Consider the following 127,793-nt stretch of genomic DNA (forward strand, 5'->3'; position numbering starts at 1 on the left):
TGATAAACTGGTGTGCGTTTTATTATATTAGGCTATTCAATGAGATGCGAGCGCTCTGAATACACAAATGCATAAGCAGAAACAAGAAAAAAAGGAATAAAGAATAAAAAAGCACTGCGCTTCTATGAAAGTTGATCCACAGCTTGAAAACTTTAAGCCTGAATTTGCAAAGTTAGACAGGTAAAATAATCATTAGGTAAAAACTCATAGAAGATATAGTATTAATAATTACTTTTTCTTTCTCTGCCGTTCTAGGAAATCATATTCTACTGCAGAAATTAATCTTTATCTTTGTCTTTCCATTTGTTTTATATCACATCACCAAACGTTGACAGTTCTCTTTAAAGGGGAAACGCAGCCTTTTAAGATTCAAACAAGTCAACAAGTCACAGCATTGACTTTTGACTACGCCCAAGGACTTTTTATGTTAACCTCCCCAGTGTTTTTCATTTATTTGGCTGATATTTTTAATGTACACAGATCTGAACTCCGGCTGAGCTACCCAAACATGCACCAGTGTATTTTTCCACAACATATTTGGAGTTTTGGACCACTTCAGATTTATTTGAAAGGCCAGTGCTGCAGGAGGCCTTTCCAGCACACAGCTCGTATGACTTCACAAGCCTTTGCCTTTCCCCTGATGTTGTTTACTTTGACAAAGTTGCCATCGGCTGGATAAACTGAAAGCCGCAGAGTTTGATCATCGGCGGTGGGACTGTGATATTTGGGGTCACATACGTTCCTTGGAGATTTTTCACTCTTCTCTTTATCTCCTCTGCACAAAAAAAATAAAGTTTTCCAAAAAGAAGTAAAAACCTAAGAACTCTGAAGTGTTGTGCTTCGGAATTATTAGACTACAGAGGCTACAGCTACATGGGAATTGGAGTTCATGCAGAAAGAAGCATTTACACGAGGATGAAGTTGTGTATTTAAATAGAAAAGGCTCGTTAAAATCATGATTTACTCTCAAATCTTTAGCCAACTCCCAGCATCAACTAATCAACTAATGAAATATCTAAAACATTAACCAATTATTCCATCAGGCAGACACCCATCGGAGCTCCAGAAGCCAGAGATGGGGCCCAAATACGTCTTGTAAAGTATAGGAAAAGTGTGTAGTCAGGTTAGCCAGGCTAGACCGTAGAAGCATCAATTACTATTCTCCCCTTTGAGCAAAACATTGCCTATTCACAAAATGGCTGGTTCCCTCTTGGCAATAAGACTGCCATAGACCTTAAGAAGATATGTTGTGGTTGTAAGAAGGAATTGGATGTCTCCTCTCTTACTGGCAGCTCTAACGTCGTCTCTTCACCAAAAATCATTCCTCCTCCTCCTCCTCTCATGTCCAAACCCAGTGGACTGTCCTTCTGAAGTACTATCACTTAGAAAACACACAGTAAAGACTTCTTCAACGGTTTCAGATGGATACGAAAAGCCATACTGGCATACGGAATATAATATGTGTAAATGGTTGAAAAGCAAACAGTGCTGGCCAAAGGCGTGGGAAGATGCCAATGTGGCTCCCTGTACAGTATGCTGAGTGGGAGCAGGGCCACAGCTGGGGTCTTGGCTTTCTCTCTGAACACATCTTCAAGCTCTTCGGGCTTATGTTCTCTGGGTACTACAAAATATCTTGTTGTGAAAGCTTCTTTTTCAGATGATTCGTGCTTATGTTTTTGTGTGTAGTTCTTTGTTTGTTGTTGCACTATTGTTGCAAGCCTCTTGATTTCATTTTTGTCATTGTTTTTACTCAGCGATTGAAGGAAAACAGACAAAGTGACAAGACCATTAGGAAGAAGCATGTCTGAATTGGGCCATGAACATCAGGCCTTCCAACACTTCAGCAGATTTCAGTCACTTTTGACACATGTATTTATGGAAATTAATTATCCTGCTAAACAAAACATCTACCAGCTTTTTTTTTTTTTTTTTTTTTACACAAGTGCTAAGTGGCTATAGCAGACAAAAGAACAGACAATGTAATGTGGTTAGAAAAGTAATAATATCATCAGCTATGACATTTTAATACATATCAATAATGCAATGTAAAGCTTGATTTTCATTGTAGCATTTGCTGCCCCCTGCAGGACAAACACTATACACGTGTTGGTATTTTAGACAGTTGTTCATTGGCCTTTTGTTCAGATACAATCCTACAGCGCCATCACATGGTACGAAAAAATTCTTACATCCTGTAGATTAATCTATTTACCCTTAGACCTGAGTGTGTGCCTTACAATATTTACAATTTACAGTGATGGGTAAGTTAAAGTGACATTATAATAACTGTCCACAGCACTACTTCCCTGTAAACTGATGTGTCCATTGCAGATCTACTTCATCCGAATCAAGAGAGTCAGGAAAAATCATCATGAGCTTATTTATATTGGACTGGGGATGAGGGAGAACCCCAACTTCATTCATTTATTAAATTACAGTTTTTACTTTTGGAACAGCTGAGGGTTTGTACAGAAATGCAGTGAAATTTGTTGGAGTTAATTTTAGTTTATTCGATTAAATGAAGCAAAATGTCAAGAAGACAGAAAATGAGCATAGTTCTTTGGGCATAAAGAGTACAATGTTGCTTGTTTGTGCAGTAAAATAGTAAAAAGGAAATGTTTGCATGGGTTCATTTATAACACTGCTCATAAATATCCAGCCCCAGGATCAAGAATAGTCTTAAGTGATGCGCAATGTAGTAGTCTAACTGCAAAAAAAACAAATCAGCACGGCTTTAGCAGACTGTTATATTAAAAGTAGTGGTGTGACATATGGTGGAGTGCACCTGACCACCACCTGGGCTGAGTGTGTCCTGCTCCAGGCGCCTGTAGGAGGGAGCTGCAGCCTCTGTCCGAGCCCAGCTGGAGCCGGGTTCAAGGAAGTGTCCGCCTGCAGTCTGCTGCTGCTGCGGGGTTTACGGAGAGAGGCTACGGAGAGAGGGTGCGGAGAGTCTGCGGAAAGAGCCTGCGGAGAGAGGCTACGCACTGAGAGAAGCTGCGGACAGAAAGAGGCTACGCACTGAGAGAAGCTGCGGACAGAGGCGCGGGGAGAGGCGCGGGGAGAGACGACACAAAACACAAACACGACGGCCGCGCCAAACACTCAAACCAGCACAAATATGAACGGAAAACATCGCATCCGTCCTTCTGTGTTGTAAGCAGGTAGGACAAACTCAAATCTTGTCTGTAGATGTTACTAAAAGCTCAAGCTAACGCTACAAATGTGTCTGAATACAAAGGCTCGCAGCGGCAGAGAAAATGCCGGGCTGCGGGCGCCTGAGGCCCGCCTCTGCACAGACCAGGCTCCGAGGGTCGGATGTTTACTCCATATGAGCCCTCACGACATTAAATCCACTCAGTTGTTTTATTTGAGGCTTTGTGGGACATTGAAGTTACCTTGTCTTGGTTTGTGGGCACATACCAGTGTTTTTTTGACTTCCGCGGTGGCCGGTGCTTCTGCGTAGTCTCGTAGTGATGCACGCCGGGCTTCAGTGCTCCCCACGCCGCGTGACGAGCGAGAGACACCGCCGAGGTGCACCGTGTAGCCATGTGCTGCTTTAGCACAATGGAAGCAAAACACGCAAACCATGAACGCGATTGCTAGCCCTAAACAGTGAAAAAGCTAAACATGACATAAAACTTTCTTTACCTTAAGGCTTAGATCCATGATTTATGTCAAAGTTGTGTCTTGTGTTGCCAACTTTAGCATTTTCTCTTTTGCTCTGGAGGCATGGTGGGGCTTTTACGCTTTCATTCACTCTACATTTAATGTAGTAAGTTCTGTTCAGTCTGGTCTTCACATGTGTGGGAAAACCCTCGTGTTAAACCAGGTTTGATGAATGTGATGTGTTTGTGCAGCCTGCTGTCAGGGTGTTGTACATTTATCTTTGTTGTACCTTTATGTCTGTGACTGAGTTGCTTTGATTTAGTTGCACACACTAAAACCTCATATTTGTGTTAATTATATTAAAAGTTATGCATTAAGACATTTTTGTAGGTAATGTATATGGACATGTGAGCCTTATTTTAAGCTTATTTTTGGGCCTTTGCATGTGTGATGTAAGAGCACTCAATACAATATGGCAGAACAATAATTGAACATGTTGGTGACTGATTACTTATGTTGTTGTGTATGTTTCCCCTCAGATTCAACCATGTGATTATGAATGGAGGCCACAACTCTGATCCACCTTCACTAGAATGTACTTAATGAACGCACCTCCTGTTGCAGTGACGCGCCCAGAGTGGAGAACATGTGGCACACCAGGAGGCTATAGCCTTCCACTTTGCCTCAATGACTCGGACAGTGACTTGTCCACCAGAGGCACACCTATCTCAGACAAAGTCCAAATGATCATTGAGAGCCTACGGAGCACTCAGTCCTCAGTTGAGATGGGAGATGAAAAAGAAAGAGAAGTGCTATCAGGACAAGACGGACATCCTCAAGTCTGTAAGGCAGTGGGGTCTTTTGCTGGAGCCAACTCCAAAGCTCAAAGCCCCATTGTTAACCAACTAATCAATCCTACAATCTGTAATGATAGCCATGATTCAGACAGTGATGATTCTGTGGACAGAGGAATTGAAGAGGCTATACTTGAATATCTGAAAGAAAAGGATGGGCCCAAAGGAAAGGGTGAAACATGCTCAGAGGATTTTCAGACTTCAAAGATTCCCAGAAGTCCTTCTCCTATTCCTGGCATATCTCGTCTTAATTCTGAAAGCTGTTCATTTTTTACTTCAAGCAAAGATTTACCAAAAAATCTAATGGCAGAAAAGCTGATTTCGCCTACCACTTATCCAATTAAAAAATACATCAAACACAAGGCTTCAATTACTGAAGGCTCATTCGCAAAGCAAGAACGCAACAAACCCCCGAGCAGGTCAGACTTACCCATAGGTCAGACTAACCAGCCATCTAAATATTTAAGTGATCTTATAAAGTTGAGAGCAAATCCAGAAGAGGATTCTGATTCCAGCAGTGATGATGGGATTGAAGAGGCTATTCAGAAGTTTCAAATGGAGAAGAATCTGCAAAACAAAACAGAGACTCAAAACGTGCATACATTAAGTGATGACTCTGATTCAACTAGTGATGATGGCATTGAAGAGGCTATACGCCACTATCAGCTTGAGCAACTGAAGAAGAAAAGCATCCTAAAACCTTTGTTCAACAAAGCTAAAAAACCTGTCAGCAAATGCACAACAAAAGGACTCCATGGACCTAACACAGGAACCACAAAGAAAAACAAGCTGAAAAAGAAAAGGAGTAAAATGAAGAAGGAAGTGTTATCTGCTAACATGCCAAGCAATACACTTTTGGATGGCACTAAAGAAAATGTACACGCCTTTAAATTTGAAGATTTAAAGGGTCAATCCATTCATCCGAAGACTAATACAACAGCAGAGCTTATGTGTGCTGAGGCAATTCTAGACATTTCTAAAACTGTCATGCCTGGAGCCTTTGAGCAGACTCCTGGTCTCGGCAACACTTCTTCAGTTGACGCATGCGTACAGTCTTCACTTCCAAACATTAAACTGGAGGATGAAAGTGATAACAGTTCCATTGACAGCGAAGATGGCATTGAGCAAGAAATAAGGAGATTTCTTGAGCAAAAAGCACAAATGCAGAAACAGACACTAGGCTCTGCTGCAGCTCCTACACCTAGTGATGAAAATGAAGGCGAAACTGTAAAAACAAATAGTGCAAAGAAACCTGGAAGGCTTTCTTTAACAAAGAAAAGGAAACAAAAGGCTGAAAAACTTAACTTTTGCACTATGTCAGCTTTGAGTAATGTCAAAGGAATAATGTCTTTAGCAGACAGCAATGACGAATCTACACCTCCAGCAAGTCCAACATCGAAACTACAAAGGAAAGCACAAAGTGGGGACAAAAGCAGCTCACTTGATAGTGATGAGGACCTTGACCTGGCTATAAAAGATCTTCTCAAGACAAAAAAGAAATTAAAGAAAAAGACAAGAGACTTGAAGCGTAAGCCAGAGAAATGTGTTAAAAAGGAAATGCAAGGACCTCTGTCCAAAAAGTCAAAACCTGATCTTCCCAAACAAAGTATTCTGAGACAGTCAGAAAAGGCAAATTATGAACTGAGTTATTCTACATTGCCCAAGGACAACACTTCTGAAAAAGCATGCAACACTAGTCAAGAATGTATTGTGAGATCAGAAAGTGAATCTTATAAAGTAACTGATTTGACCTTCTCACCACTGACTAAACCTATGAAAGATGAAGACAGTTCTGTGGACAGTGACGACAGCATTGAGTTGGAGATTAGGAAGTTTCTCGCAGAAAAGGCAAAGGTTGCAACTTCAGAACAGAGTAAAAACCAGACTGTGTCGACAAATGGCATTTCACCAGTTTGTGCTGAAACTAAAACTGAGGATGTTAAACAGGAAAATCAGCGGGCTGAAATTCCAAGTAAAAACATTCTTCTACCAGAACAGTCTACTGAAAACAGGCCTCTTACCGAAAACACACTGCCTAAAGAAAAAGTGCTACTTTTGTCTCCCCAGCATTTAGCCCTATGGCACACTCCTGCAGGTGCACAGTCCCTCTCCCCCTCCAGCCCAACCTGCAGCCAGAGTTTGTTAGAGCCTGCTGATGGTGCTGGAGCTGCTCCAAATGCACCAAGAACTCAAAAAATGAGTAGTGGAAACATCCAGGGAGCTAGTTCATTAAAAGAAGGACAACCTGTTTTAAATCCTAATCTCACGGCTTCTCAGTCTGCATCCATAAAATGGCGTCAAAGCCTTGGATTACCTATTACTGATACAAAAATACGAACTCCATTCCAGGTTTCTTCATCCAAAACGAGTGAGACTTCTTTGACAAGACCATATCAAAGTGTTCGGAACTTCAAAGTTGAAAATCCAGTTTGGTCCTCTACAAAGACGATCACTGCATCTTTCCCCCGCAATAACGACACAGGGTTTCACACCCATGCTTTGAGCTTTTTATCATCTGCCAGACAGCTTCCAGGGCCCTTTACACAAGCACTCGCTGCTGGTCGCAGTTCACAATTCTCTATTGAGGAAGAGACTAAGAGCATGGTGCATATATCCAAGGACAAAAGTGTATATGTAGAACTTGAAACAAATAGAACCAACCATGTCCAAGTCCGAAGCAGGGACAGAAGTGAGGGCAAGGAATGTCAAGATTTGCTAACTGCTAATAGTAGAGAAAGAAAGAGTGCAAAGATGGAGGAGGAAGAAGTACCAGTATGTCCAAATATTAAAGAGGAAAACTTTATAGATGAGGCAGATTATGATTTAGGAAAAAAGAGCAATCAAGAGAAGAAACAGGGCCTTTCCACATTGTAAGTATAGCCATGTTTGTGATTGATGTTTTTACCCATTTATGAAACGGTTTTGTTACCTGTTCATAGGCGTTACCAACAGTTAGGAATGTCCATTAAAACGTCATCATAAATTTCCAGTGAACATTTAAACATTTACTGTGTGAATATAAACCAATCTCAAAATTACTCTATTATCTACATTATTGAGCAATAACAGCAGCAGCAACAGGTTAGATATTTTTGTAAAGAATTAAAGGCTTCCTCTCCAATAACATTAAGCCTAACCTGCTTGCATTCAAAAGAAAATCTCTCCAATGACTTTACCTTCAGTTCGCTGAATAATTTGAATTATTCTGTCAAAAAATATGCCACTATTACAATTTATTACCTCAATTGTTTCAATTCCCACAGATTTAATCCAGCTCAGTTTCATTTTGCAGTTAATCTTAAAGTGTCATGTAAACTGTTTTTTGAAATTCATATGTAAAAGATATTTATTTTTGTTTATAAAACTCTTACTGAACATGCTGTGCATTTTGTAAATATTTTGTAAGTGTTTTTGTGTTTGTTCCTTATTTTACTTTTTCAGATAAAAAAAAAAAAATCTTGCATCTGCGTAATAAAGAGTGTATAATAAAGATCTGTATTGTTATGAATGTCTTTCTTATTTTTATGTGGAAGTGGACTGATGATGTCGCTTGCTCTGCTTACTCAGGTCTTTATCAAGGGCCATTGACCCTGGCTTCACATTCAAACCCTGTGTAGCTCTTACAACTGAAGAGCGAAGTGAGAGATTCAGCAGGAGGTGCATGGATAACAGATACAGGAAGGTATATTCATATAGTGTTTAGCCTTCAGTTTTGTAGTCACAGATTCCTGAAAATTCCCTTAACAGAAAAAAAAGTTTTGATCTGCAAACTACTATCACTAGGGAATGATTTCTTGGAGAAGTGGGAATTTACAGCAGTCAGTTCAGCATGTTAAGAGAAAGCTTCAGTTTGTTCCTGTTCTGAGGTAGGCCAATACCAAATGACACATTAAGTGGCCTATGTGATTCTAAATGAATGGATCTTTTCCAGGAAAAATGATGCAACAAATCTGCAAATATAAAGACATTTATGCCTCAAAAATATTTCAATGGCTAGTATTCTGTTCAAATACTGGTGAAGTTCAGTTTGTCTAACCCGTTCATACATTGCATATGTTTTTGATTTTCATTGCATGTGGATTTTCCAATAAGTTTTTACTTTTAATTAAACTCCGTTAATGTGGGCGACGATGTGTCTTTCTTTGACCAGTACTTCATAATGCTAATGAAAAACATGTTTTGACACTAAATATCCATGAATAAATCTTAAAATCATGGAATTGTAATAGATCTATGCCGTAAACTGTACGGTCCCTGCTGAAAACACTAGTTTCTGGCGTAGTCACGACAGTAATGTTGCTTGACGGCACGAGTAATACAAGGCCCGTACTGCGCATGCGCAGATATACTGACCTTCCGCATTGTCAAACAACATGGCAACTCGGGCTCTGATTAGAGGTAAAATACTTTTATAACCACCAAAATAAAATAAAAAAATTCCTGCCATTGAATAACCTGTTTATGTGCTGTATTTTAGGGATTTGTAGGTCAGTTTCAATATGTGGGAAACCGCATTATTCAACAGCAGCGTCTATAAATACACTGCATCCTCCACATGACGATGTAACGGGTTAGTAAAATCATCTTTCTATGTAAACACAGTTGCCTTGACATTTGACAGTTTTGTATATCTTTGTTTACAGATAAGGTCATGAACCTACCCCTTGAAAAGCCAGATTTCTTCCGTGTGTCAGAACTCTTCTCACTAAAAGACTTGTTCGATGCCAGAGTACATCTCGGCCACAAGAAAGGATGCAGGCACAGGTTTGTAGTGTTTGTTTTACTTGAGTTGGTGGGACAGCACCTCAGTCAATATTTATCATAGTTTTAAAGCAGTTAAAGGAACTGTGTGTAGCCTAAATTCTTACAGTTATAATCCAGGCTTCTGGAGGACACTCATTCTCAGTGTATGGACATAGGATACTGCAGATTCGGCGGGTAGAGAGTCTTTTTAGGTTTAAACCATCTTGAGAAACAAAACACCACATTATAACATAGCCATAACCATCTTGACCATCATAGCCCATCATTTCGTTTTCAAGTATAAATCAGCATTACAATTGTTATTATAAGCTATATTCGATTTGGACATACCGTAAATTTCGGACTACAGAGCGCACCTTGATATAAGCCGCACCAGCTAAATTTGAAGAAAAAATCAATTTTGTACATATATAAGCCGCACCTGAATAAAAGCCGCAGGTTTTCATATTGTAACATGAGATATTTACACAGAAAGACGCTGCACCGACACGCTTTTTTTTAAACTGTGCCTGAAAATTGGCACCAACACGACAACAACACGGGATGAACACATCTGCAGGTTTATAAAATAAAGCTGCACCAACACGGAAAATCTGCTTTTATTTCCTCTGAAAACTTTTGTCGTCTTTTTACATTGACCAAGTTGGATTCATTGATGTCGAGCTTACGTGCAGTGGCTCTATTTCAGGGGTCGGCAACTCGCGGCTCCGGAGCCGTATGCGCCTCTTTCAGCCTTATACTGCGGCTCTGCGTGGCTTGGGAACTGACACAGACACAGCTCACAGTCCTGCGTAAAGAGCCCTGATTTTCAGACGTTGTGCGCACAGGGGTCAGGAGCAACTTTGGCCCGTCCCTAATGACACACTAATAAGCTCGTCCGTAGATGTATCATGAAAATCCTGCTGGAAATCGCCACAGAAATCTATTTGATGTAGTAGCAAGTTTATTATCTGCTCTTGTCTCCGCGATGACGTTTCACGTATAACACATCAGACACGACGCACAAAACTAGAGCCACAAGCGAGTGAAAATGAGCCAAAACAAAAGTCTTTGGAGAGCTTTTAACAAAGGGGGAAAGGACAACTGAGGAGCCAGAAGAGGAGACTACGATCTCCAAGAAAAAGAAAGATAAATTTAACAGACAATGCCTACTTAAAATCTGGGTTTGTCGCTGCAGGTGACTCACGCGCACAGTCCGCTCTGCGTAACATACGGGAAAAGCAAATAAGGCAATGAAACCTTCAAAACTGCTTTGGCACATGGAGAATAAGCACCTGGGATTAAACGATACGCTACGAGTTTTTTTGTTGTTGTTTTTTTAAAGAAACTGCGGAGTAGAGTAGACATAATCACATAATCAGCGCGATGCATGATGCAGCGGTTTGGTGAGTTGTATTTTTTTAATGCACTTAAGTTGTTTTTGCCATATTTATCTGCCACGTGTAGAAGGCTTGTCCGTGAAAGTAAAACCTACATTATTCCGTTACATTATTGTTATTATACAGTGTTATCTTCATTTTAGATGTCAAAAAGTATTTGCGGCTCCCAGTGTTTTATTTTACGTGGAAAGTGGGTCCAAATGGCTCTTTGCGTGTTAAAGGCCGACCCCTGCTCTGTTTCCTTTCTGTTTCTTTATCTTAAAAACTGCATCATATCCATTTCATGATGCGCAAAATGATCGTTCAAAATCAAAACTAGTGAATTCTTCAGAGCAGAATCTTTCCCCACGTCTGTCTCACTTTTACGTTTACAGCTAGAGAGCGCCCCCCAGGGGCCGTTATCCAGTAAAATTCCATATATAAGCCGCACTGCTGTAAAAGCCGCAGGGTTCAAAGCGTGGAAAAAAAGTAGCGGCTTATAATCCGAAATTTACGGTACCTCCCTTGTATCTGGAGACACAGTTAGCTAATGTTTATGAATTTTTAAATTAAATTCTATACATATGGTTTCTTTAAGTGACAGTTTGAGGAGGGAAAATGTGGAGGGGAAAAGTACAAAAATACAGGAAACAACGGGGAGTTCTAAAACTGAATACATGAACTTATGTCACCAACGTCAAACATTCCCTCCAAAATACAGGGATTATTAACATGCAAGGAAGATGTATCTGATGTCATTTTGAATTTTAGGCCCTTGTTTACAGCATGGTTGCTAGGTAACACTTAATTGCTTATGTCACATCTGCTGCCCATGTCCAACCAGGAAGTAAAATTATAAACTTTTTTAGTAATAATAAAATATTTGTTTTCCTTGACATCAACGTTTCTCGTATTTATTTGTTTTTGTCTCTTTTTGCAGACTTATGGTGCCTTATCTCTATGGATGCCGTTTAGATCAAGATATTATTGATCTGGACCAAACTGTGGAGCATCTTCAACAGGCACTTAACTTTACTGCACACATTGCATACAGGGGCGGTATTATACTCTTTGTCAGCCGGAGACGCCAATTTGCCCACTTGATAGAGAACACTGCCAAGGAATGTGGAGAGTACGCCCATACAAGATACTGGCAAGGAGGGCTACTTACCAACGCTCCTGTCCAGTATGGCCCTGGAGTCCGTCTACCAGACCTCATGATTTTCCTGTCCACTCTTAACAATGTTTTTCAGACACATGTGGGAATCAGAGATGCCGCTAAAATGAATATTCCAACTATTGGTGTTGCGGATTCAAACTGCAACCCATCACTCGTCACATACCCTATCCCTGGTAATGATGATACTCCAGTTGCCATGGAAATGTACTGCCGCTTATTCAAGATGACAATCAACCGTGCAAAGGACAAAAGACGACAAATGGATCTCCTTCATGGCTTGATAACACCCTCCATTCAAAATTCATGACATTTCTGGTTTATAAAGACAACTACAGGTCATTTTAGAACATTTTGTCCACATTGTAATCACTCTGTAATGGGCCTCTCTGTTCTGTCTTGGCTTATTTTGTTTAGTTTTTTTTACTGGTAACTTTAATACATGCCTAAGTTGAATTGACTTGATGTTTATTCTCAGTTAAAGATGTAAATAATTAAAAAGTCAATAATTTGGAAATTATGACCTGAAGAGTACAGGCATTGGTGGAGTGTTATAAAATATATGTATAATAAAATAAATAAAGCATTGCATTTTTTTCCAAATTGTTTTCATTATCTTAAATACGTCACACTAGTAGGCGCTCATGTGTGGTATGACGTCATTTGGTCTTTTTGACTTCCCGTAGTCAGCGCTGCGCTGTGCCCAGTGCAGCTGTCAGCTCGTGTCAGGTTCAGAGTATTTCAGGCTCGTGGATCCTGCTCGCGGCTCATCTGTAATAAAGTACAAAAGTGAGTAACCTACCTCGACTCTAACCAACACTAACCCGCATCAGTAATGACATTGGTCGTAGCAGTTTACATGTAGACCTCGATACACTGCACTGATGCTGGATTTACTGCAGGTTCGCAGCAACAGGTTTCTTTTCACACACAGCCTGCAGTTTTCAGTAAAATGGACTCATACCACGACTGAAAGTCATTTACAGTGTTATTACTGGTTCTCTTTTAACGCAGAGAATTCTATTTTTATCCCAATCTGCTGCGTGTACAGTGACACACGCAGTACTCCAGTCTCAAACGACCTACAGTGTCACTCTAAAGACTGTAGAGGGCGCTATTGCGCCTAGAGTCTTAGGTGGGTAGGTCACTCTATTAGAGTCACACTGTTTTAATAGGCTCATTTGAGAGAAATTCCTTTTTGTTTTACAATTTCGATTAGAATTAATTGCGTTTTTATGTAGAAGTGTGTTTTATAATGAAGATTGTGTGATTCAGGGAAATGGTTTGTTGTTTGTTGTTGGTAATGTGTGACATTTCTCTGAACAGGTTCACACCTTGGAGTTGATGTCCAACCATGGAGTGGCCAGCAGAGCAGATTCTCTATTTCAAGGTGTAAAAAACAAGCTACTAGGAAATCCTAAACATATTTGTCATATTGCCCTTTGAGACGCAGCTTTGACATTTGTGTCAATAGTTGTGCACTTTGTGGGCAGAAAGTAACTGGCTCACGATGGCCCAATTGTCCTGGTTGGTGAACTTTGGGTATGGAACCGGGCCAGATACACATTCATTTGTAATGTTAATTTTTGCATCTGTTGTCTTTATATTAACCTCTGTGCTTTTTTTAGAAGTCACTGCTGGCTCTAAAGAACGACATACAGTGTGAAAGCAAAGGTATTGTATACACTAGGCCATATGTACTGTGCATATACTCCTGTGCATATACTCCTGTGCATATACTCCTGTACATATACTCCTGTGCATATACTCCTGTGCATATACTCCTGTGCATATACTCCTGTGCATATACTCCTGTGCATATACTCCTGTACATATACTCCTGTGCATATACTCCTGTGCATATACTCCTGTGCATATACTCCTGTGCATATACTCCTGTACATATACTCCTGTGCATATACTCCTGTGCATATACTCCTGTGCAAGTAGGATGCACATGCTCAGGTGCATAGATACATTCTGTTACCTATTGATATTCCCCATTAGAATGGCCATTTCATGTCCACTCATTGTCTTTGAATTTTTTCAATGAAATAATACCTGAGCCGCCAAATTAAGTGCATTTCCAAAAATATGTTATGAAAAAAATGCTGTTTTCTTTAATGCCCCTTATTCAATAGTTGTTGTTTTTATTTTTTTTATTTTGCTTTTTTTGTTCTAGTGTTTGTGTCTTTATATCTAACTCTAACCCATCTATCTATAGATAATGATGTATTACTTAACTTTATATTAAGCTCATATAAATGCTCTGTTTTGTAAATTGTATGGTGTAACAATGCAGCATCTGTGTAAAAGCACCAAATAAAGCCAAGTTTCTTCTGGAAAGTCTTGTTTTTTACTTATTTTTGCATTGCTCTATAAATTGATTTTCATTAATTTTTATTTGAGCAGCTGGTTATACATTGTAACATAGAGAAAACGTTTTATTTTTAATCAACTATAATACGAAAATTACATAGCAATGCTAAAAAGGAGCAGGTATATTTAATAAATCTAAATCTAAACAAATTATGTCCAAACGTTATTTAGATATATAATTATGTCTATGTATTAAAATAAATGAACAAATAAACATTACATTATTGGCATTTGTCTCGTCCTAGGAATCAGTGCAGCATCCTTTTCTGTCGGCAAACGATAAATATCTGCCGCTCAGGCGCACTTCCCCTTTAAAACGCGCAGTGATGATGAGGCTCTGAACGGGCTCGCGCTCAACGGGAGGCACGCGACATATATATGTTTTTATTTCTATTTACTGCATCATAAATACATGGACCTGATTATTGTGCATTGGCGTGTCGTTCATTTTAACCATTTTATTTACAATAGCGTAGCCCAACTCAGGAAAACAGAAATGAAACGGCGCTTTTTCAAGGACGCAAGCTTTGTCCCCTCTGGAAATTGATTTCTACAAAATTACGTTTTGTAGTTATGTTGTAAGTCACAAAAAGGAAACATGCTCATCACTGCGGTTTACAGCCGCGCTTTTGGCTGTTTGCCTCGTATGGCGCAGGTCGCTGTGCGGATGTAGGTCTCTGCTTTATGTTCACGCCGCACACTGCTCATCATGCCCAGGGCTTTCCGGAGACTGGTCCATCTGGTGCTCTTCTGTCCCTTGTCCAAAGGAGTTCAGGTACCGTGGAGAATATGACAAACGTTTATTAGGCCTGTTATTCTCTGTTAAATGCATGGTGCAAGATGTTGTCATTTGTGCCGGTGCAGCTCCTGTTGTTCTTGTTCAAGCAAGAAAGTGCTTTTTGTTTTTAAGTTTTGCAATTGGCTTAACCAGTGTATCTTTTACTCACGTTGACAAGATAAATGCAATACTTTAATGGACTTATTTCTAGTACTTCCTTCCCTGATGTAGGCCTAAATGTCTGCATTTGCATCCATACCTCCTTATTAAATGCATCCTCCACAGACCCGCCTCCCTGTGATCAAGGTGAAGTACCTGCTGCTGGCATGGCTGGGCGTCCTCATCACCAGCTGGGTCCTCTACATGCAGTATGCCTCTTACTCTGAACTCTGTCGTGGCCATGTCTGCCAAATGGTCATAGTGAGTATGATCTCCCAGTATACGTCTTCAAACCCAGATATGAGACTAAGGCCAAAAAACAATACAAATGTGTCAAATGCATTAGATGTTCTATGTGTTCATTCCAAAACATGACCCATTACTGCTCTCCAGCTGGGTCCAGATATTTCCATCACAAGTCATTGCTACTGAATACAAAATAGTGTGATTTAAACCAGAAGGGGAACTTGTTATAGGTTAGACTCACCCTAAAAAAGTGTGTTTGTGATAATCAGTGTACTGTGTAACTGTCTGGTCTATTTACAGTGTGACCATTATAAAAGAGGCATCATCTCTGGCTCATCTTGCAAGGCTTTGTGCGATCAAAAATCACTGACCATGCAGCGCTGTATGACCACAACCTCAACACATCAGGTAAAAGCAAACGAAAATGCAGCAGTCAAACAGACGTCCTGTCAAAAACAACAACCTCATGCAATCTGAAATTTTTTTTTTTATCGGTTTAAGATCTACAGTGGACTGTGGAAGGAGAGACCTGTTATTATTAAGTGCGGTCTTGAAGATACGGTCAGTGCAGACGGGATCCCAGAGTCTGGACTGAGGCATGAGCTGAGTTTATTTGACAAACCAACACGAGGGACATCGATGGATGAGTTTAAAGACATGCTGCACACGTTTCTAAAGGTAGATGATGTAATTAATGAACATTTGAAAACTATATTATTGATTAATTACTTTGAAGGTGCACTATATAACTTTTCTAGCACCTTCTTGTCTCTATGGAGATGTTATTTCTTTGTCTAAAATCTTCCGGGGTCTGTCATTACACTTACGTAACTCGATGAAGTTACAGTTCAGATCTGTGGAGAGGTGAGTTACAGTAAGCTAAGGTATTTTGAGCAATATAAACACTGGGAATGTAATAAATGCAGCACAACACATGTAATCCATATTGTGAAACATTCCAAGCAACACAATACTCATCTTCATGGAGAAAAGCAGGTGTCCTACTGTCCACGAGAAATGTTACTGAGTGCACCTTTAAATAATTGCATGGTTAATCACTTTATTCTCTTACAGACTAACCTTGGAGAGCAGTCGTCTTTAAACACCTTAGTGGAACGGGTTATTACACTGGCGGATATTAACCAGGATGGTAAAGTGTCTCTCGCAGAGGCAAAATCCATTTGGGCTCTTCTCCAAATCAATGAATTCCTCCTGATGGTGGCGCTGCAGGAGAAGGAGCACACTCCCAAGCTGCTGGGTTTCTGCGGTGACCTATATGTGACTGAACGAGTGGGCCATAGTTCACTGTATCGATTAGAGGTGCCCCATTATCTGCAGGCTCTGGTCCCTGAGGCTCTGAGCTCCGGTTTGAATCACTGGCTCGCTCCAACTTGGCCTCGCAGAGCACGTATTACCATCGGTTTATTAGAGTTTGTAGAAGAAGTTTTCCACGGTTCATACGGAAGCTTTTTAATTTGCGATGCCAGTCCTCATCACATCGGCTATAACGTCAAATATGATTGCAAAATGGCCAACCTGCGCAGTGTGGCTTCTGAGGCAGTGGTGCGAGGTTATCTGAAAGGACGGCACTGTGAAACCAACGCAGACTGTACTTACGGACGTGACTGCACCGCCACCTGTGACAGACTGGTGAAACAGTGCAACACAGAAGTGGTGCAACCCAACCTGGCAAAGGTGTGCGTGCTGCTGCAGGACTTTCTGTTATTCGGTGCACCATCAGATGTGCATGGAGATTTGGAAAAGCAACTCCGAACCTGCGTGACGCTTAACGGACTGGCAAGCCAAATGGAAGTTCACCACTCACTAGTTCTTAATAACTTAAAAACACTGCTGTGGAAGAAGATTTCAAACACGCAGTACTCATGAGAACTTGCCAGCTTAAGACACAGATAGTAATAATTATGTAGGCTAAATGTACAGTTTTAGAGGGGACTATTGACAATGTATTTTCTTGAATTACTGTGAATATCAGGAAGCTGTGAAACATGATTAAAACAACAGAATATTCTCAGGATCTTGCATATCTGTAATTTTACACCCACACCATGTCTTCAGGACGTAAGGTGAGTAGCCAAATGTGTATTGCGACAAAAAATAGGGTAGGGAAACAATGACCAATCTCAGTAGTCTCATTCTGTAGTACTTTTAGTTAGTCTATAATAATGCATAATCTATAAAGGAGAGAGTCGCCTCCTATCTCCTATCAAATGTCCCCTGATCCTAAGATATCACTCTCTGGGGTGTCTTGTGTTGACATGGAGGATAAGGTTTGATGTTTCCTTATTGTGTCAGAATAGCAAGAGTATCAATTTCTAAATTTAGGCTTGTACTGTAATCAATAATCCTTTAAACTGTAATATCAAGAGCATCAGCGGACTGTACCAAGTGGACCATACCAAAGGGGTTGTACCTCGGGTGTGATTTTAAATGTATTTTACACATTCAAGATTAGAAAAAAAATGAAAGAAAAGGAAATTTAAAAAGAAATATGTGCTTTAGAGATAATAAAATGAACGTTTTGGCATTAATTGAAGCGAATATTGAGGAAAAGGGGGGGGGTTATGATGGTACGGTCCGTGTCGCATGCGCAGTCATGGAGGCAGGTCTGAACTGCGGGTAAACACTGGAAAAACACGGGGAAAAAACACGGGACACGGGACGGGGGGAGGCACACTGTGGACACACGGTACATCACGGCACTGGGCGTTTCATAAAAGCCAAAATGCCGCATGAAGCTTGTCCTTATCGGTCATGACTGCGCTACAGTGCCATAGTAGCTAGCCGTTAGTAGCTAGCTGTTAGCATGCTAGCTTTGGAGGGAGGAGGAGAAGCCACTAGCAGCGACTTTTCTCTGCTGCTTTGATCGGTTTGCTTTACGTCATTAGCTCAGTGATTCGCCCAGTGGTTTAGCCCGATGTCAGGTAGAGGTAAGAGCCCGCTTTGACAGTAACATTTATTAGAAATTTCAATTCAAAGCAGCAATTGTCGCTGTTTATTTCTGCAGAATAACATTAGCTCGCCCCGCGCCCGGCATCGGATTACCGCATTTATCACTGGTTTTCACTGTGCTCTGTTTGCCAGCGTCTTGACACATCTTTGGACGTGGACAACTGCATCATGCTACAGTAGAAGTTCAGATCGAGCAAATGAAATCACTGGTCCAGGATGCAGAGAAGGAGGGAGTCGATTCCGAGGAGCCGGTGTCAATGCCTTCTCCCTCGGCCTCTGTTTCTCCAGACGCTCCCAGTGTCACCATAACAGGACGAGATGCAAACACTCTGAGCACCTGTCGAAATAGAAGCAAAAGCAGAGGGAAACCAGCCAAAGAGGACAAAAACATATGTGTCAAACAGTATAAAGACCCGGCTTTGCACAGCTCTCTTCTGGGACCAAAACAAAACACACAAGACAATGAGAGAACTCTTCTGATCAGAGGTACTGAAAAAGTTCTCCATGGTAGATCCGAGCCCAATGGGAACTACATGAACAACCCCCATTTGAAAAACATTCAAGATCATGAAAATGGAATTAAACATCCACGGAAGAAGAAGCCAGTGACCGTGGACTCAGCCAAAGCCAAAACCTCACTGGAGGCTCTGAAAATCAGCATCAAACATCTCAAATGGAAAGAGGTTGGTCATGAAATGTTTGGTCATTACAACAATAGCAACATAAGGAGAGTTTATACCAGCTGAAAGTGTAAAAGGAGAGTTATATTGAAATTCAAACCATTTGGAAGCACTTTATCTTGTATTTCAGAGTGCATGGTGCAATATTATCAGGTAGTATTGCACCCAATTCCATAAATGATGATAATATTAAATGAATGAAGGTGTATATAGTTACTGGTGGCCTATGATGAAAGTTGTTCAGAATAAAACCCCAAAAACTTGAATCATTTATGTGCAAAGCTAATTGATCTTGCTTGCCACTAACTCAACCCGGTCGAGCGGTATGCACGCATGCAATTAATACCAGTTGCCTTCTATTATTACTCGAGTCTACATTATGCATGAGGCGTAACAGAGGTCAAAGCCGTGGGGTAAGTGAAGTAAACTCAAGTCATTGCCCTTGACAAAAAAAACAACGTCTTGCACACATCTCAAAGATCTGGTAATTCATAAAAGAAACATGAGCTGACACTGGGTTTGTTTGCCCTTGTCCATAACCACAGTGCGTCTGATGTTTATACGTTTCTATGAGAGCATCTGTGGGTCAACCAGTGTAACATACAGTCACACAGTTACTGCAAGGTAATCAGGTCATGGGTTCACTCCTGGCCAGGGCTGGACCAAAGATTTCAGCTTTTGTTTTATTCTAACTTTCATGGAGACATTGTACATATCATAACAGGTATAATATAATTTTAACACAATGTTTTTTCAGTGTTGGGGGTTCAAAAGGGTCAGCTCACTCGTGCAGCACATTTGGTTTGTACAACAGTCGGAAATGATTAGTGTTAAGCTCCTGTAATCCAGCAGACCCTTTAATCATTTGAGGTGTAACAGTCACTGCAGGGGTATCATAGGTAACAGATTGGAGTGTGTCTAATCTCATTTCTTAATGTCTAATAACATTGTTATGTTGATTGTTGTACAGTCAGTGATTGTAGTGCACTGATTAACACTTAAGCAGGTTCTCATTAAGTGTAAATAAATAATACTTCTAAATACAGGCTAAGTAGACTCTAAATCAGCGTCGTGACCTCTCGAATCGGTGCGAACAATTCATTTTACATACCCCTGTAAAATGATTATCAGGGCTGGTAGGATTTTCTACTTCAAAGGCTTTAGTCGTATCTCTTCTTGATCCAGCAGCTTATCACATTGAGTTGGCACACCTGACCTACCTATTTTGGCCAAGATTAACCCTGCTCTGTTTTGTCTTTGTAAAGTATCACTGTAAACACCTGAGTCACGCCAGATGGTTTACTTGTTTCTACTCAGTTTCCCATGGGACGACGAGCTGCCTGTGACATATATTGGCACGGTGTGTCTTTCCACGACAATGAAAATATTGTCTCTGGACAAGTCAACAAGTTTCCAGGTGAATCAGGTTAATTGTGTATATCCACGATTTTGTGCAAATTAATATGTTGTAAAGATTTCCCATTGTTCCCAGTCTAATGCTGTTGAATTTCTTTATTTGTTATTATATTTGAAATCGCAGGAATGGTTGAGATGCTGAGGAAGATCAGCATGAGCCGTGCTATGCGTACTATGCAGGAGCTGTTCCCAGAGGAGTATGATTTCTATCCCCGCTCTTGGATTTTACCTGAAGAGTACCAGCAGTTCACCACACAGGTTATCACACTAGGGAAAGGCACATCCTGTTATTTAAGTGTCAAATGCGTTTAATTTAAACGTTATCGGGAATTTGCCTGCTAGTTTAGGTGGGCCTATACAAATTTGTGATTTTAGTGAATAAAAAAAGCACCTGTATAAATCTGCCAAGCTGAAGCACTTAACATTTCATCTAAAAATATGAGAAAAATTAAAGCTATGATGTCATTACATCTTTTGAATGGATTGGAAGTATTGTGCACAGTGTGTCCCGTAGAGGGCATCACAATCTCATATTTCATCAGTGGTGGAACATAACCACAAAGTAAAAGCTGTAAAGTATTGCACTTAAGTGTACTTAAGAGATACCTAAAACTTGGACTTAAGTAAATCTTATAGTGGATACTTTTACTTTTCAGTCTTGAAAGTACAGATACCGTCTCTCAAATGTGAGGTATAAGTAAAAAGTATTTTTATTATTGGCTGAGACCTGCTGAAAAGGCTGAGAGGTTTATAACACATTTGTAATTTGAGCAAATATAAATATACAAATAAAAACAGCTAGGAAACATATTAAACTTTATTAGATCTCAAACTCTGTGTAAAATACTTTTACTTTTTACTCCAAATACATTTTTAAACTGGTACTTGAGAAAAATTTACTTGAGTATTTTTTTGCTCCTGTATCTGTACTTTTACTTTAGTAACAAAATTGAGTACCGTGCTTCTTCCACCACTGTATTTCATTTTGCAAGACATGATTCATCCTTCTGCTCTATTAAATTTATATGGAATCTATTAGTGATCGCATCGTGTTACATGTTTGTGCCAAATCATTCATACATTCCAGGTTTGTGTGAAAATATTCAAAATAAACATTATTCCAATTCTGATTTTTTTAGTTTTAATCTCTGCAGATTCGCATGGTGAAGGAGAGCGATGCCACGGTCAACCGCACCTTTATAGTTAAACCAGATGGGGGCTCTCAGGGAGACGGTATCTACCTCATCCGTGACCCCAGTGACCTGAAGCTTGTTGCTGGCTCACAGGCCAAACAGGGGGTAGTCCAGGAATACATTCATAAGCCATTACTCATCGACAAGCTGAAATTTGACATCCGCCTGTATGTGCTCATCAAGTCACTTGAACCACTGGAGATCTACATTGCCAAGGAAGGGCTGACACGCTTTTGCACTGAGCCTTACCAGGTAGTAGCTCTCTAACCCAAGACTCCTCCAAAATTATACTCCCCTACTTTTTATGTTTAATGTTTAATTTATTTTTAATTTGTCAGGAGCCAAGCCAGAAGAATTTGAGCCATGTCTTCATGCATTTGACAAATTACTCCCTTAATGTTCACAGTGGCAACTTTGTCCACTCCGACAGCCAGAGCACAGGTAGCAAGCGCAGTCTTTCCAGTGTGCTGTACAGGCTCGCTGCTAAAGGAGTGGACATCAAGAAGGTGTGGTCTGACATTATCGCATTAGTCATTAAGACTGTTATTGCTGTGGTGCCTGAACTGAAGGTCTACTATCAGGCAGAAATACCTCCTGGCAAACCTGGACCTACATGCTTTCAGGTCGGTTACACAGTTTTGTTTAGTTATTCCTTCACCTACAGAAAATATTAACTGTCTTTCTACAATTATTAGATATTAGGATTTGATATACTTCTGATGAAGAACTTGAAACCAATTCTGCTAGAAGTGAACTCTAATCCAAGCATGAGGATTGAGCATGAGCAAGAGGTAAAAGTTAATAAAACAGAGCAAAATGTACAAAAAGATTCACACTTAATGGTCCTATATTATGCAAAAGAGACTTTAAAAAAATATGCTTGAGATTGTGTAAATTATGCAACGTTGAGCATCAGTTACCCTCCACAGAGCTGAAAAAGCTATTTTTTTCACCATCATAAATCTTACAACACAACAGAAGCTAGCTATTGATTTGGCATAATTTGAACTGCGCCACACCTCAGTGTACTTGTAGATGTGAGTCTTTGCAACTTCGCTCTGAAAGCAGAGTGGCAAGACTTTTCCTGGTTTCCCCTGGTCCATATGCAGTGACTTAAGATTACAGACACTCATTAATATAAATATGTATATATAAATAAATAGATATATAATTTTTTTCTTAAATTCCTACACTGATTACTGTACATTAGCAATGTTTTTTAATGAAGACAATATAAACAAATCCTTCTATTTCACAGTGAGAAAAGTATTCAGACCCAGTAATTCTGATTGTTCCTTATTTTGTAAAGCCTCTCTATGAAAGTTTTTCATAACCATAGATACAAACCAAAAACAACCAAGGGATGGTTCTCCAACTAGAGTGATCAGAGAAGAGTGACCTTAGTGTGCGCAGTAAGCAGGAGTCTTTATGTAACTGAGTCCCGTTTGCCCCGGAGGCTCTGAGGAGCTCTTCTGTCACCATATGGCTACTGCTCAGCTCTCACCAAGGCCATTCTTCTCTGATGGCTTCATCTGACTTTAGAACCAGCTCTTGGTTATTTTTGGTTTGTTCCAATGGGAATGAGAGGCTTTCATGGAGAGGGAGGGATGGAGAGGGAGGGATGGAGAGGGAGGGATGGAGAGGGAGGGATGGAGAGGGAGAGGGAGGGATGGAGAGGGAGGGAGAGAGACCAGAGAAAATCACAGGGATCTGCAGTAAATTTCCTCTCATTAGATGTCTTTTTTTTTTTTTTTTTTTTTTTTGGCAAATCTTTCTAAAATTCATTTAAACAGTTTTCAATCATGGAGTAATCATTGTGAAATCTAAGGAATTAAAAAATCTATTTTAATGTCTGGCTACACTATAAAGTAATACAATTTTACCTGCTTGCTCTTTTTGTGGTCCAGGTCGCACCAGGTGTTTTTGAATATGTTCCCAGTCCTGTGGATGAAGAGGTGAAAGTGAATGTGATCAGAGACACACTGCGCCTTATGGATCCCAGCCGCAAGAAACCGCCAATGTAAAGTCACTCAGCTACACACATCTGCACACACACACACACACACCCCACACACATGCACACACACACACAGAAGTTTGACGTTTGGACTTTCATTTTTAAAGACATATCTCACTCCCCCATTCCCCTCAGCCCATCCCGTCTCAAAGCCCGTCTCCTCAGTCCTGAGCAGCTCTATAGAAGTCTGTTAAATGGGTTGTGGTGAGGACACACAGCAGACTATACATAAGTCTGATGGCTGAGGCAGTCTGGCTGAGTAGTAGCCCAAGTGCTGCCTGCTTATAAATCCTCTCCTCTACTCTTTGAGTTTTTTCCTGGACAGTTTTTCTTCCATGACAAAGGGATTTACCATTTCCCTCCCTCCCTCCTTGCCTCTCAATCTTTCCATTACTTTTTCAGTTGTGAAATATGCTTTTGTCTCAGGAATAACGTTCATGTTCTGGACCTGTTCTTTACATTGAATCCCTTTTTAGATTAAGTGGTGCTCCTTGGTCCTGCTTTGAACAACAGAAACACATAGTATTTGTGAAAATATATTGACTTTCACTACTGACAGTTATTTATTAGATGTTTGAATAATCTGTCCTTTTTAAATGCATTTTTTAAGTTAAAATATCTTCTAAGCCTCGTACTGCCAATTTGACAGCAATTGTTACTTTCTATGTTGCAAAGTCCAAATTAATTACAAATTGATATTTACTAAATATTGTCTTATTTCTTTTTATGTAATCATCTGAACTATGTTCTTTTTGTGAATTTTTTCCAGAAAAAAAATAATTTACTTACGACACTAATACCTTCCTGATGGAAGAAAAGTTAATTAACATTCATTTCAAAATATGAAATCCAAATTCAGACCAAACTGATCTGATCTGAGTATTCTTTGAGTAGAGGAAGTGTAAGTGTTTCAGACTTGGGTGATAAGTAGAAAAAACCATCTCAGTCGTCTAATTACATGGAGTGCATCTTTGTCCTGTGGGGACCGTGTGTTTGATGGATGACTCACGCTCTCGGCGGGCTCTGACTTCAGCAGTTATGAAAAGATGGCGTCAGTTCAAAATGGTGGTCATTCACTTTGTGCTTTTCTTGTGCCACACACCTGAACCACATCTTTTCATGAACCTGTCTCTGTTCAGCGCTCACCTTTCCCTCTTCATCTCCTTCATCCTCTTCATCATCGGTCCTGCTGCATGCCCCGTGTGCCGTGTGCGTACACAGGCCTCTCTGTGTGAGGCTGTCAGCAGCTGCAGCAGACGTGCCCGTCCTGTCTAAATAGATAGGGGTGATGTCCTTTTGAGCGCTCTGCTGTGGGATGAGTGATTCTGTTAAACCGTCAGCAGGGCGCTCTCACACTGCTCACTCATTTATGAAGAGGGAGAGCGCCCCACAACAGTCAGCAGCACTGTAAACCTGGAAGCATCTAAATGCACCTCCTGTTCAGTGTAGTGGAAGGTACAGACTCAAACTAAAGACATTTGGGTAAAACCTTGTTGGACACATTTTGGTCTGTGTTTATATTTGAAGAAAAAAAACAACTTTCTGCTTGATAACCATTGACATAAATATTTAATTAACAGTTTACATATCACTTTGTTTATATTATGTTTTTAAAAGTGGTAATTCTCTGCATTTTATTCTAGACAAATTAGAAATGTTTTAATTTAAATATCAGTTCAAGTGAAGGACAAAATGATCAGTATACACAGATTTTATGCATCACACAACATTACTCGCTGTCCTCTGCCAAGTCCTGAAGTAACTGCCAACTCATGGGAAAAGCACATTCATTCTCCTCTGATTGTGCACTCGGTAAAAGAGGCGACAAAAGCACATGTTGTTTGAAAGTTTATGGCAGTGTCATTCCCAGGTCTGAATTATAGGCTTTATCCTGGAAGAATTATGACTATATGTGTGCAGAGATGGAGGGCCAGTGTAACTATAAAGTATTTGTGTGTTTGTATTCAGAGCGCTGCCCAAACCTGGAGGAGAAGCTTCAGAAGAGATTTCTGCAGAGCCTGAGTCCCCTGTGCCCAGTCCAGAGGAGGCTCTGCCCTCTCTGTGTCTCAAACAGGTCTACCCCAAATACACCAAACAGTTCAACCATCTGCGTTTGGTGGAGCGCATCGCAGCCCTCTTCATCCGCTTCCTGGGGGTTAAAGGCAACATGCGCCTGGGCCCTACAGCCTTTAGGACCTTCATCAGGTAGGACTGTACTCACACATGTAATGTACTGTATCATTTGGAGTCATCCCCACTTACACCTTTCCCTTTTACACAGAACCTGCAAACTGAGCAACAGTAGTTTCACAATGGCTTCCGTCGACATTCTCTACATTGACATCACACGACGTTGGGCAGGAGCAGCGGCAGACTCCAGAGAAGCTGGTAACAAACTAAAACACGTTTAAAACAGGTGCCTGTTGTAAAGCAAGACTAGCTAAATATTTAAAGAACAGTGCAATTATTTGTGTAGCTAGTTTTAATAAAGGCTACATATAAACCCTAAAAATGCAGTATATTTTCATTCACACAGAGTAGTGTGGCAGCCAGTGCCCAGTGTGTGTCGTGTTTTGCAGGGATGGGTCTGCAGGCGTTCGTGGAGGCCTTCTTCTCACTGGCTGCGCGCAAGTTCAAGTCTCTGGCCCAGAGGCAACAGGTGGTGGCTCTGCTGGAGCTGTGTGAGCTGAGTGTGTGTGAAGAGCGACGCTCTGTGAGCTGCAGCCGCGCTCTGTCTGGAGGCTCCAGGACTCTGCCTCATACTGCACACCTGTCTCCTGTTCCTCTGAGGAGAGCAGTCAGCCAGGACCAGCGCCTTCACTACAGACTCAAAGCCCGTACCCTCCGGGTCAACGCAGACAACTGAGGGGCTGCCTTACACTGTGGCCAGAGAGGGGCATGATGGGAGGAGGAGGGTTGCATCCTGACTGAGTGAACAGTGCATGATTGTTCAGTGTTACAGGGTTGAAGGAGCAGGGAGTCAGATTTAAGGCCTGACCATAGACACTATGGCTCGTTTTACTGGGCAGCTATTGGCTTCCATCTACTGTATGTGCAAACACATCTACTTTATTGTGACTGAAAAACTAGCTTTACCACTGGCATTTATAAAGCACTAAGCAGTGTCAAGGATGTGTATTTACTTTAAAATTGCACTTGAGTTTTGTTTGCACAGGTTGAATGCAAGTGTGATTGGTTCATTCTGAGTGTTGTGTGTATTTATTGTTCTAGGATCTACTGGGAAAGACTCGGCGCAGCCAGTGGCTGAGCCGCACATCGCAGCTTCTTAAGCCCATTAGCTGTGAGTTAAGTGAATAAGTATTCAAATGGAAAAGGCCACTTATCCTATTTCAGTTCAGCAGCAATTCCAGTCAGGCAGCCTCCACCCGCAAGTGATGGATGGAAAGAATCTTAGGAAGTAAGTTGCCATTAGCAAACTAATTACTTGAGCAGTAAAAGCATGGTGCATAATTTCTTACATAATGGTCAAAGGATAAAAACTACATAGGTATTTAAGGTAAAACTAAGCTTAGTATGTACTCTTTCACTTATGCAAACACGTTTGTCAGATCACGTTTTAGTAAAGAACTTAAACATTAATCAGACACTGTAAGTGGCATATAAATGTATTCACAAAACTATAAATAAAATCATTGCTCTTTAAACTGTTTCTATTTTCATCCTTATAAAATGCTTCTTATTCCTTATGTAAAATGTCCATAATTGCATTAATGTAGTGAAATGTTTTTGTTGAGTGAGGGAGCTGCGTTGACTCGATGTTGTGAAGGCCACACTCCTCAGTGTTGGGAATAACAATCAGTATGTGGGTCAGGTCTTTGGACCCAAACTTCACCATATGTTCTCACACCCTGCCATCTAGGCCTGTGTGAGGCTTTAATGAAACACCCAAATTAGAGCTTCATTTACATTCCACAATGGCATAATAAAAGGAAAACCAGAGCAACCAGCTAAGCTTTAAAATAGCTAAATAAAACTTTAATAAGTCTAGTTGCAAATGTACATAAATTGCACAGCCACATTTTGTCAACACAAGTTCTGTACATTATTGTTTTGTCACTGTTGCCAAAGGAAGCAGAATCCAGCAAATACTTTATACTCTCAACATACTTACAAAAGTAATTTCTACAGGATCATAGAAAACACACAACATTTGTTACTTTATTGTTCAATTTGTTGGGTTGTCATGTGGATTTTAACCAGTGAGGAACTGTGGAGATGCCATTAACCGAGGCAATACGACGTGTGAAGTATTTTACTCAATATGGTAATTCAATGCAATTATTTTGGCCCATTTAATCGTCCATAAACATTTTATTTACAATGATAAGACCTGTGAGGACATCCATAGATCTACATCTTTAATTCAGGATGTTCTTCAGACATAATTCTAACTTTCAGTATGCATCTAATTTGTGGAAGTTTTTTTTTTTTTTCTTTTTTACAACAGTTCCTCAAAGTACACGTATGTTTTTAAAGTCCACAGTCACAACACTTTTTATGTGCTGTGCTACAAAATTGCCGTTTGCCAACTAGTACTGAACAGAAAAGTGCATAGAGCTAGAGTCAAAGAGGATTGTGCTTGCGAATCTCACTGTAACTGAAGCCCCTCGGACCACTGAAATCTATTCTTTAAAATATGAGTATCTGACTAATCTGTTTTTGGCTAGCGTAATACAGAAAGTGCCAACAGACTGAACAGGGAGGACACAGAAGGCTGACTAAATACAGTTCTACCCAATGAGAGCAGACCACTGACTGAGCTATTTATTTACAATATCCATAATGGTAACAGCAGAGGTTTAGGACAAAAACATTTACAAAAAGCTCTTGTTAACATTACATAAAAATAGTGTCAGCATTTTATTTATTTACACTTTCTCAGGCTGTCCAGTCGCTAGATACACTCTGTTAATCTTATATATATTTACTACATAAATTTGCAGCAAGCCATTTAGTTCATCATCGCTTTCCATCTCGCAATAAAATAAAGAGGGTGATATTTCACGCTGCTATTGGCTCTAAAACAATGAAGAAGCATGCAAAGCCTCACTTAGAAATAGAATTCAAATAAAATATACAAAATATAACCGTTAGAGGACAGGGAACCTCAAGGTAAGACCGTGTGTGAGTAAGAATCTTCACATTCAGAACTACTAGAGTATGGTACACCACTCAGGTCTAACAAAAACGACCACCTGCGTCACCGGGTGTGTTAATGTTGCACGAATATCTGCAACCAGGCTGTAGATTTTGCACGCAACCCATCAAAACTGATCAGAAAAAGGGAGACGTGGAAGCAGAGCAAACAAATTTCGATGTGGATAAAGGAGAGAAATGACAGTTCACAGTTTGCAGGATTAAACCAAACACTAAAACAACCAATTTTGCTTGTGGTCGTAATGTTATGGATGATCTGTGTGTGTGTTCAAAAGGAACTCGGTAGAAGAGTCACAGTAGGTAAATTGTCCCGAGTCCAGTGTACAGAATGAGTGTCTGTGGATACACGGTGGAGCTGGTGGAGCTGGTGGAGCATGGTACACCACACTCACAGCTCAAAGCCCCTGGACACGGTTAGATCTCTGTAAAACACATGGTACACAGTTTGTAAAGGGTTTTAAGTAGAACGTAGCGACACCGGTGCGTGGCTCTGCTGTTTTCTCCCAAAAAAACCCAAAAAAAAACACAACTCCAACCTCCATCTAGTCATTGGATTGCAACGGAAAAAACAAAAACCTACCACCTCACTTCGAAACTAAAGGGAGCCATTTTACATCTGACATTATCAAATATAGCTATATGAGTGTATAATCTATAGAAGAAAATGCATACATCTATAATAAAAGTTGTTTTTTTATAGAGTTATCACATAGATTTTAGTATACATTATGTGTGTACAACCAAATTTTACAAATCCACAGTATAAGTTGTGCCTTTCTTTTTCTTTTTTTTTTTGCAGAAGTAGAACGGGATTGTAGGTAAAGAGTGGTGTGTTTCTTAAGGCGTTTCATGTACCAATAGCTTTTCTTCACAAAGTGCACTAGATAGGGATGGAGAGAGGGAGAGAGAGCGAGAGAAAGAGAGGAAAGAGAGGAAAAAGAGGAGAGGGACACATCCAAGAAGTGACCAGAAGATTGTTTTTTGGATTATAAATATTTTAAGCTCCTATTTGGTTCTTAATAAACATTGAAAATAAAGCGCTAATCCTCTTAAAATAACAAAGAGATAATCCGGGATGGCGTTATAGTTGTTTAAGCCAAGTCCACTTCAGTCGAAACGGAGAGACGAGGGTTGCTAGGGGCGACCGGGGTCCGGCACTCAGATCAATAGTGGTTCGTCCCAACAGACAGGGTCCTGCTTTCTCCCAGTGTGTGTAACTGTAGTTTTTTATGTGTTATACTCTATGTACAAGCTCTCTCTTGAAGGCTGTCTGGTGATCTGTCAGTCATGCTTTTAAGTCCCGCCTCCTTCTCCAACTTTACCCTTCAAACAAATCCATAAAGTAAAAATGTCCGCCGGGTTTCCCCCAACAGCCACAATGCAAGTTTTTCTCTTACACTACATGCGTATCCCACATGCACTTAAACGTCTTTTAACAGTTGCTGCTGTTTCGAAACTCTCCGTTCTCCGTGATCTGGAGCTTGGTGGGGTTGGTCGGGGAGATGCCGTTCCGACTTTGCATGCTGTAGCGCTCCTTCAGTTGCGTCAGGGCGCTCATCAGCCTCGCGTTGGCTGCATCGAGAGACTGGATACGCTTCTCCTGTAACGCAAACAAAACAAAAAAAACAACTCGAGTTAAACGCCGAAAATAGGATCACACGTTTGTAAAGTCTGCTATAAATACAAGAAGAAAAAAACGCAGGGGGAGAAAAGTCCACAAATCTTGTCAGTAGCGGAGACAGAACTTGATGAAAAATGAATAAAACATGTCTGCGTCGTCAAGCAGGAGACACGACTGACAGCACAACTGTTCTAGAGAGAAAACCGTGCGTGAATGTACACTGAGGTGGGTAGAGTACCGTGACTTCAAAATAATATTACCCAAGAAGAAGAAGAAGTACAAAGTTGTGGTGAAAGAAACTACTCAAGTAAAAGTAACTCTAATAGTAACTGTCTGAAACATCTGATTTGTGATTTAATGTAAGTTGAAGGGCAAAACGTACGTAATATATACAATAAATCTGGTATATTCACAGGATAAACCGCGAAAAATCAGGAAAATAAATCAGATTTGAAGGAGCGGTGCAAAAGACACACGTCAAATTTGTCCCTTGTCGCCTTAGTCACAATGGGAAAGTAACCAAAACTTACTCAAAAGAACTGGATTCCTGTCAAATATATTACCCGAGAATAAAAAACGTAGTGTCTTAAAACTTTGTGAGGAAGTTAGTCGAGTAAAAACACAGAGGGACACTGTTGAACTGACCTGTGCATCAATGATTTTCTGTTTGGAGTCCACCACGGCCTGCATGTCTGAGTGATCCTTTTTCAGTTCCTCTTCCACCGACATGAGCCTGCAACAAAGTCCAAATGTCTTTTAAAAAGCCACGTATTGATTTGTGAGTAAAAGCTCTCTGCACTTGGAAATCACAGACGTTATATTGGAACATAAGATGAACTGTATTATCCAGAACTAGACTTTAACTTTGTGCTTTGTAGAGACCAAAAATAAGTGTTCTGCTCTATTTAGACCTGGTTTAGACCTGGTTTAGACCTGGTTTAGACCTGGTTTAGACCTGGTTTAGACCTGGTTTAGACCTGGTTTAGACCTGGTTTAGACCTGGTTTTGGACCTGGTTTTGGACCTGGTTTTGGACCTAGTTTAGACCTAGTTTAGACCTGGTTTAGACCTGGTTTAGACCTGGTTTAGACCTGGTTTAGACCTGGTTTAGATCTGGTTTTGGACCTGGTTTAGACCTGGTTTTGGACCTGGTTTAGACGTGGTTTAGACCTGGTTTAGACCGGGTTTAGACCTGGTTTAGACCTGGTTTTGGACCTGGTTTTGGACCTGGTTTTGAACCTAGTTTTGAACCTGGTTTTGGACCTGTTTTTTGTTTCAGACCTGGTTTCAGACCTGGTTTTAGACCTGGATTTTGTTTTAGACCTGGTTTTAGACCTGGTTTTAGACCTGGTTTTAGACCTGGTTTTAGACCTGGTTTTAGACCTGGTTTTAGACCTGGTTTTAGACCTGGTTTTAGACCTGGTTTCAGACCTGGTTTTAGACCTGGTTTTAGACCTGGGCTTGGGCTCAGGGTTGGGGTTATGGTTTTGTGGGTAGTACTTTGTGTGTAGTACTTTGTGTGTAAATCTTGTGGCGTAGAATGTTTTGCAGTACCACACATCATCGCTCTGAGCTGTTTACACTTTGTCCACTCCACACTGGTTAAAATACCAGGAGGTTGCGTTTGAGGAGCCCGTTGTCGTGGAGAGCGTTTCAAAATGACGTGACACGGTGTACGTCTTGTACCTGCTGATGATGCTCTTCATCTGTAGATCTTTGTCGTCCTGCTGCCTCCTCAGCCTCTCCTCGGACTCCTCCAGCCGGGCCTGGTACTCCATCAGGACTTTCTGAGCCTGCTCGTCCTGGCCTTTCAGACGCGCCTCGTACTCCTCCAGCTTCTGCACCGAGGCTCTGAGCTTCTCCTGTAGCACTGCGATCTCCTGCTGGTACTGAAACAACACCGAGCTCACGATTAACAAACCATTCAGCCTTTAACAATAAGAGAAAATACAGTTTAAGTACTTATACCTAACTGGCCTTATGAGAGTACTATGCTCAGTGCAGTTCTCAGAAAAAAAAACCCCAACACATTGATTATTCTGACGCTGTGCAACTCATATTTTTTTTTAACAAAGATTGAGATTTAGACGTTTCTAAGCATCAGTGATATGTTTGAGACGTCTACAGCCAAATCCTCTGTCAGAAAAAGCTCGTTTAAAGCAGAATTCAGACAGTTTGTTGTTTTAAATGACAATTATTAAAAAGTCTGAGTTGTTCGTGTTCAGGAAATTATTATTAAAGGTCATTTTATTAGTTTATAAAAGGCTAAATACAAAAAATTATAAATAAATATGAAGAAAAAAACAAAAACAAGATTGATTTTTTTGTCATATCGCACCTAGAAAACTGTATCTCTGACTAAGATAAACAAACATAAAGAAAGGACGTTGGTGGTAAAACTGAACGCCGTGTCCCGTCCTTTGGCCACTCCTGTTCTCAATAATAACACGCCGCTTGTTTTTTGAGATTCTTTACTTTCCCTGACTGTACCGTCGCCCGCTGTGCTAAACGGAGGCTGTCAACATGTCACCCGATCTAAAAAGTGCCTTGACTTTTTCCTCCGTGCTTCTCTCAGATAAACAGTGTCAAAGGAGCATCATTTCAAAATAATGTTTGCAGCTCGGGTGCTTTTGTTCTCCGTAACACATGCCAACGTAGCAACTTTTTTTAATGAATTTAGCTGCATATTCTACATCAAAGACTGTAGAAAAGTAATGTTTTGTTGGTGCTTTACAAAAATGTTTGCAGTTCTGACAGATCGAGAGCCGTCACAACAACAGTGGGTTAATATATTGGTCCATATAAAAGTTGCCAAATAACATTAATGAAGGAATATTCCATCCATCCATCCATCCATCCATTTTCTTCCGCTTATCCGGGGCCGGGTCGCGGGGGCAGCAGTCTAAGCAGGGACTCCCAGACTTCCCTCACCCCGGACACGTCCTCCAGCTCCTCCGGTGGGACCCCAAGGCGTTCCCAGGCCAGCCGAGAGACATAGTCCCTCCAGCGTGTCCTGGGTCTTCCCCGGGGCCTCCTCCCGGTGGGACATGCCCAGAACACCTCCCTAGGGAGGCGTCCAGGAGGCATCCTGAGCAGATGCCCGAGCCACCTCAGCTGGTTCCTCTCAACGTGTAGGAGCAGCGGCTCTACTCCGAGCTCCTCCCGTGTGACCGAGCTCCTCACCCTATCCCTAAGGGTGCGCCCGGCCACTCTGCGGAGGAAGCCCATTTCAGCCGCTTGTATCCGCGATCTTGTCCTTTCGGTCATTACCCAAAGCTCATGACCATAGGTGAGGGTAGGAACGTAGATTGACCGGTAAATCGAGAGCTTCGCCTTCCGGCTCAGCTCCTTCTTTACCACAACGGACCGATACAGCGACCGCATCACTGCAGACGCTGCACCGATCCGCCTGTCAATCTCACGCTCCATCCTTCCCTCACTCGTGAACAAGACCCCGAGATACTTGAACTCCTCCACTTGGGGCAGAGACTCACCACCCACCCGGAGGGAGCAAACCACCTTTTTCCGGTCGAGAACCATGGCCTCGGATTTGGAGGAGCTGATTCTCATCCCAGCCGCTTCACACTCGGCTGCAAACCGCCCCAGTGCCTGCTGCAGGTCCTGGCTCGAAGAAGCCATCAGGACAACATCATCTGCAAACAGCAGAGATGAAATCCTGTGGTTCCCAAACCAGGCCCCCTCCGGCCCCTGACTGCGCCTAGAAATTCTGTCCATAAATATAATGAACAGAACCGGTGACAAAGGGCAGCCCTGGCGGAGTCCAACATGCACTGGGAACAGGTCTGACTTACTGCCGGCAATGCGAACACAGCTCCTGCTCCGGTCATACAGGGACCGGACAGCCCTTAGCAAAGAGCCCCGGACCCCATACTCCCAGAGCACCCCCCAAAGGACACCACGAGGGACACGGTCGAATGCCTTCTCCAGATCCACAAAACACATGTGGACTGGTTGGGCATACTCCCATGAGCCCTCGAGGACCCGATGGAGAGTATAGAGCTGGTCCAGTGTTCCACGACCAGGACGAAAACCACACTGCTCTTCCTGAATCCGAGGTTCGACTATCGGTCGGATTCTCCTCTCCAGCACCCTGGAATAGACCTTACCGGGAAGGCTGAGGAGTGTGATTCCCCTGTAATTGGAACACACCCTCCGGTCCCCCTTTTTATACAGAGGGACCACCACCCCGGTCTGCCATTCCACAGGTACTGTCCCCGACCGCCACGCGATGTTGCAGAGACGTGTCAGCCAAGACAGTCCCACAACATCCAGAGACTTGAGGTACTCAGGACGGATCTCATCCACCCCCGGAGCCTTGCCACCGAGGAGCTTGCCAACCACCTCAGTGACTTCAGCCAGGGTGATGGACGAGTCCGCCTCTGGGTCCCCAGTTTCTGCTTCCTCCTCGGAAGACGTGACAGTGGGATTGAGGAGATCCTCAAAGTATTCCTTCCACCGCCCGACAACATCCCCAGTCGAGGTCAGCAGCTCTCCACCCGCACTGTAAACAGTGTTGGTGAAGCACTGCTTTCCCCTCCTGAGGCGTCGGACGGTTTGCCAGAATCTCTTTGAGGCCGTCCGATAGTCCTCCTCCATGGCCTCCCCGAACTCCTCCCAACCCCGAGTTTTTGCCTCTGTGACTGCCCGAGCCGCGGCACGCTTGGCCTGCCGGTACTCATCAGCTGCCTCAGGAGTCCCACGAGCCAACAAGGCTCGATAGGACTCCTTCTTCAGCTTGACGGCATCCCTTACTTCCGGTGTCCACCACCGGGTTCGGGGATTGCCGCCGCGACAAGCACCACAGACCTTACGACCACAGCTACGAGCAGCCGCATCAACAATAGAGGTGGAGAACATGGCCCACTCGGAGTCCATGTCTCCAACCTCCCCCGGGATCAGGGAGAAGCTCTCCCGGAGGCGGGAGTTGAAGACCCCCCTGACAGAGGGCTCCGCCAGACGTTCCCAGCAGACCCTCACAATACGCTTGGGTCTGCCAGGTCTGTCCGGCTTCCTCCTCCGCCAGCGGATCCAACTCACCACCAGGTGGTGATCAGTTGACAGCTCAGCCCCTCTCTTCACCCGAGTGTCCAAGACACGCGGTCGGAGGTCAGATGACACGACAACAAAGTCGATCATCGACCTCCGACCTAGAGTGTCCTGGTGCCATGTGCACCGATGGACACCCTTGTGCTCGAACATGGTGTTTGTTATGGACAAGCTGTGACTAGCACAGAAGTCCAATAACAAAACACCGCTCGGGTTCAGATCGGGGAGGCCGTTCCTCCCAATCACGCCCCTCCAAGTGTCACTGTCGTTACCCACATGGGCGTTGAAGTCCCCCAGGAGAACAACGGAGTCCCCGGTTGGTGCACTGTCTAGTACCCCTCCCAGGGACTCCAAGAAGGCCGGGTACTCTGCACTGCTGTTTGGCCCGTAGGCCGACACAACAGTGAGAGACCTGTCCCCGACCCGAAGGCGCAGGGACGCGACCCTCTCGTTCACCGGAGTGAACCCCAACACGCAGTGGCTGAGCTGTGGGGCAATGAGCAAGCCCACACCAGCTCGCCGCCGCTCCCCGCGGGCAACGCCAGAGAAATGGAGAGTCCAACCCCTCTCAAGAAGATGGGTTCCAGAGCCCAAGCTGTGCGTGGAGGTGAGGCCGACTATATCTAGCCGGTAACGCTCAACCTCCCGCACAAGCTCAGGCTCCTTCCCCCCCAGCGAGGTGACATTCCATGTCCCCAGAGCTAGTCTCCATGTCCGGAGATCCGGTCATCGAGGTCCCCGCCTTCGACTGCTACCCGGATCTCTCCGCACCCGCCCCTCATGGCTCCTCCCGCAGGTGGTGGGTCCACGGGAGGACGGCCCCACGTCGTTTCTTCGGGCTGGGCCCGACCGGGCCCCGTGGGGAAAGGCCCGGCCACCAGGCGCTCGCTGCCGAGCACCCACCCCAGGCCTGGCTCCAGGGTGGGGCCCCGGTAACGCCAGTAATGAAGGAATAAATAATAAAAAAGCATATACTACAACTTTCAACTTGAGTTACTTGTGTTTTAGATTGCGAAATAAAGTCAAATCTGTTGCTTTGCTGTCGTTATTGTAGAAGATTGAAGTCAAACTCGATTAACACTGCAGTTGGAGGAAAGTGTTAGTGATATAAATGTCCTTAGCAACAAGAAAACCAAACTAAACGGCACGTACATGAGCCACAGTGTTACTGCGGCGGAGTAAAGGCTGCGTCAATGTCATCTCCTTTTGCACTTCGACAGTCTGTGTTGCAAAGTTTAGTTTATCAGTTGCTTAGACTTCGTGTTAGGAGAAGACTTGGCATCAAACTCCCTCGTCTGTGTCGCGAATATACGTTAGACTGTGCACTATGTAACAGCAGTTTAGCAGTGATCAGTATATTCTCCGGCTCCTCTCGTCGTTAGACCAGTGCTGCTGAGGAGTGTGGCAGTCAGGCAAAACAAAAGCAGACAGTGAATGATTGTAAAAAGGCAGGAGAAGGAAGCACGGCAGAACGCATGCACATACAGAAAGCTTTTATTTCAGAGGGTTTAGCAACTGCAGCGGGGCAAGCGCAAGAGTTTAGAATAATACTTAATGTGCGATTCGTTTTTGGACAATATATAGTTGACTGAGCAAGAGAAGAGACGTTAGAAGTGATTTAATGAACACAGATTTTTGGTCAGGTTGGGTACAGGGGAGTTACATATGGATCTTGTGGTGCTAAACTGAGCTAAACTGAGCTAAATTGAGTTTCACAATGTCACAATGTTGTGTAGTTTCCGTGCCTTGACTTGCCTGAGGAAGAGTTTTGTTCTACACTTGAGTAATCCTGCATATTTAGGGTGTCTCTGCTTGTAACTCTTGTGTTATTCCTTAAAATTTATGTAGCTTTCTTTTATGCATTATTTGAAATTGCGTAAGTACAAACGTCAAACTCCAAACTTTTATGATTGCAGTGACTTTGTGCAACTTTTTGCTGACTATAAAAATCACAAAGACACCCATGAATAAACCTCTGAAAAAGCTAAATCTATCCAACAGTGTGCCTCGCTGTCACGGTCGGTCTGCCTGAAACGCTTTGAAGGCAGATATGGACTGAGAAGAGGAGGATACAAAGCAGAGTATTCTTAAAAAAAGGACTTATGAAACACCAAGAAGGCAGGAGAGGAAGTAGAAATAAATATATATGTCTTGGGTACATGTGCTTTACCTTTTCCACCTGAGTCAGATCCTCCCTGTTTCTGAGTGGCTCCATCCCCTCATGGTCTAAATACTGCACATTCATATTCAACAGCCAGGCAGCTGTACGGTCCAAAGCACTGGGGTTCACTGGGGAGGGGGCCTAGTGGAACCAACACAACACACACACAACCACACACATGAGCAGGGTGCAAAAACGATGGGAGGAAGGAGGCAGCAAGGCAAAAAAACAACACAATGACAGGAAAAAAAAAAGCTTGAGATGCACTGAATATCGGGGACTGGAGGCGGTGGAATGGCACGCCGCTGCGCTGTGGATGTTCACTCACTCAGAGGCGCACATGTCCTCGTAGTAAACGTGTGGAGGAGTGTGAGCCGGGACATAAACAGACTGTAGGAGGAGTCTATAGCGTGTGTGTGTGTGTGTGGGGGGGGGGGGGGGGGGGGGGGGAAGACTGGGTTTTATCAGCTGTGATCTGACAAAACTGCTATGGAAATATATCTGAAGTAAAGCTGTTGAGGATGTACGAAAGATACTGCGTTACTGCGGCTTTGTACGGCCAAGATTTGTGCGTTTTATGATTCACTTGTGCGATGATTTGTGTATTAATTTGGCAAATGTACCACGCCAGATGCTGTGAGATTACACTATGGTTTATGATATTGTTGCTGCACATTTCACACATTAAAAAGGCCAAATGTTTGTAATCGCGAGGTTAAATATAACACCCTAAATGATTGACATCTGCTATTAAACGCTCGCCCTCCCTCTGCACCGGGGCAGTCTTTCCCGAAGCCCGCTGCCACGTCCTTGGATACAGTCATCCTTTAATAAGATGCTAATTATTCCTTCAGCGCCCCCATCCTCAGCCCATTAAGGGTGACCAGTAAAACAGTGGTGAAGTGATGAGCTGCCTCTATGCAAATTACTGTTATTACATGCACAATGACTATAGTTCATTATAGCCCAATGTGTAGATGATGCTGACAATTTCTCCACGAGCTTCTGATGTTTTCAAACCCGATGCCCGCCTTTATTGCACGAGCGAATTTGATAGATCGTTGGATGTACGAACTGGCACGAACCCAATTTTATGACGTCCTCGCCGTTTCCTGTTGCTGTTCCAAGATCACCCGCACAAAGAACCTGTCGCCTTAAAACTGGCAGCGTCTCAAGGGCGTTTTAAACTACTGGTACGTTGGATTTTATGTAATAACCATCCAAATTGCGATAAAAACTGATAATTCAAACCACATTTTGTGATTTGGGAATGAAAATCATTACATTTTTAGATGGTTTCTTTGTTTTTCTGATCAAAATGAACAAATCTGTAAAAAAAATGACAAAATCTGAATTGGGATCTGTGGCTCAGTGGTAGAGCTTGTGCCGATTAACCCAAAGTTTTAGCATTTGTGAAGACTTTTGATGCATAATGGTGTATTCTTGGCTCAGTAATCGGATTTTAACATGGTTTAAAATTCCTTGAACATCAATTTTGCATAATAGGATCTTTAAGAGCCAAAAGTAAAACAGATTATTTTTATATAGCTATTGTCTCAGATCCGAGCGGCTCTTTGGGGAGATGGCCCGGGATAAGCAACAGCACTGCTTTGCTTTTGGGAAACACAGACAACAGATCATTTCCAGAGTGATTGTTCCTCACCTGCTTGTGCTGTGGCCTGTGCTTTGTCTCCGGACTGTCCCCTTTGGAGGAGGACGACTGCTGCCTTAACCGTGCTCCTGTGGGCCAGTCCGGCGAGGAGGTCATCATTGTCCCGGAGGAGGGTCTGGGATAGGGGCCGCTGTTGAGGAGGTTGGGGGGCGTGCGTCTGCTGGTCATGCTCTGCGGAGGGGGCTGGTCTATCCTCCTCTGCGGGCCGGCGCTGTTCTGCCTCGGGACAGTGGGTTGATTCTGTGCGTCTCCGAGGGACATCTGTCGCCGGGTGAACTCCCCGGAGCGCCTGGTGTACTCGTCCCCGCTGCTCCCGCCTCCCCCCACCCCCTGTGTCATGAAGGTGTGCTTGGCGCCAGGTAGCTCCTCGTTGTTGCTATGGGAACTGACGGAGCTGTGACATTCTGATCCGGAGTCGTTTAAGCCACGAGGAGAAACGGGCAAACAGGCAGCCATCTGGTAGACTGGATTTTGGAAGGAGAGGGGCGCGAGGAGCTGCCCGGGACGTCCGTTTGCGCCCTCTGTTACGGGCGTGGTGGGGCTCTGGCCTGGCCTTCTCAGCGTGGGGCCTCCCGCGATGTTGTTCTGCGGAGCTCTGGCGGTCCAGCCCACGCCGTTGGCCGGACCTTCGCCCACGCCGTCAGAGGAACTGGGGCCCGGGCCGCTGTCAAGGATGCGGGGGTCTTGGAGGTCCACCATAGACAGGCTCTTACTACCGTTGGGCATTCCCAAGTCGGGCTCGTTCGTCTCGGAATAGCTTGAGCTCCGCGCTGGAGACGGCTGAATCCCTGAGCTCCTCGTCACGAAGAACAGGTCTTTGTTTTCTGGCGTTGGTGACGGTAATCTAGTGAAATCCACCAATCTGTAAAAAGAAAAACATATATTGTCATACTGTGTAAAAGGTTAAAGTGCATCTGTAACAAAGAACAAGTCTTAATTCTGTAAAATCAGCCAATATCGCAGAATTCAGAGGAACACGGATACTGCTAGATGTATTTTTAAATGAAACAGCACTCATTAAATCAATACAAGTACGAATATATAGGACGAATAGCATCATAGGACGAATAGCATCAGTAAAAATGAAAATCCTCCCCAAACTGAATTACCTATTTGCAAACATCCCAGCTACACCTCCGGACAAATGGTTTCAGACACTAGACTCATTAATGATACACTTTTATTGGAAGAACAAAAAAGCAAAAATCAAACTCTCAACATTACAAAAAAACAAAGCACAAGGCGGCCTCGAAGCACCAAATTTCATCCACTATCACTTGGCAAATCAACTACAATATCTAGTTAAGTGGACAGGACAAACATACAATAATAACACATGGATTTCTTTGGAACAGTCATATTTAAAAAATCTTTCTTTGGCAGACATACCCTCAATGAATACTACTCTCAAAAAACATAACTGCTTCAAGAACACAGTCATTTCAACAACTCTGACAGCCTGGTGGAAAGCCTTAAAATTAACTAATTCTTCCACGGCACCTTGTAAATACACCCCCATCTGGCACAACCCTGACTTTCACATGAATAGTACCCCACTTCACTATCGCACATGGGAACAAAAAGGCATCACTCACCTTCACCACTTATTCCACAACAATAAATTCATAACATTTAGACAACTTATGGAACAGTTCGAAATCAACAACAATAATCGCTTTCAATACTTACAAATCAAATCCATTATCCAAAGCAAGATTAATATAACTAATAATACCCTGGATCCCCCTCAACTATTAGAAAACATAAAGAATATCAAGAAACCAAAGAAACTCATTTCCAAACTATACAAACTTATCCATTCAGACAATATAATACATGCACCACAACTCAAATGGAACACAGATATAGATACACCACCTACATACGAACTCTGGACAGAAATTTGCAAAAATACATTCTCAATGACATCCAACACTAATCTACAACTTATCCAATACAAAGTTATCCACAGGACACACATCACCCAATACAAGAAATTCAAAATGGGACTAACAGACACAGACACCTGTTCACAATGCACCATGGGAGTCACAGACACTTATTTACATGCACTCTGGGAATGTTCACCAGTTCAGGGTTTTTGGAACACAGTTACACACAAACTCACAGACATCCTGAGCTGCAGAATTCCTCCCTCCCCATCCCTATGTTTACTTGGCATTATTACAACTTTCACCATACCACCTAAATATAAAAACAGTTTGTTGACATCTCTAACTATCGCCAAGAAAATAATTCTACAAAACTGGAAATCAAAACAGTCAATAAACATCAAACACTGGTCTAACTCACTCATCCATCACATTTCAACCTCTCAAATGACAGCATACTTTGAGGATGACATACCGTCTTTCATGGAAACCTGGACACCATTCATAAACCACTTCAATATTGTTTTCAATCAGTCATCAATATCAACAACATAAACTCCACCAATAGACTATTACAACACCATTAACATAGTAATTATGAGAATGCCACGCACACTCCTATACACCCCCCCATTCCTACAAAGACACACACACACATACACACACACACACGACATTATGTAAACTTTATTACAATAATTGCAATCATACCACCACTATTGCTGTATATCACTATTATTGTTGTGTTATTGTTTTCATTGTATGTACACGTTTCTATTGTTGCTGTCACTACTATTATTGTCATTATTATTGCCTTATTCATTAACTAATTTATTTATTGAATTAATTTGTGGTTCTGATGGAGATAAATAAATGGATGAATATAAACACACATATTAAATATTAAAATAAAGAACATGAATTATTAAAAAATAATTTAAATATACACACACATATATATATATATATATATATATATATATATATATATATATATATATATATATATATATATATATATATATATATACACAATAATAACAATTATTAATCATAATAAATTAATTATTAATCAATAATAATAATAATTGACAACAAATACATAAAAAGATTAGGGTTAGCAAGGAATGGGCGCGTTGCTAGGGGGTACTGCCCCTTGAGTGCGGGCTCACCAAAACCTTGCCTCTTTTAATGCATTGTACAGGACACGCATGCACACACATTTTACATTTAAATCTAAATAACCAATACCACCATTAGGACCACAAAACTAACATAGAGCAATATTGACCAACACTGAGTATGACAGCAATAATAAAACCTGTTATCGTTATCTTTACTTTTATTATTAATTTTTTTAGTTTTACTTCTTTATCTCCGCACACACACTCATACACCCCCCCCCCCCCCCCCCCCCCACACACACACACACACACACGCATACTTACAAAGAAAACCAACCAAGACAGAATAATGCAGGTACCGTACTGTACTCCCCCCCCCCCTAACACTTTTACACATCAACACAACTTTCTCTGTAAATAGTAAGCTGTAAATATTGTATGTGTTTCTATGTCACTGGGTGTTCTTCAAAAAAAAAAAAAAAAAAAAAAAAAAAAAAAAAAAATCAATACAAGTACGCTGTATCTCTTGAGTCACATTCACTATCCCGCCCAGGGCTTGTACTTGAAATAGGTGGCAGCTCAAAATCAGTCAAGTTAATTCAATCCTATTAAGTCCAGCGCAGATTTCCAGATGCAGTCATTGTGTCTCAGCAACTTAATAATAATAATAATGCTATTTAAATCAAACTTTCCTTTGGATAGCTCTCATCCCTATCCAACAAATTAGCTGCTTTACTGCACCGCTAGAATTTACCTACAAACAAGAATCCCTATTCCCCTCACGTCTCTTCTTTACTTTCCCCTCCGTTTCTTAATCTCGCCGAGTCTATTTTAACTTTTTATTTTTACTTGTCACCAGTCGCAGGACGAGACGCAATTAGTCGAGAATCGGTCAAGGCGCATTTGTGTATTTGTTGGCTTCTGTTAACGGCTTTAAACCGCAAACGTCAATATGAGCAATCAGCTTGTGTAATAAAGTAAAGAGATGAGGGTGGAGAAACCGCATAGGAACATCAATTAATTAGTATTATTGATCTGGCTCCCCTCTGACCAGACGAAAAGCAAACGATTATCTTCTCTTGAGTCATCTTTCCCATATGTTTTTCTGAAGCTGTTCTTTTGTGCTCCCTCCGCTCCCTGTGTCTTCGTGGTAATGTGTCACCTCGCAGTTGCTGGGATGGGGAGTTGGAGCACAGGGCAATAAGGGAGATAAGGCTTTATGCATTCTTCTCAGGGGAGTAAATGAGGTTTCATCGAGTTCACGTAAACAAGCACAGACCACATTGTCCCTTTGTGAGAGCTTCACCTGACGGATGTAACAGTCGTCGCTGTTTTACTAAAGTCGTAGCATGTTCCAGCTGTAAAGAGTTTTTTTGTGTTACAGCGGTGTTTCAGTAAAAGTATTGTTCTTTCTTTTTGGATTATCACTTCTGAAATAGCCACAAATAGCAAATGATTGGCTTCTCAAGGTGTTTTTTTTAAAGAAAGGCTGCACAATGTAACAAAATAAAATCTAAATCACAGTTTGAATTGAGCAATTAACACATTGTAGACGCTGCAATTTTTAGGGTAACACAACGTCGACTACAAACAACAAAATGCTATGACTATGCATGGGATTAGAATCTGAATCAAAAGACTTTTATTCATCCCAAAGAGGAAATTATTTTTGTTACAGACATGCAGCCGACCAGCAGAAAAACAGACTTATCAAAAATAAAGTTAAGCAAATTGAAATAAAATGTTAAATATCATTAAATTAGCAGTTTATATTTCAGTTTTCTCTTGGATATCACTGCTCATGACAAGATTAAATGTGCATTCTGAACTGAAACACCATTTAAAAAGATTTGCAAATCTAATCGCAATTGCATTTTCCCAAAACGGTGCAGCCCTTGGGTCAAATGCACACGTATTCTCTCACAGGGACAGTATTACTTTAACTTCTTGACTGTCTGGATTCAAACAAACGCTCTTCTGCAGCACTTACAACACAAAAACATGTCCCCAGTAGTGTCTTACCCTGAGAGGTCATTGTCTATGACCATCTTCTGCAGCCCTGTGGAGATGCTACAGCCTGCCTCAGCCGGGGGGGAGCCCATATGCTCTGTGGACTGTCCCGGTGTGATCTGCATACTGGACGGGTTTGTCAGAGCTGTGGTCACTTCTCGTAGGATCCTGGGCAGAGGTCCTAGCTTGGAGGTGGCGCTCTGTGAACACAAAGTTATTCCACTGTGTTATATAACTTCAACTCAAATCTTTGCGTTTAATTGATGTGTTTTCATCCCATTTTTTTTTCTCTTCAGTCCACATTATTTTCCCTGAAGCGAGTCATCTTGGCATCAGTTCTCTTATACAGAAAACACAATGAATAATGAAAGAGCCTGGCCACTCTGATGGACTTAAATATTAGTCAAGGCACTAAGATTTATGAATTATGAAAGTGTCAGGTTTGATACAGACGGATATTGCCTTTATCTCATTACTACCAGTTAGCCATCGTCTACCAGATCTACTGTAAAAGTCCTTGTAAATCCATTAATACTTTCCCCATAGCAAGTGATTTCCCTTAGCACGCTATTTATGTAATGCAACACGATGAATTATAGATTACTGCATGATAAGTAAGCATCCTAATGTAGATCAAGAACATTAAAATGCTTATGCTCTTGGACCCTGTGGAACCAATTTAATCTTCTGGCAAGATACCCCAAAATAATAAATAATGCATGCGTTTGATTGAGTTGTCTAGTAGTCGATTGCGGCGTATTTGTACCTGATCCATCTGGGACACCACTTCGGAGAGGAGGGAGTGCAGGGTGGACAGCTCACGGCCCAGGTCAATGTAGCCCTCAAAACCCGCTGTGTTGGAGATTGTCTCTGGGTTGGAGATTTCCAGGAGAAAGCGCTGCATGTTGGTCCACTCGTGCTCAAGGAACTGGTTCATAAATGACATGTACTCCTCTTTGTTTCCAAATCTGACGGAGGAGATAAAATAGATGATGCATAATGTACTGTAGACGATTACAAGAGAAGTAGCGATGGTATTTTATCATAATTCAGCCTGGGTTTAAAAGCAAGTTGCAAGAATGAATTGGAATAAAAGGAAAATCACAATTTGAGTGGTTGTAACTGGCAAATTTCATTATGTATCTATGTATCTTTATTTATACAAGGAGAGGCCCAATGAGAGTCTCTTTATCATGAATGCAAAATTACCAAAACCTTTTTTTTCCCCCCATTTCAGTTCTAGTGCGGCCAGTTTTTAGACATACACAATGATGAGATGTTGTATAAAAGTGATTCACTGTGGCATGTGCTAATTCTGATACTGACTTTCATGTGAATCACTTTGTCAGCTGAAGATGTTTTAAATGTGTCATATAAACAAACATGATTTGAACAGATAATGAAAAAGTCTCACAAATACGTACTTGGTAAAATTGGCCAGGTTTTGCGTGACTTTAGCGATAAGAGTGAGAGTGCGCGCCGTGCGGTCGTCTGGATACTCTTGCATTAAGTTGAACAGTGACGGGGACATGATGGCGGGACACAGGAACCTCAGAAACAGCGACGCACTGATGAGACGCTCGCTGATGTCCGGTCGACCCCGGTTACTGCACTCCTGACGCCAAGACGCAAACACCTCCTTTAGCTCACGGGGAAACACACTGTCGAGAGGAAACGGGCGTCAGACACAGATTTTCACACATATTTAATCAACATCGTATAATTTACTACATGTACATTTTACTTTAAATTGTCATTTACACTGGTTAGTAACTTAAGTATTCACTGATAATTGTTATGTATTGTAGTGTAGATTCATAACATAGACATAACTCACAGCTTGGGCATGTATTTTCTTTCAATAGCATTATTTTAATATTAAGGTACTATTTTATTTTATTCTATTCTATTCTATTCTATTTTATTCTTTTTTATTTTATTATATTCTATTTTATTTTATTCTATTTTATTATATTCTATTTTATTTTATTCTATTCTATTTTATTCTATTTTATTCTATTCTATTTTATTTTATTCTATTTTATTATATTCTATTTTATTTTATTCTATTTTATTATATTCTATTTTATTTTATTGTACATTATTCTATTCTATTCTATTCTATTCTATTCTATTCTATTTTATTCTATTTTATTTTATTCTATTCTATTTTATTTTATTTTATTTTATTCTATTCTATTCTATTTTATTCTATTCCATTTTATTCTATTCTCTTCTATTCTATTTTATTTTATTCTATTCTATTCTATTTTATTTTATTTTATTTTATTCTATTCTATTCTATTTTATTTTATTTTATTTTATTCTATTTTATTCTATTTTATTTTATTTTATTCTATTTTATTTTATTGATTGATTTATTTTTTATATTATGTGTGTGCATAGAATAACGCTGGATGATTTTAGATTTATCCACATACTTAACGTACTTCTAATTCCACTACTTCTATATTCAACTATTTATTTCTATAACAACTATAACCTGGCACCAGCATCTTCCCATTGCTTTTGTATTACTTTATGTATTATTGTGTGCCGTCCCTGAACAAATCAATTCAAACCATACTATTGAAAGATCTCCTTGTGCCCTAAACACTATTTGTCTTGGATAAACGCAGGAAACTCTATTATAACACGATTTTAGAACAAAAAGTCACCAGTAAGAGTTGATGATTTTGCAGAAGGCCAGCTCGCAGCACATCTTCAGGTTGCTCTGATGTTCTGGGAGATCACCTGACGAACATTTGGACGGATCCACCTCGCAGTTTTCATCTGACTCGTACAGCGCCTTGATGAACTCCCCTGGAAAAGATTTGACAAACGTTATAACTGTTTTGATGTAACTAACATTTGAGTTGCTATTTAAAGGTGCGCTGTGTCACGTTGAATACGCCACCTGCTCATTTGCATAGATATGTAACTACTTTGCATTAATTTCGTGTGTTTTTATTGCTCAAAAGTACATCGAAAAACATAAGCGGGGTTGTCTCTCCACAGATCTGACCTGGAAATACATACGTTCGATGCCACACTCCAGGCAAAACCATAACATCTCCATGGAAACAAACTCACACAGTGCATCTTTAAGTAGGAAAAGAAAACATGTTTTGCTTTCTTTGCCATTAGGTGGAGATGTTATTCCACTTTGTCGAATTAAAAACTGCATCGCCGGCTCTTTTAACAACGATATGCTTCATTCCCTCCTCTACCTCGCTCTCAAAAGGCCCGGGATGCCCTTGCACTATCGCAGTCACAGCTGGAAGACTCTTAACAGACATTCAAATCCATCGGGCACGCGTTTGTCTTATAGCACAGTCTATAAGTGTAGCGCGATGACGGGCGCAAAGACAAACAAACAGAATTAATGGAGACAAATTGAAAGTTAATATAAGTGACAGGGTGACAGTGTGAGTGAATGCTTGCGAGCGTGTGTGCATTTGGAAATTACGCTCCTGCTGTGTACTCTCCTAGAGCATCAACAGGAAGAGTAGACGCAGAATACAGAGCAGTGATTGAAAAGACTGCGGCACAACTTTGCTCCGACCTTGTTTAACTTTGTACAACTGGGACTTTTAGGAGTAACTAATCACCTCATCGGAAACAGAGGGGTGAGTGTTGCAACATTAGCGGTTTAAGTTTTAATAATAGTAATATGTCTTGCAGTTCTAACGTGCTTTTACGGGTTTGTCAAAGTCTCGTAAAGCAGAAATTATTCATTCATTGTAGTCACAGCAGCCCCGGGGCATCAATCCTCCGACCTTCAGGTTTTGGGGGACCGCTGCTCTAACCGCTGCCCCACGTTTTACATAAATGAACTGGCAACATCAATGCACATAGCTCAAACTACTGAGCTACACCGGGTTTAAAGGTGCTTCTGAAGTCTGTCCATGGTTTCAAAACGATGAAAACTATTCTTTTGAACAGGAAAAGTCTGCAAAATGTAGCATCTAACAGAAAGCTGAACCCCATGAATATATCTCCATGAATGTGAGATATCGATACATTAAAGTTGGCAAACAAAATCTAACTTTTTGCATTTGGACACTATACTACGCAGACTTATTTTCGGGTCGTGACTTACCGAGGGCATCTTGCAGATACTTTTGCCCCACTAATTTGAGGTATTCCTCTATAGCCTTTGTGGCCAGTGTGTTTTCTCTGAAGATAAGATGCTCGTTCTCTCCGCAGCGGTCCACTTCTGACATCATGAGGTCTGTCAGGAAGTCCTACAACAGCACAATGAAAATGTACACAGCAGATTAAAAGTTTGCATCGTTATTTTTGGTTTAAATAATCTTAGTTGTTTAAGATCTGCTCATTCTAAGTGTAATGTCAAAACAGAGCCACTAGGGGCACTGTTTTTTCAGTTTTAGCATTACAGAAGGGCAACATATGTTCATAAATCATTTAATATTAGGAGAAATAAGTGTCACATGATGTCAGATTAAAATATGATCCATCTGTAACTACTGATAATAGAAATTAGGTCCTAAAATGTACCAAATCGTGCATATTGTTTAATTAAGTGTAGTGTAGGAGTTTGGCAGCTGTTGTAAATGCATCCAAAATAAACACACACAGGGAAAAGGACGAGGTAAAACTCCTACAGAACAATACGTACGTAAAAACGGAATATCTCTACCACCAGAGGAATAATATTTTCATAGGGAATCAATCATATGTTGTGTTAGTTCTGAGTGAAAGATGTGTAAAGTCTTGCGTCTTGATTCAGAACGGTAGAAACAACAGCAAACATATGCATCATGTCAAGAAGGCTACAAGTGTAGAGAAACAGCAGGTGGATACACAAAATAATTCCTCAAAAACCAAGTGAACGAGACGCACAAAAATGAGGCATCTGGGGATGGATCAGAGCGTGTTTCTGCCACTTTCAACACATTTTCTGGGTGCCTTTTTTTTCTTTTTTTTTTTTTTTTAAAGTCCCCTGGCGTCTTGTTAAACTTGGGGAATGGGGATCCAGCGGCATAACAGCGAGGGAGACGAGAGCTGTGTGACAGATGTAGAGATAGAGGGAGGCAGAGCGGCGCTGGTCTTTTAAGGAACAGAGCAGACGGTGGGAGAAAGAGAGAGAGAAAGAGAGAAAGAAGAATCCCAGATATTTTCTATAGCAGCCGCGCAAGCCTGTTATCCACCCAATCAAAGACACGCCACGGGGAGCCAATCACCGGGCGCCAAAAGACTCTCAATGACCAGCCCGAGTACAGTCGATACTTCAAATGTTTCATACGTTCATTAGACTAACAAGTGAATATTTTACAGGTACAATTAAACACATATTGATACTAAAAGCACTCATTTTTACAGCTTGATTGGGATGGATAAACATGTTACTCTGGAGAAACCTAGTGGCATTTTGGGTGTACACTCCCCCCCCAATGCCATAATTACAAGACTCTTTTTGGCCTTTGGTAAACTGTAACCGCGATTACAACAACCGCTATTAGTCACCACCTCACAATTATTCACAAATCCACAACTTAGACTTAGATTTTGAGGGAGGAGTTGTAACTATTCTGGCACTGGGCTCATTATCTGTCCTCGCCACGTTAAGAAAACTGCACAATTGACTGCCTTTAATTCACCTTATACCTCTGGGCACCGCTATTGCCACTTGGGTTATATTATTTTGCATGAGGAGACTGATCTTGACAACGTAAAGTTCTCAAATCTATAGGAACTACACAGCCGTTTTCCAAAAAAGTCAATGCAGTGTTGACTTGTCGATGAACATGAACATTTTACACATAACAAACAACTTCATATCATGTTTTAAAGGCAAAACTTTTCCCAAATTCCCCACTGAAATGACACAGATTCCCGTTTAACCGGAAATGCCTCCACAAAGAAAACAAACATTGATATTCTTGCGTGATTTTAGCTAATTTAGGCTCATCTAACCTGATCCGCACACACAATATTCACTAATCGCGTAAAGTAATTCGTTCATGACACAAAAATGCTTCCGAAATATTACACGTAGTTAATTCTGCACTGATGCACTTCACCTTTAACTGTAGGTTATTAACAGGGCACTATGGGATGTCAGCAGAGTGAAAAATGAACAACAACTCAAGCTCTGCTGTCTGATACTTTCCCTAAACGACAGCAAAGTGTCAAATGAGAGACCACCATGATGCGTCGCAAATCTTCCGTCTCCTCCCGGGGGCTGAAGGGGCAGTAGCTTCCTCCGCTGTTGTCATTGTAATCCGAGGCGCCCTCACAACCCCCCGCTTCCATCCTCCTCTTGCCCCCCCCTTCCTGCTTCCCTGGTGCTAATAAAGAGAAGTGGAACATGGGCTTTATCGCTGCCACATCTCATCAGCCAAACCATGGTTCAAAAAGAGAACTCCTGCACAGTTTATGGGAGCGGAGTCCGACAGGAATACAAGAGGCCAGTGGTGGAGGTGGCGTGGAAGTACAGGCCTCATCAGATCTCATCAAGTCCCGTTTGAAAAGATATCCCTGTGTGAACTCGCTCGGTGACACTGCACAATCGCTACTTTGTGCATGAGACTGGATTTGGAGTGGTAGAAATGAATACAGTGTGCTCAAGTGTATTCGAGATTAAAAACGTAATAGACAAGATTAGGTACAAAATAACAGCTTATGTCTTTGTTTTTGCGTATGTGAATCTGTACTATACCTTAGAGTCAAGCCGTGCCCAGGTTTAAACATGCATAAATGAAAAAACACATGCTTTTGTCTGTGTTTTGTGACATTGCAACCTCATTTAAGACACCTGATAATGGAAATCACTATGTACTGCATCATATGGGCTTTGCTTTATGGCTTTTTTGATTGTATTATTCCAAAAAAACACAAACAAATGCATTAAAATATCTCAAAAACTTAAAAATAAACAATTTCCTTGTCTGTTCTGCAAGAATACTCCTCTGGGATCTCCACTACGAGTCAGACTCTCTAGCTTAGGGCATTAGAACTCCAGCTTGACTCTGTGTAGCTGGAATGAATGAACAGACTGTATCTGTACCTTAGGAATATGGCCACTTATAGTGTCTAAGATGGAAAGGTTTGCCTGGAAATGGCCCCGCTACACTCCCTCTAAGAATCAATAAGTCTTGCTTCTCTGTCCAAATTGAGGCTTAAGAAAAGACTGACTCCTCTCGTCTCCTCTCTGTATCCTCCAGCCCTCCTCCCGGGAGACTGGGGCGGATAGTATTACAGTGTTATAGCCTGCACCGCTTCCTGTGAGGTCACTGGGCTGGCACCAAAAGGACTGAGGGGCCAATGGAAACGCACACGATCATCTCATAGGACAACGGCCCCGTCAATCAAAGGAGAAACAGGAAGTGACTTGAGCTGCCCTGGTTTAGCTGCACATTATGAAAGAAGCTCAGCGCATGAAAACTGTACATCTTTAGCTGCAATGTTTCACAGTATAGTAGTAAACACATCTATCGCCATGGAGACAAGCAGGTAACTCCACCAGGTTAAGTGACATATCGTATTTGTTAATTTGTTGAGGTTACTATAAGAAGATATTATTATTTTTATTATTATTTATTTTATTTTTTCAGAGCATTTACCCACATTAATCTGAGCAAATACAGCACCGAGGAACGAACCCTCATTGTACAGTGGAACTTTGAGTCACATGGGTCAAATTCAACATTTTAATACCAGAGATGCCCCGAGCGTAAATGCCATTAAAGGAATAATAAGTGGTTTTCAAAGACAGGGGGCAGTATGTGATCTCCACAGACCTGACTGGTCCTGATTTCTTCCTGTTGAGCGATCTTAAAGAAAAGATGTTTGTGAATAAACCTCAGACGACTTAATAAACGACTTAAAACGTAATATCGAGGATCAACTAAGAGCCATAACCCCGGAAATGCTTTCAAATGTCATGCAAATTGTGTTGGATCGGGCTATTATTTTTAAACATTAGGTCATTTTTACTTCGCCTAGTTTAAGTAGTGATAAGTTCAAGTGTAAGTGAACAATTATAACCACATATATTACCAAAAATCAGATGGTTCAGTTTATCTACTGCTAAAACTTGGTGAGTATAACTTAAAAATTACAGGAGCTGCTGAAGATTTAAAAGTGTCAGTGACTTTTGGTGACTATCTTGGGTTATTGTTCAGTATCTGTTAGCTGGAATAATCATTTTTGGGGGTCAATATTGCATTATCATGGTACGTTCTGTGCACTAGTGTTGGTCTTTTTGTTATTTTTTCGTACTATGATAAGATTTGAGCTGTAGACGGTTGAATAAATAACGTCTATGACTCATTACAGACACAAACTGACTACTAAAGTGTCTCATTCTGCTATTTATTTGTGGCAGTTTGTGTTTTTTAACCATATTAAACATTTAGTTTTTATGTCAACGGCATACATTTGTTTCAATATTATCCTTTATCATCTGTATCTTCTTCAGCAGTATATCGTACTTCAAGATTTGACACCGTGACCATTAAATAAGAAGGTATTTTAGCCTTTTAGCCTGTTTAAAGCTGTAATTGAATAGATTTTATGCCATACTGTGCAACATTCTAGCGATAACATCTACACGGAGACAAGCCCCCACCAGAAACTCTTGTATAACTCTTCCATTTTCAACTTTAAAAACCGTGAACGACTTATGTGAGCCATTTTATATTTAATTATGAACCATCGCGGTGTTTATCACGCATAGCACAGAACAGGGCTGTAATGACGACAATGCCACCTCCCTGGCCTGTTTTCAAAAGCATAAATCCACCTTATTGTCACGTCCAACACTCAGAGAAGAGCCATCTCAACAAAATTAGAACATAATCTCCCTGTGAGCCAAGGCGCTGAAGACTGGATCAATAAATAAACGCGCTCATGCCAGCAGTGGAGACTTTCAAAGATGGACCTGTTCTGGAGGCAATTCCAACTCAGCAGTGAGCTTGTTTTTGTTGACGAGGAGCATCTAATAGTGCTGTTTGGCTTTGTGTCCCGCGGGGAGCACACACCACTCTGCCGTGACCTCCACGCTTCAGATAAACAGGAATTTCTCACTCACTATTTCAATTGTAGAGGCTTCTTCTTCATATAGGCCAGAGTCGACCGCTGCCGTGTACCTGCTCATGTGTGAAATTAAATAGAGGACATAGAAAAATAGGCTAATGTATTGAGATGGATGGAGTCGGAGTCTGGGGGTAAAATTTGGAGACTGGCTGTGGTCTGAAAGCTTCTATAGACAAAAAAAATACTCAAAATATGTAGTAAATATTGTCAAAAACTATTACTCAAGTGCACTGTGTAAGTTTCCAGCCTCAAGATATGATCACTTTGTCTGTAATGTTGCACAATATGGCATTTAGCATCCTCAAAAAACTCAAAAACAAGCATTCTTATTGTTAGCCACTTCTCCTCTCCACAGATCTGACCTGTAACTAACTTGGCCTAGCGACATTACCTGCTTGTCTCCAAAGAAATAAATACAATCGGTGTCTTTTTGTGCTAAAATAAAAGGTCGGTAAGGATATTTCCACGGAGATAAGCAGGAAACGGACGCTCTGCAAGACAAGTTTAAGTGAAATAATGTAAAAAATAGATGGATTTATAAATAAAATATGCATGTTACAGATTTGTAAACCTGATTATAAAGTCTCAAGACTCAAAAAGCCAATGTAAAACAGTCAATCTACCTGTGCGTTATATATGCATACACACAACTTGATCAGTAACACTTCACCACATTCTCCAATTACATGTTTGCTAGGCCTTGTTTGGATGCAGATGAGAGAGAAAGCATCCGAGCGCTCGCTGCAGAAAACTAACAATCATAACGCTTAGGCCAGGAAATGCATGAAAACTACTTGTGTTCTGCTTCAAAGTATAAACTAATTAGCACTGGGGAATATTTTTAGCCCAAGTGGTCCGTCAGAGAGCTGTGTAGTGTTTGGCACATCATCACTGCTGCGTCTATCAAACAGAGACATCAGAGGAGTAAACACAGGCGCAACTATGTGTCATACAGCTGCTAGAATGTCCAAAGTATATTTGCGATACACTTTTTGCAAGGAGATGGTACCCGACGAAAAGGCGAGGGCGATAATACAAAGTTACCCCGTCAGGTTATATTTTATTTTCTATTTTATCTATTTGAAAACTTAAACGTGCACAACGTAGCTTTTCTGGTATAGGTTCGGCATCTGCTTCGATCTACGGAGACGTTATTGCTTTACTGGAACGTTTTAGTGTAAAAGGGGCTCGCTTCACCACTGATCTGACCTGTAACTTGACCTGGTGGCGCTACACGGTTGTATCCATGGTGAATTTGAACGTCAAAGTGTTGAAAAGTCGAGGAAAATGAATACAAATCTCTAAAAAACACTCTATGTAACGTTTGCAAACATATTTTTTTTTACAAGACATCACGACTACTGCTTCATACAAGGAAAATACAAGTAGTTCAGTACTTTTTTACTAAACATTTATGAGATTTCAAACCATTTTTCTTAGTTATACATAGTTTCCCACAGGTGTTTCCACTACATCCTTCTATTAACACGACTTATTATTAAGCCAGTGGTACTATAACTGTGGGTAATCAGTAATCCTATAATAACAGTTACTTTCTGTGGATGCGTAGTAAGTTTATCGAGTAAACTGTAGGGGTCTCAAACTCACGGCCCAGGGGCTAATTGCGGCCCACGAGATGACATTTTGTGGCCCGCAGGACAATATGAAAGTTTAATGTTAGTGTGTTTCAATAAAGATTCAACAAATAATGATGTATATCCATAAAATCCACAAGAATTGGCATGTTTCCTCATGTATATTGAAAACAGAAATGACGTTTGAGAAGATTTTAACAAAGCTTTTTTTGTGGCATACCTGATAAGCCCAGCCTCTCCCTCTTGTGGCCTCCAGATAATTTGAGTTTGAGACCCCTGATTTAAAGAAACTGACTACTTCAGACTACTTTGGATACTCTTCCCGCCTCTGGTTACTTTCTACTGCGCTGAAGTGAGTGAGTAGAAACCCGAGAAAACAGGACAGGAAGTAAAGTAAAAGTTTGAGTGGATTAATTGAAGTAATTATGGCCGTGGCTCTCTCCGGGGGCCTGCTTCGTTTCCATCAGTCAGCCTTTCTCGGAGCGGTGCTTAAAGCTGAACTATACAGCCAATGCACAGCTCTTCTTAAGCACTAATCATTCTCTGTGTTGCCGGGGCGTGTTACAGTCACCCAAAAAGTAGCGCTGATGAAACACTGTCAGGAAAAAAGCTAGGCGTGTGTTGTCGTCTGTGAGACTGATGAGGCAAAACAGAAAAGGAAGTTGAAACTCATGTGATAAAAGCAGTCTAAACACATCTGATGCTATTTCAGGCTCAATAGACACAAGACAGCTGCTTTCGGTCCTGTCTTCATCAAATTGTACCTCTACCCCAGGAATGTAATTATAGACAACAGCAAAAAAAGAGAGAGAGATTCTGACTTGGCGCTGCAACGAACAATTGTTTTGATTAAAAAGACAATTTTGCTTTAGGTGAAAATGATAATATTAGAAAAAAGCCTTTAAATAACTTTAAATCAGATAAAGCTCTCTGGTTTCTGTTGCTAGACTAGACGGTATAATCTCACAGCGCACTCCACATAACTATCATATTGAACTATTAATAGTATTGCACTTGAAATACTGTATTTTCCAGACTATACGTCGCCCCGGAGTACAAGTATAAGTATAAAAAATGTGTAAAAATTAAGAAAAAAACGTGTGTAAGTCGTTCTGGAGTATAAGTCACGTTTTAGGGGAAATTATTGTACAAAATCTGAGACTAAGAGCAGACATTTTATCTTTAAAGGCAAATAATAAAATAGAGGACAACAGGCGGAATAGCAGTACAGCATGCTAATGTAACACACAGACAGAACTGAACACATGTCTGGTTTGTTAACGTAAGATATTAACAGTTAATCAGGAAAAACTAAAGTAAAAAACACGCTAAAAAGTTTACTCTCGATCTCGTCCCAAATCACTAAATCCATTGAATCCTCGGTGTTGCCTCTGAACAACTCCACCCACTCCGGAGGTAGATGGCTGTCATACTGGTGCACAAGTCTAGAGTGCCCTTGTGCAGTTGTGAAATTATATATTTTAATCATTTCACGTATAAGTCGCCTCTGAGTATAAGTCCCACCCCTGGACAAACTATGAAAAAAGAGCAACTTATAGTCCAGAAAATACAGTGCTTAATATAGTATAAACTAATTTACTCTCATTTAAAATACGTGCAGATTCAGAGACAGTTTCCCAATCGATAAAACTGCATTTTTAAAAGCAAAAATGAGATATTGAACCTGGTCATTTCTGTTAGTGACTAGACCTTTGACCTCACGGTTCAGTAAACCAACAACAGAACTGAAGAAGCGGCTTCGAAACGTCTTCACTCCTACAACTTTTTGTCCAGATGTTTTAATGTTCATTTTGTGATGCTTATTTGTGATTACTTATGTTTTGATTTGTGCGATTGTAATGTCCTTCTTATTCTGTAAAGCACTTAGAGTTACTTGTATATGAATCGTGCTGTACAAATAAACTTGCCTCACCTTGACAGAAATAAATTCGTCTCTTACTATGGATCACACCTGGACGACTGAGGGATTAAACAGACAACAACAATAACAACAGAAATGTCACCTGCCTCCTCGCTCTACTGCATATCCCGGGCCTATAGATTGTTGCGAAACCAAATAAATCAAAGCTACACCATCTTAGATAAGCAGAACGCCTTTGAACGCAGAACTAAACCTGACCAGGAAGTAGTGCCGCAGCTTTTGCATTTACAATTACAAATACAGTAAACACAGATTAAGATGTTTAGTCTACCGATTACTGTCATTGCTCTAAATCGTGACAAAAAATACTTTAAAAAAGACCCAAGACTCTATTACAGTAGAGCGCAAATACAGCCTTACACCCTTTAATCCACAGTGACAGTCAGAGATTGGATAAATGCAGTTGCAGAGCGAACGTGTTAAGCGGTCGCCCCCTGTTGTGCCAGACTAATCTGCCCCTGCTTACACCCACTGCACCAGGCCCGGGAGGCTTCATATCATCTGTAATGCATTGGTATGCGCCGAGTCTACGATACATGTGCGGGGTTAGCTCCAGTTTAAAATGTAATACAGGAGGAAATCAGTTGTCTGCTGGTTCTTTTGTCTGGGCCATATTAAAACAGCCGGGGTCAACAGTTCAACAAACAGCAGCGTTAACCTCAGAGCAGAGGGGAAACCGCTCAGAGCTTCGACGTGATTCAGGCTCATCGCCGGGTTTTGTAAAGGTACTCCAAAGACTGAAGGAGAGGTCGTCTAGTGTTGTCCCAATGCTAAACTTATGAATAGGTTCGATACAAGTTTTTGATACAACAATGAGTACTTTTAGATGACAGTATTACGTGGTTTTAACGCTAATTCTCATATAGATCATTCCAAAACTCCAATTTTATCTTGATACAATGAGCTTCAGTACAAGTTTTAGCCTTTAAAACCGTAAGCAGATAGACTTTTTGTAACCCAAGTTGAGCGTCAACCTTAAAACATCAACATTTCATGCAAGTATTTTACATTTCCTGCAATTTTATTACATTTTTTTCTAAATTAATTACCCTTTTTTATGAATTAAACCTTGCAGATTATTACTCCCCTTTGTGCAAGTCTCAAATTTTAATTACAAAGACACTGTGACATAACATTATCTAGCGTCTCTACGATCAAACGCGTACTCGCCATATTCCTGACAACCATCCACATTCAAACACATTTCGTTTCCTTTATATTAAACCACCAAAAAAACACAACACGTCTCAGATTTTGACAGAGGCGCAGCTTCTTGTTCGCAGTGAGCGTCTTGTCTCTGCACCTGGTCAGTAGAGTCTGAATAATTATAACAAATTACTGAAGTATCAATTATTTCAATAGTCAATTACGCACAAATCACGAGTCGTCGCCGCCCGAAACATGGCACACATTTAGATTAAGATTTAAAGAGTGTACTAACCTTGGCTTTGCCTGTGCTCTGCAGTATATGCACCAGCGCACACGCCATCTCCTCTTTGTTTTTCACACTTATCCCCGGCTCCAGCACCGAGCATAACAACATGTAGTTATTAGTGGTGTACTCCGCAAACTCCTTGTACATCTCCATGGGAAGAATGTTCATGGTCTGGTAGCGGGCCTTTATTCGAATCATTGGCCCAGAAGTCTTTGCTTTAGGGGGGATGGGAGTGCTGACGGGATACCACTTCTCCACAAACTGCCGCCCTGTCACCGCGGGGACGGGGATACTGACCAGTCCGATGTAATTGTTCTTGTCTTTCTTCTTCTTCTTGTCCGTGTCTTTGTACAAGTGCGCCGTGATGTTTTTGACGGCGGGGAGGTTGTTGAACTCAAAGTGCTCTCCCCAAAACACATTGTCAGTTTTGAGCTTACACGTGGTGCGGGCGTAAAGACAATCGTCCAGACACAGTTCACAAAAGTACTTCTTTTTGGCAGGTAGGTCTTTGGCCTCGATGATCCAGAGACGCAGCAGGTTCTCCACTCTCCGGCTGTTGTCCTAGAAACAATGAGGCAGAGATTGCATTCATCTTTTCTCACTTATTCATCTCAGCGTTTCAGTTTTATCCCGCTAAAACCTGGAGATGTGATGTTAAATCCAGGTTTCAAATGGTTCTGTTTAGCTGTGCATGTGACTGAAAGGGGTTTTTTTCGGCACTTTTCTCTTTTAATGTTAATTTTCTGATGATTATTTGTGATCATTTATGTTTCGATTAGTTGTATTGTGATTTTAATGTCGTTTTTATTCTGTAAAACACTTCGAATTACTTTGTTTTGTAGTTATTTGAATGGAAAGGATAGTATATCATAACTAACTAAACTATTTAAGATGGTACTTGTGGAAAAAATAAAAAATAAGTCACATAACATCTTCAATATGAAAACATTTGCATGCAACTAAACTACTCTGTGTATAATTTTGACTTGTTTTATATCACTTGAGCTAGGGCCAAGGTCTTTCAACTCAAAATAAGATATAATGATGATAAAGCAACTTTTCAGGATGATTATATTTGCAAAGATAAGTACGGAGCTGGCAAAGGGTGTGATTCTGCAAAAAACTGAAATAAAACACTTGGAAATTCAATGAGATCCTAAAGTCTGAGAAGCCTGGGCCTAAATGATCTGACACACACTTTGTATAAAATGGATCTAATGTCTCATTTTTACTCTTTTATAAGCGTTCCCGGTGCAGACTTCAGCAACGGGCCACTTCTACAAAAGGGAAATTGCTTGATTAATTTGCTGAGTCATTCAGACTGAACGCATGAGTGAAAGAGCAAGCATCCAGGAGCCATTAATGATAAGTAGAGTTACAATAGCAGCGAGCAGTCACGTGGAAGCCTTAAGAACAGATGGATCATGCTTTTAAAAAACACCTGATTTTGATGATTTCATGATCGTTAAAAAAAACACAGTTATTTGTTGATTATGATATTGTGAGCATTGATCTCATTGATTTGTTGGTGTAGTTGTTATTGTTGGTCCTTTTGATTGTGGTCATTTCTGTAAAATTACAAGTTTGGGGAAATCATAAACATAAGAGCCTTGATTTTTAAATGATATTGAAAAAAAAAAATGTACCTTTGATCAATCCTACATATTTTTGTAGTTTTAGTGACTGTGATTGTTACTTTATTGTTGTTACAAAAGTCTAAAAGTCCACATCAAGATTGGGACTAAAGTGAGAGTAATTTTTTATGCTAAACCTGGACTAAACCAAGACTAAACCAGGACTAAAACAGGACTAAGCCAGGACTAAGCCAGGACTAAGCCAGGACTAAGCCAGGACTAAACCTGGACTAAACCTGGACTAAACCTGGACTAAACCTGGACTAAACCAGGACCAAACCAGGACTAAACCAGGGCTAGAACAGAACTAAATCAGAACTCAACCAGAACTAAACCAAGACTAAACCAGGACTAAACCAGGACTAAACAAGGACTAAACCAGGGCTAAACCTGAACTAAATGAGGACTAAACAAGGACTAAAACAGGACTAAACCAGGACTAAACCAGGATTAAATCAGGGCTAGAACAGGACTAAATCAGGACTCAACCAGGACTAAACAAAGATTAAACCAGGACTAAACCAGGACTAAACCAGAACTAAACCAGGACTAAACTAAGACTAAACCAGGACTAAACCAGGGCTAAACCAGGACTAAACTAAGACTAAACCAGGGCTAAACCAGGGCTAAACCAGGGCTAAACCAGGACTAAACCAGGACTAAACCAGGACTAAACTGGGGCTAGAACAGGACTAGGACCAGGGCTAGAAGAGGACTAAACCAGGGCTAGAACCAGGACTAAATGAGGACTAAACCAGGACTAAACGAGGACTAGAACAGGATCAAACTCAGCTCTACATCTGGACTAAACTGGCCTCAAACTAAGACCCAACAAAGAAGAGCAAACCCACCCTAGGACTAAAATATTTCCACTCACATTAACGTAAAATAATGTGGAAGTATCTGCTCATAACAGGACTGACATACGTATAGTTTTCTAAATGCATAAGACAGAGGAGTCGTCCTAGAGCCAACTGCAGAACATGAGCTCCCCGTCTTTCCAATGACACACTTCTAATGTGTGCTTAGGGATATGCAGATGTGTACGAACAGGTTGATTGCCTCTCTCCTCCTCTCCTTCCCACTGTGAAGTCATGCACTCACCTTGTTGGGCTGCACCGCTCTCCTCAGATTCTCCATCCATTTGTCTCTCTCGGCTGATGAACGACAGGAAAAGCATTTGCTTCCTGTGGAGGTGGTGACCTACCGCAGAGACACGAGAGGGAATTTTAATGATCAAACCTTAGTCATATATTGTCAGGAAATAAATAGAACAAAAGATTGCATTGCTAAACTTAGTTCTTTAAATCGTTTTGTCTCACGGTGAAAAGAAGCTTATCAACACAATGCCAGATGATGTGAATGGACTGAAGAAGAGAAAGTGTTTGGCAGGCCGACTGTATCAAACCGGAACAGGGACAGGCTAAAAACAGCAAAACAAACCTATTAATGCAATGAGCCAGATAATGATGATTAGTGGAGGCTTGTGGTCTCGCTGGTATTCTGTGTGCTGTTTCTTCACTGTCTATAAATAAGAACTAACACAACACTGCCAGTTGTCTTCGGATTATAACAGAAGTGCAGCAGAAGAAACACAGATGTCCTCACTAAGTCTGCGGGGCTGCTGCTCCACTTAGAACGCCCATAGGAACTTATAGAAGTGACAGAGTTTGTGTGCATAAACTATGATCGTTTCAAATTCAACTTATTTGACGACTAGTAGTATCTTCTGCTAATTGTGTTTATTTATATGTTTGAAAATGGACAGTGCACATTAATAAACAGTGTAAATGTGCACGAGTTAGGGGATTTGAGTCAATTTTCACGTTTTGGATTAAATTAAAAAGCTACTAGTTGTAAAAACATTATAAGATATACTGTTACATACTTGACAGCTAGGAAAATAATAAATATATATCGCTAAAGATAAATATACATCGCAGGCTACAGGAAACATGAAAGAGAAATTAATATGAAGCAGTCAAGTCCACATAGTCTGAATACGTGAGTCGTCTGAATACGTGAGGGAGTATTTAGCGGAGAGATCATTTCACAGCGTGTCTGACAGTGCGCACACGCTCCAGACGACTCCTCACCTCAAAGCAGTAGTCCTGCCCGAGGATGCTGCTGTGAACGGGCTTGATGATGACTTCGTCCTCCATGCTTAGGTCCAGGGCTTCCACAGCACTGCTAGGGCTGAGCAATGATTCATGGGAGCGAGACTCCTTCAGCCTTGGCATCAAATGAGACCTGTGAGAGGAGAGAGAAAGAGAGACGTGTGAGTCAGCCCCAGGGACAAAGAGAGACAGAGGGATGGCATATGCAGGGGGGAATGGGACAGTAGTCAGAGAGTGTGAAGAAAGCGAGTGGCAGCATGACGGAGGGAGGGAAGGTTGTCGATCATAACTGTTCGTAAGTGTCACAAATCTTGAATATCATCACGTCTTTGGATAGAATCACGTGAAACAACAACTTCTCCAAACAGATCTGGGCCTGAGGTACGCTTAGAAGAAACACACGGTCAGTTTCTTCACTTTAACCACTTCCCTAAATGCGTAGTAACGAGAACAATCAAGCCACAATCCATTTGCACAATCGTCTTATTCATAAACGTAGTGGAGAACACCAGGAGACCACTGCGCATAACTGTGCCAGGAGATCTCGTCCAGTCCCTATTAAATATTTGTCATTAAATGTGAATGCAATACTACTTGAAGTTAAAAAGACACTGAGACAGAATGAGCGAGACAGCGGGGCAATTGACAGTGTAATGAGGGAGGCACTCTCTTAATAATGGCCGCTATACAAAGCTTACAGGCTAATCTCTCTGTCCCTGTTTATTTGTGCCTTCTCGGAGGACTCCAGATAAATACTGTAAACTCGTAAATAAAAGTGGGAAAAAATCTGCTGTAATTATGGATTAGTGTCCGGGGGTAGACCGCGTTCAGACAGCCGGCTTTGTTGTCAGATCCACAGTCCAATAATCTCGATTTCCCCAAAGCTTTCTCTCCCCCTCACACATACATACAACAAACATACATTTGCATTCAGGGGACAGACCAACGGCAGTCCGTAACCTGCTACACACCCCACGTTTATACAGAGGAGGCATCTCTCAGCACTTGTTGTCACAGCGCTGCGTTGTGATTGGCTGATGAGGTACTGGGCAAAACAGCCAGCGAGTCAAGTGAGGAGAGAGAGGGAGGCTGGGGCCTTCTAGAGAGATGTGCGCTCAGAGACACAAAGGATTGATGAATGTTAGGTGCCAACTTGTTTCTTGGGCTGTTCAAAAGGTTCAACATATATAATATACACCAAAATGGATATTAATTGTCTGTGGATATTTAAAGACTTGTTTAAATTCTGAAAGCCAAACATGCACACAAACTATGCATATGTTTATTATTATTATTAGTAGTAGTAATATATTAAATAGAATAATCAGGAATGCAGGTTATTTGTTTTATAGTTTTGTATTACTAATCCAAAATAAGACTTTAAAATTAAATCTCTAAACAGAGTGACTTAAAAATCAACTATTTCAGATTTTTACAATAAACAGAGTAATAAATGCAAATGTATAATTATCATCCATGTACCCATCAAATATCTTATCAGGCACTGTATTCCAAAGTAAAATGAGCTCGTCTCTGGAGAGAGTAAGTATGGCAGCCATGCCCATCATGATGACACTAAAATAGGCAGCCTTGAGCTGGGGCTGGGCCCCTTGGAGCTTCCTGTTCCCAGGATCACTGCTGCTCTGTTGACCAATGGCTGAACCTTTCATCCTTTCTTTTCAAACTTTAGTATATTGTAAAGATAACACAGTTTTCATCTATAATGCCAGTTTCCTTGTAGTCTTTTCAGTGCCAGCAGTGACGAAATAATTAGATATAATTTAAAATGAGTTGAATTGCTTCTCTTTGTTATTACTCTGCCGGTCACTGTCCTTGATTGTCATTGACAGTCAGTGCTTTCCTCTGGCTGCTTGGGTCTGACCAGTGAACGGTGTTTTAGCTCACGTTAGGTCGACCCCTCTAAGTCCCTGACTCCCCCCACTCTCAGTTTGTCTGTGTTGAACCTGCTGTGATCACCCATCAGTCTAACCTCAGTGTCTCTGGGGCTTCATTTGGGCCACTTGAATATTTCAGGGGCCGCAGGAGTTCAGCTAAGAAACTGTGCACAGATAGAGCTCCATACAGCCTCCAGTGAAATACATTATGTAAAAGGTCATGGCTTAAAGAACACATTTGAAAATGCATCGTAAGAGTTACACAACATGTTGTAAGGAGAGTGCATGCTTCAGTACAAGTCATCAGTCGTGAGTTATGTAGTAAAACTGTTAACAACAAAGCTATATTATTTAGAAAAAGAAAAAAGATAATAGGATACTGAAAATACACTGACATTTACTGCTTCAGATTCATTTGATGTGAACAAAATAAATCAAGAAAACAAGCGGAAAAACCATATTAATGCCCCATCCACACAGGCTTCCACAGGCTGCAGCTCCTCCATTTTCAGATTTTTAGAATATATATCTAGTTTTTGTAAAATAACTCCCACAAAAGGGTAAATCTTACAGCCTCCGTAGCTCTGGCGTTTTTGTTAGTAAAAATAACTTTCCCATATTGCATCTTATATTAAAAAACAGACAAATGTTTTAAATGTCTATCTTTATTTTGTCTCAATTGCGAATCAGTGCTGTGTGCAAAGTGTTCACAGCAGACACGAGTGAATGAGAAACATATTACAGTAGGAGGAAAGCTCAGGTCTGTTCAATAGAAAGTCAGTTAGTCGGGCGCAGCAGAAAGCGCCGTAATGGGTCTCGGCTGCTCCCAGTTCTCTTTGTCTCAGCGGCCTCACAGTTCATCTGATAGCATCTGATCTGATCACTGCACTTACACTGCACAGAGTCTGGAGTCAGGTAGCAGATTCCACCACAAGGAAAGATGTTTGTGCTTATGGCTAAAAGACCTTTTTTACAGTTTGTAAACACAATTGTAATGCTCAAGAAATGCTTAAGTAGACCATTTTCCATAATCAATAGAGGAAAGGAGAACAAGGAAAGACAAAAATGAGGTTGGTTTCTTGGGCTGACTGGCAATTGACTATGTTTAAAGAGCAGAAATGAAAGGAAACCGGCCAATCTATGTTCCTACGCTCACCTAGAGTCATAAAGCTATTGGTCATGATGGAAAGAACCAGATACAATACAACACGAGCGGACGAAATACGTTTTTTTTTCCGCAGGATGGCTTGACGCTGCTTCAGTCACAAGGGAAAAAAAACGTATAAGAAGTTAAAAAACAATAGGCACAGTTAAAAATAAAAAAAGAGAAGACGATGTGACTAAACGGCTAAATATTCCGTCTCCATAGTCGCAAAAATCAGTCAAAACCAGCAGTCAGGTGTAGCCCACGTGAGCCGCAGACTAATCTTACTACGATTAATACCAGCTTTGTACTACCACACGTATTAACAAGCATGAAATACCTCAAATGCCAAACGTAAAGCTCACTGTACCTCGAATATGATTTTTGATCTGATTTCTCTAAGGTCGCTTCCAGTTAATCCAGCCAAAAGAAGCTCTCAGTGCTTGTGGTTTTGGGGCCCGTCAGGAGAATGCTTGTTTTGTCTTTAGAACAGCTTTTACAAGAATCAATACTCTCTTCCACATAAAACTTCTAGCCCACTATGCAATTACCTGCTCGTCCATGATCACCCAAAATGCAGTTTCCCAAACAAAGACAACACAAGAGAGCTACGGTTAGTCATCCCGTTAATGTTTGCAACAAAAAAAAACATTGTGTTGTGTATTTTTTGCTCAGTCAGTACAACCACATGTGACAAATTCCAATTATTTACTGTGCTGGAATAATAAGTTCATACAATTACATCCGGATTTGGAATTATTCTGAGATAAAACTGCGTGCTCCACATAGTACAGTGTGTTATTGTCATGTCTCTCTTTGCAGGAGTGTGGACGCTGGACCAGGTCATGATCAAAGTGCGGGTTTGATCGTTTCATCTGCAGGTGTGGCTACAGACTCTCACTACATCAAGGAATTCCTCAAAATATTGTCAAGAAGGGTGATGCTCCTGGCCTTAGAAGTTTTACCATAGACATATTTTTTGTGTATTTGTGTTTTACATTGGTATCTGTTAGTAAAATAACTTATGTCCCAAGTGTCTCCATGTGGCTCTGTGTCCTTTCTGAAAAAAACATTTGTTTGACCTGATTATGAATGTGGATTATGAAAGTGCAGCCTTTATTGTATTATACAACTTCTGCTGTTGTGTTTTGATGGAGGAAATTTGACCGTATGGAAGGAATTCAAACCTGGACAGGATTATTTTCATTATTATTTTCATCATTATCATTATCATTATTATTATTTTATGTATTTATTTATTTTATTATTATTGTTTATATATATATATATGTTTATTTTGTCTTTATTGTGGGTTATTATTATTACTATTATTACTAAAAAAATGTAATTGATTGTAACCTGTATAGCTGCAGTTGAGAACAATACTTGAATAAAACATTTATCACAAAAAAATGCAGCCTTCAAAAATATAGATTATTTAATGTTTGTATCCATGGAGATGCTGTTACTTTGCCTGGAAGCTTCCAAAGTATGGCATTAAACTTTATTATTTTACGTTTAGTTTACGTTTCCATGCACCTTAAACCCTAAAGACATAGAGGAGGACATTTTAATAAAACATGAGACCCATGTGCTGATTAATGCCACGATGCAGAATTAAAATGACTTACTTACTCAATGTTAACAACAACGCAATTAGAACTGATTCTGCTCTTTTGATTCACTCTTTCTCTGCACCGTGCCTCACACTGACAGCTTACAGATCTCAGGAGAGAGCCAGACAAAAGAGAGATGGAGGATGGAAATCCACTGGCCAACTTGACAAGTGTAAAGGAGAAATTGCCCACATTGCATTAAGGCTGACACTTTGAATCCGTCTATCGCTGACCTCCTTAGTCTCAACACTGTAGAGCTTCGAACAGCCATGATAATAAAAAGAAAAAAGCACATTTGAAAAGCCGGCCAACACGGCTGAGCGAGCACCAGCATGCAAAGTAGAAGTGGCATCTATAGCTAGTGCATCCGTCCTGTGACACATTCAGTATACTTGTGCGCACAAAACAAAGAAGAGAGATTACTGTGGGAAACTCAAAGTGACACACTGCCCTGAGCGCTGGCACACACCACATACCATAGCTCGACCACTTAAGCACAGAAAAATAAGAGCTGCATAAGCTATAAAAGGGAGGGCACATTAGGACTCTGCATAAGGGATAGCTCCACATAAAAGACAGGCTTTCAGTTACACAGGACACAGGCCTTTAGAGGGAAGAATACAGTAAACACAAACGCTACACTCAAGGCACTCACTGAATATAACCTTAGCCTTTATTATTAGATCATCTCTGGAATAATCAGATGTCCTTCGGGGCAATGCCTGGTTAAAAGTGCAGGTTCGAGTGTATTTGGGCTTCTTCAAACTTTGAAATTGGCATCATTTTATTTTAAACTTGTAGATTATTATTAACAGATCAACGGGGAGGTATAGTGTATGTCTACTGTGTATGAAAGAACTAAAATTAACTCAACAAACAGGAAGGACAAGACAGGTGCTCATATTAGGACTAAACCAGGTCTAAACCAGGTGTAAACCAGGTCTAAACCAGGTCTAAACCAGGTCTAAACCAGGCCTAAACCAGGTCTAAACCAGGTCTAAACCAGGTCTAAACCAGGTCTAAACCAGGCCTAAACCAGGTCTAAACCAGGCCTAAACCAGGTCTAAACCAGGCCTAAACCAGGCCTAAACCAGGTCTAAACCAGGTCTAAACCAGGCCTAAACCAGGTCTAAACCAGGTCTAAACCAGGCCTAAACCAGGCCTAAACCAGGTCTAAACCAGGTCTAAACCAGGCCTAAACCAGGTCTAAACCAGGTCTAAACCAGGCCTAAACCAGGCCTAAACCAGGTCTAAACCAGGTCTAAACCAGGCCTAAACCAGGTCTAAACCAGGCCTAAACCAGGTCCAAACCAGGTCTACATCTGGTCCCTGTGCTGCACTTCACATAATGATGAGCTCGTGAGAATATCTGGCTGCTTTATGAGTGATCCAGGTGAATGACAGTGGTAAGAGCTGGCTCGATGGCCCCGCTCGCTAACACACTCACATTACACACAGAGAGAGCGCACCCTCCTGGCGCGCCGAGGACGTGATTCACACAAACATCTGCCGGGGCGCTCAGCTCGGCAGGACACCGGAGCGCAGACAGGAGAGCGGCCACGGAGAGGGTCGCCTCGGGCCCCTCTCTCAGGTCAGTGCAAAGGGAAAAAAAACAGCTGGCAGCAAATATGACCACATTAGAGCAGGGCAGCAGCTGACACAGTAAAGCTGTTATGTATGATGGAAGCACAGCACTATGCCATTGTGTCATCTCCGGGCGTAAAAACCGTCCAGGGATAGAGATGTGGAAATGGCACGCTGGTTTAACAAAACAAAACTCCAACATTCAACCTAAGAAGGATCAGTTCATCCATGGTTAATCAGAAGGCGCCCGAATTAACGTTTACACCTTTTTACCCCCATTCAGTCCTTGAAACTCATGCAAAACAAGAGGGAATAAATACACGCACTTTTAAAATAACTGTCCCATGGTACTACTACATACAAAATAACCTCAGAGGATTACTGACTAAATAAATAAGGCTGGTCTATTTGTAGTTTAAGATCCAGGGCAGAGGCCGGAGTTGGAGACAGCAGCAGCAGACATAATACAGTCCTCACTCCAGTCAGACTGAAGCTCTGTCTAATTGGGCCGTGTCTGCTCAATTAGCCAACTAAAGTCGTGTCCTGCCCGTGGACACGCACAGCTACTGTCACATCCTGAGGGCCGCAGAGGTGTCAGGCAGCTTTCACACTCTGCCATTCACCATTACACACAGAATTTAAGCATTTACGGAGAAATACTACTTTAATTAGATTAGATATGAATCTTACGGGTAACTTGCTTCTCCCTCGTCTTTATTATACCTGAAAAAGAAACTATTTTGACTGTATTTGCTGCTGGAAATGTATAGATCTACTTAGGACTGCTAAAAAGTAGGAGCCGGACAGTCTAAGTCATAATAATGAGGACTGCCAAGGTCAAGGCCGTGCGCATAAAAGCCGTGGTTCAAATAGCACCTCTTCTGAAAATAACACATAACACACAACATCAAACTTCAATGAACCTTTTCAGTCTTATTTTGATGAATTTCTACATGTAATAAAGTGTTTTAACCCCAGTATTACGCAACATGTGATGTCTGGGGAGCAGATAACAAGTGCAAAAAGCCAAGATGAGGAAGTGCTTCTTTTTTCCAACTTCTTGACCTGAATATTCAAACACCCCTGTGGCTCTGGACAAAGAAACAAGCACGCACTCACACAATAAGCTCACAATAAGAAAAAAGGCCAATGACTTTCCTCCCACACAGCACAGGAGGAATAATATATCTCATACTGTAACATTGGAAAAGACCAGTGAATTACAAGCACAGAAGCTGAAGATCTAACGATGCAAAAGAGCTTTTTTCTCCAACGATGGACAGGGTTTGATGCATTTGTGCGCATAAAATATTGGCTTTTTCAGATTTCAGATTAAATAACACTACATTTTCATAACAATTAAACACTAATCTTCATAAATGACAGTAAGTTTAGCCTTTACAATCGCATAAATCCACTCAGATCACATGTATAAACACTGTAGGTTTAAACATCATGGCAGGTAGCACCATCCTTTCAAGCAAAGCCATAAAAGGTTGGTGTAAATACAAAGGTCTTATTTGCGCTGTGAAGCCCGAGATTTGCCTCTGGCGCTGAATACTTTTCATGCTCAAGTCTAAACATGCCCTCCCCTTTGCACAGGATGTTTCAACTCCACTCTCCCACTGTACACTAGTTATTCCCTATTCTAATCAGCCATACCAGTCTTTTCTCTGCTTTCATGATTCACACAGGAAGAGCTTTGTGTGGCAAGGAAGTGTTTGAATGAAAAGCCAGACCTGCATGCAGCTGTGAACCTTAAAATCCTAAAGAAATAGTTGCTTAGGGTAGGGTAGAAACATGCAAGACTAAACAGCACTTACGATTTACTGAAGATATGAAACATGGTCCACGAGAGGCTTTCCGAGCCGGCAGCCCAAGAACAAACCACTTCAGTTGGGATGGCATTCCTAACAAACGTCTGCGCAGTGCGTGTGTGTTTTTCCGGACTATTTTGGATGGGCTGGGAACATGTCTGAAGCCTCTGCCCTCCCGAGTTACACCACACCGCTCCCAGAGGATGTCTGCTTGCTGTTGCCACTACACAGACCTCTCCAAGGCAACACAAAGACCGCACTTGCACTCACAAAGGAGGAGATGTTGAACCTTTGCATTAAAAGTATGAAACTGCAACTAGAACACATCTGAAAGTTCGGCATAAGCAACAAAAAACGCAAAAAACAAGTACATCCACGGGTGTTTTCTCAGAGTAAGCTAACCTCTCTATTCCTTAGTCATCTTCTGCTGTGTTGCTATAATATAGATCCCAAGTTGGCAGCAAGGAAGCCAGCGTTGTGTCTCCTCCCAGTAGCAATGCCGAGATATGGTCCACCCCTTATGTTGCACGCTTTGGGAAATACAAGGCTGTGCAGGAAAAGGAAGGAGGGGGAGAAAAGAATGGACAAAAGTGTGCATTTGAAAAACTAGTGGCCAGTTAAGGTTTAGGGAGGAGACACACACACACACAACCAGATGTTTTTACACCAGGGAAGACTGATGTCATCGCCAAGACACGCTGTCAGTAAGTGAACATTTCTATTAGTGGTGTATGCTTTAGCACGAAAATCACTATTAAAATGCTATACTTAAGATTTACCCAACGCTAAAGCATCTGGTGATCACTGGATTGTGACTTGCTTTGTATTGTAAGATAATAAAAGCGCCACAAAAAGAGGTTAATTCATAAATCTCTGCAAAAAAAAAAAAAAAAAAAAAAAAACTTCAAAATTTCAAGTTCTGATGTGCTTTTCCATAGAGTCCCAAGATAATTTGGTGTTTTAATGTGTAAAGTGAAGTTTGCGTCAACACTAAACGCATCAAAATCCAAATACAGACCTAACGTTATGCTTTGTTAACACGATTGATTGATTCTGATTGATTTTAATGTACAAAAATGATCTTGCTGTAGCGTACACCCTTCAAACGCAATCATCTCAATGTGATATAGCAAAAAAATAATCCATATAATCACAACCAGATCACGGTTTTGTTTTGTTTTTTATTCACAAATACCAAATAATTACTACTTCTGAACGTTCACGCTTCACAGTGATTGGTTAAATCTACCTGTCACTCACTCAGAGCATGACGGAGGCCGATTGGTAGGAGGAGGAGTTGGCGTTTGTGTGCGTTTGAGAGCGTAAACAGACAATTTCACATATAATTTTCACGTGGAATAGATCAGGATTTGATTGTAGCCCGAGATGGTTCCAGAAACATTTTCAGAATCATTTTGGGAGTCGGGAGGCGTTCTTTCCTCTTGGTGGTATGGATTAAGATTGTCTGCTCTTATCACTTGAACAGCGCTCCACACCTTGTTGTTTCGAGGCATGCCTGGTTAAAGGTTAACTACAAAGCCAAGGCGAAAACCCTACAGACAAAAGACTACAAACTAAACTGGGGATTTCCTCATTCTCCCGCCTGCACTCGTGATACTATCTCACCCAGTTTTTTTTCTTTTTTGTTTGCTTTTTTTCTTTTTTTTCTTTTTTTTGTGATTGTTCCCAACATGAATGCAGGTCAGACTAAAGCTACGTGATATATGTGATTATTATGGCTTGTCCGAAAACAGGAACGCACAACGTAATCTCTGGATCTGTATTATTTATAGAAAACGGGTTCGAAACAATGACCCTCTGTTGTAAGTCTTGAGTCATGTGGCGGTCTGACCTTTATATTGCACATGTTTGAATGTGTGCAGCTGGGATTTCTCACTATTTTCCCACACAACATTAGTGATTAGTCTGAATATGAACCAACTAATGACAAAACTCTACAATAAATACATAAATAAATACATGAACCGACAATAACCTGTATGAAAAGTCCAACTGAGCAGCGGGAAAGATGAGGACAAGGTGAACACAGGACAGAGGAACACAGAAGGAGAGGCACAGATAGGACAGTATTATTATTTTTTTAATAAAACCCTAAAAATAGAAGCTACAGCTAAACTATCCACACTTTTATAACGTGAGAGGACATAGTAACAGATGTGACCGAGGTGAGCATACACACCACACTGAGGGTCTAAGGTGCAAATGGAAGAGCACATTCCACACGCCACATTCATAGCAAAGGTTACTCCAGTCTGTGTCTGAGTCTACAAAGAGTTCGACTTGTTTATAGCTACAAAACAAAACTGGAATAACATAACAGTCCAAATACACAGTGAAAATAAATGTAAAGATAAATGTCCATTATCTTAACAAATTATTATGAAAGTTTCCTGGGATCCAGAACACACACTGCTCCATTACTTTACAAAGATATGAGTCTGGTCATCGGTGAATCTCTTCTGTTTTCAAGTGGGCATGATTGACAAGTGGATTAACCCAGCACTGACACATGTTGTCGGGCGTATCAAAACAAATATGGCCGATTATGGGGTGAAAAAAAGGGAAAAATATCACAGAGGCTGTAAAACATTATGGATTTCTATAGAATCAATGCAAGCGATAAACTAAACTCTGGGGTGAGAGAAATGTCATTTTATTCAAAATGATTTGTGACCAATAAGCTCCTTCATGTCACACTGAAAAAGATACAAATCTGTTTGCACGGTGGTGTTTGGGCCTGGCTTGAGGTGCAACAGAGACAGTGGGAACCATCTCTCTGTATAAAAAAAATACAGAGAGATATGATTCTGAATTTGCCAGGGAAAAATGAAAGGAGTTATTCAAAAGAAAATGTCCAATAGTTAAATTCAAGGCTACAAAAAAACCAACAACTTTGGAAACGTGCACTTGACCAGAAGACCATCAGTGGATAGCAGAATAAATGAAGAATGATCATAGGCCAACTCTGATTGTGTATTAATATAACAATTTAAAATACCTTTTGCAGAGCACAATGGGAAACAATCTGAAAACTGTTTGTGTGAAGCATTGGAGAACTCCTCTCCAGTTAATCGCCAACCTGTTGAGAGGGGTGCCACTTGCCCAAACCAAAATGGCCACAAAGGAACAGAGTTAAATAATCAGCACTTACAGCACATTCCAGACAAGCTTCCACAAGCCTCTGTTCAAGTCATTAACAGGTGCTCAGCGAGGACCAAACTGTCAATAGTGAGGCCAGTTTAGCAAGTCAATTGATATTACAATGGTTTATCTCATCGACGACCATTTCACACCTCAGTACTACCCTCAACACCTTTAAGTCTTACGTTAGGCAGGTCACATTTATTGTGTAAAATAAACCAAAACACTTTGCTGTTAGCCATTAGTCCAGTTCTTTTGTACAAATGAGTTAAGGGCAGTAAAACCTGCCGTACTGTCTTACTTGAACTATGGCAGCACACCAGACCTAGTAATCACAGGCTTGGACAGTTATTCAGATTTATACTTGCATATTTAAGGCACCATATGCAAGAAAAAAAATCCATTAACATAACCTAAATGTGCCCCAGATAAATGCATCTCTCTGGTGACAATGGTCATGTTGATACATTCTTAGTCACAAAAACATTGGCCATGGTGGCCATGTTGTTTATGTTATAATTTGGTGTTTTGGTTCTCTGATCTAGATGATTATCCAGTCAGGAATCTGAGCAGGCCTCATGAGCCTCATTTGGAATGTCCATATCCTGAGAATGACAAAAAAAAAAAATAGTTTGAGTCCTCTATCTGCAAGTTAAGACATGGACAACCCAGATTCTTTAAAAAAACAAACAAAAAACAAAAAACCCTGTAAGAGCACACACTACACACAGTTCCTCTAAACTGTGTTAAATTCAGCTGGATCCACATTTAGAATGTGACTGTAACACACTGAACTGAAACACTAATGTGTTTTATATTTATATAATGACTTATGGTACTATCTTTTCCTCCATACTCCAGTATCTTCCTCCTGTCCTCCTCTCCCTCGGTGGGCTCTATGGGTGTGCACAGTGGATGTGTCCCGTGGGTGTCCTGGCCCTCGGCTGCTTCCAGGACATGCCAGGATCAAATGCCCTGCTCCACTTCATCAGCATTCACTAAATAAATGGAAGCCGCACAATGACAATCTATGACACAGTAATTACACAGAGCAGCCCCACAAACGCTGAAGCCGAAAAACACTGTTCTGTCTCTTTTGGTGCAGATCAAAATATCAAAGATTATAAAGCACTTTGTTACATAAGTGAAAGACTGCATGAAATTAAGAATGTGGAAAGAATGAACATCACGCAACAGATTTAGACGGATAGAAAAGACCCAAACAATCCAGACACATGAAAACAATCTGCTTTGTCAATTTCTATTTCATTTTTCTTTTTAAAATCTATATATTTTTATGTATTTAATAAGTAATGAACCATCTGCACCGTAGTGACATCCATGTCTCAAACTAACGACTAACGGATGCTTTATAAAAGAGACAAAAATCGCACATTAAGGTTTTGTTTATCGCACCAGATTAAAACTTGACACTATATATTACGTTTAATTAAATTTAAGCAGTGAGAAGATCCAAATGAGATCCAAATCAGTGACTAGGGATAACACAGCAATGCCTTTAAAACTGCTCCAATCCTCCCAATTAAAGTGCGCTGACACTAAAAGCTATGGTGGGACACACTCCATGGGGCACAGATTACACATGGCTGTTCGCACACAGGACATGTACACATATATGTACACAAGCCCATCGCTCATGCATGTAAGCAGATACAGTGGCCCACGCCTCGGGCTGCAGGTGGGGGGGGGAGGTCGGGGGGGAGGAGGAGAAGGGGGGAGGAGGGGGTCACATCACACTGCCTGGGATGAATACAAATACATGCTGACAGAAATGCTCCTATAGTCTAGTCATGGAGCAAGTGGAGATGGGACCAAAAGCCGACTATAACGTGGTTTAGAAATGGTACGATGGGGTATTTTCTTAGCTGACATCTGATATTTTCTCTAGCTGTTGTGGCTTATAATCAATATTTTAAAAAAAGAAGAAAAAAAGAGTATTTATCCATGATTTTTTTATGTTTGTGTGAATAAAGATACAGGCACCTCTCTCTATACATATATGCTCCTCTATTTTAACTCATTAATTTGCTAAAAAAAGACATATCTGATGTACTAAGGATGAATTCGGATTGACACATGAGCACGCAGAATGGGAAAGCTTTGGGAAAAAAATTAAAAATGGAGCAGCATTTCAGGAAATTTTGAAATACTGATCTGATATAATACATAAAAATGATCCAGCAGTACATATATAACTACTGTCAGAGTCAACATGCTAACAGAATACAAGTTTAGGCCTTTTTTTTTAAAGTACAGGCTTCACACAACCTATATGTTCTTGGTTCTACATCACAACTCATCACTATCAACACTTGGTCAGTAATGTAATCGCTCAAAGTCTTTTTTTTTAGAGAAACAAGTGACAGCCCAAAATATCTCCCCAAAGCTGAGACAACTATGATTCAGACCAGAAAGCATTTCTAACTCCTAATTTCTTCCACAGTCTAAATGAACATGCCAGACCAAATGAGTAGCTGACCTCACAGCCTGGCCTGGTCATCTGATTTGTGTTAGCACGCTGCCATAAGTCACACAGCCAGCTTTGTGTGAAGATACTACATCTAGGACACCGCTGGAAATGGACGTGCAATTTCAGCATGACATTTTGTGCTGGCAAAAAAAATCTCTTTGAAGGTTAAAACAAATGTCATGAGTCGAACGGTTATTACGCGAGCTGGCTTGTGTTAAACTCGGCTATGAAACAAAAAAGATAGTGGACAGTACCCAGCTGCCAGGGAGCAATGAACCATTCGGTGATCACATTTCAAATCACTGCTAAAGAAGGAGGCTTGACCAACCAAAGAGAACTCAAGCAGATCAGCACACAAAAGGATCGAATGGGAAGTGAAAGCATGAAAAACTCACCGGGCATTGTCAAAATTCCTCTAAGCAACCCAAGCCGAGAAGGAGTGGACAGGGATGTGAGTAGCACGAGCTGTTCTCAGGGATTCATTTGGTCCTGTTGCAGATGCAGACAGCTCAGTCAGTGCCTGCGTTCTGACTCCTGCCTCTCACACTGCTGCTGCTGCTGCTGCTGCTGCTTTAAGGAGAGGGGTGGAGAAACGCAGCTCCCTCTATCCTTCTCCTCTCACTCCGCACACTGCATGTCCTACTTCCTGTCTTGCCTCAGAAATGGGACACAACCTCCAGTATTCGCAATCGCCATTTGAACAATGAATCAAGTTGAAATTCCCTGTCAATTCTTAAGCTTCCTCCTCTTCTTCTTCCCAATCTCAGCTTCTGTCGCTATCACTGAGTAGACTGCACCTCCCATTTGTGTGTCCTGGCGTCTGCATATGCTGTTCATTGGGGGGTGGGGGTGTCACGTGTGAGCTTGTGTGCGATGCAGCCTAGCTTGGCCCTGCCCCCCTGTGTTATCCAGTGGGAGTGTGTGCGCTCTTTGTCCTGTCAACTATGGAGCTAGTATCTGGTCTTATTGTCAACCGCTGCCTGCTGCTAGACTGCTGTTAAGCCATGGACACTTAAGCTGTTTTTTTTTTTTTTTACACTGAACAAGCTACAGTTTGGCAATGTAACTACCAAGGGAAGAGAGTGAGAGGTGGAATTTTGGGTGGGAGGGGTTTGATACGCTCAATTTGCCTTGGAATTGGTGGTCTGGCTGGGGTGAAACCAAAGCTATTTGCAGTGTGTCCCATGCTGCCAGAGTGTACAGGCACATGGGGATAAAGGGCCAGTGTAGAGAGGGAGGGAGGGAGGGGAGATAAGGTGGAACAGCTGGAGAAAAGCCTGGTCCACCATCCTATAATCTTTTTTTTCCCCCCCTCCCACCATCCACTAATCTGCTCCCAGTGCGCGTCCGCAGTGATGTCACCAGATATGACATCACCGCAGCCTCACGCACTGACAGATGATACACGGCACATCAGGGACTGTAGACACAAACTGATCTGTCAATGGGTTACGGGTGAGCGGAGGAGGTGCACACCAGTTTTAAAGGATGGATCAAATGACTGCGTGACCGGGATTTTTTTTTCCCCCCAAAGCAAATTCAAAATGACTACTACTTGACTGTTTTGGATTACTTCACGAGCGATATTCAGATGTAACAGATGTTCAAATAGCCAAGATTATGATTATCTAAACCAGCGGTGTCAAACACATATTCACCGAGGGCCACATCAGCAAAATGGCTGTCCTCAGAGGGCCAGATGTAAAATAAATGGGACTACTTTTAACTGTTTCTGTATTTATTACTTTTTCAGTTTCAAATACTGCATATTAATTTGCATAGATGTAAAAATATGGCTGTGTAATGACATATCTCTTGATAAAATGACATGTTAAGACCATCATACCTTTTAATTTACCATGTTGAAGGCCATATAAAATGATGTGGATGGCCACATTTGGCCCCCGGGCCTTGAGTTTGACACATGTGATTTAAACAGAATCTTGGCTATTCTAATCAATACACAAACCAACGCATTAATCCAGTGTAAAGTCGACATTGGATTTACAGTGGCTGCATTTTGTGTGAGTTGTTGCAAACCTCCACCCACTAGAGTCCAATAAAACAGATGAGAAGTTGCACTGACACTGTGTAATATCTTGAATATGCGAGAACTGGTCATAGAATGGTAAAGAATAATGCTTTAGTTTGACTCAATCTGTCTTGGTATGTACTATCTGATACAAAGGAAGTCATGTAAAAAGTGCCAAATAATAAAGTTGCATTACAGATGTTTCAGTAATCCTGTGTGGCCCTTCGGAAATTTCAATTTCACCTACACCAGGCATGTCCAAACTGTGGCCCGGGGATAAAATGCAGCCCTCAGACCAATTTTTCTTGGCCCCCAGCTTCCGTGTGAATTACTTTAAACAGCACTTTTTACTGTACATTCTGAAAACCTACTTAAACAAGCCCATATCAAATATTTAATGTGTCCCGTTGAGGATGTAAGCGTGAATAAAGGTGTAGTAGTTCAGTCTAACTTGTAATAATAACGTAGATTTGAAGTATTCACTGTATTGGCCCTCGGTTTTGTTTGTGTTTTTATATGTGGCCGTTAATGTGGAAAGTTTGAACACCCCTGACCTACACCATACCCCGCTCCACAGTGCTTATTTGCAGTTATTGAAATAATTCAGACTCTTTTTCAATGAGAACAACAAGTAATTCAAAGTCTATTCATTCTGCGGTTTTAAAAGGGAAGTGAATAGGCATGTTTGTGTTATTCAGTTGTTTTAGACCAATATTACAGTTCACGATGTCAACATTTCATACTAACAAATAACTAAATGACCTCCAAAAAGCACAATATGTCTTCTTTTAATTAAAACATAACTAGACAATTTGCAGAGAGCATTCATCTCTTAGGTGTTGGTTCTTTGTCGTGATGGTGCAGACTTATTGTGAATGTCCTTCTCCAAAACACCCCATATTCAAAAAGTTACATTTCGCATTTCTCCGCGCCACAGTAAACTACCTGTACTCGAACGGTTACGTAACAATATTCAACATGTAATTGTATGAATACAGTTCACAGTGAATAAGGCAGAGTAGGTAAAACAGGACAAGGATGAATGAGTGTTTGCATGCTTACTGAGCAGTCCTTTAGAGGGATGCACAGGACACTGCTTTAATGCGGCCCTTGGTATTCCTGTCATGCCCCAGGCCCTATCCATTACAGCTCATTACCTCAGGAGAGAGAGAAAAAAGAAAAAAAAAGACCAAACTCCAGCAGGGTTAAACCACGACACAACATCTTTTGATTTCAAGACATCAGTCAGTAATAACGCGTGTGTGTGTGTGTATTACAGGACGGCGCGGAACAACTGTATGCGGCAATGTTCCCCGCAAGACATCGAAAATGAGACACACAATGATTATATTTACACAAGTGTGGAGTCAGATTGCACATTTGCATATAATATCTATTGTGTAGCCGGAGCGAGAACAACATACAGTACACGAACGGTTACTTGTGCGTTGTTACTCATTATGAGCTAAGCGCTTTGTGTATGTAGAATATGTCTGACACCAAGCTCATTTAAAGGTAGCCTTAAGCCTTTTTCAAAAGCAGAAGTAACCTTGGAGGAACGACTAAACAATGTAATTATTTCAGGCAACCGGCAAAAAGACAACACATCAAGACGAAACTTCAGGTATAAATAGCCAGCGCTGCCCTTGGAGCGAAGTAAAACCATATCTTAAAAGACTTAAAACGATTCCACAAGTAAACAAAAGAAGAGAAGGTACATTGCTATGGACTTTTGTATGGGACACGGTCTAATATCGCACAGTGGTGGGTAAAGCCAGCGTCGCGCAACAGATTTTGACCATAAGTGCTGTTTGGTTCACACCACATGCATTATCAGACCCATGTATCGCAAATGAGATGACAGAAGGGAAGGATGCCAGAGTCAGGGAGAAGGAGAAGGAGGAGGAGCAGGGAAAAGATGGACTCTCTTCCTTTTTCACTAATTACATCTCTGCAACCACACCACATCTCACTGAAAAACAATTATGTAATATCTGAGAGCAGAGACCACACGCACAGAGGTATTGATCCTCGGTCAAAATTGTGAAAAATACAGAAGTACTGACTGAGCTGATGCATGGGTCAATATCAGTACATAACTTTCATAACTTATGTAAGGTTTTAATTATGTTTTTTTAATAAGATATCACCACTAAATCCTGTTTACAATCTGATAATGTGACAGTTTTGGCCTGACAGAAAACACAGGTGAGCGTTAAAAAAGGCCAGGTAAGAGGAGGAGGGAACAGGTTTCTGCCATCTACTGGTGAAAAAAAACCTAATAAAGTTGCAGATGGCATCTTTGAATCTATAATTGATCATTTCATTGATCTAAGGAGGTTTCAGCTGTGACAATTTAAACAATTCCCAGCAAACAAATGTTAAAAACGCATTTCACGGGGTATATTTGAACAGCATTACCGCTGGACATCAGGACCCGAATGGGAAATACTACGGGCTTAACTTTGTCAATAAAGTGTTAACAGACGGAAGGAGACAGCAGAGCAAATGCCAGGAAGTGCGGGTGAAGATGTAAAGGTAGACAAGAAGAAGGAGAAGAAAAAAGAAAGTGGGATATTACAGTGCGACCACCTGGGGAATGTTTAGAGAATTTAATAACTCGAAATGTCATCACTTTATTGGATTTATGGATGGATGTCTTCCTCTGCTCTCTCTCTCTCTCTCTCGCTGCTGCACATTCTGCACACACACACAGTTTCCATCACTCCCACCTGCAACAATTACTACAGAGTCCCCAATGGTGCTCTTTTATGGGAACGTGACAGGAGGTCTTGTACTGAGGGCTCCAGGCTCCTGCTGTGGGCAGATATGTACAAAGCAAAGCCATTACCAACACTGCACTGCCTTATATGGACATGGCATGTAGCACAATGGCGCATAGGGTGTAATGGTCTGAGGATAGATGAACATGCATTATGCCCAAATAGTACGTTTAAGGCCAGGTATAAAAACGAGGCGCTTATATGAACCAACATACGTATTCAAACAGTTATCACGACTTCATAACTATTTGTCTAAGTATCAAAAGCACATATACTGTTAAATAAATGCATAAATATGTCGTTACTGCATGATTTTCATATTCAATTTGATAGAGAATGCAAGAATTTTAAATGCAAAATAATAGTTCTGTACTGATATAGAGCAGCTTTGTCAAGAAAATGTAAAATTTTGTGATATTTGCACATTTTTTCAGTACTGACACTTGTTGAAATGAGTAATTACCTTAAATACTTGTTGTTAGTATTGATTAGTACCTGGGACAACTCTATACGATTGGTTATTATACTTGTGGACAGTAAACTGAGACATAAGCTGCAGACTGAACAGACTGTTTGACACGAGCGAGAGAGGAGACTGACAACAAACAGCAGCTAAGCAAAAATAATTATTCAATGGATGGTTTGGGATCGTTCAACCATCTGCTAATATACTGTATTTTGGAGTGAGAACATGGACGCAGCCCTGCTATGTTACACAAGCAGCTTTCCATAAAAATGTATGAGTCATTGGCAGGAGCCGCTGCAACCCAAATACAGACATTATCTCAAATACATAGGAGGACAATGACAGGCAGGGGGAGTAGTATTGTCAGTGGTTTTTAACACATACCAAATGCAAATGGTTCCCTAAAGATGTACCTAGCAAAAATAAAAATAAAAAAATACACAGTTGGTATGAGGAATGTTTACATTCCCTGTCGAAGGTTTGACAGACAGGAAGCAGCGATTGAACTAATGTGGAGGTGCTGCAGTTAAATTGTAAACTTATAGGGAAACAGCCAACTATCCTTAAAAAAAAAAGCATTTTTACTGTACATTTTAGCACATTTTGTCGAGATTGCACAATGGTGACGGTGGCCTTTTGCACACAACAGTTTTAAGCTTAAGTCTTTTTACATTGATTTATCATCATTGGGGTAGACGAGGTTGTGTGTAGAAATGAAGATAAAAAAAAAGGGTTTGCATTTCGTAAAGGTCAAAGAGGTCACTTAGGTAAAATCCCTGTGTCAGTCCGCACCAGCACCTTTAGATTTCATTTCTGAAGTTGTGATTTTGCGTGCTGACAAAGGTCCCTGCACAGTCGAAAGCTGATTTTTTTTGTAAATGAGAAGAATTTGACAAAAGAAAATATCTCGTATGCTAATGTGTGGTTATTCAACATGATTGCTGAGGCAGTGGGTTTGATTAATGCAAATGAATATTTCATTTCGGACACCCAGCTGCTGCTCCTCTGCAGGTCTGCCTCCGCGGGAGAGCGCCTCGGGCTGCACTGCCTAACAATGTCACACACACAGTCAATGAGCACCTCGGGGAGATTTTCACAAGACACTGTCCACTTTGTGTAATCTGCAACGTGTGGGAGGAAGGAAGGACATATTCCCACAAAAAGTAATGGTCAGTGAGTAGGATGAGGTCTGAATGTAAAAGAAGATTATTCAAAGCTGCTGAGTTCTCTCCTCTTTTCCTTAGTTTACTTTTTGTTGTGTTGTTTCACCCACTGCTTTCACGAGGGGCTGTGTTTTGACCAAATGTTTCAGTATAACCGCAGACGACACCTTAAACAGATCCACGGGACGCCTTTATATGTTTGCACTGAATAAATCGACTAGGCAAGCACGTTTCTTTAATACATTGCAAAGTAAAAACAATCCAATTGCCTCTCCTCTCTGCTGAAGCACTTTGTCACGGAGGAACCAAGTCGCACGTATATATAGGGCTGTACGACTGCGCGGAGTGGGTAAAAGGAGACAGGCTGGTGATGAGGATCAAATTGGAGAGTGACGAGTCCGAAATGGATAGAGTGGAGCATGGTTAGATAGATGTGGTAATGACAGAGGAGAAGTAGTGGTAAAGGGAATGAGAAAAGACAGCGGGACAGAGTGGAGGAGGAGGCGGGAGGGAGGGAAGGAGGAGGGAGAGGAGGAGGAGGAAGCGGGAGGGCAGGAGGAGGGCTCATTTTGTCTGACTGCGCTGGTTGAAGAGTTCTTGGTGTTCCGCTCTCAACAATTGCAAGTGTTCCCTCCTCGTGATGCGACAGTGATATTAATGCCTCATTAAAAGTAAAAGGGATGAGAGAGAGTCCAAAGCAAGTTCACAAAGCCAAACAGAATAATATTTACAGTACAAACACAGCAGATAAATGGTAAAATAGATCGTAAAGCTATGTTTGAGACTGAAGTTTCTGATTTGAAGGATTTTGTGAGGATCGTTCCCCAAAAAAATCTACCATTTTGTTTGCTTGGACCGTTGCTATAGTTTGAAACCCATGAATATAAAATGCATGACCTACTTTTATTCAGTGGTATGTCGCAGTTACCCACATGTGGTTTCAGAACTGATTCAATTTCAGTAATTAAATTGAAAGACTCAATTTACTCACTTTTATTCTCTATGTAATTAGCTTTAATCTGGCTCGCATGGGATTGACGAAAACGTTGTACTTGTTTTGTCCGACTTAGACGTTAGAGGTTAGGTTTTGTTCGTGTAGTGCTCATTTCCATATGTCCATATTCCAATCAACTCCCAAATTAAATCAAAATGAACTCGAACAGCTAAACTAAATCAAAAATTACAAGAACATTTTTATAGAAGTCTAAAAAGTACAGGGATGGGCTTTTGTTTTGTTTTGATTTTTTTCCAATAAAACAATATATTTTTTTTATTTAAAGTGGGCTTTCTATTATTCTTTATGATTTGATAATTGCACCAACTCAGAATGTGATTTTGATTCAACTGTGTGCAGCCTTTTAGAGATGAAAGCTGACAATACTCTCAAACGTGATGTACTTTTGCAGATATTACCAAAAAACTAAAGCTGAAACTTTCTTAAACCAGATCGTAGTCACCCAATATTTGATAACCAGACCCGAAACTGAGAAAGAATGTGTCCAGAAGGCTCATTTGTGCAAGTCTCTACGCACCTGTCATTGTCCACACTCCTGAAACCCGGCAGCATCTGTCTGAAGCTGGAGTTGCGGTCCAGTTTGGGCTGACTCTTGGTGCGTTTTATGGAGCCTTTCAGACGACGACTGAGGAAACCCTGATGGACAGAGAGATGCAGTCAGTACAAGCCATTCCCTGTTGGTTTAGGAGAGCTGTCAATCACTTGCGCTGCGTCTGGCGTTGGAACAGAACCCCTTAATGCAGTCATTTATACCACACAAATGTACTTAGACCAGATGTCAGGAGAAATAAAGTGCTAAGAAATGAATATAGATTTTCAGAGAGTGATTCAGTGGAGCAAGTCGCAACAAGGTCAAACACACAATATGAATACTAAACACGTGCGAAGGGGTGGCTTATAAAACACACAATCATGCCAGTTTGTTTGTGCAAGTCGTGCCACTCAAAGCGCCTGTGTTTTGTAATCACTCTTCCAGACTAATTTCGCCCTTGCACCCCCATATTAGTTTTGTACACTCTTGTCTTCGTCTAAGCCTCTGTGTTTACTTCTCCTAACATCTGCAATCACACTCCCCCAAGCACCTCGCTGTCTCCATAGTAACTGCTGGTTGGCATAAGGACAGAGAGAATATTCCGACAGACGAGAAATGTGCTGCAGAAATGGCAAGACGTTTGTGTGAGAGAGCGTGGAAAACAATGGTGAGTCGCAGCTTATTTTAGATCTGAGTGGAACTGGGTTTTTGGGGAAGGGAAAGAATGAGGGAGGACAAGAGCATGCTTCAATAGTTGTAGGTGAGGAGTGCTTTAAAAACTTAACCAAGATCAATTATAATTTGGCTTTTTGGCTTCATCAGAATGTTGACAGTTCACAGACAAGATATCAGGAAGTGATGTTGTGTGCCGTAATGCGATTGGTTCAAGCAAAACCAGTGGAGACAGTGGCTCAGCGGTTAGAGCGGCTTGTCCGTCAACCCGCTCGGACAAAGTTCTGTTATTTTGTCCTTAGGTAAGACATCATTCTACCCCAGGGCAGCTGTGACCACCACCAAGTATAGAGTGAATGAAAAACAGAGCAGATTACAAGTTCATGGCGTTATTATTAAGAATCCAGTGACATGTTTATTTTTCTACAGGTTTAGCTACAAAGTTGTTAACTGGCTTGGCTTTTGTTTAATTCGTCTATTTAAGCAGCACAACTGGTCAAATTTGGTCCCATTTTAATTAACAGACAATAGAACTGATGTTTTATGGTGGCTTGAACAGAGCATTCACTGAACTGCCGATCTTATCAGAAGTCTATGCCCCAGGGCCGGCCCAGCCTAAACGCAGACTAAGCAGCTGCTTAGGACCCCGAGGCCACCAGAGGGCCCCCAAAAGCCCATGCATTTACAGCTATGTGTTTACACCGGTGCAAGGACCCGACATAATGTAAATGTAAGGCCATTATCGCCAACTGGAACACATTAAAATCCACCAGAAACTTGTCTAGAATTCCTGACCCCCCTTATATGTTTGTGTTTTGTTCTTGTGACTGTGGTAGTTGTGACATTCTGGATGTTTTCAGTCTAATATTGGTCATATAAATACAAATATAATTAGTCAAGGTGATGAGAGCAGAGTCGTAATGTTGTCAAATGTGAATCACCAATAGCTGAGCCAAGATACATCCACTGTGGGGGCCCCAGAGACAAGTTCAGCCTAGGGCTCCCTGAAAGCTGGGACCGGCCCTGCTATGCCCTACATAATATTAAACTATTATCAATCTAAAGACAAAAATCGCATGCAGAGTTACACGTGCCACTTTACATCTCAAAGTTGTTGTGTTTTTAAGTCGCACTTTGCAGGAGGACAGATCTAAGAGCATAAACAGCAGCAGGTGCAGCTCTCAGCCCTATTAAACAACAGAGTGCTGGTACGTGGGCTGCGGTGTGAAAATGAAATGCCTTAACCCTTCAAACCTTCACATACACAGTGCACAAGTGAAATAAGGTCTAACAGGCCAGTGGCAGGTGACAGGCAACACAGCATACACAAACCTGCAATGTCCCAGTGCCACCATTAACACACCTGTATAATTACTGCCCTGAGTGTGAACGGGCCCCAAGGCATCGGGGGGAAAAGAGATCATTAGAGTAGAGCTTCTAGACAGGCTGCCAGCTGATCACAAAAGAGTCTCAGCATTCTGCATGTGAAAACCACCTGTCACCAGGAGGCGCTGTGAGCTACATGCCCAGCCCCGTCACTGTCAGGCTCTCACGCCAACTCAGGAGCACCCATGTTTCATCATGACATCCACCATACATATTCATCCAGCCCGGCTCGTCTGTACAGTGCACAAAGGGGCAGAGGAACAATGCAGTAAACCACACTAAACACAGCACTTGTTGTGACTTAGAAAGTACCAAAATGTCGGTATCTTCATTTATTCATTTACCCCTCAGCTAGATTACCACTGTCAAAGCTAAATTTTAAGCACTATATTATATCAATATCAATATCTTTATCTACTTTTTTATGTTTTTTTTTTTTTTTTTAACATTTTTCACAACAGAATCTGTGTATATCAAGCCTCTTTGTATCGATACGGGTTTGAAATGTTATTAAATGGTGTTATGATACAGTATTACAAAATATGGACGCTGCCTGAGTGGGGGTCTGCTTTGGACATGGGCTTCTACTTTGGTAAGCAATTTCCTTGTTGTAACATCATCATTTTGGCCAAGTTGACATGTAAGTCACAGATAAGTGAACGGCAAATGGCCAACTATTGATGTCAGCAGTCAACTGTGAGCAGGGCCCATTAGCTAAAGGAGCCGGGCTGAGTCATCGCGGCTGGCACCAGAGCGATGTTTAGGGCTCCAGACAAGGTCGCACCATAGGCAGCTCCCATACATCGCCTACATTTGGCAAACACTCGGCGTTCAAACTGTGTGGGTTTCACGCTCATTTACATTCTTCTTCAATGCATTGAGAAAACAATCCATAGTTTTCAAAATGATGAAATCAAAGTAATTCATGAGTTGATTTGAGATATGAGTCTTCTGTTGTGTACGCAGAGCTAATCAAACAAACAGTTTTTTTGAGAAACTGTGAACAGAACTCGTCCCCGGAGGCTACTAGACTGATTAGTGAACGCTAGTTATGAACAACAGAGAGAGGAGCCAAAAACAACAATTACGTCATTGTTTTTACAACATTTACATCATTACATCATTTTTTAAACAACATTTTCATTCTCTTTTCGTTAAACTTTATAATAACGACACTAGAAGAAAGAATTCATAATGAAAAATTAGATTATTAAGAATGATTCAGACAAGTACTTAATTAAGAAGTCAGGTCAGGGAAAATGAGGGTTAGGCTGGGTTAGGGTTAAATTAGGATGGGTAATGGTTGAGTTATGGTCGGGTTAGAGTTAGGGTTAGGGTTGGGTTAAGGTTGGGTTATGGTTGAGTTATGGGTGGGTTATGGGTGGGTTATGGTTGGGTTATGGGTGGGTTATGGGTGGGTTAAGGTTGGGTTATGGTTGGGTTATGGTTGAGTTATGGGTGGGTTAAGGTTGAGTTATGGGTGGGTTAGGATTGAGTTAGGATGGGTTATGGTTGGGTTAGGGTTGGGTTAGGGTTGGGTTATGGTTGGGTTATGGGTGGGTTATGGTTGAGTTAGGATGGGTTATGGGTGGGTTATGGGTGGGCTATGGGTGGGTTAAGGTTGAATTAGGTATGAGTTAGGACAGGTTATGGTTGGGTTAGAGTTAGGGTTTGGTTAGGGTTGGGTTAGAGTTAGGATGGGTTATGGTTGGGTTATGGGTGGGTTATGGTTGGGTCAGAGTTAGTCGCTGCTTAGACTGAATCATTTTTAATGAACAATTTGCTCATTATCAGTTATTTCTGTCTTGATGTTTTATTATACCTAATTACAGCCTGATTATTATAAAGTGTTACTCTTCTCCATTTTGGCCAAGAATGTGACATCCTAATTTTTGAATCGAGCCAAAAAGCCTCCAGCAAAACAATGAAGACCTGTTTCACCCAGAGGGGAGGCACCGCACAAAACGTGAGAGACTCCATTTCAGCTAGTCTGCACTTAACAGATGACAAGAACTAGAGAAGAGATGAGCAGGAAGTGAGTCCGACACACAGAGGAGACAGAAATAGAGGTGAGAGCAGTCACAACTGACAGCCAGCTCCCAGCCGCGCCACAAGTCGTACAGGCTGAATGAGAGGATCGCACGAAATGAGGAGGAAATGATGGAGGATACAGCACATGATCGACGAGAGAGCAAGCAGAGTCTGGGGCAGCGCTTCTCAAACTGTGGGTCTGCCTTGTGTTTTTGTCCTCCTTTGGGTTAATCGTAACTGAGAACGACATTATCTATGGGTTAGTCACAGTTTAGACCAGGTTTAGCCCTAATTAAGTGCAGTTCTGGTGATACTCTGAAAACCAAATACTATCTCAGATGATACTTGATGTTAAAAGTTTGAGTATCACTAGTCTCGGGTTCAGGATTTTTGGACAGAACAACAAGCTAAAACACACTATAACATTACTGCATATTATAACTGAAGGTAATTACCCCTATCCCCTAAAAGAAACTCAACGTGCAAATAAAATGTCTTCACTATTGTTGCCCTTAAGAGAAACCTGCTTGAAACAGTCTGGATTGTGCTGATCCTGGATTGCGTTTGCCCATAATTGCCATAATATGCCAATCCATGTAAACACTTTAATTGATTCCCTCTGATAATTAGCAACATAATCCTGTGATAGCCCTAACATAAATATGATTGGTTCTGCTGTCTTCTGTAGCCTTCATTTAGCAAACATCCTCTCCGCCATATTAACATGGCAAGGCTATTACATTAGCAGAGTCTGACATGAGGCAAGTGCGACGTCATAAGTGCAAGCCAGATTCATTGAGCGCTGTAATTATTTCACATCACTGTAGCTGGCAGCTAATTACAAAGAGGCAGAGGGGGAGAAATCAGATTTCACAGGCCTCCGCAGGTCGTGAAATGCCTCCGCAGGTCATGAAAACTTCAGAAACCGTGCAGCTCTGTCACTGGAAGACAACAGATTTTTTATTGATTTACTGGGGAACAAAGAGAATCAGTACATTTTGTAGATCCAAAGCGTGTTGAGTCTGATTCTCAAATGTGTCTGTGAGAATGAGTTTCTGATTGAAATGCAAATAGAAAATATATTTTTAAAAAAAACACATAAAAATAAATAAATAAATAATAAAAATAAAACATAAAATAAAATAATGATAATAATAAAATAATAATACGAATAAAAAAATAGAAAATAAAATATAATAATAATAATAATAATGATAAAAAATACAAATAAAATAAAAAATATAATAAATAAATAATAATAATACATTAATTAATAAATAAATAAAACTAAAATAAGATGTATGTAAGATGTATAAGCCTTTACTTTTCTTTACATAGCATTTAGTTTAAATTCAATATTACGTACCTGGAGTTGTGTTTTGTTTCATTCACACGTGTTTGAGTTACACTTTATTATTAGTTTGCATCTCCAAAGCTCGAAATGCTCTGTTCCACCTTGTGATGTCATGAAGTGGTAGTTTAAGTCAACATCTACCTTTTACCTTTTGTTTAGTTGAGACGATTTTAGGGCTAAAATCATCCAAATGATTCTAGTGAAGGTGTGTGGAGTTTAAAAACAGAGTGGCGCACTTCCTGTATCACCACATGATGACATCACAAGGTGGAACAGAGTGTTTTCAGTCTGAGAGAAGAACTCATCCTAAATATGCAGGGTTTGTGTGTTAAAAATGTTATTGATGTTCATGTTTTTGATGAGGAAACAGCATAATAACATAGATCAGACAATAGTGTAATATGGGCCCTTAAATTAGTCCATTTCCTTTTCAGAATCAATGCCTGGACAATCAGCAGGATGTTCTCTGCTTACACACCTCCTTCCCTAATGCCTAGCAGATGAAAACAAGACATACCTTTATCCAATTATTCCCCTAAGTCGCAGAGAGAGGGCAGACTCGGAGCTTAAACACAGTGTAATGCCAGTGAATCAATCCCGCGCAGCAATAAGGAGAAGAAAATAAAATGTGACAGCGAAGATTGTTTTTTCCGCTATTTAGAATCCTAGAAAACAACGTGTCATTTAAAAGGGCACACAGTCTCTGAAGGACAAAACTCTTTTTAGATCAAACTTTGGGACTTTGGAGTTGTCTTTTTAGTAGTTTAAGTGTTATGTCTGATAACACTTTAACACAATAAGCCTATAAAATACAATTAATCATGATATTATTTTGAATGAATTAAGCATTAGCAATATTTCTACCCAAAAGTATCTGTTCTGTTCATCTTTTTTCAACTTTTATTTAACTAATCTGCATCGTGTCTTGAAAAAAAGTCATGATTTAACCAGATCGAAGGTATACCCAGTATAAAACGCGACTAAAACACTTCTAAATCCACGTAAATGTGGGTAATCCAGCTGTACTGTTGAAAACCACTGCAAAAAACTATTTCAGAAAATGCTCTACTGTTACAGGTTTTACAATAGTAGAAATTGCATTAACCTGAAGTAAGCACATGGGGGCAATGTGTCAAAAAATGCCATCTAGGGGCAAGCACAGGAGCTGCGTCTTTGGTCACACTGTGAAGCTGATGCATTGTAATAAGGCTCTCACGTGACTTTAATGCTGCGCTCTGCCTGTCCCAGAAAGCAAAAAGAAGAACATACTTTAGTCCAGCATAGTGATTTATTTCTGAGAGTCTACCGTGTAATTTGTGTCCACAGATTTTTCATTACAAACCGCATTATAGACGTTATACACACCCACAGAACGGTAACGTATCGACTCATAGTTAGTTAGTAATTTAAGAAGACTTCAAAGGTTTTCATCTAACTATTTGATGACTGTACTGTTTTGTATTCTGTTCACTACTGGACCCACAGGTTTCACGACACTCACATGACATTAGATCACTTTGTATTTGTTGATAAAATACATGAAACTGACTGATTTATTTGATCTGTCTATTGTGAACCATGAGATTGTCACTTACCACTGCATTTTATTAGTTTTATCTAGCACAAGCACTGCAAAAAAAAGGCCGTGAATGAATGATCCGATAATTTGAGGCTCATTTGCTACTTGTTTATCTATTGAATTAAACATGGCAGATGACAGATGAGCTCAGAATATGTGCAGATGACAAAAGAGCAAGTGGGACAATGTGAAGAGTGGGAATGTATTCAGGAGACAGCGGAGGGGGCTTATCTCCACGTAGAGATTCTGTCTGCTTGTTCACCTAGTTAACTATTTGCAGAAAAAACAAGCGTGGGTGCTCAATGTAAACCGCGGTGAAGATGCCAAACAAAGGCTGCGCTCCAGCTCAGTAAATGAGTTTTGTATTGGCACGAATCCATCTGGAGAGCAGCAGCGGCAGCCCGGTCAGCGCGGATCTATAAGTGTTTAAAGTCAAAGTAACTGCGCAGAGGAACTCACAGTACTCACGGTGACTCTGAACGGCGTGGCGGCGGTGGACGGCGGCTCCATGGCGGGGGGCGTGGCCTTGTCTGACGAGCTGCCGGGCATGCTGCGTCTGCGTCCCGTCCTCTCCGGAGGGGACTCTGGGGAACACAAAGCAAAGCACTTTTAAAACTACATTATGTAACCTATTCAAGTTTAATCCCAGGACTAACATGGTTTCAGATAAATTGAAAAATGCTGGAGGACAACGTGAAAACCTTTGTCTGTTTTGTTTTTTTCAGTGTAGTATCAAACGTCATAGCAATATTTTAACTTAATAACAAAAATTTCTATTATGAAACCATTGGTAGCTACTATATACTAGCACTTTCTTTCGTTTTGAATCTTTTTACCATTTTGTTATCTTGTTTCCTTGTGTGTAACAGGTCTATCCCATGAACATGAGAACGTGTAGAGTACAGAAGGTACAGCAGAAACTCGTGTGGAGGATGCAGATCCCGGCATGTCGGTGGAATGTGAGTGATGCTGTGTACGCAAGACACCGCAGATGTAAGATAGCACCTCTGCGCCGTGGATGTGCTCACACGGACCGGAGTAACCTTGAAGAGTACCAAAGCTCCAAAAAACTAATAATAATAATAATAGTACATACAACAACAGCACCTAAAATGTAAAGAAACTGTGTAAAGTAGGTCCAACAACATGCCCAACTCCCCGTGTTATAAATGAAGAAAATACCTGTGAAACTTAGATTGACACATCTTTTGTTAAATTATGAGCGACAAATCAACCTAATCAACTTCAAAGTCCTAAAAGGATGTTTTAAGCTGCACTGAAATACCTGCTGCCATGACAACAGCACTTTAATCCCGCTAAATTCATTAAATACATTTCGAAGGTAATGAATTTCTCCTCGCCGCACATAGATGCTCATTAGACTCTATTTTTCACACGTTGCTTTTGTGTACCCCTGGCTCACATACAAATAATAAGCACATGTAATGAGTCAGTTTTAGCCCACTGCTCCTTTTCAATGGAAACTTTGCCGCTATTAAAAAGGGAAATCATCAAAAGGATCGACTCTAACCAGAAACGACAAAGTGTGAACATTGTGTATGACATTAGCGACTGCGGCTTTCAGTAAAAAAAAAAAGTCAAAATCTAAACCCAAACAGGAGTAGTTAATCCGAGTTTACTGTGACGCTTATGTTCATTCATGCAAACCCTTTATTTATAATGACCAACCTGACAGTGAACACATAGGCCTATTACAGAGAGTTTAGTTTAGTTTATGTATAACAAATTGACAAAATATACTGTAAAAACTCTCCTTAGCTTATAACTAAAGGCAATACAATTCAAACTACAGCAGTGCATCAATAAAACTACAATATATTTTGTTTTTTATGTGTGTTTTGTGGAACACGGCACCTGTATTTTTACTTCAATGCAACAAATCTCGAATTGTATTGTACCCGGTGTCAATTTATATTGTTAAATTTAAACTGCACTGTGTTTTATTCAAAGCTTACAGGTATTTAAAACTGCCAATTGTGTTATTTGTTACTGCGCCACACAAAAATATAAAAAGTAACAGGCATATAATTCACAAAATCATGTCAGTGTTGTGATTTTTCAATCTTTTTTAGCCATTCAAATCCTCAAACTGTGCCTGCTGTGCTAAAAAACTATCACTTAAACAGGCTGTTGTCCCCCCGGCTTCTTATTAGTGGTCAGAGAGCGCCCGGAGCATGGACTTAACGCGGGTCAGCGGTGGTCTATGTGCACCTATGGACTCGATGGACCTGGTTAACACAGATAAGGTTTCGTGTTGCGGAAAGGAATAAATCAAGTTTTTGCTAACATCAAAAACACTGACCACCCAAAGTCTCCTCGGACAATACCACGGGGCAGCCACGGACATCCACATATTTGTCCATCTATCTGTGCTTCTACTTTCCTTCCTCCCATTAACATTTGGCGTTATAGGTCAGCCTGCATGTTTCCTTATTGTTTCGAAGCCAGACGAGTTCTCCGCACACGGTATTCTAGCCCACTTTGCTTTAGCTTCCGCTCACAGCTGCCAACAACCCACAATGAAACTCAGCAAACCTGAAAAACACTCAATTATTGTTAAATATTTTGCACATGGAAATCAAGAGTCACTGAAAAGTAGAGGAAACGGTCCAAAAAAGTCTAGAAATTACACCCCCCACACAAAACTGGAGCTTTGATTGCATGACCTTATCACAGTTTTGACGTGGCAGAAGTTCAGAGCGTTATACACATGTTCTTCTTGAAGCTACAGCAATAAAATCACCATAAATTTTATCTGCAATTCATAATAATTCTATACAAAATCAGTATGGACGTCGACAGTTCTGCCCACTCCCAAAACCGCTCGTGGTTATAGATGTAAATTTCCATTCATTTTTCTCATACTTTTCTAAAATATTAGTAATTTAAAGCCATAATGTCCATTGAAAAGCTTCAGAAACAAATTTTAACTAAAATTATCGGTTTTGTGGTCATAAGTTACCACGATTAGCTCCCTGCAACCTTTCAAACTTAAGATTTGTTTAAAATTACGATTTATTTTATTGGAAAATGAGTGAGAAAGCCACTTGTGCAACCTTGACACGGACGGTCAGTGTTGAGCTCCTTTTACAATATTTCAAACATTTATACAAAAGATTGGCGAGGAATACGAAGCACTGACGGCGCTAGAAATGAGTGAAGAAGCTCGTTGTGTCAATCTTCTAATAAATAAATCAACATCTTTTCTAAGACTGAATCCTGTTAATATTACAGTGCATCTCTCCGTCATCTGCAGCCCTATTTGAGAAAAGTGGTCTCAGAAGAGAATAGTAAATAGTGATGTTATGACAGCAGCCAAACACACACACACACACACACACGCTGCATACACACACACACACACACACTCTCTGCGGAGCGTTGAAATGTAGAGCACAAATGGCAGGCTGTCAGTGTGATGGTTTCTGTCCACCTGCCCCTGTCCGACTTTCCCTTCTCTCCATCAGCATCCATCTACACGGAGTAAACAAAACTCAAAACGCACCACGATAAACAATAACACCGTTTATCGTGATGAAAAGGGTTGACGATACAGTAATCGTTCGTGGTAATTTTTATATACCGTGTTTTCTGGACTTTACGTCGCTCTGGAGTATATGTCGCACCAGCCAAAAAACGCATAATAAATGTAAGTCGCACTGGACTAGAAGTCGCATTTTTTGGGGAAACTTCTTGTACAAAATCCGAGACCAAGAACAAACATTTTACCTTTAAAGGGAAGTAAAACAGAGAACAACAGGCTGAATAGCAGTACAGCACGCTAACGTAACACATGTATATTTATTCAGCTGCATGAAGTACAGACAGAACTGAATCAGTGTCTGGTAGTTTTTTTTTTTTTGTTTTGTTTTTATTTTGAGCACATGTATCGGGTAAACTTACAGCACATTTCACAAATAATCCTTATATAAGCTCAATAAAGAGTGGGAAGAAGAAAACGTATCAACATTTACTCTCGATGTCACTCCAAATCACTAAATCCTTTGAATTTTTCATTGTCGGTGTCGCTTCTGAAGAACTCCACCTGTTCCGGAAGTAGATGAATCGTCGCATCGTGTGGTAGATACTGGCACACAAGCCTAAAGTGCCCTCGTGCGGTTATCAGATGTGAAATTATATATTTGAATAATTTCACATAGACGTCGCATCTGAGTATAAGTCGCAGCCTCAGACAAACTATGAAAAAAGTACGATTTAAAACCTACTTCTCCCTGATAATCTCCTCTAGATCACTGTTGTTTTCACTTAGTAACATATTAAAATAGTAATTATTCATATCCAGGACATTTTTAAACTGTCAGCAACAGCAATTATCATGAAATAATCGTTAATCGCAATAATTTTGAGCATGATAATCGTGACACCAGATTTCAGTATCGTCCCGTAACTACAATAAAACTACAGACCAAGACATTAACAGTATTAGAGGCGGGAAAATAGCAAAATATATCACAAATGTTGTCTTGGAGAAATGCAAAACAATGTTGAGAGTATTGTAATATGACTATTTAAAAAGGTAATTCAAATGGTAAATGAAATAAACTTGTAATCATGTAATCTTTGAAGGCTATAGTGAAATCCTGCAACTTTGTTTAATTATTCAGCCACTTTACAGAGTTTTACAAGCACATACAGTACGTAATCAGCCAAAAATATCTATATATATATTAATTTTTGTCAATAAAGCCAATCCTTAAATGGATCTCTAAGTGATGTAATCAAACCGACGCATGCTTTTCCCACGCATGGTACAGTATACGGTGTATTCTTGTGTACACATGCGTATGTCAACACTGGAGCTGGAGCACATGGCCGGGCTCTCGACTTCTACAACGACGATAGTGGATAAAACAGGTGCTGCTCCGGCCACACTCCAAGAAGAAACGTTCCAGACTTTCGGCACGTGTAAAATACATCTGCTTTAATTTCCTAAACAAGGTATATCCATAAAACAGGAGCGAATAAATGGAAAACACAAAGACACGCAAAGGGTAAATAAGCCACTTTCTATACACTACGCAAATCAAATGTTAAAATGCCACAAAAACATACAAAAAGTCACCGCGATTGTGTAAAACTAAGGAAAAGGCCTAGTTCTCAGCACTTTCCCGATACTATACTTTCACTACATAAGTAATTTTTATGTGCAATGCATGCTGGGAGTCTGCAGTAATCATGGGAATTATCTCGTAATGACAAAAATTTCATCTGAGAGCATATTTTGGGATTAAGGGAATTAGGCTGCACCTGTTTTTGGACTCTTTGGTTCTCACAAGAATTTCGTCATAGTTAACAAGGATGAAATTGGTGAGACGCAGATCAGAGAGGAGTCATCGGTAAATACGCTTCTTCGTTTATTTTTTATACTACGCTGCCTTTTTCATATCCTGTTTTTGGGGTTGTTGGACGTATTAATGGATGGGTCAAATGTATGCCAGTTTACAGACATATTACGTTATTCTGTTCCGTAGCAAATTAAATCATCACTTTAAGTTTCATCCATTGTTAACTGTAATTCTGAGAAGTCAAAAACACCTTCACACTGTTGAATACTGCTGCACTATCTCTTCAAACTGGCATCGCACAGTAGCAAGCAGCAGTTTTTCCGCTTAAGGTGTTTTTACTTTTGAAAAATGTCGATGCAACGTTTCTTTCCGGTGTGACCCAGACCCAGAGAGTACAGTTCTGTGGGTGGAGATAGGTGCTAGGTGACGATTTGAGTTTTCTTTTCCACTGAAGCCTCGAACACACGTCAATACAGGGTTATTCAAACGTGCGAGAATCAATCGTAAACTGCTAACAGCTCATAAAAAGTAGTCTTCGCTTAACATGTGCGTTGTAAACAGTATTACCCCGCAGCCTTAACTACATCACACCAACAAAACAGAACAGAACAGAATCTCCAGAACCATTTGCTTTTCTGTAACACCGGAAACTGACTCACGATGAGGGGTCTGCAGTTCCCGTCATGTTTTTAATCCTTTTTGTTCCTTTTGGCCTGGTTTCAGCGCTTACATACTCTCACCGTACACTGGCTACATCGCAAACACTCTGACAAAAAGTTGGTATGACGCAGCGCTGCAGATGAGAAATCCTTGTAATGACCCATTGAGACTAAGCTAACGCGCTCACCAAGTGTCGAGGGTAATGCATTATTGAGTTGTTATCAAGTAGTTCAAACACTGTGGCGCCAGCTGCCAGCACTATCTCTTTTTAAGGCTTGTTAACTTCGATGGCTTGTTGCTCTGAGTCGCTTGTTAGCGGCGTTCAGATCTGGATGCCTTAGATTTTCGCTTGGAGAGCTGTCATAGTAAGGTCCTTTTTCAATATGACAGAAGAGTAAATAAGGTTAAAACATCTATGGATTATGTGGCTCAAAAAATGCTCATGTTATTCAGTCAAACAAGTGAGCTAATGAGTTTTTCCACTATTGCACATACATAATACATTTTAGGGCTGCACTATACACACAAAACTATGCTCAGAGTCAGTTGAAGTCTTTATAACTCCAGCAAAGGACAGTCTTGAGGTCGGGAAGATTACTGTTTGGATGAAAAGACTGAACAGGAATTGAAGTATATGCTCCAAAAGTTTCAACATGAATGTCTTAGATAATAGTGTAAACAAACACAATAGACCTGTCTCCTTTGTATCTGCCAGCTGCTGTTGGTGCCGACGTCCTGCAAATCTGACAATGAAAATGTAGGTGAGTGCATCCACAAAGAGCTCACTGGGGACGGATCAAAGGCCAGTCACTGTGCTGTCTCACTGTTTATGAATAATCACTGTTTGTATATCTGAGTTATGCGTGTAGACTGCGTACTGTTCACATAATACGACAAACTCAACGACCAAAATGAAGTTAAATGTTTCAGAGGCTTTAAAAACATAGGCGCATGTTGCAATTTCAAGTGATTTTTTTTAATGTGCCAAGGCTTAAAAAAAATAGCTAACACTGCAAAAGTCTGATTGGACAGTGGTGTGCTGTCTCTTCCCTTCAGTCTTCCAGAAGGGAAACAGATCCTTTGTGATGTGGGACTGAACCAAAGTGATAGAACATTTTCCATCAACAGATAATGGCACACACACACACACAAAGAAAACAGTAACATATGAGCTCAATAGCCCTCAGGACAGTCTGTACACTGAAGGTCCTGGCCAAGATAGACATACAAGCACAAGCTAATACAAAGAGTTCATCTTCATGTGTGATGTAATACGTCAGCAGTGCCATGTTCTGTACTCTATTTGTTTTATGTGCACTGATAATGAAAGGTCTGGCTGTCTTTAACTGCAACCAAAGAGGAGGTTTAGTTGTTTCCAAATAACCTACATCACAGTGAGAACAAGCAATGAAATCATTTTATCAGCTAGAACAAAGTAAATCAGACTCTATAATGCCAATCTCCTCCATGTGGACGTGGCCTCAGCTTCCACTTGTGGGTGTTGTGTGTTAACCACAGACATCAGGGCCTATCGCATGTGTCTTTGTACTACAGCACAGGCTGTGTGTGGCTGACAAGTGAAAGATATGAAAAAGACACTTCAAAGTTCTTTTATCAGCTCAGAAGACCAAGTCTGCACATGTTCTATGAGAATTGGCACCAGACCTACTCTGGCAGTGAGCCACCTACAGCTAAAAGTTTACATGGCACATACTACACAATTTATAAACATGAGATTCAATGTTTGATTTTCTCAGCAGGTTTTAGCAGTTCAGAAGGCAGCAGATGAGAAATGCTCTCTTAATTCACATGCCATAAGTCAGGCCCAAGGGCAGCTTCTTCTCTGCAGTTCACACGGTGCCTGCAGCATCGTCTACAGTCCCCTAATATCATCAAAGCAATGAAGCACACACAGTGCTCCAGGACACACACTCACATACATAGTACTTATCCTGCACAAAGCTAACTAATGGAGGTACTTCTGACTTTATGTTCAAACTAAGTGCCTAAAGTTAGAGGGTCCTGACAGTTTGACACTGAGCTACAGTCTCCAATCCACAGAAGCACAAAGTGGAAAGTTACAGCAACTTGTGAATAGTTACACCAACATGTTAACACCTCTAAGAACCTGCAGATATGAGAAGACACCCAGTCTAAAAATACAGTTATTCTCACAAACACACAGAAGACGGACTATACTCTTGTGAGGTACCTGTCTCTTCAAGGTTTGTTTTCTTAATTTTTCTCCTGTGAAAATTAAATAACCAATGACAAAAACAGGACCAAGTCTAAAAGAGTGACAGGATCTGACTTGTTCAAAAGAGAGAAGACAGGAGAGCAAAGTCTGTGTGGATCAAATGTTAGCTTGGTAAACTTGGTAGTAGCATTGATTACCCCTGTTGGCCGCCGGCCTGGTGCGACTGCGGGACCTGCTGCGCTGACGCTGCAGTCGAGACTTGCCCAGGAATCTGTAGTAGTACGAGGGTCTCCCCGAGCCCTTCCTGGTGACTCCAGCCATGGTCCCAGTCTACAGCACTACAGCCCTGTCCAGTCTAAGAGTGAATCAAGTCCAGAGCCTGTTCTCATCAGGACTGCAGCCTCACAAAGAAGTCCTTCTTCAGTACTGCTGTGTCCTCATGTGGCAATCAACATGACGTCCTCTGATACTTCTCTTACTGTGAGAAACAACAATCAAACCTCCAACAACTTGAGAGCTGAGGCTCAAAGTGATGTGTGGCTCCGCCCCAGGACACTCCCCTTCAGAGTTTCCCACAGCAGGATCCCACATGCACAAGTCCAGAGAGCTGGAAGTGTGTTTCCTGAATGGCAGGAAAACCGTTCCTGTTTCTGTGAAAGAATGTCTCACACACACTCATTATCACTGGGCAGGTCTGATCACCATTGTGTCTGCTCAAAGCTACTTTCTTTTGTGTGGCAACAGACAAAAGAGGGAATATGAGGTTTGAAAGAAGGGAGCAGAGGTTTTGGCCACTTATAAAACAGGAACTGGCTTTGACCTGAGCGGAATGGAGTTAACAAGCAGTGTCAGGTTACAGCATGTCTTTGTGGCCTTGTTACCCTCACTAATCTGTTACAGACCTCAGATAAAGCCGTGCCTATGACAGTAAACAAGGAGTACACCAGGTCACCACCCTCTGCCACTGCAGCCACATCCACAACATGCTCCGTGTTTTACATTCAAAATCCTCTCATTAGCTTCACAGAGAAAAGGCTGGGAATGACAGAGAGTGACCAATCACAGACACATGTCTATAGTTTCAAACAGCCAATCAGAGCAGGCTCTTTAGGAAGGGAAGCAGCTGGAAGCATGCACACAGAAATGAGTGACATGCACAAAAGTATACATTCCTCACAACAACTGTGGCTCTGGAACATTTTTGGAGTTATAATAATTTGGGCAGGACACCTCCATCACAGCCACTACACAAGCAACATGAACACTGTGGTAACAGATGGGTCTTATCACTGACCTGATCACTGAATAAATGAATGACTAATGATTTGCATGTATTTTGCGTGGCTGATGGAAAAAATAGACAAGGAAGTAACGAGAGCCTATAGCAGAAAAAGCAGAAACTGACCAACTATGGTCAGTTAGACAGCACAGCTAATGAGTCGCTTTCATGAGACGGAGGGTTGAACGGTGCAAAAACAAATACATTTAAAATGCAGCCATTTTACAATAACAAACCTTCCACATTTGCCAGTAGCCTTGTTTGTTTGTTCCATATAGAATGCCATTAGGTAAACATCATCCAAAGTGAGTCAGACACAGCACAGCAACACAAACACACACGTGTTACACACACAAACACACACATATATGTGCAAACAGTGAGTCGACATCTGAGAGCTTCTACTGTGAGGCAGCGTCTCATAAATACACATTAATGAGCCTAATAACGTGCTTCTTGTAAGTAACAGTGGCACGTGTGAGGCTCTTTAAAAGTCTGAGCAGAGCACATAATGGGCACAGTGGGAGCGCACTGCTACAATGGATTCTTGTTAGGAGCCATGGAGCCTATAGACACGCAGACCAGAGCAAAGAGGGGCTCCTGGAGAGCTCATGTGCTGAGGTTGGACTCCACACTCTTTAAAACACAGACAGGAAGTGAAACTGGTCTTTATTTTACACAGTTAAAAAGAATCTTACGAGCAATGAAAGGTCAGTGACAACTGTAAAAATTTGTAAGAAACAATTTACAGCCAAAAAAGTTTGTGCACTTGAACACTCCAAAACACCCATAGAAATATAATTAAGCTCAAAAAAAGTTGAAACTATGCGAAATGAGTTTATCTGAGAGCCCCACATGCCCCGAACATCTCCAGTGGAGAAGAAAATGGGACTAATTTCTTGAGCCACAAACAAAAAGAGAAACATATTGATTTATATGAACAGCCAGTGCCAGTGTCTTTATCTGCTGCTATTGAATCTCACAGAGTGGCCCTGTGGCTCTTACCACAGGGCCAACTGAGAAACTCACCTGAGAGACTGGACACTCTGAAAAAAATAATCTTTGAAAAGAGAAAGTTACAGCTAAGAAGTAAAATCACACATTAAATACATTAATCTTGTGGGTTGAATGCAATGCAGCAATTCTAAGCCTCTGGAGGAGACAGAGCGTAGCATGTTAAAATGCTGACCCCTGGTGGTCAAACTCCATCATTACTCTTTAGCTGCAAAAATAACTATTACTGATGGTTCATAGAAACAAATTACATCATGACAAATATTTAAATAAAGGCACACTAACTCTGTACCCGATATTTAAGCTTTAATATTACATTTTCCTTTAAAACAAAAATGTGAAAAGCCAGCATGAGTCGCAGCGCTAACACTCACTATAATATCTGTCACTAGTCACAAGTGGTGAAACTGATTTTAATTAATGCTTGTTTTTGGAGTAGAAATGGCACATAGTAACATTTATAATTAACAATGAATCTTGACAGCCCTAGGCAAAATTTTTATCACAACTAAAGGGTCCAAAGAGTCTAAATCTGGTTGAAAACGCCTGGGGAAAAAGCCGGAGAACTAAATATGAGCAATTATCTTAAAGAGAATGCAGTGGGAGAAGATGAGCACTGGTTTATGATGTTTTGTGCAGCACTTTGGACGCGTTCAGGTTATAAAATGCGCTATATAAATAAAGTGGATTGGAAAAGGTACAACAAAACAAAAAATAAAACAACCAGACCTATAACTAAACAAAAGCAGACTATATAAACTTATCTTTATTTATAGCCTCGTCTCGGGCCTTGAAACCATTATAGCGCATACTATCAGAGATGGAAAGCAAGAAGTTATTTTAGTTGCACTCAAGGTTGTATTTAGAGGCTTGAGAGTCCAAAGAAGGTAATTACAGCAGATGAGGAAGATAAATGTGGAGGATAATAACTATACAGGCTACCTACAACATGTTTTCAGTAATAAATCAGTATCTGTAGTGCCACTGATGTAAGGAAGTCACATTAATCGTGGCATATTGAGATATTCTTTTAACAGGGGTGTGATTTTGCAAATACATGGCACATTGTAAGTCAGTAAACACAAAGTACAGCTTGGAGCTCCCTGTGCTGCTGCTATAGTGACCGCGTGGTATCTCCCTCTCATGCTCGCCTTTCTTCTCTTGTATTCAGTCCTCCCACTCCCTGTTGGCCCCAGACTAAAGGCCACGCTGCAGAATGTCCTGTCCAAAGCCGAACTCATTACACAAGACTGAGCCACTGAGCGCGAACAGAGGAGATCTGTGCGACACTGATGGACACAAACCCGCAGCCAACACAGGGCAGATCACACGAACCAAGAGAACGCACAAATAAGAGGAGAGAGGGGGAGCTAGAGAGAGGAAAGAGGGGAGCGGGGGCTACTAATGAAGGGATGGGAACATAAAAAGGGGCTTTGGACATGTTTCCAAACATGACAAACAGACATTGATTTGAACTTCAGAGAGTCACAAGGGCCACCGCAGACTGAGCGTGGATTTACAATGCAGTACAGTATGTCAGAGAAGCTTTGAAGCACTCAGCGAGGAGTCCCAAGAGTGAGTAAGCACATTTTTGTTCACTAAAACTTGTCAATACAAACACATAAAGCCTGAATCTAAACTCAGGCCTCAGGGAGAGAAAAGCAAAATCTTGTAGAAAGTTCAAATGATCGCTGGGGAACATTTCACTGAATCAGATCTGCAAGAGGCGAGGTGGCATCTTTTATGTGTCTCCAATTCCTGTCGCCATCTCTTTTATTTTCACTCTTCATAAACTGTATTTGCGTTTGACCATGCACTGCTAAAGGGTCTGTCTATGGATCTATAATAAGAACTGCACAAGACAGTCCCCCATCTGTCCCCAAGCGAGATAGACTAGTGGTCGCTCCAGGTACTGCAGCTCAGAAAGAATCCTTCCATAGAGCACAATATATTTTTGGTAAATCAAACTGTCCGTGTCCGTTTTGTAGGGATTCTTCTATAGTTTTACAATATAAACTTTTATACCATCAAAGTGCGTCAATGAGCACAGGTGATCGAAAACAACGCGACGCCATCTTTGGTTCATCTTCTACGTGTCTGTCAGGAGAAAGACCTTAAGCTAAACCCTTGAACAGGTGCGTCATTGTATCTGGAAGATTAGGAAACTGTCCATGTTTGAAGTGGAGAGAATGAACTAAAATAACGTTTCTGAATGCAGACTGTGTTGACAGAGACATTCTACTTCTGTCCCAACTAATAACAGCTAAAATCAACAAGCTTCTTATTACTTGGACTCATCACAGTCTGGCTCAGAAAGGAAATAGAATTCATCATGTTTTTCACAAAGTTAGCATGTTGTTTTGCTGAATCCATTCTCTTTTATAATATCGTTTATCTATTGCTGATCAGAGGAAAAGAGCAACAATCTTAAACAGTCCGTTACAGTTTATAGAAGCACAATAATGTCCGCGCTCTTTTCATTAACTGGAGGTGAACGATGACTTTACAGAAGTAGTGGAAATGTTACAGACAGACGAAAGAGAAATGCATTTTTACAGTTTTTTCTTCTCAGACGACTTGGACAGAGAAAGCTGTAAAAGCGTAGAGGATGGAAAGAGCCAAGTGGCCAGTTTTATAGGTAACAAAACATGTCATTACACAAGTGAGACTGTAGCGCCTCAATTACCCTCCTGCTCATTCCAACGAGTTTACTGCAGCTTTTTAAAAGACTCAAACTAAAAGTACTACAAGTTCTACACTGTTTTGTTAGGTTATACGCATTTTATTTGCTCTGTTTAGCCTTTATTGTTGAACTGTGCGTATTTATTTGAGGAAAAAGTTAGAATTTGAACATTTGCAAAGGTTATTTTAGCTCAGGTTCACACAAATGAAAGGGTCTGCACAATATGAGAATAAAACATGGGATTCGTAACGGCATTATAGCACTATTATAATATACTTTTTGGCACAATAACATCAGTTAATTTAAAACAAAAGATACACATGTCTTCATTAACTTCTCAAACTGGGGCAAAATAAAACTTAAATACAAAACCAAGACCCACCCAAGTCTCATGTTGGACTTAATAAGGGAAAAAATCTGTTAGTTTATTCATTTTAAATAAAAAAACAATGCAGTTTCTTAACTTTTTTTGCAGCAGCCAGTATTACGATATGGATATTTTCGTGACATACTGTGCAGCTCTTGTCAGGAGAAATCTGAGTCAATGAAATTCAGAAAGACTCATGTTGTTTAGGATGGAATGTAAAGAATTTGTCCAGTGCCCACGGTGGTGTCTACTGGCCTCTTACTCACACTGACTCTATTGTTGATGAACAATAGGCAGAATATGTAAATGGAGGTGAATCATATCGTCAACAGAGTAAAACCTGAGGTAGTTTGGGGATTTGGAGCGATATGGGTCTCTCTCCCGTGTCTACAGGACTCTTTTTTAGAAATCTATGGACGAATTATGAAAAAGCAACTTAACTATAAAAGTTCAGCTCATTTTATAGTATCTCCGTGTTATAAATAAATGTGTGTCACCCATAAACTGTGTAAATAAATGTAAGATCTAGTCAAATGAAGCAGCTACACGCGTGAATTTGGACCCAATCTCCATGTTTGGAATTCCGACTGCGAGTATCATAGCAACCAAAGAGCCAATCAGGAGCAAAGCTGTTAAATGTAACGCCCCTTTCTGCCCGAACTACTGGTTTAGCAAGTTTAGCCACGCCGTCAATCAAACCTGTTGTTAACGATAGCGGGGGTGACCTCGGGGGAAAGAAGGCGGCTGATTTATCTCTTATTAACCCTATCGTGGCGGATGCTGTCGTCGCCGATAAGACTCGCGGTTGCGGACTTTCCGTAACCATAACTCCGCAACCGATTGTGCGATCATGTCAATTGAAACGGCGTCTCAAAGCAGAGGCATGGAGCTATTTAAATATGTTAGTGTCATTACGGTAATGCGCTTACGTTGTCACTCAAAGATGACCAATCAGAGCGCAGGTGCCGTCAGTTAAGGAAAAATACGGATGGATATGTAAAATTGAGGTAGTTGTGTGGAAAAAGGACAAAAGTAGATGCTGATACTTCCTTTAACATGATTTTTATGGCTAAAACGAATAAAAGTCTAGACGTGCTATCCTGCTTTTATGTTCATATCTTGAGTTACGGAGACAATATCGAAATAAAAACAGCAGGATGATGTAGAGCAGCTTAATGTGAACGTTTTAAGACCAAAATGATGGATCTGGCAGCAACATTTATGGAGAGAGGTGCGGCAGTTTTCTAATGTAAAGTGAATTGGAGCCAGAGTCGATGGAGCCGGAAGCGCAGCCCATGATCGCTTCCCATCTGAAACACGTCCATTTACATATACAGCCTGTGGTGTCACCCCAAGACACAGTAGAAAAATAGAAATAGGGTACGAAAAGAGTTGGGTGCAAAAGTATAAAATAGTCTGCACTGACCTTGGAGACAACGTAAGCAAAATTCTAACTACCCCATTTAATTAATATCTTGTTATTTTCTTCTAGCTTTAAAAAACTCGCTTTCAAAATTGTGTTCACTGCCATTTTGACTCACATAATCAAATTTTCAATGTCATAGTGCTTTTCCCTACATGGGGCAGGACACCAGCGGAGTGCCAAAATCTGGGACAGCGCACACGAAAAGGAGGTTTATAATGGAAACGTTCTTGAGTCCATATTTGAATGTCTTCAAAGGGTCACATGACGAAAGGTGTGGGGGGGAGGATGTCACAGGAAGTCACGAATGTAGGACATTAATTTCCCTCCTCTTTCCTGTTTTCTATTTAGTCTCAGCCCGTCTGCTAGCTACTTACTGCGGTACGCACGTAAACGTATTCTTTTAATGCGTAGTAGGAAGTGGAGCATGTGCCTTTTTGTTGATTCTGACGACAAATGTGGAACATCTCCTGATCAGACTGCCGGTTTCCATGGAAACACTGAAGACTGGTATGCATCGTAAGAGAGAAAATATTTGTGGGTTTGATAAGGGACAAATCTTGGGCTAGAAAGGTTCGATTTCCAATGAAAAGTTTGAAAATGATACAGTAACATCTCTACAAAAAAAGATCCTCTATCAGATTTTATTGAATTGGATACTTTGAATTTTATTAATTTGAGATGGTAAAACAGAAATACAAAGACAAACTGACTAATGTCTCGCACAAAGCAGCAGTTTTGTGTGTTAACATGGTAAATCTAAAGTGTTATGGGTCACAAAAGAAGCAAAGTCGTGTACTGATAAAAGAAAATATATCTTAGTTACAGATAGAGCCAGATAAGGTATTGCGTAATAAAACAAAAAACCTGTTTTAAATACCACTGTGAGGTATTTCGTTTGCGGCTCATTGAAAAGCTCATTTACCCCAAGAACTAATTGCACGATCTCCGACAGCTCAAGTCCAATTATGGGCTGTGTATGTGTGTGAGATGTGGCCTGCACAGTATTCTGCCCCAAGTGCTCCTAGTTTTTCCCGTGCGTGACTCATCTAACAAGGCCATACAAATATAAACATGCTGCTTGTGTAGCTCCACTTTCCTCGTTTTGCAGGAAGGCCTCAGAGTTCAGACAAACAGCAGAAAATAAACAGTTTAAGTTATGACTATTGTCCCAGTCACTTTACCTCCCGCAATATTTAAGCAGTTGTGCAATAAGATCAGCACTTTCAAGTATTTGTATTGATATTTTAATGAAAAGGGGAAGTCTACCTGCTCTTATCTATGGAAATGCGATTGATTTGGCTAGAATGTTGCACAATATGGCAGTATGTCCAAGGAGAAAATGAAATAATGCCACACAAGTTAAGGGTTATATCTGCAGAAAGGCAAAACCACTCACGGTAAGAAAGTTTAATGTTTTTTTTTACTAGATATTCTTGAGCAACAAGTTTAAGGTTGTACTGTGGAATACTCCAGGCAAACCGTTAACATGTTCATGGAGAAAAGCAGTTATGGCGTACTCTGCACCAGAAAAGTTACGCAGTACAGTTGTCCCTCGCTATATCACAGTTCATCTTTTGCGGTCTCACTTTTTTGCGGATTTTTTTGGTGCAATTTTACATGTTTTTACTACAGCGTGTGGACGTGCGTTGGGACTGTAGACCGTTGTTAATCAGTCTCCTCCGCGTCTCTCAGAATGTGTTCAGACAAATTTACGTAAATGTTCGATCGACACTACAACGGAGCGACGTCAGGACGAGGAGGCGCGGTCAGAGGAGCTGTCAAATACACTATTAATTAATTAACCTTATTGTGGCGGCTGCCGACTTTCCATTGCCGTAACTCCGCAACCAATTGTGCTATCAAATAAATTCAAACGTAATCTCAAAACAGAGGCATGGGGCTCTTTAAACATTTTACTGTCATTACGGTGATGTGCTTACGTTGTCCCTGGAAGCTGACGAATCAGAGCGTAGGTGCCGCGGGGATTTTCCCAGTCAGGTATTGGATGGGTCAAAGGAAAAATACAGATAGATATGTAAAACAGAGGTAGTTGTGTTGTGTGAAAAAATGCAGTACGTAAAGGAAGTATCAGATACTTCCTTTAACGATATTTATGGCTAAAAACGAATAAAAGTCTAGGCGAGCTATAACGGTCTATAATGTGCTCAGTGTTTAAAGGGTTAAACAAGAGAGAAATGTGAGAAAATGTTAACGCCTGTGTGAGAAAAGTGTATAAAGTGTGTGGTGAGGGGGTTTACAACTGCAAAACATATAGAATAATTGTAAAAAATAAAGCTGATACTTCACTGATTTTGTCATTTTGAACGAGGGACCACTTTTAACCTTTAACCTAGAATAATATTAGATTATTCCCACCTTTCAAACGCACAAACTGAACACTTACCCCACAGCGTTATGCTAATAAGATTACCCATCAGCCGAATACTCGCTGTGAGACCTTTAGTTTTTTATATTACTGACAGAATAATCGCAAGTGAATATTGTAAACGGTACTTTGAATACAGTAGATTATTTAAGGTATTTTAACACTGCCTTTCACCTCCGGCTTTTATCAGCCCGGACCAGCATTCACCGTTATCTTCTAGCTTTGAGTTTGATGACCATAAATGTATGAAGAATGTAGGGGCAGCTGCCGTACATCTGCGGGAAACCTGGTGGCACAGCGCGGTGTTCTTTGTCAAACTCGGAGCCTACGAGAGCAGTAGCAAGTATAGCAGGAAATACATCGCCGCGCTGCTAGCTTTGAAGGAGGCTGCTTGTCAAAAAAAGCATAGTATGAAAGAGCAAAAGTGAAGGGCCACATCTGCTCCTGGGGGCCACTGAATTCACATATACATAACAGATGGAGTCCAGCTGCATTTATAATGAGAGGGAACGCACAACTCGCTGCTCTATTTTTCATAAACGTACTATGTATATTGCAGAATTTCCCTTGCGATCGATACGTCATAAGTGACTCGCAATCTCAATGAAAGATGCAAAACGTGCGTAACCCATCGTGAAAATGCGCAAATAAAATCCCTGTTTCTGTGGACTAAATAAACCTAGCTAACATTTCTGATTATGATCTGTTAATTAAAGCATTAACTCATTCTGTTACTGTGCATTTGTACTGTGAAGCCTTACATAATATTTCTATTGGCTCATCAACAAATGGCCACAGTTGGGTTTGTAAAGGACAGCCGAGTTTGTGAATATTTGTCCACGCTTCAGTAACTCGAAACAAAAAATGTCCTAATTGATCATGATCGTACTGAGCTATAACGGTCATCCGAGGCACAAAGGCGTGCGTCGGCCGCTCTGTCCAAACACACGCTGAGCTCCAAAATGATACGCACAAACAAATCTTTTCTAGTTTTCAGCACTTTTATGGAAATCTTAATGGCAAATATTTACACTATAGCAGGGGAGTCAAACTCAATTTCACCGAGGGCCAGTTTGTATAGATGTAAAAATAATATGACTGTAATTGCCCATCTACTGATAAACTGACATTTTAAGACAATCATACATTTTAATTTATCTTGTCGCGGCCACATAAAATGACATGGCGATCCAGATTTCGCCCCTGGGCCTTGAGTTTGACACGTGCACTATAGGAAAGAAAAAATAAAGCATTCTCTACTTTAGTTAAGCAGTAGGGCGAGTTTAAATTTAAGACAACATTTCCTTAAACACTGTTAATACAAAACACTTTTACCCGGAAACATACGCGGTAAGTTTGGATTTCATAAGCAGAAACGGCTAAACAAGTGCGTTCAAGAATAGCGATTCCAATCTCCAGGTGCTGTATCAATACTGTTCTGGTTTTAGTTGAACATTTCACAATGGCACCACTGGCCGTCTTTCACTCAAAAGGTCACACTTAATTAAACGCAGCTCACTCCGGGTTCAGTTCTCTGCATCGCTGCTAGAAAAAAGCACAGTAACTTGCACAGGGAGTCACTGGCAGATTGCATGCCAGTAGTCGTGCGCATCACTACAGAACAGATAAAGGAGTAAAGCAACAGTACGCTTATCTACATGTACTTCTGGGGGATACACACACACACACACGTACCGCGGGGATGCTATTATCTCTTCAGTCAGTGTGGTTTATCACTGAACTCTATCGCTCTTATCACTGTTTGTGAGATGAGCCCACTTTCTCTGGCTGACAACACTCACAGTTACAGTGACGTTAGGATCATATGACAGTGTATGACAATAACTTTTAAAAGACTATTCACCCGCTCAAAACAGGACGCTAAAATGAGCTCAATGAACTTATGTGTGTGTGTTACATTAAGGATGACAGGAGCTCTTCACACACATTGATGGATGAGGTTTGATATTAAGCTTGGGGGCGATACAGCAAAATGGTAATAAGAAAATGCACTTAATCAAAAGATTTCACGTATAAATCAATAACAACTAATGTGTCAGTGTAATTGTTTCCTATTAAGAACAAGTAAATATTGTTTCTGATATCAAGGTTCGAGACAGACTTTTTTAAATAAAGTATGTGTGTATAAAACAAAATGAATATCTATAATCCTCAGAAGTTAGAACAGTGTATTTTTTACTTCCACTGCAGCTCCTAGACACAATAATTACGAGCTGTGATTCATTTGATTAAAATTCACCTGTGGTTATTGATTGTCATGTGTAATAATGCAGATCCAGTTGCTGTTGTCTGATGTTAGATGATTAGAACGAGCTTTAGTTTGTCAGTTTTATAATAAACCGCTGACCACTCCTCACTCTTCTGCATTGTTTTATAAGTTTCTTCACACTAATCACTTCTGACCACAGTCAAATGAAGATGCTCTCACCTGAAACTAGCGGTCCTAACGGCAGCCCTGACTGAAACAAGTCTCAACGTATTCCACAGAACTTTAAAGTCTCCACGATACAAATACAGCATATGCCATGACACAAGCATTAGAGATTAGCAGTAACTGTAAATCCACTTGTAATTCTAAGTACTTACATCAAAACATAAAATAATCTGACTGGTATATCTGTAATCTGTCATAACAAGTCCACCTCACTGATTTGACTCTTTTTTCTCATAGGAAATCTCAATAGTAGCAATTTGGAGTTGTAACTGGATTGATACAGGAATTCCAATTCAGCAGTCCATAATTCCCGCTCGGTATTCCCAGTAATCCCTCGTCTCCGGCTGTTGTGAGCTGACTTCCTTCCCCACAGCTGCTGGGCGGCTCTAATAATAGGACAACAATGCCCGCCCAAGCCTGGACACACAGTTATGAACAAGTAGTAAAAAGGGAATCTCATTAGACACACACACACACACACACACACACACACATATACACAAACTCATACACGCACAATTCAAAACTAAAACTCTTATCTTCAAATCACTTTCTCTTTATACATGCCACTTCAGTAGGGCAACCTGCAGACGGAGTTGTTGCATGTTAGGTTGTTGCAAGTAAACACATGTTGGTGAAAGAATGATGAGGAGGTTGAACTCTCAAATAAGCTGCTATCTGTGGTAAAGACAGACGTAGACAGCGCTGTAATCATAGCAGAGCTGATAAATGAAGACTACATAGTGCTAAAGTAGCTAATGACTACCTTGCTCCTATACAACACACCAACAGACAGTGAAGAGCTTATGTGTAAGAATGTAATGTTTGTGTTGCAAATCAGCCAAGACTGTTACATTCCCTTTTGACGATGCCCTGAGAAATGAGAAATACACGTGCATTTCTCCTTATTTTCACCTAATGCAACCTTTACTTACCTTTTATGTGTTGCAATAGAAGCACATATGCCTCTTGTCCCCGTTTGTACATTACGCCATTCCAGTACAAAAGCATTCCAATTGAGAATCACACACAGTTTTTCATTAAAAGGCCTAAAAGAACAACGCTCGCTTACCTCAGACTAGGTGCCACTGCAGGGCAAAAGTAAAAGTAGGCTCATTCTGGGAAGCATCAAGTGGTAAATCCCCAAACTTGGCTCACAGCGCTGCCTTGCTCTCTATATCCGTCTGCCTAGGACTCATTCAAGGTAGTGGACGGGGGCAAGTATGCATGTGGCACTGTCCTGTGGCATCCAGCTGGGTTAGCAAAGCCCCCCACACTCAGGCACGCACAAGCAAACAGAGAACTTTCTTTGTGTTGGGTTGCTTTCTTCTACTTCCTTTACTTCCTTGCTCCATGACTTCAAACGTATGAAAAACTCTGCGTTCTTCTTCTTCTTCTTCTCTCACATGAGCAGGCTAATGAAAAAAGGGAAGCACAGGGAATGCCTCAGCACTCAGAGCTTTGGAAGAGCAGGAGGAGGAGGAGGAGGAGGTAGAGGAGAAAAGGGGGCGGGGCTTCGGTAAAGAGAGCTAAATTCCTATACTACGGGCCATCCAATCAGGAGCTTTGTTGCGGTTGACCAAAAACCGCGGGGCCAGACCAGGCCTCTCACTACCACACTCCAGCTTTAAGGCATTAGTCGGACTTTGTCTTGTACAGCGCTTAAGGTTAGTCTCTGAAGGCTTTTTCGGGAGACAATAAACGGCGGAATGTCACAAAAATGTACAAATACGTTCAGCAGATTCCAACGGCGTAGAGTACAATGCTACAGTAATAAAAGCAGTAGCCCTAGTAAGTAGTAACAGTAAGAAATAATAACTTGAAATAACTTATTGCAGATTTTGGAGCAACATTTTTAAACAAAATACATTCGTAAACGCTAAAACGTGCGTAGATCATAAACTCGCTCATCGATCTGGGATGGTTCTCACTGAAAAGCAATCGGAAAACGCAAAATAGTACAACGGTTAATTGAATCTGATTGGTCAAAGTGTCACAACATGGAACCAGCCAAACAAAAATGCACTTTTGTAACTTTTTTCCACGTTTTTCCAAGACAAAATAGCCCGTACTGACGCTAACATCGACTGAAGTGTGTCTGTCTGCGTCGCCGTCTTTGTTTTGGTTCGTTGGACGCTTTGGTTCGCACATAAACCTTAATACTGCGCTGTGATTGGTCCACCTGCACGATTAACCGGACAGCGAGACTCTCTAAAGACGGATTCTCGTGAGTTCTCGTGTAAATTATCACGAGAATCCACGATGCGTAGACGCGAAACAGATCAGCAACAAAAACCCTGGCAAAAGCAAGTCGTAACGCTGCGGAGAAAGCAATAACTTCACTCTTTTCTTCAAATAACTTATTGCAGATATTGCGGAGTAACAATATACGTTCTGTCCACGCTAAAATGTTTTATAAAACCTGTGTTGATCAAGCGTAGACCCGAAACAGTTGTCTAAATATCAATAAGCCTGCTGATAAGTCTCTAGCGAAACTATTTGTATCCCCGGCCACATTCCTCCTCCTTTTTAAGAAGAACAATGGCCCTCTCATGTTACGCTGTCCTTGAGTAGAGATTTGTCAACTCCAGCCTGAGCCATGAATGGTGGGAGCAGCACTCTCTCCTCACCAGGTAACTGACCGCGAGCGCACCGCCATTTTTCTCCTGACTTTTCACTGCACGTCCTGTAGCAGAGGCCTCGGATCGGAGATTATGTCATGCGTACATGCCCGTAGTATACTGTACTGCGGAACTTATGTAACTGACTGGATAAACCTTGTGATATTGTTTTATAATGTATTACAAGATCGTCCATTCAGCTCACAATGCTGTTGTTGTGCGATGGAACAACTATTTTAACCTTTACAGATCGTACAACACTGTGCAAAAAGCAATAAAAATACAAATTCATGTATTCAAATATTTAAAAAAATGCTCAAAAAAGGTTGGACTTATAATACAATGGCAAAATGAATACAGTGCTTGGATATAATTGCAAATGTGCTACTTTCATAATTAAAATAATGTGTTACAGTCTCTATCAATCATCCCTTGTGCTTGTGTTTTGAGTTTATTTTTTATGTGAGTGAAGGCAAACGTCTCAAATATCACACAATCCTTTAAAAACTCCTAGATCCAGAGTTGTCTTGACTTATTTAGTTAGTTATCTTTGTGATTTGGACTCAAATGCTTAAGGTAATATTGTATTACAAAGTCTCTCTGACAGGTCTGAGTGATCACTACGGCATGTGCTGGAGTTTCACACCACGTTCACTCTAAAAACACACCTCTCCTTTTATGTTTGCGCCCTGGTGTCAGTAAATCTTCACCCTGTCGCTGTGTTTGTTCTCTTGTGTAACTCCGTGTGCTCAGACCTGGACGTGTCAAAAATACTCGACTATTATATCGTATTGTATCTGATAATCACTCCGTCTGCCATGTAATCTTTATGGGACAGATCAGAGATAGTCCTCGTGTTAGGGGAATGGATGCATAAGCAAAATGACTCCAGAAAACGCTGAGACCAGGGGAAAATTTACACTTAAAACAAAACCGTCTGCATCTCTCTCTCTCGCTGTGTTTGAATGTAAAGTGGAGAAGTGGAAAATGCATTAAAAGTAATGTGTACAGTATATTATATTAGAGGCAGACGAAATGTCAGCAGAGGCCGTTTTAGACACAAAGGAACTTGTGTGTGGCACGTGGGGTCAGGGCTCTACTGTACAAACTGAGCTGTAAATGCTTTTTGTGGATGGATTTAACCTCTAAAGGCCATACGTGATGTTGTGTAGGACTATAGTTAGTTTTAAGAGATTTCCAGAGCTAAAAAATAGATTGTTTGTGACACATTCTTAGATTTCCATAAGGGTTTGAGTCCAAGTGGTCTATTTATTGCAGAGAATATCTTAAATTTTGTCTAAGGTTTTGAACGCGCTGTTTATTTAGAGCTATTTTCAGTTAACTGTACTTTTATATTTGTCAGAGCTAGCTGCTACTGCCCACATTCTTGTATCACTCCAGCCTCCATACCATGTTTGATTTCGGGTGTTTTGTCCAACCTGGTTTTGCTTCCTTTCCAGATCCAAGTCCTCAGTGCAGAATTTAAAGGTGCACTGCGTGACCTTTGTCGTGAAGGGTATACACCAACTGCTCGTCTTCACGGAGATGCTACTGCTTTCTCTGGAATGTTATATATAGCAATAAACTTGTTTCCACCTCCGAGGAGATAAGTAGGTGACTTCACCAGGCTTAGTTACAGCTCGGAGTTGTGAAGAGGTGACGCGCTCACAGTGAGAGTGCGTGTTTTTCAAGATCTTTTTGCGCAACAGAAACACAAATGGCACATATTACAAAAAAATCACAAGATCTGCTCAAAGTCAGACACAGTCCTTCTCTCACCGCGTCCCCCGTCTCTCTCCGCTGTGGGGGCTGAGTGCATTAGCATATGATTTACAAAGACATTAGAAGCACATTCTTAACAAATGTGTAGTGAGCTGAGAGCGTGAAACAAGATCAGCAGCTCCGGTTGTGGCTCAGACATAAACACATAAGGAAAAGATAGAAAGTAGAGCAACACTTAAGCACATTCTCATATACAGTCATTGTTTATAGGCTCTTTATTACAAGTCTGTGCAGTGGCTGTTGTGCGCGCTGCTGACTGACAGGCCCACATCACACAGGCTTTCTCCAACTGGGCCAAATGGACAAGTGCCACTGTTATGGCTGGACACTGGTCAACTTTCTGAAGCTATTGCTGAGGTCTTTACTTACGGGGTTATTTATATCCAGTGTTAGATGCGATGTGAGACTGGCTGAGCTGTGATCAACTCAAGATTACAGCAGCAAATTCATTAAAATAATCTCAACTTTATCAGTGGCTAATTAATTTCGCTATAGGTCAAAAGTCTATTCAAACTCAGCCTGAAGTGACACACAATACTTTGCTTTGTGTCAGTCCCAGACCTGGAAAATTAGACAAAAAGGGCATCCATTGTTAAACTGACCAATTTACAACAGGCAAATTACTCCTCTGTCGTGGTAAAGGCTTAATTCACAAGTAAATGTGTAGTACATGTTTATGATGCACATGTATCATTAAGGTACTGGTATAAAAAAAACATCAAATACATCTCAGAGTTGTGGTCGACTAAAGAAATTCTTGATTAGTCAGCTTAAAGGATGCGTGGCTAAAGCTCTCAAAACTATTCAAAATTTAAATTTGATCTGACCATTTATCTCTTTTCAACTTTATTTATAGCACATTTAAAACTACTTCAGCTGACCAAAGTGCTTCACATAAATGTCTAGCCAGTATTAAATGCCAGGGAGAAGAGGTGAGACTGAGAGGATCAGACGGGCAGCGGGACAGCCCCCCTCTGCCTGTCTGGGCACTGCCACAGAAAAAGCTCTGTCACCTCTGGTCTTGAGCCTGGCTTTGGGCACAGCAGCAGGAGATCGTCACCTGACCCTCAAATAAAGTGAACCCATAGAGTCACATTTAAACACAATCAATAACATTTCGAATTGCACCTGATATGAAACAGGAGCCAGTGCAGGTTTCACAGCTCAGACGTGATGTGGTCTCGTCTCTTCGTTTTTATCAGTAGACGAGCTGCAGTGTTCTGGACGTTCTGTAAACACTGCAGCGAGTCCTGATCCAGCCTCACATACAAAGAATTACAATAATCCAGACACAACATTATAAATGTGTGGATTGCTTTTTCAATATCCACCCGTAGAAGTTAGGACTTTACTTTAGCAAGAAACCTCAACTGAAAGAAGCTGGACTTTATGACAGAGTTAATGTGTTTGTCCAGTTTGAACATAGAGTCCACATTCAGGACAGAGGACCAGTCACACTGTCGGGCCCAAGCAGTGAGTTAGTTTGGCCAAACATCACAAATTCATTTTTATTTTGATTTAAGTTCAGAAAGTTTGTGCTCAGCCAAGTCTGCACATCCCTGAGTCCTGCAGAGCTTTGATTGTGGTCTGGCTGTCACTGCTGATCACTGGCAGATATATGTGAAAGTCATCTGGAAAACAATGAAACTGCACTCACAAGGCCACAACTGCACTATTTATACAGAACAATACTAGCAAACAGTGTATTTGTAGGTTATCTCATGATCCACTCCCAAATCTTCAGTTAATCATTCCATGTCTTCTTTCTGCTGTCGCCCCAGAGAAATCCTCTTTATCTAAATAAAATAATTAGTCGACTAGTACAACAGCCCACAATTCTACAGATCTCCAGCTCCACACATGACACAGGGCAAAAATAATCAGTAAAATTAAAACACTATTCAAACCGCAGCTCTGAAACTCCGTGGCCTAAAAGACCAGTTTTTCATCTTAATAGAGTTGGATTATTATTCAACTGTAACCAGAAATATTCACAACACTTCCAAATAAAAGTAGATAAGAAAAAGTTGCTGTTTTTAAATGTGGTTTTATAAAAGTAAAATACACTTTTGTACTACAGGCTTTCAGTGGTCCAGTTAATCTTCTTCAACTAGGACAGGGATCCACACAGACCCATTTACAGGAGAATCAAGGGCTTTACTCCAGTCACTAATTTGGCTCCAAAATGTCCTTTAATTAAATCACTGATTGATTGTTTATTTATGTATTTATTTATTTATGAGTAGTCAATAACAATATAACTGTGACTCTTGCCAGTCTACTTCCTAATCTATAAACTTAATATGTGACAGATGTGGCATTATGAAAGACATTTCAAAAGTCAATTTTAATTGCCTTGAGCAGAAAGATGACAGTGAGAAGTACTCTGCTCCGAGTTACACAGTCACCTCTTCACGGTCACCATGAGCACAGGGAGCAAGATAAAGCATTTTAAATAATTACTGCAATACTGTCATTTAATTTGTATTTTATCTGTTGGGCTATTACCAAACTCCAAACTATTACTATACAGCAAGTACTTCTACTAAAACAACTAAAAACTGATACTACTGCTAATACTACAGGTGTGCTGTAGGCTAATACTACAGGTGTGCTGTAGGCTAACACTACAGGTGTGCTGTAGGCTAACACTGCAGGTGTGCTGTAGGCTAATACTAATGAAAAACCTGAGGCACACTAACAAGACAGAAAGTCCTTTATTGAATAAAGGGACACCAGCGTGTTTTGAGATTCGTAAATTGTTCTTCTTCAGAGCTTTCTATTGGTCTTATTCAGCCTCGCCCACTTCTGCCTCTAGATGTTACTAAAATGCACTTTCCTGTTCATTTCAATGGAGAATCTGAGAAAGGAGAAAGTCTGATATAAAATAGGCTGATTTGTGTGAAATGTTCAATGTTCATGTGACCAACGAGACGACACTGCACCGACTCTCTGGAGGCTTTAAACGGCTCTGTGGTTTGTATAAAACTTATTTGTTGTCACGATCGGCCCCATGCAAAATAATACAACCCCAATGACGACTGCGACGCCCACGGCAACTTCTGGAATAAGGTGAATAAAATGCTAAGAGATTCCAGGTGTCCTTAAACACTATTAAGGACACATGGAATCTCTTAGCATTTTATTCATGGTAGTTTGCTCCATCTTATATTGTCTTCCATTAAAAGTAAATGTGTACAGTTTTACCTTGTAGCTTGTTTCCTTCCAGCTCTGCAGGCCAAATATATTCTGCAGCAGTGAAGGTGAGCCTCAACATCAATGTTCTACATTATTCAGTTAGTCAAGTCCCAGCGATGGGCTGACGTTCTGAAAGTTTTACAGGTTTCTTGTTCTTTCCTTTGTCTCACTCTTGTGTTATGGCAGCCCCTTACAAAAGCAATGTGTGGCTTAGGCGCTGGCCAGAACTCACAGCTACAGTCTGTGTGTTCAAATCTGTTAAATCAGTCTGCATTCTTCATCATCAGCTTCAACAGAACAACTACGTCCATCCCAAAAAGTACATAGAAACACAGGCTGAACGCAGTTCTCTTTACAACTTTGGGATAGATTACAGCATGTGAGCTAATGAGAAAAAATAAGCAATGGAAAATGATGGGACGAGAAGGAATGAGAAGAGTCCCCCCTGGAATTAACTGTATGCTGTCTCGCCATTTCCTCTGTATTCCACTTTCATTCAACACCCACACACCCCAACCACTACACAGCCTACAAATATATCACACAACCATCAAATTACCCTGAACCAAATCAGCACGCCCACAGTGCTCTCACATATGACGCTGTTAATTATTCCATTCTGCAGGAGGCCAAAGAGGGACACAAGTGCCAAAAACTACACATGAAAGTAGAATTTGAGAGATTCCCTTTACAGTCCCACTTCCTCACTTGTATACTGTCGTTTCCATCACGTTGCCATGTAACACCCCTCACCCCTTGACCCTCAACAAAACACTTCTTTTCATTCTACTACAGAGGCCCTAGTCAACAAGAACCAAATGGAGAGCTGCAGTAGCAAGCTCACAGGGAAGCCATGTGACCCTGTACTCCCATCTTAACCAGCAGTCAAACTTTCCTCTTCTCAAAATGCTTCGGATTCAGCAGCTAAACTTACCATTCTGCGCCTCTGGAGGGCTGCTCACGTCAGTTTCCATGTTAGATGTGTCTGATGATAAGCTCCAACATTAGCATAGCCATAGCTTTAAAGAAGTCGATGTAAGTGTTTTTAGTCCAAACTGCTGTAGTTGTCTTCTCCTCTGCAGTTCCTGTTCTCCTGGTGAGAGTAGAATTTTGGCCAGGTCTCAAGTTCTGCTGCCTGCCAGCTCAGCGCAGGCTTTTACCACTGTGTTACATCTGTCTGACTGAGCCCCTCGCTTTGGAGAAGTGGTGAGAGAGCAGAGCAGGGGAAACCAGAGGGAGGAGAGAGAGGGAGGAGAGAGGAGCAGCTTCTATGCCGGAGTGACGAGTCAGATCTGGGTGGGCCGATACACGGGCAACGCATGAATGTTTCCACTATGGTTCATTTTACGTGAGACTATGAAAGCGTAATGTAACTATCACTAGAACAATTACCGCAGTAAACTTAAAGTGTGTTGTCTAGAGATGGAATTTCTGCTCTCAGTCTCTACTTATTATACAAACTTCAGCACATGCACTTAAGACTCAACAATTACTTCAAAGGAGCACATCTGTATTTAATCACTAAGAGCAAAATGTTTATTGCATAAAGTCAAAACAAAACATGTGTTTAGAGAAAATAATAATCTTCTATAACCACTGCGGCATTACATTAGAGATGCAAGTTCTTTCTTTTGCATCTCGTTGCTCACAGAAATTACAACTATGATGGAGTATTATATAAGAACACATATCACAGTGTTCTAAGCACAGATCCAGCCTGTCACATATGGGCCCTAAAAATTGTCATGTTCAAAAAAGGTACGGCAGCCTCTTGTTCAGTTGGGAGATGAGAAGAGGAGAAAGAGCTATGATTTTTTTCGGGAATCCGCTTCATCTTGTCATTTTATCACAGAGCTTATTTAAAGTCAGTGCCAATGGACACGGGTGGGTGAGAGCTGCACCAATGAATAATTTGTATGTGTGTAATGTTGTGGTGAGTGGTACATCAGTTGAAATATACACACAGACCAGACATCTTGTTAGTGCATGTTGTGTTGGATTGAATATCTGGCACCAAGATGTTAGCCTAGATAGGAGATTATTAAGATCTCATAAAACATAAGTAAATGTTCTAACAACTTGTACTTAGGTCAATATTTAGCAGTATTTACAGTAACAATATAGGCAAAAGTGAATTTATCTCCAGGGGTTATCACAACAAACCAATTGCAGGATTGATTTGATAAATGTTTATGCCTTTTCCTGATGCAAAGAGCCACTGTTACTGGACCTACCTTAACTTTCTTGATTGAGCAATGAATTCAACATAAGTCCTGATGATAATGATGAATACTACTATCTATAATATCGGATGGAACACAAAATGCAACTTAAGAAGTATTTGGGGAAACACTACCCTCTTGTGTCTGAATTCAGGGATTGAAATAAACTCACAGTGTAATGTAACATATTTATGTGTGCTATAAAATGTATTTGTAATAGTTGTTACTTATCAAAGGTTTTATTTCCAAAGCTTTTAATCGTAAAGGAATTAGTCCAGTGCTTCATGCCAGCCTGGGTCTTGGCTGCTTTTAATGCTGTGAACCAGCAATGTCTCCATCTAGTGGTTACTTATAAATCAAATACTGAAAAAATGCAATTATTGTGCGTGTTCACATTAATCCCAGCTGAAGTAAAGTAGGTTGTAAATTACTCACCACTTTCGGTGGACATCTGGCTGTGGAATTCTGGAAAATTGGTTTCCACCGGGACACTGATGGTGCGTCTCAAAAGATGGGCCTTACATGATGCCACACGCTTCCCCTGGATAAAGAAGACATCTCATAAAAACACAGACACATGTCACCACAGAATCAGAAACAAAGTAAAAGTAAAATAAGAGGAAAGCATTTGTAATGTTTATGTTAATGCTCAAGTCAACTGCAGCAAAGCATAATTACCATTCTTGATAAATGGGAAGTGGATAACACAGTGATTTAGCACCACATTGGTCTACGTCAACTTTTAGTGGGCTATAGTTTGAAAACCAAAGGTTTGGCTTTCAAAGATTAAACAGACAAAAGAAGATTGATGGCAGGGAGAGAAATGGGTGAGTCAAAGAAAAGATGTGAAAGGACCTGATGTCCTCCAAAGAGACTGATACTGGCTTATCGAACGTCCACACACAGAAGTCTATGCAACACTTTGTCACAGATGTGTTTTAGGTTTTTCTACCTGTATTTCACTGGAGCATACCTAGAAAATATTAGTCATGGGTTCATCTTTCAAATGCTGTCTGTGTGTTTGACTGTTCACATTTTCACTCACAGCAGCACATATGAGCACTTTCAATTACTACAGTAATCAGGACACGTCTTTAACCTTGATCTGTAGGAGACATTTAAAAGCTGAGTACTGAGTACTAAGTACTACTGAAAGGAACAGGATAATGGTTTATATTGTATTTTCTGACATATGACGACTGTGTCATTACCATTTATCATGAAAGACCCATAGTCGTGGGTTTTATTTCTAGTGAAACAACATTTACATCCGCCATGAGTTCTATAGTGATGAACTGAGATGCTGCTTTTATCTATTACTAGGAGATATTGAGTGAGTGAAAAGCAGACAATAGCAGAGACAGAAGGATGTGACAGACTGGACCGTCGGCTCTCACCTCCTCGTTCAGAAGCAGCATCTGACAGTCAGGGACCACACAGTACTTGTTCCACATGGGCTTCTCCTCATACGAGTGTCCACGGGACATCCAGGGTCTAGCTGGACCTCGCACATCTAGAAAAAGTGAAACAAATATATTTACTTTGTGCAGACAAAAGTAATCCAAAAGAGTGAGAGAAAGTCCCATATATTATACCAACAGAGACATTGTTAAAAGAGGCTTTGCTTATTAAACAAACAGCTAACTTTATTACACAGTAAAGGTTTTTTTGAAGGTCAACTCTCTCATCCTCAACTTCAGCACAGAGACAAACACAAATACAGCACAGTTCACACATTCAGAAGTCACATAATGAATGCTGTTTCTGTATCGTTTGTCCTCACAGCAACTCAGAATATTCAGCATGTAACTATTTTGACAAACTTCATAAAATGTGAGTGTGTGAGTGCACTGTTTTATTCTATTAACCCATTTTAACCCATCAGTCACCAGTGAACCTCTAAATTTGTTACTGTATATTTTCAATGTGTTTTCAGAAAGAATAAAGCGTCAGAATGAAATGTGTGAAGAAGATGATGCTCAGAATTCTCTCAAATAAAACGGTAGTAAAATGTTTTAAAGTTAACCCAGGTACACGTCAACACATCACAGACAAATAAAGGCCTCTAATAATACATGCATTTGCAATTACTCCACTTTATATTGGCCTGAGTGTAGAATGAAAAACATGTGAGAGACAGAATGTTGTACCATAGTATAGGGCAGTATATATATAAGAGTACACATATATCTTCACATATAATAAATATGTTATGGATCTCTCAACTTCTTGAATTGGTTTATATCCACCCTAAGATAAGTTCATGATACACTGGATGACAGTAACGGCCCCTGTCAAGGCCCAGGACTAAGTGATTGTCCCTAAAAATTAGCACTTAGGTTCCTCGTTGTTGTTGACTGACCTGATACAGACTGTGAGGTGGAGATGTGCAGCAGGATGTTCATTACACCAAACTGACCTAGTGGAGTCAGTGGAGGACATTGATCACGTCCACCACTGGCCCCACACCTTCTCCATTACCCTCAGGTACTGAACAGCGGAGGTCATCTATCTGCTGTAGGAACATGTCTGAAGAACATCCAAGATCCTCTACTTGCTATTGGGACAAGTCTGAAGATTATCTAAGCTCCTCAAGGTGCTATGGAAACAAGTCTGAGGGACATCCAAAGCTCTCTACCTGCTATGGAAACAAGTCAGAAGAACATCCAAAGTCCTCTAGCAGAAAGAAGTCTGAGCCACCTGACCATTGGGACAAGTCTGAGGAATGTCCAAAATCCTCCATAACCTATAGAGAGAAGTCTGAAGAACATCTAGGGTCCTTTAGCTACAATTAGGACCAGTCTGAAGAGCATCCAAGGTCTTTTAGCTGCTACTGGGGCAGGTCTATAGAACATCAAAGGTTCTCTTAATGATTATACCATCTGCCCGTCATATGGTGAGAGTGAGGACAGTGTCTTTCTCCTTTTGAGGAATAACTGCACTGTATTATATGAATAGCAAAATCTGTCAAACTGAAAACTACTAAAACTACTAAACTATACTTTTTTATGTTAAAATAAATGTGTCTTCTATCTCAGTGAATAAACTCAAAACAGAGAATATTTTTTACAGTGAATTTGTCAATAATATCTTATGTCACCCTAATTCACAATAAAGGTAATATCCCAACGGTCACAATTATTACTGCTACAAATGGTCATTAATATGTTAAAATTCCAAGGTCTTTATGTGGCCATTGGATCGTCTACTCCATCCATCAGATCTGTGTCTGGCTGTATTCTTTACTTAAAAGTGTCTGAGGCTTTGGTACAGTTTCATTAGACAGAGGCCTGAAGCAGACCTGCTTACATAAAGAATCTGTCTAACAGCTTACTCCTGCACTGTGGATGTGAGCAGGTCAAGCAGACACACTTTTCCTTTTAGCGGCAGAGGCAGGTGTTATAGGTGGTGCTGATTAAGTTATGTAATAGCTTAGCAAGCTCTGAAAATACAAAAAAATAAATGTAACTCAGGCCTACTCTGTAAGCTTATGTGGTGTGGCAAATGTTTGTTGCCCTTCTGGAGTTTTGCTTTTATGTCACTCAAATTCAGTCAAACTGAGCAGATGAAAGTCGGAGTTAGGCCTCTGAGTTATTATAGGTGTTAGTAGGTCTGTACTGATTTCCCTCTGAGTTATTATAGGTGTTAGTAGGTCTGTACTGATCTGCTGTGATGTGCCGTCCTGTGCTGCTTATTTCTGGATAAGGCCTATGAATTATTTATGAATCTTGTGACCCATAGGATTGTGTGGATTTACTTTGTTTTATGTAATAAATAAACATGGTCTAAAAGCTGTCAGAGCTTTTTAATAGCCTGGATGCTTAATATAATTTTAGCACTAGCTTAGCTGGTTTAGCAAAACACTCCAGAACTTATCCTAAGACTTGAATAGCACACAAACATTAGCTTATAGCCTAGCATACATTTATAATTAAAAGGGCATAAGTGCTTTGCACAAGCAGTGCCAGCATAATGTACTAATTATACTCTCAGAATGTTGTAATGGCATCATTGTAACTATATTTAAAACCAAAGATGCCCAAATAAAAATGGCATTAGGCACTTGTTTAATGTATTATAATGTAATATTTCCCCAGGATCATTCATCATCTTGTTACTATTTCAGTGACAGTGGATTGATCTGCTGCTGGAGCAGTGCATATCTTTGTCTGGAGAGCCAAAGGACAACTTTCCCAACGCAGTTATGCCATAAATCCCGCCATAAATGATATCTCTGTATATATCTATTTTATATAAGTTGACCTATTCTTTGGCACTGCTGTTAGAGATGTTATCTAACTCATTTAAATGTAATTTTGCTCCAGTACAGCTGAACCATACCAAGTATTTTCAAGCTTCTGTGTGTCCTAGACATATTTTAAACAGAAAACAAACAGAAAACAATGAATATGACAGCTCAGTTCTCACATTTGCATATGATTATGGATATGTTTGTATACTTTACCTGGTTGGTAGGTAGACATACTGGATTAGTATTCCATAATAGATAGATACATTTAGCCCAGGCTAATATAGTCAAATGAATGTAGCATTGGACATATAACTTTAAAATAGACTTTATAACTGGATTTGAAGTGTTCTTCTTATTTGCCTATAAAGTAGTGACTGAGCCTGATCGAACACGTCTTTTCACTTTCTGGGTTTGATGGAGGCTGTGTCATAGATGTAAGCTTTTTGTTAACACATCTACTGTACCAGAACTAAAAGTGAAAGAAGACAAAGTGAAAGTCTGTGAGTATCATTTTGTCCCTGTGAATACAAAAAAAATCAAATAGTCACAACAAACAAAGCATGGACAGCTGATAGCTGTGTATTGGGAGAAAAGAAAACTGTATTATCTTTGTTTAACTGGAGGTAAATGTAAAAATGACATTGAGCTTTTTTGAGTGAGCTTGTATTTTGTTGAGATAGCAAATAATGAGTCAGGTTCTACTTAATATTATTTTAAAATTAGATGTAATGTTTATTGTATAATTTTGTTTCATGCCAAGTCTTGTTGTTTTATCTCATAATAAACCAACAGACTTCTCCTTGTTTCACTTTGTTACCACTCACTTCACACCACCTGCTCTTTGCGCTGTGGGCCACAAAAACACGCTCCAGTCTACGTTACATGTGCCTGTGTGCGACAATGTCCCGACTAAAACCTCCCATCTGCCCTACACACACACACACAGAGCGCTCCTTACATCTGCACAGCACTGATGCTGCTGTGTCACTGTTTACAGAACAGGAGGTATGGGACCAGGAGATAAAAGCCTTAACGCGGGACATCCTGACACTCGCTTCACCTTGGAGTTGGATGCAATCACTGATGGGCGACTCACTGAAGAGGTGTCAGAAGAGTGGCATTTGACGACCTGCCAGAGAATTCATGACAGGTACAAACGCTGTGTCTCAGTCCTGCACAACTTCACTCTACTTCACCTATTTACAAGTGTTAGCGAAGGAATCGAAGTACAGCTGACAGCCACATATTTTAGGCATTTTGATATCTGTTTTTGTCTTACATTATACCGATTACTAACTCTTATTTTGTATGAGAGCATATTCACTGCAATAAAGTAAAGCAGGCTAGTGTTGGAAACATTTAAATACTTCTATACTTCCTTACATCATTCATGCTATCTTCAGCTGTTGTGCCCAGTCTGGGGAGCGTGCCTGTACTTTTCCACATTGTTCACATTTTTACACAAGAGAAACCCTTTGAAACACTCTCCTGCATCTGCTTTTAGTTATTCATTTTCATTTTATACTTTCAAATACTGCGTGTGTGTGTGTACCTGTTGAAACGAAACAGCTTAATTGATTAATGTAGTAAATCAATCAATTAATGTGAAATATTCCATTGTAATAGTCACTGGATCATTACATACTGTATATTGATTCTTTCTAGGAATTAAAGATTGAATGCAAGGAAGGAAAGAAGGAAGGAAGATTCATGTTTTTCAATTTGGCTGTTGATTCGGGAGTATGTAGTATGGACAAGGATAGAGGAAATCAATCTATTTTCTGGAACTGTGAATCGTGTTCGTTAAAAAGATGTACCTCCCTGCTGACAGAGTGTGTAATGTAGAATGTAACTTAAATCACATTGTATTGACACATTTCTCTTCTGATAGGAGAGATTGTCACCAATGATCACACGGTTGGAGCTGAAGCATCCGTCTTATCACTAAGGGCAACGATGGACAATCCACACTGACAAAAGACAACAACACAGTCCTGCTCACAGTCTCCATGTGAATAACCAAACACAATGTTACTCCAACTCCTTCTTTTTGCACAAAACGAGCTGGTACAGTTTACATTTGAGTACAACCAACCCCAAAACGATGAAAAAAATCACCAAAGTAGCACAATAACAGCGTTGTTACTGCAAATAGGTCAGAATATTGCCATGTTATGTATTCCATATGTTGTTCGCAGATGTGCTTTGGGTATGAAGCAGTTGTGATCCCAAGAGATGTAAACATTCTCCTTGCACAGTCATTATACAAAAACATATATATTCCCCACAGTCTCAACTAACAAACATCACCTAGTGGCAGTAAATTATATAAGAAATAACATTCCAAAACATTGAATGGATGGGAAAAAAAAGCTCTTACCTGACAGAGAATCAGAAGACATGCTTTCCTGCTGCTGCATCTTGAGTATTGACTCCACTGTGTGTGTCTATAGTAATAGTATAACCATTATGTAGTGGGCACACACCCCCTTCAGTGTACGTTGTAGTGACAAGGTCCTAGTCGTAGCAGCTTGGGGAGTGGACTCAAGGTAGGGCAAGAAAATGAGCTTGCCGTGTTATCTAACCTAGTGTCACCAGTGTTTTTCATGTTCCCCCTTTTTTGCAGAGTTGAGCGTTCAGAAGCAGCAGCAGCAGAAGCAGCAGCAGCAGCAGCGCCTGGTAGCCAGCACATGTACTGTACTGCAGATGGAGATTGATGAGAGTCTGAGGCGGAGGGGGGCGGAGCCAGAGGAAGGATTCTAGGAGGCTGGAAAAGAAAAGGAAAGGAGGGAGGAGCTGAGAGGAGGAACAGTGGAGAGGCAATCACCTTTATAGGCTTACTGGTTTGGGCAGCGTGCTATTACTCACCAGCAACACCCCTCCTCCTCCTCCATCTCCTCCTCCTCCTGGTGAGTACAGCGCACAGACTAAACCACTTAAAGGCTTACAAGGACCGCAGCATCCAGTTGTGAGTGTGAAAGAGGTCGGGCGCTCAGGGAGATGTCTTCATGAGAGGTCACAACATCACGCACAGGGCTGTCAAAGCATGTCGAGAGTAATTAAGGAGAAGCTGGTCCTATATTCTCACAATCTCT

General features: G+C 40.9%; 5 protein-coding genes across 12 annotated transcripts; 4 read left to right on the forward strand and 1 right to left on the reverse strand.

The window, feature by feature from the left end:
- The first annotated feature begins 2,764 nt into the window (after positions 1-2,764).
- Positions 2,765-8,585, forward strand: ppp1r26 (protein phosphatase 1, regulatory subunit 26). Its single transcript, XM_033990039.2, has 5 exons — positions 2,765-3,161; positions 4,146-7,330; positions 8,028-8,142; positions 8,244-8,326; positions 8,392-8,585. The coding sequence occupies exons 2-5, from the start codon at positions 4,200-4,202 to the stop codon at positions 8,420-8,422; spliced, it is 3,360 nt and encodes a 1,119-aa protein (XP_033845930.1). The 5' UTR covers positions 2,765-3,161; positions 4,146-4,199; the 3' UTR covers positions 8,423-8,585.
- Positions 8,586-8,799: 214 nt separating this feature from the next.
- mrps2 (mitochondrial ribosomal protein S2) lies at positions 8,800-12,359 on the forward strand. Its single transcript, XM_033990266.2, has 4 exons — positions 8,800-8,858; positions 8,938-9,030; positions 9,104-9,224; positions 11,523-12,359. Exons 1-4 carry the CDS (start codon positions 8,834-8,836, stop codon positions 12,067-12,069), a joined length of 786 nt encoding a protein of 261 aa, XP_033846157.1. The 5' UTR covers positions 8,800-8,833; the 3' UTR covers positions 12,070-12,359.
- A 2,086-nt stretch (positions 12,360-14,445) lies between these two features.
- dipk1b (divergent protein kinase domain 1B) lies at positions 14,446-17,354 on the forward strand. Its single transcript, XM_033990161.2, has 5 exons — positions 14,446-14,913; positions 15,202-15,336; positions 15,622-15,729; positions 15,823-15,999; positions 16,396-17,354. Exons 1-5 carry the CDS (start codon positions 14,848-14,850, stop codon positions 17,206-17,208), a joined length of 1,299 nt encoding a protein of 432 aa, XP_033846052.1. The 5' UTR covers positions 14,446-14,847; the 3' UTR covers positions 17,209-17,354.
- A 575-nt stretch (positions 17,355-17,929) lies between these two features.
- Positions 17,930-27,259, forward strand: ttll11 (tubulin tyrosine ligase-like family, member 11). The gene is made up of 11 exons (XM_033990040.2): positions 17,930-18,269; positions 18,347-18,974; positions 20,289-20,388; positions 20,512-20,645; positions 21,542-21,832; positions 21,919-22,203; positions 22,276-22,371; positions 23,488-23,600; positions 25,566-25,802; positions 25,879-25,985; positions 26,177-27,259. The coding sequence occupies exons 2-11, from the start codon at positions 18,489-18,491 to the stop codon at positions 26,461-26,463; spliced, it is 2,136 nt and encodes a 711-aa protein (XP_033845931.2). The 5' UTR covers positions 17,930-18,269; positions 18,347-18,488; the 3' UTR covers positions 26,464-27,259.
- Positions 27,260-27,566: 307 nt separating this feature from the next.
- On the reverse strand, positions 27,567-120,899 carry dab2ipb (DAB2 interacting protein b). Of its 8 annotated transcripts, none has more exons than XM_033990159.2 (16): positions 120,882-120,899; positions 91,289-91,413; positions 83,793-83,911; positions 62,087-62,240; positions 61,095-61,193; positions 58,363-58,917; positions 48,424-48,568; positions 47,000-47,144; positions 45,746-45,982; positions 45,088-45,289; positions 44,334-44,521; positions 39,287-40,157; positions 37,633-37,764; positions 32,082-32,284; positions 31,042-31,129; positions 27,567-30,375 (listed from the first exon to the last, which is right to left on the reverse strand). In XM_033990159.2, exons 1-16 carry the CDS (start codon positions 120,895-120,897, stop codon positions 30,208-30,210), a joined length of 3,447 nt encoding a protein of 1,148 aa, XP_033846050.1. In that variant the 5' UTR covers positions 120,898-120,899; the 3' UTR covers positions 27,567-30,207. The 8 variants fall into 8 exon arrangements, with proteins under 8 accessions (XP_033846050.1, XP_033846045.1, XP_033846047.1 ...); XM_033990154.2 differs by lacking the exon at positions 120,882-120,899 and adding an exon at positions 119,159-119,405; XM_033990156.2 differs by lacking the exon at positions 120,882-120,899 and adding an exon at positions 111,696-112,023.
- Between the last annotated feature and the right edge of the window lie 6,894 nt (positions 120,900-127,793).

The sequence above is a fragment of the Periophthalmus magnuspinnatus genome, chromosome 23 (genome assembly GCF_009829125.3).
Source record: "Periophthalmus magnuspinnatus isolate fPerMag1 chromosome 23, fPerMag1.2.pri, whole genome shotgun sequence".
Taxonomy (NCBI): domain Eukaryota; kingdom Metazoa; phylum Chordata; class Actinopteri; order Gobiiformes; family Gobiidae; genus Periophthalmus; species Periophthalmus magnuspinnatus.

Bases quoted from the DNA above. Each gene is read 5' to 3' on its own strand.
- ppp1r26 (XM_033990039.2), top strand. From the start codon at position 4,200: ATGTACTTAATGAACGCACCTCCTGTTGCAGTGACGCGCCCAGAGTGG. The intron at 8,143-8,243 runs GTATATTCATAT...TACTATCACTAG, and splicing joins TGGATAACAGATACAGGAAG to GGAATGATTTCTTGGAGAAG. The intron at 8,327-8,391 runs GTAGGCCAATAC...GATCTTTTCCAG, and splicing joins CAGTTTGTTCCTGTTCTGAG to GAAAAATGATGCAACAAATC.
- mrps2 (XM_033990266.2), top strand. From the start codon at position 8,834: ATGGCAACTCGGGCTCTGATTAGAG. The intron at 8,859-8,937 runs GTAAAATACTTT...GCTGTATTTTAG, and splicing joins AACTCGGGCTCTGATTAGAG to GGATTTGTAGGTCAGTTTCA. The intron at 9,225-11,522 runs GTTTGTAGTGTT...CTCTTTTTGCAG, and splicing joins AAGAAAGGATGCAGGCACAG to ACTTATGGTGCCTTATCTCT.
- dipk1b (XM_033990161.2), top strand. From the start codon at position 14,848: ATGCCCAGGGCTTTCCGGAGACTGGTCCATCTGGTGCTCTTCTGTCCC. The intron at 15,337-15,621 runs GTGAGTATGATC...GTCTATTTACAG, and splicing joins ATGTCTGCCAAATGGTCATA to TGTGACCATTATAAAAGAGG. The intron at 15,730-15,822 runs GTAAAAGCAAAC...TATCGGTTTAAG, and splicing joins CCACAACCTCAACACATCAG to ATCTACAGTGGACTGTGGAA.
- ttll11 (XM_033990040.2), top strand. From the start codon at position 18,489: ATGAAATCACTGGTCCAGGATGCAGAGAAGGAGGGAGTCGATTCCGAG. The intron at 20,646-21,541 runs GTTATCACACTA...TAATCTCTGCAG, and splicing joins ACCAGCAGTTCACCACACAG to ATTCGCATGGTGAAGGAGAG. The intron at 22,372-23,487 runs GTAAAAGTTAAT...TTTGTGGTCCAG, and splicing joins GGATTGAGCATGAGCAAGAG to GTCGCACCAGGTGTTTTTGA.
- dab2ipb (XM_033990151.2), bottom strand. From the start codon at position 99,334: ATGGCTGGAGTCACCAGGAAGGGCTCGGGGAGACCCTCGTACTACTAC. The intron at 91,414-99,210 runs GTAATCAATGCT...TGTGTTCCCCAG, and splicing joins CAGGCCGGCGGCCAACAGGG to AGTCCCCTCCGGAGAGGACG. The intron at 83,912-91,288 runs GTGAGTTCCTCT...TCTGTCCATCAG, and splicing joins TCAGAGTCACCGTGAGTACT to GGTTTCCTCAGTCGTCGTCT.